At 39.6% G+C, this 138642-nt stretch overlaps 14 protein-coding genes and 2 long non-coding RNA genes across 29 annotated transcripts in view; 5 read left to right on the forward strand and 11 right to left on the reverse strand.

Moving 5' to 3' along the window:
* Positions 1 to 695: 695 nt before the first annotated feature.
* Positions 696 to 18570, reverse strand: LOC148413714 (neuronal acetylcholine receptor subunit beta-2-like). Of its 2 annotated transcripts, none has more exons than XM_088431362.1 (6): positions 18475 to 18570; positions 17767 to 18296; positions 7270 to 7415; positions 6914 to 7146; positions 3310 to 4294; positions 696 to 2588 (listed from the first exon to the last, which is right to left on the reverse strand). In XM_088431362.1, exons 2-6 carry the CDS (start codon positions 17810 to 17812, stop codon positions 2433 to 2435), a joined length of 1566 nt encoding a protein of 521 aa, XP_088287488.1. In that variant the 5' UTR covers positions 17813 to 18296; positions 18475 to 18570; the 3' UTR covers positions 696 to 2432. The 2 variants fall into 2 exon arrangements, with proteins under 2 accessions (XP_088287488.1, XP_088287489.1); XM_088431363.1 differs by having other exon boundaries at positions 6914 to 7023; positions 7102 to 7146; positions 17767 to 18476.
* A 2696-nt stretch (positions 18571 to 21266) lies between these two features.
* LOC148413715 (uncharacterized) lies at positions 21267 to 22338 on the reverse strand. Its single transcript, XR_015867589.1, has 3 exons — positions 22182 to 22338; positions 21946 to 22080; positions 21267 to 21799 (listed from the first exon to the last, which is right to left on the reverse strand). It is a non-coding gene; the product is annotated as an uncharacterized LOC148413715 (long non-coding RNA).
* Positions 22339 to 25093: 2755 nt separating this feature from the next.
* On the reverse strand, positions 25094 to 34762 carry LOC148413716 (E3 ubiquitin-protein ligase RNF38-like). Of its 3 annotated transcripts, XM_088432196.1 has the most exons (13): positions 34438 to 34762; positions 33617 to 34038; positions 29659 to 29711; positions 29364 to 29545; positions 28499 to 28922; positions 28190 to 28330; positions 27829 to 28020; positions 27444 to 27605; positions 27262 to 27365; positions 27035 to 27116; positions 26836 to 26957; positions 26540 to 26639; positions 25094 to 25953 (listed from the first exon to the last, which is right to left on the reverse strand). In XM_088432196.1, exons 2-13 carry the CDS (start codon positions 33894 to 33896, stop codon positions 25891 to 25893), a joined length of 1905 nt encoding a protein of 634 aa, XP_088288322.1. In that variant the 5' UTR covers positions 33897 to 34038; positions 34438 to 34762; the 3' UTR covers positions 25094 to 25890. The 3 variants fall into 3 exon arrangements, with proteins under 3 accessions (XP_088288322.1, XP_088288321.1, XP_088288323.1); XM_088432195.1 differs by lacking the exon at positions 25094 to 25953 and having other exon boundaries at positions 25961 to 26639; XM_088432197.1 differs by lacking the exons at positions 25094 to 25953; positions 33617 to 34038; positions 34438 to 34762 and adding an exon at positions 31295 to 31383 and having other exon boundaries at positions 25961 to 26639.
* An 878-nt stretch (positions 34763 to 35640) lies between these two features.
* Positions 35641 to 41496, forward strand: LOC148413717 (signal-transducing adaptor protein 1-like). 2 transcript variants are annotated; one of them, XM_088431012.1, is made up of 10 exons: positions 35641 to 35761; positions 36330 to 36558; positions 36642 to 36713; positions 36910 to 37026; positions 37111 to 37167; positions 37937 to 38133; positions 38211 to 38342; positions 38453 to 38522; positions 38890 to 38992; positions 40545 to 41496. In XM_088431012.1, the coding sequence occupies exons 1-10, from the start codon at positions 35736 to 35738 to the stop codon at positions 40703 to 40705; spliced, it is 1164 nt and encodes a 387-aa protein (XP_088287138.1). In that variant the 5' UTR covers positions 35641 to 35735; the 3' UTR covers positions 40706 to 41496. The 2 variants fall into 2 exon arrangements, with proteins under 2 accessions (XP_088287138.1, XP_088287139.1); XM_088431013.1 differs by having other exon boundaries at positions 37937 to 38127.
* ankrd13d (ankyrin repeat domain 13D) lies at positions 41430 to 49958 on the reverse strand. The gene is made up of 16 exons (XM_088431011.1): positions 49170 to 49958; positions 48937 to 49075; positions 48720 to 48844; positions 47943 to 47988; positions 47186 to 47329; positions 46921 to 47110; positions 46621 to 46687; positions 45778 to 45859; positions 45594 to 45655; positions 45297 to 45427; positions 45062 to 45219; positions 44869 to 44982; positions 43704 to 43876; positions 43209 to 43288; positions 42734 to 42958; positions 41430 to 41939 (listed from the first exon to the last, which is right to left on the reverse strand). The coding sequence occupies exons 1-16, from the start codon at positions 49248 to 49250 to the stop codon at positions 41876 to 41878; spliced, it is 1881 nt and encodes a 626-aa protein (XP_088287137.1). The 5' UTR covers positions 49251 to 49958; the 3' UTR covers positions 41430 to 41875.
* A 143-nt stretch (positions 49959 to 50101) lies between these two features.
* Positions 50102 to 60097, reverse strand: kdm2ab (lysine (K)-specific demethylase 2Ab). The gene is made up of 23 exons (XM_088431010.1): positions 59901 to 60097; positions 59469 to 59509; positions 57575 to 57713; positions 57284 to 57362; positions 57145 to 57191; positions 56883 to 57061; positions 56694 to 56800; positions 56500 to 56593; positions 56220 to 56373; positions 56032 to 56147; positions 55728 to 55854; positions 55374 to 55642; positions 55187 to 55264; positions 54828 to 55082; positions 54599 to 54727; positions 54432 to 54518; positions 54106 to 54342; positions 53957 to 53986; positions 52917 to 53878; positions 52615 to 52778; positions 52080 to 52226; positions 51334 to 51549; positions 50102 to 51241 (listed from the first exon to the last, which is right to left on the reverse strand). Exons 2-23 carry the CDS (start codon positions 59502 to 59504, stop codon positions 51060 to 51062), a joined length of 3834 nt encoding a protein of 1277 aa, XP_088287136.1. The 5' UTR covers positions 59505 to 59509; positions 59901 to 60097; the 3' UTR covers positions 50102 to 51059.
* Positions 60098 to 61408: 1311 nt separating this feature from the next.
* Positions 61409 to 76007, reverse strand: stx3b (syntaxin 3b). Of its 7 annotated transcripts, none has more exons than XR_015867560.1 (11): positions 75609 to 76007; positions 70437 to 70511; positions 70255 to 70354; positions 69729 to 69803; positions 69401 to 69471; positions 69215 to 69323; positions 69059 to 69132; positions 68293 to 68427; positions 67320 to 67430; positions 63822 to 64091; positions 61409 to 63705 (listed from the first exon to the last, which is right to left on the reverse strand). XR_015867560.1 is itself a non-coding variant. In XM_088430866.1 (11 exons), the coding sequence occupies exons 1-10, from the start codon at positions 75636 to 75638 to the stop codon at positions 64002 to 64004; spliced, it is 870 nt and encodes a 289-aa protein (XP_088286992.1). In that variant the 5' UTR covers positions 75639 to 76007; the 3' UTR covers positions 61409 to 63705; positions 63972 to 64001. The 7 variants fall into 7 exon arrangements, 6 of the variants coding, with proteins under 6 accessions (XP_088286992.1, XP_088286990.1, XP_088286994.1 ...); XM_088430866.1 differs by having other exon boundaries at positions 63972 to 64091; XM_088430864.1 differs by having other exon boundaries at positions 61409 to 64091.
* Positions 76008 to 76740: 733 nt separating this feature from the next.
* ran (RAN, member RAS oncogene family) lies at positions 76741 to 79699 on the reverse strand. Its single transcript, XM_088430871.1, has 7 exons — positions 79578 to 79699; positions 78755 to 78798; positions 78557 to 78641; positions 77690 to 77815; positions 77414 to 77601; positions 77167 to 77337; positions 76741 to 77085 (listed from the first exon to the last, which is right to left on the reverse strand). Exons 2-7 carry the CDS (start codon positions 78785 to 78787, stop codon positions 77041 to 77043), a joined length of 648 nt encoding a protein of 215 aa, XP_088286997.1. The 5' UTR covers positions 78788 to 78798; positions 79578 to 79699; the 3' UTR covers positions 76741 to 77040.
* A 930-nt stretch (positions 79700 to 80629) lies between these two features.
* ndufs8b (NADH:ubiquinone oxidoreductase core subunit S8b) lies at positions 80630 to 84081 on the reverse strand. The gene is made up of 7 exons (XM_088430969.1): positions 83977 to 84081; positions 83104 to 83152; positions 82953 to 83012; positions 82775 to 82864; positions 82380 to 82552; positions 82167 to 82295; positions 80630 to 81005 (listed from the first exon to the last, which is right to left on the reverse strand). Exons 2-7 carry the CDS (start codon positions 83150 to 83152, stop codon positions 80874 to 80876), a joined length of 633 nt encoding a protein of 210 aa, XP_088287095.1. The 5' UTR covers positions 83977 to 84081; the 3' UTR covers positions 80630 to 80873.
* Positions 84082 to 84197: 116 nt separating this feature from the next.
* On the forward strand, positions 84198 to 90838 carry tbc1d10c (TBC1 domain family, member 10C). Its single transcript, XM_088430962.1, has 10 exons — positions 84198 to 84360; positions 84476 to 84618; positions 85474 to 85573; positions 86289 to 86396; positions 87027 to 87133; positions 87229 to 87343; positions 87427 to 87492; positions 87714 to 87903; positions 88185 to 88342; positions 89066 to 90838. Exons 2-10 carry the CDS (start codon positions 84512 to 84514, stop codon positions 90593 to 90595), a joined length of 2481 nt encoding a protein of 826 aa, XP_088287088.1. The 5' UTR covers positions 84198 to 84360; positions 84476 to 84511; the 3' UTR covers positions 90596 to 90838.
* Positions 90673 to 98247, reverse strand: rad9a (RAD9 checkpoint clamp component A). 3 transcript variants are annotated; one of them, XM_088430967.1, is made up of 14 exons: positions 98156 to 98203; positions 94574 to 94634; positions 94429 to 94490; positions 94261 to 94331; positions 94099 to 94172; positions 93941 to 93989; positions 93468 to 93582; positions 93236 to 93335; positions 92928 to 93034; positions 92685 to 92791; positions 92542 to 92606; positions 92369 to 92458; positions 92037 to 92241; positions 90673 to 91027 (listed from the first exon to the last, which is right to left on the reverse strand). In XM_088430967.1, exons 3-14 carry the CDS (start codon positions 94460 to 94462, stop codon positions 90911 to 90913), a joined length of 1134 nt encoding a protein of 377 aa, XP_088287093.1. In that variant the 5' UTR covers positions 94463 to 94490; positions 94574 to 94634; positions 98156 to 98203; the 3' UTR covers positions 90673 to 90910. The 3 variants fall into 3 exon arrangements, with proteins under 3 accessions (XP_088287093.1, XP_088287092.1, XP_088287094.1); XM_088430966.1 differs by having other exon boundaries at positions 94429 to 94634; positions 98156 to 98247; XM_088430968.1 differs by lacking the exons at positions 94099 to 94172; positions 94429 to 94490; positions 94574 to 94634; positions 98156 to 98203 and having other exon boundaries at positions 94261 to 94325.
* LOC148413725 (uncharacterized) lies at positions 94852 to 97439 on the forward strand. The gene is made up of 2 exons (XR_015867688.1): positions 94852 to 95451; positions 95516 to 97439. It is a non-coding gene; the product is annotated as an uncharacterized LOC148413725 (long non-coding RNA).
* Positions 98242 to 104467, forward strand: LOC148413726 (uncharacterized). Of its 2 annotated transcripts, none has more exons than XM_088430963.1 (6): positions 98242 to 99443; positions 99507 to 99631; positions 101232 to 101643; positions 102074 to 102191; positions 102280 to 102461; positions 102788 to 104467. In XM_088430963.1, exons 1-6 carry the CDS (start codon positions 98703 to 98705, stop codon positions 103025 to 103027), a joined length of 1818 nt encoding a protein of 605 aa, XP_088287089.1. In that variant the 5' UTR covers positions 98242 to 98702; the 3' UTR covers positions 103028 to 104467. The 2 variants fall into 2 exon arrangements, with proteins under 2 accessions (XP_088287089.1, XP_088287090.1); XM_088430964.1 differs by having other exon boundaries at positions 102283 to 102461.
* Positions 102788 to 111410, reverse strand: p2rx3a (purinergic receptor P2X, ligand-gated ion channel, 3a). The gene is made up of 14 exons (XM_088430965.1): positions 111045 to 111410; positions 109998 to 110133; positions 109823 to 109894; positions 108949 to 109018; positions 108350 to 108446; positions 108188 to 108265; positions 107974 to 108115; positions 107648 to 107784; positions 107490 to 107583; positions 106999 to 107064; positions 106824 to 106901; positions 104853 to 106745; positions 103944 to 104025; positions 102788 to 102991 (listed from the first exon to the last, which is right to left on the reverse strand). The coding sequence occupies exons 1-12, from the start codon at positions 111167 to 111169 to the stop codon at positions 106593 to 106595; spliced, it is 1248 nt and encodes a 415-aa protein (XP_088287091.1). The 5' UTR covers positions 111170 to 111410; the 3' UTR covers positions 102788 to 102991; positions 103944 to 104025; positions 104853 to 106592.
* Positions 111411 to 116016: 4606 nt separating this feature from the next.
* Positions 116017 to 125698, reverse strand: ssrp1a (structure specific recognition protein 1a). Its single transcript, XM_088432298.1, has 18 exons — positions 125619 to 125698; positions 124959 to 125032; positions 124196 to 124381; positions 121441 to 121546; positions 120947 to 121140; positions 120765 to 120865; positions 120495 to 120624; positions 120222 to 120325; positions 119648 to 119776; positions 119348 to 119569; positions 119111 to 119183; positions 118332 to 118464; positions 117890 to 117935; positions 117679 to 117811; positions 117437 to 117604; positions 117121 to 117212; positions 116860 to 117040; positions 116017 to 116411 (listed from the first exon to the last, which is right to left on the reverse strand). Exons 2-18 carry the CDS (start codon positions 125010 to 125012, stop codon positions 116340 to 116342), a joined length of 2124 nt encoding a protein of 707 aa, XP_088288424.1. The 5' UTR covers positions 125013 to 125032; positions 125619 to 125698; the 3' UTR covers positions 116017 to 116339.
* Positions 125699 to 137582: 11884 nt separating this feature from the next.
* The window catches only part of clcf1 (cardiotrophin-like cytokine factor 1), a 6780-nt gene continuing 5720 nt past the window's right edge, over positions 137583 to 138642 (forward strand). The window contains exon 1 of the mRNA XM_088432042.1: positions 137583 to 137699. Coding sequence (XP_088288168.1) covers positions 137583 to 137699 — 117 coding nt within the window. The remainder of the gene's footprint in view (positions 137700 to 138642) is intronic.

Genomic DNA, 138642 nt, shown 5'->3' on the forward strand with positions numbered 1-138642 from the left:
CAAATATCCAGATTTGTATGATGCCTTCAGGCTCCATTTTAGGCTTGGCGACACAGTTTTAGGAATCATCCTCTATCTGATGAGAGCAAGAGAACACAAGACTTATAATGGGGTTCATGTGTGTGCTGTCAGAATTGCACTGATGCTTGTTTGCATAAGTGGACAGAAGATGACGTTAACGTCTCTGCGGTTAAAGAAAAGTCAAATGAAGTCTTGAGGCGACCATTTTGAAATTTTGTTGAAGTGCTTGTAAGAAGTCAGATGGTTAAAGGTGTTATTAATACAGGAATTAAAGGAATATGAATTAAGGAGCAAAATACACAGATTTATATCCTTCCAGAGGGTGGCCATTTTACTACTTGCCGTCCACTGAAAATGGCATCGCAGTTCACAGCTCGGACCAATCACAGCTCAGATAGCAAACACCACATAACAAAACTCAGAAAACAAAGTCAACCAGGATGGGCTCCAGCTCACCTGTGACCCTAATAATGATAAAATGGATCATTGGATTCGAGATAATCGTACATGGCAGTTTGATGACGATTGATAGAGAATTGTTGGCCATGGACAAGAAACCTTTATGCCACTACAGAAGGCCATTAGTAGAGTTAAATGATGTGACGCCTCTCTATATTGCTGAGTCAAGCAATGCAGACGCAAATGAACAATTAATGTTTCATCAGATCAGCGCCTTGCTTTCACTCTCCTTTAATGATCCAGTTTGCAGACATTGACGCATGTTTCCTTAGATCCATCCACAGGACAAGCAAAACGATTACAAATAAAATATTTTTTGCACACATTAGCCTCAGTGACATGTAATGACAGTAACTTATACTTATTTATATAAATAATATGTACTTGAATGCCTCTCTTCTTTTTTTTTTTTTTTTTACAAGAAAAGCAAGAAACAGGCTGTTTGGCTCATTTGTTCCTGTCAGTAAAGAATATTATTGCTGTTAGTTCCTTGGTGATAGCCATATAAAATAAATGATTTCTTAGTACCTCTTACAAGATCAAGCAAGTTGCTTACGCAAACCAGTTTTGTGGTTTTACAGCTCGCAGTCCGTCAGCTTGATTTGCGTCAGTCAAAGTCCACAAAAAAAAAACTGCATTTGTGTGTGAGAGAGTGCATCTCCTCAAACTGTTCTTCTATTGTTTGTACAGTCCTGTAACATTATGGCATGTGTGCTACTGGGAGAAGATAGAAGTGATCTTCTATCTATCAAATCATTGTTAGTTCCCTCATTGCAAAACATGTTTGCTTTTTAATGTCTTTAACTGCTTGTTTGTTTTTTATTTGTTTAGTTTTTTTGTCTTTGGGCTTTGGAAAGTAAACAAAGGGTTTTGCTTCATGCACGTAGAGTCAGGAGAGTAGAGAAGAATCCAAAAAGGAGTGAAAGCAGAAAAAATGTACAGAGCTACTGTTAAGTTTGGGCTCATTTGCATTTCATCAACATGACCATTTGAGTATATTATGAGATATCCAGGGCATAGAAAATTGATGTTGATGATTCTTTTCTCAAGAAACGAACACAAAACTCATCTCACTGGTGACATAATCGAAAACCAATATAGTAATTTTTCTAAGCAGAGAACACCTCTAGGGAGTATTGATTTGTACAGATCATGGATGAACAATTCCTAACATTTTGTACATTTATTTACCTCCACCAAAGGATTGACAAGTTACGATGACTAACTCAAAATACTGTAGACATCTTGGGACACGCTCGGAAAATCTACATCACACGACAATAAATGTAATAAAGTCTGAGGATAAACCTTTTCCCTTGAATTCCCTTAAACCTTAATTATTAATCTAGAGAAGATATTCTGGACATATGTGAGTTTGGGGAAGTCACTTGACTGTGCCCCAATGCATAAAGCAAAAGGTCCATTAATGGAAGCTTGAGTGAGAGAGTTTAGAGCCAAAGAATTTGACCCAAATGCCATCGAATAACTTCAGGGTGAGCAAGGACAAATAGTTTTTCCGAAATTGACTCCAATCAGAATATAAATTATCATTGGACCCAAAGGGTCATACAGGGGAGGTCAATTTTGTCCCAACAATGTTAGCTCCCATATATCAGCATTGACCTGTTTTAGTGAGTTTCACTGTTCATGACTTTGATCAAATTGAAAACAACAGAAGCAGCAGTTCCCTTATCAACTCCAGATACATGTCAGTTCTCCTTGTCGCCGAGAAGATGGTAGGACAAGTAGAAGATAAAAATGCAGGAGTGTGAGTTGATGAGCAGAAAGGATGCTAGGAGAAGAGGGTTAAAGTGCATCAGAGTGTCAGGGGTTGTGGACATACTGGAAGTAAGATCATGTGATAAAAAGATTGGCTTGGCGCTTTGGAGAGTGGGCTAGGAATTAAAATCGTTTTTGTTTTTTTTTCCCCTCCCAAGTTCTGATGTCATTCATCAGTTCTGGTCCATGTCTTCAACAATCGGAGTGTTGTAACTCTGAAACAGAGGTTGCAGGAAAAGGCCCACTGTCCCCACCACACATACACATACAAAGATCCACAGAAAGAGGCGGTCGATCACCATCGCCACGTACTTCCAATCCTCGATGATCTGGAAGAAGAAAGAGGTGAGCTATTAAAAACAAATATCACTGTTACGTTTATGCACAATATCTAAGATGATGTAGAACCGGGGTGCTCAATGCGTTCCCAGCGGTGGAGCGGTCAACCACCTAGCTATTGTGGTTTCCCGTAGGACACTGCACTAAAAAACATTTTAAAAACTCAGCCAAAAAAATCTCGTATGCCTCGTAGCACTTATAAATAAATAAACAGATCACGTCACATTAGTGACTGCCCTAACCCTAACCCTCCATAGATTACGGGAGGTTGGCTGCTGGAAAAGTACATCTTGGGTCAAAAAAGTTTGGGCAACCCTAGTGTAGTACATCTATCGCTAAATCTCTCTATATTTCCAAATTTTCATTTTCTTTCCCTATCCTGATTAAAACACAGGTGAAATATATGAAGATACAGATCAATAACGGTAAATTAACCTAACTTACTTGAGAACATTTGAGAATATTATCATGAACATCAGTGAAGGTTTGTCGTCCGATTCATTCCATTAATCAAACAAACAACGAGCAATAAAAAGATGCTTTACATTAGTCATATAGGTGCTAAATCGCCAGGTTACGTCACCCCTTGACGTTAGAGAATTCTATCTATAGTTCCAACAATTGCTACAAAAATGGTCAAAATCTAAGGATTGGATGAAGAATTATTTTCACATCACATACACCTTGCAGTAGTTATTTTGAAAAACCTACCCCCTCATCATCATCCTCACTCTTCATCTTGTCCGCAATGTAGCGCACACCATCCACGGCATCTTCCATGTCGATGCTGCTTTTCAGCGTCGTCCGCCTCCTGACTTCCGCGTTGTCGCCAAAGTCACTGTACGTCCAGCCGTAGCGTTTGGCCGACTCCTCGTTGACGTAGAAGGACGACGAGGAGTCGGCCAGTCCCAGAGAACCCATTCCCGCATCTGCTCCCGATTTCTTCTCAGAATACGATCGCTGTTGGTGTTTTTTCCGGAACTTCTCACGTATGTTGGATCGTCCGGGTCTCCGCATGAAAAGGTAGGAAGGAAGTTGGTACATGAAGACGCGTTTGACCCAAGGAGGCATGGTGTGCGTACTAGGGGAGCGATGGTGCACATTGAGCACGCAAACACTGGTGACGATGGAAAAGGTGACCAGCACCATGGTGAACATTAGATACTTCCCGATCAGAGGCACTGCTAAAGACGTGGGCGGCACAATCTTTGAGATAAGGAGTAAAAACACAGTGAGGGCCAGAAGCACAGAGATGCAAAGGGTCATCTTCTCACCGCAGTCCGATGGCAAGTAGAAGACCAGGATAGCCAAAGATGTGATCAGGATACAAGGGATGATCAGGTTGATGGTGTAAAAGAGAGGTTTTCTCTTGATGATGAAGTCGTAAGTGATGTCCAGGTACCTGATGTCATCTGGGTCTTCATTCTTGCGTCCCGGCAGCGACACTATATCCCACTCGCCGCTGGGCTTGAAATCGTCGCGGCTGGCGAAGTCACTCAAGAGGATGAGGTCAATCTCCGTGTGGTCGTACGTCCACGAGCGAAACTTGAGCGTGCAGTTCTGCTGGTCGAACGGAAAGTCGCGGACCTCAATCTTGCAGGCCGACTTGTAAATGGCAGGAGGGAGCCAAGCCACCTCGCCGTTGTTGGAGACCACCGCGTTGGAGTAGAAGGAGACTTCGTAGGTGCCATCAGCACTGAGGGATAGATGGAAAGATTTAGCAGAAGACATCATTTTGACTACGCCTAATTCCTTTGATTGGCGCTCTACTGAAACTGGTAAAGTTCTTCTTCTCGAACAGAGGTTGTCAAACGTTTGGCCCGTAGGCCCGTGATTTTGTGAAGATTTTTAAAAAAGGACTAGGACCAACCCCATTAGTTCACTGAACATAATCAATAGGCAAAAAAAATGACTTTTACAAGTAATGCCCAGATGAGCACTGCAACTTACAAACGAGTGAGTAATTGTCATATTTGTACAAAATAGCTTGCTAATCACGTTGGAACACATCACTAGTGTTCATGTTAGCATTAGCATATTCGCCGTACTTCTGCTCAATGCGTGTAAAATCTTTTGATGGGCCATCACCAGACATTCGGCTTTGCTCTAGTCCATAAACAATCGGATCACAACATTCTTGTACTTCATTTTAACTTGACTTTATTCATAGCTCAAGTGTTTGCACTCCCATGTTTGCCGTGACATCAAGTCTTCTTTGTGGTTTTTCAGCTTCTTTCATAATGTATATCATTACATGGATGCCACCCAGTGTCCGATATGAGACACTACAGCACCATTTTATTTTGTTTATTTTCTCTGTTTGCAATCAGCTGCAGTTAAAGCAATGAGCACCCCTGATTCAAAGAGGTTTTTTTTTTTTTTTTTTGGTGGGGGTGTCGATCTAACGAATTATGAAAGGATATTATAACGTTGTTTCTCTAGCCGCTTATTTCCAAATCAATTGTAATGACAACATTTCTCTAGCTTGCTTGCTTTTTTTTCTTTGAAAGAAAAAATTAATTTATTTCAAACATGTCGAAAAAAGAAAAATTACTAATAAGAATAGATATTAGCACATACACATGCTGGGAAAAGGAGTAGGAAGAAGTAAGAATTTTGTTTTTGACTGCTAAACCTTTTTAATGAACTATAAGTGTATATCACTATCTGTAGCAACTTTAAATAGAACTATTAATAGATATTTATAATATTTTCTCCATATAAGTTCTACTTCGACATACCACACACACATTATAATTATAATAATACAAAGAACTTTTCTTGTCAAAAATAAGAATACGCGGAGGTCCCCAAGTCTACGCAAGATGTGATCTTAGGCTTTTCTTACTCATAAAATATTACACGGCTTGGCACCTTCCTATCTTGCTGACTTAGTGGTACTTTATGTTCCATCCAGCATGCAGTTCCTTGGGTGACTCAGGGAGCTAAAAAAAAAAAAAAGTCCAAAGCAAAAAAATAACTGCCCTTCTGATAAAAAGTAGAGTGGGTATTTTTGTAAAAATGTTTAAATCTTGACTAAGCTGTTATTTGTACATCCTCCTGTTTGTTAGTGTGCTACTAACTAGTCTTTTTTTCAGGTTTCACCACCTGACATCTGGATTTTGGCTTGTTTACCTTTTTCAGGACTGTTCTGGGAAGATTACACAGTTGTTGAATATCTCCTTTGAACAGGTGTCACAGAATCTTATCATTCATGGGGGAAAATCAGAACAAACTGCAGCAGCATGTCAACAATCTCGCCCTCACCTGCCTCTAATGTGCTGGGACGTTCCTTTTGACTTGATCTTAACGAAGCTACAGGCTATGCATTATAGATGCATAGACTATCAATTATAAAGTAGGTCAGGAATCCAGCGTCGTATTCCTATTCTATTGCTAGGGAGATGAGGGAGGTTGGGCATTAAAAGGACATATAAGACCACACAAAAAAAATGAACATCTTCCTCTTTCGGCAACCTTCAGCCTCATCTTCTATCATTTGACCCCGGGATCCATTTTGCTTACTGTGCGGTCTTAGCGTTGGCCAGGCAATCTGTCTTCATGAAAGTTTCATGGCTACAAGGCAGTGGTTCACCACCGCTGACCACAACACACATGAAGCATATCCACACAAGCAGATAAGCTGTAGCCATCTCACATTTACGGCTGATTGATTTATCATCATTTTTATCAACATTCCCATGGTAGTCGTCGTGTGAATTACAACACATCCATGTCAGATGGCGTGGATTCACGAGTACTGGATTGATTGGAGTGGTGACACTCTCTAATTGCTTTACACAGCTCTTGATCGATGTTTATGTTATCTTCCTGCGGCCTTCCCTCATTTGCAAACAGAATCTTTACGGAGGTGTGCCTGCAGCGGTTAAAGGGGAGAGTTTTAAAATATGTTCAATGTGACCCAACTGGTCTGAAGGCAGCATTTTGGTTCATAGTGTGTTTGTGGAATATGACGTAAACAGCAAAATCCACGTGTTTTCATCCATCTCAGGTTGCAGCCATTTTGCAACTTGCTGCCAAATTCCTTGACATCACAGTCACTAACAGCTCAGGACGCAACTGATCATGACTTTCCCGGTTTCTGAGTTTTGTATGGTGACATTCACAAGCTGAGCTGTGATCATTATCTGAACTCGAGGCAATTGCTATGTGGTTGCTATGTGGTTGCAATATTGATCAGAAAAATATGTTTAGACTATTAGAGATGCATAGAACATGTTATTATAAAGAAAAGATTTGGCTTGATTTCCAATTTAATTGACAGCGAAAAAATGAATTTCCATTGTGACCCTACTTGTTGTAGAGGACGATGTCAGGCAGCCAAATGTGTTGTGTCGGAAGGCGAATTTTCTTGATGCCGTCATATTCGTCGGGGTCCCACATCAATCTGTAGTCGTTCCACACCTGATGGTTGTTCAGACAGGAAAACACATTTTCATTCTCACACAAGCAGAGATTCCGTGGCAAAAATAAGCAGCAAACCTGAGTGAGCCAACAGTTGGTGGTCATGATCTGTTCCCTCTCATTCTGAAACACACACAAGATGCAGGCTCAAACACATCCTGAGGGCTCTTAGTAGGAATACTATTTATCATCATAATCATCAATCATCTTCACATTTCAAGATCTGTCAGGGCTGAACTTCCTCACCACATTGATGAGCTGGGCAAGAGACACTTGGATGTAAATGGTGACTTGCTGGCTGTTGTTGACAGCCGGTCTGATTAGCTTGTTGTAGCGGTCTGCAGACAACAGGTGGCCCACAAGTCGTTCTTCCACCTCTGCGCACAAGACTGCTGAAAGCGCACACAAACAAAAATATCAGTGTGGTATATTCATACAATACTATGACTCGTCTTGAACATCATTTCACAAACGAGTTGTGTAACCAAAACTACCAATGAAAAGTAGAAAACACCAATGGTGTGACCCTTTAGCACAACATCAAACAGAGAGCAGACGGATCAACAGCGGTAAAAACACCTTGTCAACAATGCATATTGGACAAACATGCTGTCCCTCAATTCATTCATAAATAAACCCAAAAAACAAAAGGCAAAAATGACCAGAAATGTAGGGAAATGTTAAATACAAAATTGTATTAATAATGTATTATAAGTCCTTTCAATTCAATTTTTACGTGTTTTTAAGTGTTTTGCAAAAGTATTAGCCTCCCTTGAACCTTTTTATATTTTGCCATTTTCAAGCTTCAAAATAATATAGAAAATTGGAATTTTCACACATCCTCCCTTTCAGTTTTTGATTTGTGAGAAAAAAAAATGTTTTAAAATATCGTACAGATTTTGATCACGTCACTTGGCCCATTTAGTGTTGATACCGCCCCTCAAAAAAATAAATAAATAAAAATAATAATAATAATAAACAATGGCACTGAATGGGTTAAAACGGAATGGGATGATACAGGGATGCACATAAAGCAAATAAATGTCTCTAACTGCTAATTTTGTTTCGAGCACCACTTACCCAGATGTGACAACATGGTTGAAATGGTTCAAAACAATTTAGGAAAGCAAAGCTTATATGTGGCTCAATGGTTACATTCTGACAAGATAATTTCATCTGATGGCACTGACACGCTAAATGCGTGCATCCAAACCTTTTTTTTCATCGGCATGTTTTCCTTTTACAATGGACAATACCTACTCTACATATGAAAGCCTGATGGAAAACATGTTCTATTTAGAAAATAGTGGGAAAAAGACACAACAGGAGAATATTCTCCTCTGTAGTTAAATTCTAAAAAGTTCATAAGAACACACTAATTTTTTAGGTCTCGCAGATCCTCTCAACAACTTAAGTTCACCTTCAATGTACGTATGCTTATTATTCTACTTGAGGTCCATCCTCGATGCAAATACAGTACCTGCTCTAGCATCAGGTGCCACAGGGCATCCAGCCTGTCAGAAAGTTCAAAGTAGAAGACAAAGAATTTCACGTCACAATCATTGCACTTTAGGTGGGTACTTTTATTGTTGGTTAGCTTCCTAGAACATTATGTATATATAAAATAAGATAGTGTTTTTGTGATTAAAAGAGTTATTCCAACGTCAGCTGAACAGGTAATGCAGGTGCTTAAAATATATTTTTATACCGACAACAAAACCCTACAAAATTCTTGGAAGAGCAAGCTCAAGCATCCCTACTAATTTTATTCCAGAAAGCCAAAATATCCCCTGGCTGTTATGCAATGCTTTTCCGTTGGACGCCATGCCAAAAATGTCAAAGCACAGAGTGCAACTGCCTCTAAATAAACATTCCACTTCTCTGATTTTGACTTCCCTAATTTCATCATCTCGGCCGAGTGCTTATCGGGACAACGCATTCATATCAGGCTAACGCGTGGTGTCGAGGGGGCCTGGCGTTGCATAATGTGTGTGTCTGAAGCGATTAGCTATGCCGACTGTTACCTGGGGCCACATGTAAACACATTTGGTGTGTTCCTGCCGCCGCATACAGGTAGGTGTTTGTGCTTTTTTTGATGCGATGCGTCAGATCTAAGGTGTTGCGTATGACAATGTTTGGCCCCAGCGGATCAACAAATAATGGTTAGTGACATCATAAACAAACAGTTGTTGGAAAAGGTACATCTTCAGGTGAATCTAGGGAACCTCATACACGACATGACTGGAAAAAAAAAATGTGAAAAACAACTAAAACCTGTGGCCATGAATGACGGTTAATCATATAAATATATGCAAAATGTTAGTTTGCGAGATATACAAAATTGCAGGGATTAGAATCTTTGACACATCGGACGATTTTTAATCAGATTCAGATTCAAAATGATTTTCGATACAAAACGATTTGAATGTCACACTTCATGTGCAAAAAATCAGCATCGTCTACTCTACCCTTTGCGAGACAAAATGACAAATGGAGACAAAGTGTCGTTTTATTTTTACATTTAAAAAGTTTTGAATTGCAAGTAAAGTGTTTTTGTTCCAGAGTGGACCACAACTGCTACTCTAGTCTTTGCTTTGATTCATTGACAAACAGTCACTAGAATGGAAGACCGAAGCCTATTTTTTTTTTTTAACTCTTTCAGTGCCAAGCGTTTTTGGAAAAGAAAACCTCTAGGGGCCAGTATATTTAGCATTTTCACTCACCTTTCAAGGTAAACAAAACATTTGAGTGAAAAAAGCCTGTGTATGCATCATCACTCTTTATCATGTAAATCACATACAGTGAGGGTTTCATGAAATAAGCAATTAATGTGTGGCAGTAAAGGCCACCCTAACCCTAACCCTAACTCTATATAGAGTCATATGACCACCCTGGTCACTATGAAGCTCCACCCCTGCATATACATCTGATTTTGCAAGAAGTTCATTCTGATTCTATAAAATCTTGTTAAAATGCAAAATGCAGTCATTTCTGCCATTTCTTGACTAATTAAAAGACGCGCCGCAATATTTCACTTGAGGTTCAGAAAGTTCTTGCTGGTATTTTCTGACCTATTCTGAATTACTAGCATAGATTGAAAGGATCAAGCGCACAATAAGAAACGCGTACACGCACATGCCCATGCCACTAGCTGTATTTAAATGTCGTGCTTCAAGGTCTCACCAATTTGGTGCTTGAGCAAAATAGCATGCTGCTTGATTGAATGTGTAATGAAAGAATTGTGTGTGCGTGTGTAAGCTCCTGAACAGACATATTTGTGTATTCATTCCGATTACGTACCTTCTATAAATCAAGGATCATCTATATTTGTCATTCCACTTCCATGTCTATTTACTACGCATGTCAGCAATGCTCGCAATGTGCAGATCTAACAAAACAATACAGAGCGAGATTTTACACACTCACACACACAAACGCACACGTTCACCGCAGGGCTGTTTTCATCCATGTAATCAACACAGAGCACAGTCTGACTGGGTCACAGAGCTTCAGTGACTGTTGCTGGTTTCAAACACGCTGCCAGAGTTTTGTACACTACAAACTCCTGAGCCCCATCGCTTTGAACACGTAGCACAATATGTAGGTTGCTTCTACATTATCGTGAACATCTGCTTCCCATGCAACGCAGTAGATGCGCAGATAGTTTAATGCTCATTGTATCTTGTAACTTGTATTGCACTCCAACATTCTGAGAACTGTTTAAAGCATTACAAATGTCCAAACATTTGATAACCCCATGTTGTTATTCCAGTCTTTCCTATCGGTTATTATGTGTTATTTAGGGATGTTGTGACAGCCCGGTTTGCTGTTCATGAATCATGTTTGCTTGACAGGACAGTCGAAACTGCAGGGCAAAACAGCACAAAGCAAATGTAGATGAGACAAGAGGTCAATGGTTGTTTTTACAGCCAAGAGGGACGAATGCATTGCCTAGAACGATAAAAATATGTTGATTAATATGTCACTTGCTGATCTTTCTCGAGTTGTAGCAAGAATTAGCTTTGCTTTTGTTTGACTAAGCACGGATTGGATTTGCCTCTAACATCTTGTCTAACATTATTCAAAACGAAGTGAGTTATTCAAAACAGTGTCTTCTTCACACTTGAGAGCTTCTGGGTTTGAATTGCATCTCAGACCTTCCTGTTTGGAGTTTGTGTGTTCTCTCTGTGCTAGCGAGGCTACTTTTTTCTAAATAATACGTTTTCAACAAAAATGAAAACACTAACTAAATTGTCCATTGGAGTGAATGTGTTTTGTTGCAATGCTGTCATGAGAATACACATAATGAGATGTTTCTTCTTTGAGATCTGTAATTAATTGATCCAATTAATCAGATGCAGTTGTAACTATTTACCCTCTGCTGCATTTGAGACTATGGAGTCCCAAGTGTTGGCTCCAAGCTGTAGTTGTACCCATGAGGGAAAATGGTATTAAATTCTTTCTTCAACTGCCAAACATTTGGAATTTAGGATTAAAATAATACATAATTTATCCTCCATTGCAAAGCTACTCAAACGCGATATGTTCTTCAGTGTAATGTTGCTATGACGTGCAACATTAGCATCTTTGTTGCTATCGTTAGCTGTGGCTAAATTCACAAGCTGGGTGCTTTGCATTTATGTGGTAGACTAAATTTGTGGTAAGCAAGTTCAAACAAAGACTTGCATATAAGTCTACGTTTAAAAAATGTGCCGTTGAGATGTTTTTCAAAGTTAAATTTCCCATTCATCAGACACACAACTCTTCCATTTTTTTTCGTCTACCTGTACCTTCTGCTCCTGGATTTGCCCTCCCATCTACAACAGAAGTCTTTTAGCTTACACCAAACACAATGACCCCCAATCAGTGTCCACTTCTGGATGTGATTGACCTTGGTTTTACAAATCCCAACAACTCAAGCGCAAGATGCCCATTGCATAAAAACCGTTCTAATCAGCATAAAGACAGCAGACGCCCTAAGTCAAAAAATATACACGCCGCCTGATATACCTGAGACCCTGATGAGGACTTACACTATAGATAACGAAGATTAAATTATTCAAACCGAAATAACATTCGAGGCAGTGACAAGAAAACATGTACAGAAGCATTGGACCATATTACAGTACTGCCACAACGATAATCGCTAACAATCAACAAATTCAATTCAAAAGCAAAGCATTCACGCCAAATGTAAATCCAAGTCAGCTCAAAGATGACACCGCTGTTGATCCGAATGGCTTTTGCACTTTAGAATTGTAGATGTGCCTGTAGTGCTCTCTAAACATGCAAATGTCTGAGTAGTTTAGCAGACTGTTCCGGAATGGTTCATTTCATATTCATAAGCTCACTGTATTTAATTTAGCGTGTTTTGTCTGAGTACAGATGAATCAAACAAGTCCTGATGACTGTGCAGGAAATGAGGCAAGTTCAATGTCAGTGTCTTGTACTTTGTTTTCCCGTCGTAACTGCAGGGGGAGCAAGGAGAAATCCACTGGAAATAACAGACTACACCACAGAATTGTTGATCTCAGTTACTACATTAAAACATCAACGAACTTTTGAAGTGAACCTGCATTTCTGGCGACGAAGTCGCGACGACAACATTAAACTTTGTCTAGCTTTACTACACTGTTTCCTCACACACACTTGAAATTTTCCTAAAGGCGTGTGAAAAAATGTGTTATGGGCTGATAAAGGCAAGAGAGGACATATATGGGACTAATTCCAAATGGCAAGTTTGCCACAAACAGAGCACTGCTCATCATCAAATATATCCCTACAGTGGAGCATGGTGGTGTTGCATTTATGCTTTGGGGCAAACATAAGGTGGATGAATGAAAATATGTGAAACAGCATGCTTTGTAAAGCGCCTTGGGTTTCATGAAAGGCGCTATATAAATGTAAGGCATTATTATTATGTTCAAATATTTACAAGTATTTTCAAATGTCATTTTAAATTCATTCGAACATACTTGTAATTTCCCATAGTGCCACAGGGTGTTGACAAGCGTACGCCGTAGCATCGTGGAGAGGAAATGCAATGTTTTTAGCATGAAATGCGATGTTTTTAGCATTTAGCTACACCATGAATACCATTAAAAAATATAAGATTCAATTGCTAGAAAAGGATACTAAGAACCTGCAAAGGCAGTCCTTGTATGATACGGCACAAGTCTCCAGCATTAGCACTAGTCTCCTACAACATGGTGCATTCAAACACTATCGGATATGTCAACTGAAACAGAAAAAGTATTAGTAAATTATTGAATGTTAATAACTGCAAATATCTAAACAATGTGGGATTTCCATCGATCTATATAGCTGACATATCAAGAAGTATAATGGTGTTGAAATGACTTTGGTCATTTACAATAAATGATACATCTAGTCATTTAAATGAATAATATGTCAATGAATCAAAATATAACTAAATTTAAATCTGATTTTGTAATAAACGTGATAAGATTTACCACCAAAAAGTTGAGCACATCAAAATTTTTAAACAGGCATTAAAACACCGGACAAGAGATTATTCAAAGCCACAGTATGCAGTTTTAATTCATTTTCATCAATTATTTACAGACCCGTACAGTCCATTCCCGAAGTCGATTGGCAGCCACCACTGGTGGTGATTTTTTGTTTTTTAGCCAAGTGTTTCTCATTTTCATTTTTTTTTGTTTGTTTTTTGGCAACCCCTTGATTGTGTATCGTCTCATTTAGTTAATATCACAAATTTGAACAAGGGTGTGAAGACTTTTCGCATCCAGTATATGCATTAAAGTCTCGATGTATATTTTGGTCATTTCAATCTAGGTTTTCCGAGCAGGGACAGTCACGTCTCTGTCTCCGCGCATGATCGCGCCATGTCATTGCACAAATTGTCACGACAGTATCTGTGAGAAGGCATTAAACTTAATTTGGCTGAACGATAGCTGCCATTTGCCATGTTTGAGTGTAAAAACCCACCGCACATTTGATTTCACTGGCTTGCTTGCCCGAGCGCCCGGGGCATCTTGGAGCTGTCTCGTTTGACAGGGTAGCAAACCCAAGTGTGACAGCTGCGTGGCCGGATTCCACGTCGACGTCACCGGGGCCAAAAATCAGCAAAGGAATATATGCGCGGTTAAGCATTCAGCCCGAACCGGTAGTGCAAACACTTGTGATCTGACATCAGCAAGATCAACGTCTCCTGACATCTGAAAGTGTGCGAGTTGGCAGCTTTGGATGACAGAATCACACGCTTTTGTACATGCGGCCACGCTGAAGGCTGTCACATCCGTCAGGCCTGCAACGGGACGTCACCGTGACTCCAAAGAAGAGGTCCTCTGCCAAAAAAGCACAAGTACCTTGCGCACACATCACTCCGCATTAAGCTATCACCGATATCTAAGTGAGAAGGACAAGTGTTGGAGCATCGTGACGGGCAATGAAGAGGTTTAAAATCTCAAGACAGCACTTGGTCTGTCAAGACAATTCAGAGAGCACAGTGTCAACGTAATATAAACAAATAAAAATAACATTGTATCAGTGAGGTAGCAATATCATGGTTTATCATGATGGGATCTCTTTTTTATTTTCTGCGTTTGGTCATGTGATGTTCTTAAGCCGAGCCATGATTTGTTGTTACCTGAGTCCGGAGCACATGCGTTGTCATTTTGAGTCGACAGTCAGTGGCAAAATATGTTTTTAAAGGTATTTATTTAAGTGTAAAAGAATACGGAAGACAAAAAATACATACTTGGTTTTGGTTGTTGTATTAAAGGGCCCCTATCATAGAAATTCAACTATTTGGAGCGTTAAATCATGTAACAATGTTAATTTTCACCATAAACACCCCCAAAAAATTATTTTTCCTCATGTATGCATTACTAAGCATTCCTTTCTTATTCTACAAGAGGCAAAATGATGATAGTAGATCCTTGTATTGACTCTACTCCACCCCAAGTAAATACACACCCATTTTATCCGAGGAGACGTTGCCATCTTTTAGTTTTGTTTTTATTTTGAAGTTGAGTAGGAGGTCTAAGTAAACAGCAATGTTTCATTTATAAGTTTTACTGTCGAAATGTTCAAGTGGCGAAATTGAGACATTGTTGTAGTGTATAATAAGTCTTTGGGACGAATAGCAGGAGGTCTCATCACACATGTATGGAGAAACACACACACACACACACACACACTTGTGTCTGCCTTGCTGCACTCTCCATCCTTCAATAATGCATTGCCTCTAAAAATAAGAATGCCATAATCTCACATTTGCTAAGACTGCAACACAATTAAAGATTATTCGGCAGGACTGAGGCAACAAATGAGTTTCTGCAAAACTAAAACTGGTCAGGCTTAAAACAGATAAAGGGGGCTCTGCCATTTCAGTATTTGCTTCTGGTAGGGTTAAGTTTAGGGTAGAAATAGTGATGTAAATTATTTAGTGAGTGGCCATCCGAGGTGGCCTTCCTGAGATTGAAACAATTTGAGATCTAACCCTCGTTAGCTGAGAAATGTCCTTTCTTTTTTTTATTTCCTTGAAACACAATATTTCATTTTTGTTGCATTGGATATAGATCACACTATTTTATTGTCATAGTTTCATGGGGAAAATTTGTATTTTTAAAAAAAAAATTAAAAGTTGAAGACTAGCAAGAAACTTGAAGTCCTAACTAGCATTTGGCAGGCCACATAAAATGAGGTTGCTGGTCGGATCTGGCCCCCGCGCCTTGAGTTTGACACATGTGATGTATGCATGATAATGCCATCCAGGGGACATGTTTAATAATTGCACTCTCGTCCCATGCATTGCCTCAGATGTGGGATAGTAAACATAATGGTGTATTATAGCCTAGGGCTAAACCCCTTAGCTACCTTTGTTTTCCTATTACACTTCAATTACTGTGCAGTGTTTCACTTGCAGTGTAACTGTAGAACCACAGAAATGGTGTTAACATTAAGTGTAAGTACAAAAACAGAAAAAATTGAGTATGAGTATAGACAGAAGCAGACGTCATGTGTTTTATTTCTGGCTCAAATTTAAAGTAAGGGTCATATTTAATCGGTGTTACAATTTTAAAGAGATCCTCTAGTAAAGGATCGCTGGACACAAAAAGTTTGAGAACTCCTGCTAATGAATGACAAGCGAGGAGAGATGACCTCAGCCTTCTTTGGCTCATCCCTCCCTCAACTTTGCAACACTTAGCGTGCAGCAGTGAGAGGAGCCGTGGTACTCAGAAAGCAACAACATACAAATAGGTGCCAAAATAGTGACTCATCTTCGTCAGCGCTTGCCAGAAAGCTCATTTGCAAGTTGTCAAGCAACAGCTGTTGGCCTGAAAACAACGCTGGGATAAAACGTGCATATTTCTGGTCATCCACATGTGGTAGGACCTGGGGGCCACACAAGGTAGTGTGAGGCCTCCATGCACTTAAGGTGGAATCACTTTATTATTTTTAAATAATGATAATGACTATTTTTAGACAATGATATAAATGTGCAATGATTCAGTGGAGTGAGATAGATTTTGTTTTTGTTGTCTCAAAAAAAAAATTACAACTCATCTGAGCTTCGCATGCACATTTAAATATATGACACAATATTGGACACCAAATTTAGTTAAGCAGGTCACCATTCTGGATTTTTTACTAAAGATTTTAGGGCTTTTTTACAAAGGTTTCTCGAAAAGAACCAGCTTCTAACACACTTATCTTTAGATGGCCTTGACTTTGACCGAAAGCCATTAAGGTCCATGAAAACCACAAGATCACATCACCATATTACATTAAGTAGATTCAATGTGTGTGTATGTGTTTGTGTATGTGACCCACCTGGTCTGCAACATCCGTTTATGAAGTCATCGGACCACTTTTTCAACCTCTGTCATGTAAACTTAGATTTTGCAAATGCTTTCCACAACTTCATTTTACAATCTAGTATTGACTTCCAATACAAGTGATTTATCTTCTTTCATGCTTTTTTTTAAGTGTGTTTAGTTGAGTCTTACTAGGCATTAAATGTTGTTAATCCGTTGGAAGAATTGATGTCACCTTTCAACCGAAAAGAACAAGAACATCATAATATAACGATGTGTTCATTATTGGACTTTTCAATTACATATAATTGTTTTTCAATAGTGGTTGGGTTTTTGTTTTGTTTTGTTTTTTTTAACTTCAGAGAGATGGACAGTACAAACACAAAAAATGATCATACTTGTGGTCGTAGTGAGACAAGTAATGAAGGTAACATTAAGAGGTAGGTAGGTTAAGTAGGTAGGTATATGGATGGATGATGGATGGATGGATGGATGGGTGGATGGATGGATGGATGGATGGATGGATGGATGGATGGATGGATGGATGGATGGATGGATGGATGGATGGACGGACGGATGGATAGATAGATAGTTGAGACAGCTCTATATTGATATCAGATTGCCCATGTGTACCTAATGAAGTGGCCACCACAATTCCTCTCGTGGCAAGTAGCACTTTAGGAATTGACATATGCAACGCTACTCGCATAACAACTGTAAGCTTAATTGTTGTGTTATTACAAATATGTACATAGAACGTTTAACAGAGGTAAAAGCAAACTACTCTTCCTCAGGAGAGTCAACGCGGCGCTGCGCATGTGACAAGTGACGATTTGGCAACGGAACAGCCGAAACATGTTTGATCCTCTTTGACTGACGCCCCAAAGTACTAGCCCCTCGGTGCCGATTTGGAAGCATTTCGAAAAAAGAGATTACTCACTTTGTGACACGGTGGCAACCAGGAGGATCAGCGCAGCTTTCGCCATCGTCCAAGAGGCTGCGAAAACGCGCGTAAACTTGCAGATGACGCTCTTTTTTGTGCTCCTCTTCCACTGCAGACTCGGTGGGACAATCGAGGATTATAAAGGGCGTCTGTGCGTTGGATCCCGCCGGGGGAAAGTGTCTATCTGAGGCTGAAAGGCATGCAGAGCACCCCTGACCGCTGCCCGAGCGCAGTCGGTCTGCAGGAGCGCACGGCTTGTGCGCAGCGGCACCCGGCTAAAAAGAGCACAGTGTGCCCTCTTGTTTTGCGTCCTCCCGGCCGATGCAAACGGGGAGTTGTGTGGAGAAATGTGCGACCATGCAGGAGCAAGCAGCAGTGTTACAATCGCGCAATCTGCGCGGTGCTCATTCCGCCGATAAAAGATTCAGGCTTCCCGGTCTTCACATGGCTCTGCAACCCGCCCATGAGTGCGCTCCCCAGCCGGGCTCCACTTGCACGACAACTCGGTCTTGATGGACACAGGACATCTGTGAGAAGAAAGTGGTGAACATTTAAAATCAACCTCACTCGCTCCGGTGAACATTCGAATCAGTGACGTGGTTGTTTAAGTTAATTATGTTTCTGAACCAATCTCTGGACTCTTAAGCAAAAGTGTTTCTTTCTTCGCGTCTCTTTACTGACGCTATAATTAGAAAAGTGACGTACTGTAGGCCATATCAGCTGCAAGAAGATAGGTGTCAAAAAGACCTTCCCTCAGAGAGGCTAGCTGCGTCTGGTGAGAGAGCTCTGCCATTAAGTCCGGTACAAGAACCATATGGGTCTCACATGCCTCTGAAACGAAAATCAGTGAAGGTGTTGATACAGAGCACAATAAGGTATTCCATCTCCCAATCCCAACGAGGTCAGAGGTCAGGTCATCCAGCGAACATGGACCCTTCATCAAAACAATCATGTGGTCATGATCTGCAGAAACCTACCAAAATATTATCACTTAGTTAAACAGTAACAGCAAGACAACCAATAGGTTGAAAAATTTTATTGAAGCTGAGAAAAGATAGGAAATTAAAAACCACATGGCACAAACATAAACCATGGACATTTGAGAAGAAGCAAAGAAAGACGCCACTGGTTTTACTAACTGAATAAGTTGAATGGTCAGACCAATAATGTTGCCAAACCTCTTCAGCTGGGGCACTGTCATTTTAGCATTGGACATACCTATGTTGGACATTCCATTTTTTGTTTATCTGATTTTTCACCAAGGATCTCATTTATAGGCACTGATATGTGGGAAACACAATGTCATTTTGTTTTTGTGGCAATAGAGGTCCATCAAATTCACCAATTTCAATCAAAGTGAGCATAATTCTTCAATAATTCTTCAAAGAAGGCAACTTTTTTCAATGCATTTTCTCCATCAGCCTTATGATGTTGACGATGCTTTATGAACTGGAACGATTTTCATTTCACAGCTGTCATCCATTCTTTGAAGGGACACGAGCAATCATGAGAGCGTATGCAATGTGAAGTCTCATCCGAACTCAGTTTCACAACACCATCAAACTACGTGATTTCATGGCTGACGCTTTCATGCCCGCAACCCAAAATGAACCCTGTCACAAGCAAGCCAATTGTATTAACCTACCATCTCGTTCTATTACAGAAACTCCCCTGCGGTCCCCCACCCGTCTGGTCTCATGAACATTATCTGTGCAGCCTAAAAGCAAGTGAGAGAAGCAGAGGGAGCCCAAACGTAATCAGTCACCTAGAGCTTATTGTCGAGTCTGAATAGCGGCATGGCACACACAGCACATAAGATACACAGCAGCTGTGAGCGTAATACGATAACTGACCCAGCAAATAATTGCAACTCGGCCCGCATGAGACCCTATTATTGCAAATCAATTATATACTCCTGAATTATTTGAATTGTATCGTTGAAAGCAACCATCTTAACAGCCAACACAAGCAACGTCATGATTGCAAGGTTACAATTTGAGCCTCCTGGCACCCCTCTTACTGATACCTGGGAACCTAAGTCATTTTCCTTTCTACTAGCAATTTCATGCAAATCGTGAACTGTGAAATGAGAGGGAATACAATTCTGGACCTCCTGTGTACTGCACCAGTGTAATATGGAATATTACCAATGGAATACTGTATGTGGCTCTTCTTTCTTCTCTGAGGTATCGGACCACACTTTGACCCAATTTAGGTCTAACATCTATCTATCTATCTATCTATCTATCTATCTATAGATGGATGGATGGATGGATGGATGGATGGATGGATGGATGGATGGATGGATGGATGGATGGATGGATGGATGGATGGATGGATGGATGGATGGATCCTTGTTCCTGGAGTAATCAAAACATAGCTAAGAAATTTGAGAACTCAATACTGTGACTAGTCAAGTCAAGTTAATTTGTATAGCCCTGAAGCACCACAGTTTCAAAGGTCTTCACAAGGGACAAATAAATCACAGATAGGATCACAAAGAGCATACAAAAACAAATCAAATTTGCTTAAACAAAGCTCTCAGAAGAGAAAAGGAACAACTCAAAAACTCCATGTGGGGAAAATAAGAAACCTTGAGAAAGGACCGCAGGTGGGAGGAGCCTCCATCCATGCAAATATTCATTTAAATTAAGTATTAAAATTGGTAAATATTTCAGTAAAGTCTAAGTTCTATTTTTGTTGTTGGTGGTTTTCATATTTAATAGACTTTTTTTCCTCATGTTTTCAATCTTTTTTTTAATTTGACAACCTTTGTGTCTATTCATTCTACTCGTGCCCCTGCTCCATTTTGTAAAATGGCCCTCATGTATATTTTATTATTTAACTTTTGTTTGTAAAATAAATAAATAAATAAATAAATAAATAAATAAACCCGTTTGCACCATAAGTATTGGCAGATACAGTTTCTTTCTCACGGGACATAGCTGTCTCCATGGCAGCCTTCCTACTCAAAAAGCTCCTCACTGATCTTTACTTAAAGGAGAAATCACATAGAACACTGCAGCATAATCCAAAGCCAGCAGCAATCTGACAGGCTTGGGTCCCCAATGCGTGTAGTCGGAAGGAAATGTGACATTTACAGCTTTAACCATGTTCCCCTGTCACAGTCACGCTCAAATCCAACGTGTGGCTTGGTGAAAAAGCTTCGTCAGACCTCCACCAAGGAAGCTACTCATGAATCGGCTGAGTCGCTATAATCCAATGGATCCATTTAGGGTCAGTTAAAAGCACCTTTCTTGGAAATCAAACTACTGAATATGTTTGTTTTTTAACAGATCGTTTTTAATTAAATATCATCACGTAATCATTTGACAACTGTCAAAAAACAGATTTTTCACAGCAATGGCCGTGGACATGAAACACACAATTGTCATGCAAATAAAACATTGTTGGTGAACAAGCATTTTGTCTTCCAATAATATTACAAAAGTAATATTGTGTTAACTCAATAACAAATATTGAGCTTGTCCTGACAGCCTAATTTGGCTTTATCTCTTGGCTCCTAGAGTTCCTAAATAAAGTTTCAGGTCAAAGAAGTCTTCCATGAGTGATGCACCTTACCTGAAATACTTCATATTCATATCCATATTGAGATGCATGTGACAGTCTTTAGTCTGTTAAATCCTTTTTCGACTTCTGAGATTCTGCCGTGAGGCAAGAGCTAACATTGCTACAACTGATTCCACTTTCTTGGAAAAATGTCCATCTTTCAAGTTCTTTTTCTCTCCTTGCGGGTTTTAATCACTCTGTTTACCAACAAGTCAAGTATTTGTGTTGTGCCTGGACTAACAATGCCATTTAGCGCTTACTGAACCCGCCAACGGCCATTTTGTGTTTCGCTTACTCACTGTTGGAAAAAGGGAAAGTGAAGCCGCCAACGGGCATTTTACATTGCCATATGTCTGTGCAAGTCAGGTCACAGAGAAATCTTTGCATATTTTCCTTCCTCTTCGAGCTCAAGCGATGCAGTAAATAAGGATGATGAAAGCAAAAAATAGCAAGGGCCACCCTGAAAAAAAGGGGAAAAATGATTAATTGGATGCATTTTAATTGAATGGCCATTTTATGATGGATTTTTATTTTAATTGTCATTTTTCTTCAAAGAAAACAAACTCAAATAAAACTGAATTTGAAATGCAATCTGTGTACGCTGACCTGCATCAAAAGATGAAAATGCGGAAAATATGGGCTCAGTGATCTTTTTCTTCCTGGTAGTTCCCTGGAGTTTGAATGAGTGCAGCAGACAGCGGAGAAGGCGAGAGGCTTGTGTTGTCCATCTCAGGCACGCCCCTGTATAATTAGTAGCGTACAGTACAGTATGTCACACAGCGTATATATCATAACCAAGCCCGTCTTGTCCTCTTTGGACTAAAGCCATCGCCGGACGTTACCGCTCCCGCCGAGGCCCTCCGTGCTTCCATCTTCATGTTAGCGTTCACATTCCACTTACTCCCGTCAGTCTGTCTGTTTCGATCGCGTATATGTGACCTCCTCCTAGTCGGCTCGCTTTCGCGGACAAGCGTGTGACGCCATGGCAGTGATAGATTGTGACAGCTAAGCCACCCGCCATGCGACAAGGGAAATCCCCTTCAAATAAATGTTTGTCTCCGTCTGCCTCTCCTCGCTCTCTCTTTCTCACACACGTTTCATTTAAAGAACAAGTTGGCAAGCTGATGCATGCGCATTCAACCCTCATACTGCTGAAGGTAAGTGTATGCAATATGATGAAAGAAAGGAAGACAGAAAGTGCTTGCATGTGTGAGCATGACCCTAAAGGAAGCAGGCAGAGCGCAGGGCCCTCACTTTCTTTTTATATGTACATAAAAGCACGATGGAGATTCCGTGTAGCCTGTCAGCTTGGAACAACACACACACACACACACGCACACAGTCTTGCATCTTAAAGTGTGCAGGACAGAAGCAGCTTTTTCACTATTTAATTCATTTTATTTGCTTAGTGTGTGTAAGGAACCAGTGGTGTGCAAAGGTGTGCCCTCATCTGGATTTTTATTCATTTTTTAGGTATGTCATACTTACAGGTGCATTAAGGAATTTTAAAGATTAAAATGCATATTTTCCTTCCTCAAAGAGCTCAAAGAATGTCTTTATGTGGACAAGGAGCCCTGACAGTCACAACAACCGCAATAATTTAAGCACTTACAAAAGTCCAAATGTCTGTCATTTCGCTTCCCGTGTCTGTCATGTATGGCTGTCCACATAATGTCTCAATAAATAGTTTTCCCCAGCTTTTATAAGCTTGCCTAATGCAGCGAGCTAAACCGAAAACATGTTTGGATGCAGTTTTTCTTGATAAACTATTCATATTTATTATTATTATTTATTACAGGACATGGTGAATGAGTCAAAAGATAGACTAAAAAATAGTCCATTCCAGTGGAAACAAAGGAATAGGCTGGGTCTCAAGAGGATATACAGTACATGCATAATACATTAATCACACCTATACAGTAATACTGCATTGCTCCAACGGTATATGGGCCATTCCACCAAATTAGTGCCATACCATTTGCTACCCCAAGAGGTAAAATGCATTAATGCACAATACAATTACCTTTGAAATACATTTTACCATAGTTTTCTCCCTCACGTTGGCACATTTCTCAGATAAGAGATCTTAGAAAAAAAGTTAGAAAACAGTACATGCATTACAAAACTATTTATACAAATAATAAAACATTACTGTCACTTTGTTTTGCATTAAACGTTGCCCAATGGCTCAATTGAAAAAATTGGAGAAAAAAAAAAGAAAAGGTAATAAAAGTGTGTGGTTTTGCAAAATAAAGTTTAAACACAGTATTAGTTGTACATCTTTGGCAAACCACCTCAGAGCAAAATATCCGGCTCAAATGACCCCTAGATGGCTTTGCGGTGTGGGGGCGGTGTTGATGGGAAGAACTTAACATACAAGACATTTAACTGACACATTTAACTTTGCAAAAAATGTCTGCAATGTTGAATCAGAATTGTTAGTTTTGTTCAACAGTTGCATTTTACAGGAAATTAATTGTATTAAAGCACAGATGTCAAACTTCAGGCCCTGGGGCCAGATCAGGCCCGCCACCACATTTTATGTGGCCCTCCAAATGTTAATGAGGACTTCAGGTTTCTGGCTAAAATACCACATTTGCAAGTTGTCTTCAACTTTTACAAATTCTTCAAAAACAACAAGCATTTTATTTGGTACCAATCCTACTTTTAAACAGTCCAAAACTAGGCAAATGTGTGATAATCGTATTTCCAATTTATTGGACTTCACAGTCGTAACGGCTCTCCAACAGTTTGGCTCATAATAAAAATGCTAAAGAATGGCATTATATCAGTCATTGAAAGATTAAGAAAATGTATTTACAATAAGGAGTTTATGTTCATTCCAAGATTTCACTCAGGTAAATGCGTTGCAACCTTTGTAGAAATTAGTTGTTGAAAATACAATTGATCAACGTTAATTATGATTTTAAAAACTGCAATTGGTAAACATTCTTGCTTATTTGACAGCACTACACAAAAGCGAATATTTGTGTTCCTGATCATTTTAGTGCCATCAGAACGACTCTCCGTGTCATTGTGTACGAACAAAACAGTCATTTGCAGATTCATGTTGTATTTTGTACATTACATTGTACATCAAGTTGAATTTGTACATTACATACCTACATATACATGTCAGCCAACTCAATAATGTATTAAGTTTTAAACCAACAATGTGAAGCCCGGAAGGTTCCGTGTTTATGAGAATTATGTTCCTCTTGTTGGCACATAGGGATTTACCATGTGAAGAAATAGCTTTAAGGTCGCATCTGCTATTTTGACCCACAGGATGTATAATATTATAGAGCTACTGTGCACCAGTGACTTATGTGATAAGATGCCGCGTGTGTACTGTTGTGCCAATGGATGACTACAGGTATGGGCTGCCAGCCAGACAGCTGGGTACCTGCACACAACGTGCTCAGGCCCTTGCTGTATTGCGAGGGAGGATACATAGAAATTCTGGGTAAAGTATATATTCTGTATAAACCCAAATTTTGTAGTAGTAGTTCCGGCAAGTGAAAATAAAGGTCCAAGTCCGGCAGCTGTTGACTAATGGGAAATCCAGAAAAGTCGTCGACACCATCTCGTGGTAGCTTCAAGTAAGTGCACCACTAAACCAAAACTCTGTAAACGCATACTGTACTTATTTTTATGAGGATATGGGCTAAAAAGTGGGCACTTAAACGGAACTTACACAGATTCAAACCTTGAATGCTTACAATTTATGACAAAAATTACCAACTTTAGAAAGTTCATATCAAGCCTTTTATTTGGTATACACATATTCATACATTTATACAGCATACATATTCATATAGAGGGATATATCTATATAACATGTGCCACAGCAAAGTCACATACATTCAGACTAAGGAGGGGGGAAAGAAGGAAACAAAAATGCATAATGTGCTTCGTTTTAGTGCTGTGAAGCGCTTGTAATAAGTGTAGGCCAATGCCAAGCAAGACAGTCCCTCATGGTCAAAATAATAACTAATTCATGATGATGAAGTGTCGACTTAATGAAATGAAACAAGATTAAATAGTGGCGCCATGGACCCTTGAAGTCAAACTAAAGAAAAAGGAATTTCTGAATACACAATTGTTATACTTTACATAAAGACACAGTGCAGGAACATACAAATTGGATATTACCAATCACTCATGAAAAGTTGTCATGTCTTTACTCTGACACACACATACTCACACTCTGCACACATGCACACCCAGGCGCTCATGCTCAAAGTCTAGAAAAACCTCTCGATCAGTCCCCTTTTTAAAGGCTTGCATAATAAAGCTGACGAAAAGGCATGTTAACGCTTATGGTGCACAAACAGTAATTAAGTTAGCAAAATAGGATGGTTGTGACATTAAAAAAAAAAAAAAAAGCATCCACCTACAACTTAAATAGAAATATGGAAGGAAATGGTATGTCTGTTTTTGCCCGTGTGTGTATGCAATCATGTCATAGATGTAACAGAGGAGACAAATGCGGAGCAGGCAGTGCTAGAAATGTCTAATAGACATTTTATATTGGCGCTGATCATATCATCACTCAGAGTCTCTCTGGACCTCTGAAGCGTCGGCCCGGCAAATGGGACACGTCCTATTAGCCTACGGAAAGCGAGGAGAGGTTTAGTTCAAAATTATATCAAGTGCGGAATGTTCAATGCCACTATTTTTCCCAGACAGTACAAATACTCAACTACTAAGTAGTCACGGATATGGATTCTAAGTACCGATACCATTTGCATTTTGGATACAATGGTGGTTCACTTAACTCAATGGAAAAGTGATGACTTACTGTTTCAGAGAAACTGTTGTATCTTGAGCACTTGCTCACCAAATGGGCAACCCAGTAAATATCTCAGATGTCAAATTCTAAAAACATGTCGGCGAGCGAGCCATGTTGTATTGTTACAAACGTGTAAAGTCGCTGATGGTGGCGGTCAAGACACTTTTAATTCAAGCACCTGGAAATTGTTTAAAATGATGTTTAAAAAAAGCAAAAAGACCCACAATCAGGCTCTGTAAATTTTTTCCACTTTCAGCGGAGTAGTAAATTGGTGGCACACCTAATGAGTTATTTCAGGTACAATACAATAGAATCTCTAGATAGGAGGGAAGATGTTGTTTTCACAAGTTGTGTGTTGTGTTTCAAACAGTGAGTGTCAGCCAGCTCCGCCGGCAGGTTACTTACCCTCAGCCACTTGTCGACACACTTGCCGTGGAACTCATGACTGCAAGGTAGAACTCGCAGCAGTTGTCGGGACTCAAAATCACTCATACACACCACACAACTGTGAGAGGACAAGAAAAGCACATCAAACTGGTGTGAGAAGTAGCTTCTGAGGCAAAATGACCGCTTATAAAGTGCTTCAAATCAGCAGTCCCCAAGTCCCGAACAAAAGAGTATTTTATTGATCGTCGGAGGCTGAATAAAGAAGAGTTCAAACGTTGATTAAAAATGTGTAACGGTCTGATAGATGCACTTACAGTGTTTGTTCAGACTGGTGATTATTTGGGTTGAAGCGATAGGAAGGCAGTTGCTCAATGTCTCCCTTGGTAAGTCCTCTGAGTTTGGCTTCTCCGAGACGCTCCGCAAGATTGAGGAGGGCCTAAGGCACAAAATAAATAGCATCCAAGTTCAATTCAACACAAAGGATATTTCTTGTAAACTCTCAAATCGACAAACCTCGTAATTTTCCACTTCTCCGTCATCAACATCCAGCTCCAGACTGATTGCAGGGCCAGTCGGCTGAACTGGCAGCATGGATCTACAAAGACAATTTTGAACTTTTAACAACGCAACAAATGCATTTCAACTGAAAAATGGTTGTTTTAAGTGAATTTGATAACCATTCTCAATAAAATGTGTGTAAAAATGGAAAGCTTTTCCAGTGAAAAAGAAGAAGAACTCACAGGAAGTAAGGCAGGAGGCTGGGGTGATAAGGCGAAGGCGGTAGTGGCTGCTGCGAGCGGTACCTTCGGCCCGCGAGGCGACGGGGGATGAAGTTCGGGTAGGACTGCGAGACAACGGACAAGTGCGTCATCTTGACTGGAGTTCCATTCAACGGCAAACTTGAAGTGATCTTGGCACTCACCACTCCGAAGAACTCCTGGGGCAGAGGCTCATGGGAGAGGAAGTGGAGCTGTGCGGAGTGAGGGGTGAGGGCTGGGTGGGTAGCAGGGGGGTAGTGGAGTCCGGCACCCAATGACAGGTGCTCTCCCAACAACTCCACATCATTTTCTATCCTTTGTAAAGGCTGCAGGAGTTAAATAAAAATTGCCTAATCACAGCAGTGACAGACACTGGATCAATATCACGAGAAATAGAAGCTTAGGCTTTCTCAGGTGCTGTAATAGTCCAACGGTTCTGAGACTATCACAGTTTTAGATCTACAAGTATGCTGGTCATATAAAAACAAGATAATAGGGTGCAACTATCACATTTTTATAGCCTCAACCAACATGTCCTTTGCTACTTACTGAACGGGCCTGCTGTGTGGTGTAGGGTCCAAACTGTCCGGGCTGCGGCAGGTGAGGTGGATGGTGGGGAAGATGTGCGGGAGGATGCGGGAGGTGAGGAGGAGGAGGGAGGAGAAAGGCTGGGTCACTGGACAGCAGGGAAGGGAATGGGTATGGCATGGGCAGGTGCTGTACGGAACAAGTCTGCAGCACCTGTCAAGCGTGAGAATATAAAATGTCAGAATGTATAATGCCTTGGTGCAAACAATACCCGGGCAGAAAACACCCAAGCAAAGCATGACTGTTTTTTTTGTTGTTGTTGTTGTTATTGTTTTTTTTTTTTTTTTTTTAAATGAACTTAGTGCAACATAGCAATACTCACAGGAGGAGCGACGCTGCAGACGGGATAGTGCTGTCCACTGAAGACAACCGAGCATGCTGGGATCTGTTGCGGAGCTGAACGAGGAGGCAGACCAGGTGGAGCCCCGGGGGGAGACACAGTGTATGACACTGGAGCTGAACCCTAAACACAGGAATCAAGGGTTGGAGTCATTGTTCACAATAAACCATTGTTCACTTGTACCAAAAGAAAAGGGTTGTGAATTGCAGATCAGAGTCCAAATGACACACCAATGATTTAAAAATGACCCAGTCAAGATGGGCACAAATTAAAGCCATAGTTTAAACTAACCTGTTCCTGAAGGTCCAACACCCCGCTGGTTTGTTGCTGAGATGGGTGTGGGTGTGGGTGGGGGTGTTGCGGATGTGCTGCAGGGTGCAGCAATCGAGGAGACAGGTTTGAAGACGGATGAAGGGGCCTTGGCGATGGGTTTGGGGGATGGTAAACTTGGCGCTCTTCCATCCCAGTCCCCAGGCCTCTTGGGGGCTGCTGGCCATAGGGTGGGTAGCCCTGAGGGGGCGCTGAGTGACGGTAGTTCTCATCTTGGTGGCCAGATGACAGCCCATGGTGGGAGTGCAGGTGGTGATGGTGGTGGTGAGGGTTAGTGTTGGGATGGTGATGGTTGTTGTTATTGTTGTAATGGTGGTGGTGATTGTGTGTGTGGTGATGACGCGTCAGGCGGTCTCTGCGACCACGTGGGCGTCGCATTGGAGGGCTGAGGGGAGAGAAGAGGTTGCGGTATGTGAGATATGTTGAAGTAACCTCATAACAGACCTTCGGTTTGTTGGTTAACCTAAGTTATTAATGCAGGAAAGGGAAAAGCTATTTTGTTTTTCAAATTTGACAGATGGCTTTTTACACGTAGTGCTATTGTCACACTGAAATCACTTTGTCACCATTTCCCCGACTGGTTGCAGCTTTCATCATACTTTGCGCTTCTGCCGAAGTGCCAGACCCCTAACTCATGCGCCACAAGACTCCACATCACAGAGCCATGCAATAGCGTCACAGCGACGCGTGACATGGTTGACAGCAGACTGCACTAAGTGCAGTGTGAAAAGTGCAGTAGTTTGCACTCAAACATTACAATTTATTCCTTAATTGAATTTTCAAATATTTACTTATAACTGCAAAAAAATAAAATGCATGTCTTTACCTTCTTCGATTGCGGACAGGTGTGTGGCATCTCTCTGGAGCGTAGTGGGCATGTGGTCTGCGACTGGGGGGCAGCTCCCAAGGGCGAATAGGAGAGGAGGGGGTAGAAGGGGGGGCGGTGCTTAGCTCTAAAATGGACTGTTGGGAAAGCCGCTGCCTTTTTGGGCTTGGGCTATCTTCCATCTGTACACATTGGACAAAGAAGAGATAGAGGTTGGGTAGTAGTTTAGGAAACTGTATAAATACACAAAATAAATCATTGTACCAAATATCAAAACCAGTGTTTCATGGCTTACTTTGTCTCGATCCTCACTGAACACATTATCTGGATGAAAGTGTAGCACTCCTCCTGCAGGCAAAAGGGGAGAGAGCGGAGAAAACATAATCAGATAATATGATGCTGAGGAAAAACAACATCACAAGACGGGCATACGCCTGCTAAGGCAGCACGACAAACTGGTCGCCTCAATCTGATTTTCCTGTGTTAGATCACAAAGAACATGAAACAGTAATTGGTCTGTTACTCCAAATACAAATGGGCATCAGACATTGACCTAATCAATCAGTATTGCGCTTTGGTCTGACATACTTTTCCAATAGCTGCTTGAAAGAAAGTGGAGGAAAAAGCCACTGTGGAAAAAGCCACACTGGGAGCTTTCATTGCCTCTAATGTACCAAAAACAGCTGCCACCATCTGCTTTTTCTTCAAGGGTCTCTCTACTCATCATCACTGGATATTCACAGGCTATCAATGCTATTTTACTCACTTATCAACTATTAATTGCCAAACAATTATTGTCACAACAACAATTGTCAAACAATTATTGTCACACAATTGTCACAACAAGGTGACGATAAGTCTGAATTCAGTCTGACACAACTGAGGGATTTTCTTTTTAGATGAAGCTTGTACCATAAAAAAATAGTAATTGTTTATAATAAGATGAAATGAAATGGTGTAAACCACAGACAGACCTAATTAAGTTGGACACCAAATGGCACAAGTTCATAGATAGCTGGGCTCCTGACTGAATTATGTCATTCAAATTCATAAATTATTCATGTTCAATCCTGGTGGTCTCAAAAGTTCTAAAGTCTTATTAAAGACCTTGTTTTTTTTTCCCGTTGTTGGCTCGATTTTATTTTTGTTTTGCTGTGTGGTCTCCAAAACAATGCAGAAATCTAATCTAAATTTAATCAGATGCTGTTAACAAACACAGGCTTGAGCAATATATCATTTTTTTATTAATAAAAAAAATGAATTAATTTGAATTGTTTGTTTATTATGATTTTAAAAATAATAAAATCTATATTTTCCTTTGTTGTATGCTGAGGCACGTTTCACCTTCCGCGACTTATTTCCTTCACACTTTTGCCAAACAGAAAGCTAGCACAACACGGCTATGGCAAAAGAAAGCAAAGGGTTTCTAAAAGACAGGAGCTGTATCATCAATGGGTTGGAAGTCATTTGGGTTTGCAGCAACAGATGTGGAACAAGTACCGCTGCAATGTTTGTTTGAATCCCGTCGCAACAAAAGGCAGAACATGACAAACTTATTTCGGCAACTAAATGAGGATCCTAACTGGGTATATAAAATGTCAAGGTATGCAAGGGGAACAAAACCGCCGCCACTGGTGATGAGTCGTTTACGCAAGTAAGCAATATGTTAAGATCGAGGCTCGATGGAGCGCAATCACAGAACCGGCCACGTTGTATTTTTTGCTTTGTTTTTTTAAATCTGAGATTTTGTTTCAAAGCAAAAATCGCCCAGTTCTACTTAAACAGCAAAACAACCTTTTCGGTTGGTGGAAAGAACAGCCAGCAAACAGCACAGTAATGTAAGACGTATGTAGTGGTGAAAAACAATGCGAGGCCCGCCGCTTATCTGACAGGGCACATGTGCGATCTGGATGCACCACATGCACACATACTTTTATACAGCATGAAAAGACGTCCTTCAGATGACAAGACTTTGGCTTAGGCAAAGCCCAAAAAGAATTTCATCACACAAAAGACAAAAAATCTCCCCCTCCATTTCATGTCTCCCTCATCCAACAAGGCTCCTCAGAAACAACAGATCTGAAAGCAAACCCCACCCCTTTGTTGTCCTTTGCAGAGCTACTCTGGGGCCGTGTGAAGTCTGCGATAGTGACGGCTCAAAGGCGCCCCGCTAGCGACTGTGAAGAACAGACGCAAAGACGGCTGACTGACCAGCTGACACTGGAGGCAACACACTGTCTTCTATCTTTCCCCATCAACTTCCAGACCTTGCGAGGTCCTTGTCCCTAAGACATTTTCCAATGATCTAGATCTTTTTAGCCCGAGAGGCCAACATCTGAAAGGACATAGAGGCAGACTGATGGGGCTCTGCTGAAGAGAAAACAACCTTATTTCATCCTAACCAACTGTAGAATTGACAAACATTATGCGAGATGTAAATCCGAAAATATGATCATGTACATGAAACAGTTCTGTGGGGAATGGGTGTTTAAGACTGAGGCCAATGACCAAAGGGCTCTTTGTTTGATTGCCACTGTCAGCATTATGGTTTGGTTGGTTTTAAGTTGCAATGCAACAATAATCAGGTCGTATTTTCAAGTTTTAAGTGACACCATGTAGCAACTTCATATTGTCATGCAACAAAAAGACAAAACGGGGTGCTGCGACGCTAGTAGCAGCAAATGTGTGTGTAATAGGGACGGTCAGAATAGCGCATACTGACACTATTAAGTGACATGTCATGCCTCAGACTGTGAAACATTGGCTCACAATCTAAAATTCCACACTGGGGGGAGCATGAAGATGGGTTTGCTTAGGTCAGTGTTAACAAGATAGTATATTGGGGTTGGTTATTTTTAAGGCGGTATTTTGGACTTTCAATTGAATGAAAATTATAATGGTTGACAATCACAAGATGAAAAAAATAATAAAATAAAATTTTATATATATATATATATATATATATATATATATATATATAAGCTTAGTTACAAAGTAATCAGTTCATTAAGACTTCACTAAGAATGCAGAACCTTTGTTTAGTTCATACATAATTAGTGTATATTATTAATTTTATGATATTTTTCAGGGTTGTACGGTGAAGACAACGCAAGAGGCTGGTTTAAATACTTAATTCATGTAATTCTCAGTCATTGACTAATTTTCCTTGAATTTTGGATCATATTCTCTTTGATGTCACCTAAAAATAAGTTTACATTTTAATTTTGTTTAAAAAAAATAACCTGGGTTGGTTTCATGGCAGTGAAAAGGCTAACCTTTTCTTGACTAAAAAAAATAAAATAAAATACTGCTAGGCAGACAATACAACTCCTTAAATCCCATAGTAATTTTTGCAAAATCATGCTCATGCATATTGTGGCAGGAGGAAAACAAGTGAGGTTTACAGAGTGGCTAAGAAAAATACTACAAGCATCATGCGGCCCAGACTTCAGCTCTAATTTGTTTTTGTAAGGATACACTCATTAGATGAACATAAAAAACAAAAGCACAAGTTGTTCCATGATCCCGCCCATAACTCAAAAGTTTAACCTGCAGCAAGACATACGCAATTGCTATAAATGGAGTGGGTTTCTATTTATAAAACATGGTAAAATTAGATTATCTTTACAGAGGATGAAGAATATTTGCCTACATCATTATATGGATTATCTCTCGACATGCATTTTTCCACCATTAATTCTCAAGTAGCAATTGCTAGTCTATCTGTGGCACTTCATTAACTTCAACTTTTTGGCAAAGTTATGTTGCCAAATGGTATCTTTTTTTCAATTGTGATGAATTTGTATTGTTTTCTGATTCTCAATGTCACTCAACTTGATTGACTTAATCAGAGTGAAGGCCAATTTATTGTAAACAACTAGAACATAAACCGTGTTATCACACTACTGAGAATTGCACTAAATTATAGTGAGAACATTTCTAATGTTTAACCAATCAGCTGAGCTGAAAGGAGCAAATGGCTTCCGTTTGATGTGGCACAAATATTCCAAATAAATATAAATTACAGTCTACCAATCAGTCAAAATCTAACTATATAAATGTTGTTTGAACAGAATTTGGATCGTATTGGGCTATGCAGATTAGTGCAAACATTGAGCAAATCCACCGCTACAACACAAAGAGTTTTTCGGTCGGGCCAATGGTGATAGATGAATAGATAAATGCTTGATGACGCTACTGTCAAATAAGAGGAACGAATGTAATTGTGCATCTTTCAAGCCCGCAAGTCTTACCGTTTCCAGGGTGCCTATGAGATCCGTGGCGCTGCGTCCCTGCGGCCAGGTAGGAGCCTGGCTGCTGCGGCTGGCTCTCCGGGTAGCCACCGCGACCGACGTGGTGCGGTGTCCAGCCGCCGTTGCTCTGCTGCGGGAAGCTCATCCCTCCTCCGCCGCCGGCGTTCATCATGCTCCCGTTACCGAGCGCGTTCCCGCTACTGTTGGCTCCAGCGGGATTGTTCACGACAAAATGATAGAAGCCGGAACGAGACCGGGAGCGCGTCCTCGGGGGGTCCATGGTTGGATGGAGGGGACGAGGAGGGCGGCGGTGGTGAGGAAAAAGTAGGCGAGCGACTCAAAAAAAGAGGAACCTCCCTCCTTAAACAGTTTCCCAATCTCGCTTTATGGCTGGACTGCTCGGAACACAGTGATCGTCCAACCTAATGAATTTGAAATCGAGAATTTAGCAGGAAATTTGATACTTTTACATCTCAAAGTGTAGAGCAACAAATACGAGCTAACAAAAAAAAACGTTGACACTCCGCTGCCAACCTATTGTCTTTTTTGTTCACTTGGTAGGCAGTAGCTGTCGATTACGACCACACTAAACTACACACAATCGACACATTAAGTCAATTAGGAAATAAGTTGTGTTCGAAATAAGGTAGATATCTGGTGCATGTATCAGCGAGCTTTACTGGACGAGTCAAAAGCCCTCACAGAGTCAACATGGCTGAGCCGTCGGGCGTTAGCGACAAACATAAGAACCAACGAGAGAATTGTGACACTATCGATGCATTAACATTTACATTTTAAAATACATGGACCGAGGAACCTACCCGCAAGTGGTGCAGTTCCACCCCTTTGTGATGGCAAACTATTCTGGCACGTTCATTAGCATAATGTCGGCTCCACTAAGCTAGCATACGCTAACAGGAAGCGGGCTCCGGCAGGAAAAACAAGTCCAACCGTGGCGACGTTAAGCGGGTACAAAACGTTCTCTATGGCAGCGCGAGCTCCGTAAACGGTGCTTGCGGACGAGATACTTCGGGTCGCGTTCTTAAACGGATACCGTAGACGGCAAATTTGAACGTTTTTTCGCCTCAATTAAATCCCCTTTTTTGGTTCGATATCAAATGTTTTCTCTGGTCAGCAGGGAGTGTAGTGGAGATCAATCAATGGGAGTTTCATACTATGTCCAGTCTCTCTCAATCGATAGCTGAAAAACTATACGACGAGTGTTTGTCGCGTTTAAGGGTAAATCATCTACATAAAACATATATTTGAACTTAAAATAAACAAGGCATGTATGAAAATACAATATATGCAATATTATAGTTCAATGGCTGAGTTCAAGTGTAGTCTTGTTGGCATCTTCGATTGCTAATGCCTAGCAAGACTCTCGTAGGCAGTCGCCCAGGTCATTAATAATTCAGCAGCTTCAAACCAGAAATACTACAGTACAGTACAGTACCAGCCATACTCGTAAACGCTACGAACGTGATGGGGTTGGTGTTGCTTTTTCGGAAAGAGAGCAAGAAAAAAAAAAAACATGCATTTTATCATGACACCTAATCGCGATCGCCACTGACTGCTAGCGATTTTACGTGCCAGCATTTGTGCCACAATTTCCATCAAATATAGAAAATTAGTTATTCGGATAATTCTTCAAAAGGATGTATATTTCGAATTCAACTGGTGTCATTTGGAAAGTAGCATAGCAATATAGCTTAGACATCTCCATAAATATTTAGACAACTAAACCGTGCCTTTTAGATATAGGATTACTATTTGGTCCCTTAAATAAACAGAGAGCACCAATTTCGAGGGCTGATCTCCAGGTACCACTTTTTTTCCAGTGACATTTTGCGTTGGGTTTATTATACCCAGGAATATGTTTATTATACTAAATTAAAACATTCAGGAGCCCAAGGCAAACCCGGTCATGAGGTCCTTCATGTCCATGAACCATGCTGGCATTTTTTTCCAACACAAAGTCTTCATTGATGGAGTACTTTAAATCTTTTGCTGGGCAATATTATGTCACAAGTAGTAGTAGTGGGTAGTTTTAGTTAGTTAGTTAGGTTTTTGTTTGTTCGTCATTTTGTTCTCATGCACATTCTCCTCTGGGAAAGGCATGCTTCATTTTCCTCACAAAAGCACGTAGGTGTTTGCTCTTTTCTATTTCTGAATCAAGTCTGCACTTGTGCAGTAAGAAGGTAAAAAAGCCCATTGCATCAGAAGAGAGGTGGGAGGAGTCAAAACAATCACGATAGATTAAACAGTATGATGTTGCTATAAATTCAAGAAATCAGCTATTAATTCATTTTTATGTTGTGTTGAAGCCCATAGAAATCTTGGGGCCACAGACAATTGGCTGTGTTTGACTTGGATAAATATGCCCCTGATTATACCAATGCTTTACTTTACAGTTGATGCATGATTATATTATAATATTTGTTTGCAAGTGTTGGCGCAAAATCTCAGAGGTATGACATCTGCCATTGAAAAGCAAAAAAAAAAAAAAAAAACACTTGTTCATCAATCGATCTTAAATCCGAAGGCTTTCCATGGATTCTGTTGATGTGGTGATGTAAGTGGTTAAGAGTTTTGATATAGACTACTTCCTCATTTATAAATCACCGAAATGTTTCCTCATTCTCATCACCTTGACCACATGTTGACTGAATGAAAAGGGGCGTGACTAAATATAATCCATCACTATTTTCAGGAGCAGAACGGGGAAAGCACAAAGAATAAGCTATCTACATGCTCTGATGAGTTGTTGGAATACATTAAAGCGAACTTGGATTAAACAAAGATTGAGGAAGCTCCAAGAACACACAAGGTTCAGGATGGTGTCTTTGGTCCCCAGAGTAGTCCACAAGCGGAGGGCTCACATTACAGAACTGCCTCTCTACTACTCAGGACACCTATTCAAGAAAAACTCCCACGAGACGGTGAGGGTAAATTACCGGAACTGATTTAGGTGTAGGAATGCACTGTGAAGTTCAGAAATTTTCGTGAAATGTATCTTCTTCAGGATTTCAAGAGGTACTTTGCAGAACTGCGTGGAGACATCTTGTTTCTGTACAAAGATGAAACGCAGGTTACAGTGAGGATGACTATTTGTTTTATTTATGACTAACCAAAATTTTTACCCATCATGCATAAATAGACACGTTTAAACACTGCTACAGAATAATCATGATAGCAACTGTATAATTATCATATGGGTGGATGGATATGTTGGGATCATGTTTAATTGTGTATTCAGCGAAGGGATTTTAATGAACTCCAACCTCTGTCAGTACACAGAGAAGCTGAATCTGCTGCAACTGAAGTCTATGCAGTTAGCAACTCCATATAAGAGGAAAATGCCCATCATCTTCAGTCTAATTATGCTCACAGAGGAGATCCACTTGAAGGTGTTCAATAGTACAAGCTACGCTGTGATGTGATAGCTGCCATTTATTCGGGGATGTTGACAATCCTTTGTGTATGTTGAGCAGATGGACAACCCTGACACAGGAGAAGAGTGGCGGGGATACATCATGACCATGGTCAAAGTGAGCCAACACACCCTTTTAGACACTAATACACCAAGAAAGTTAAAAAGTTAGCAAGCCGTACCCAATGCATGAAAACATTTCAGCTTTTTTGAAGAGCTCTATGGTACCATATGTTTAAAAAAAAAAACATTTGACCATAATTTATATTATTAATGTTTATGATCCAATAAAGTACGGAACTCCGTATTTCAATGTCTTCCTATGTCAACACACACAGTTGAAATCATCAAGGTCAATGAAAGACCTCCACAGAGCCTGTTGATGAGCTGATCATTTGACTTATGTGTTTTTCAACAAACATTGAAAGCAGGCAGGATACGGCTCGAAAGTCACTAGGGTTCCCTAAACGAAAGAAAGTGAATTTTGAAGAAACACAGGGAGCATGTGAGGACACATACTGCGCACCCAAACCAGGAAGAATTCATACATGGTCAACAATTAACTAACCCATTTAATCATGAACTTGCTTTGAGTTGTTTTCTTTGCAGCCAGTTTTAGTTCAAATGAGACAGTAGTTTCCAGTAAGCTCTTCGTTTGGTGCCCTGCAATTGGCTGGCCACCAGTTCAGGGTGTCCACCACCTACTGCCCGTAGTCAGCTGGGATAGGCACCAGGAAGCCTGCGACCTTTGTGAGGATAAGAAAACAAATGGATGGATGGGCGGGGGAATAGGAGTAGACATGTACTTCCATCCATCATGTATCCGTCGGTCTGTCCTTCCATCTTCAGTCCCATTAGATGTAAAGACATTCTATGTCACCCCACAGAAAGAGATTCCCAGTCAGTTGCAGCTCCTGCCTGGACAACGCTTGCTACTTGAAGAGGCTCTGGCTCAGGAGAACATAAGAAGCTCCAATATGGAGAAACCTCCCCTTCCTCCTCGACCGGCTTATCTTCTTGGGGCTACCACATCCATCCCACCACCTAAGAATACGTTTGACCACAGCAGCCCAGACACGTTACCGTGACTACATTTTTTTTCATCTTTAATGTTTTTCATCTATTTTCCAGCCATTATATCATTTTCTCTGACTCTTTCAGATGTTTCTTCAATGTTAATCGACAGGAAGCTGAGCAGATGTTGAAACAGAACCCAGAATATGGAGGTATCATCCTCCGTCCGTCTACTTTGCCTAACAACTATGCCCTCACCCTCAGACAGGTCACACCCAAGTATGTCACAGAATCTTGGTTAAAATCTCAAATAATTTTATGCAATATACTGAATGTGTATATACAGTATATATACATACATACTGTACATATATTTTCTTCTTTTTTAGGGGTCCTGTCATGAGGAACTACAGGCTAATCCACACCAAATCCGGATATATCATCCAATTGGAATCAGCAGTATGTTTTTCCAGTTCTCACATCATTAGAATAATTCATCGTTGAGCAATTTTAGCAAACATACTCAGGAAGGAGTTAAAACGATGCACCTGCACAAGAGAAAACATCCAAGAATCCATTTCTAAATGTTATCTTTACACAAAGATAATCAACTAACAATACAATATCAGAAGTTTCCACGACTGCAGTAAGTAATAAATCATCTGAAAGCAGTGTGTGATAATTTTCCCCTCATATAAAATGCAATCAAAGTATCAAAACCCCCTCTGAGCATGATCCGGTGCAACTCTGACCCACTGACATTGTTGTCAGAGCATTTTAATCAATGACATGCTTGATTTGCCTCAATGAGTCTGTTTCCTTTCAGGTGACAGTCCCCTCCCTGCGGGAGGTACTGGAATATTTCCTAGAGAAGACAGAATATAGCCTTCATCCTTACACGCCAGGTGTCATCTATGACACTCACATCGGTGAGGTCTCTTAAAACAATGTTCTAACAATGTTTGTGTGGTTTTTTTTTTTCTTAAATGGGCAGTCAACCCAAAAGTTACAATAATACAGTACATGTTCTATGGGCTGTAAGAATTCTGAGAAAGAGTATATTGTGTTTATTGAATGTCAATTAAGAAGCTAAATCCATCTGTTGTTATCCAACTCTGGGGACAGACATTTTAACACTGGCTGTTACCTCTACATGACATCACATTTGCGCAGGACTCAAGTAACAACCAATCATGGCTCAGTTTTTACTCATGTGACATACACAATTTGACATTATGGGTACTTAGGAGGGTTACACTAGTGACTGAATGTTACCTGAGTTCTGTGCAACTATGATGTCATTTTCAGGCAACAGTGACAAAATGGAAAAAAATCCAATGGATTTGCTGCTTATACAATCAATATTCAACAAACATAATAGTAATGAGAATGCTGTGTTAAATTAGTGGGGAAATATAGAAAATATTACTATAAATAAAACTTTTGGGTGGACTTTCCCTTTAACTACAAGGAATTGTCAAGAACATCATTCTTGATTGCCTTTCACTCACATTCAATTATTTTTTTGTATTATTTTGTGGTAACAACCTCTTTTACATATTCCAGTGAAATGGTCAGACTCAAAAGCATTTCACCTGCGTATAAAAGCAGGAAAAAAACATTTTACTTGTAGGCTAGCAAAAACAAAACAAAAACAAAAAAAACACTTTTGTGTCTGAAAGCATTTAAGTTGTAAGATAAATTTGAACCCTTGTTCAGTATTTTTGTTCAATCCTTTGATCTTTACATCAAAGGTATTTCACATGAAAAGGGAAAGCGTTGGAAGAAGACACTATGGAGCTAAAATTTTACCCGCATGGTAACAGCATGTTAAAGTTCAACATAGCACGATCACTTAGTTATCACACTACCGGGAGTGTGCCAATCCTTGGCTAAAATATTGTGAGAATAATGCAGAAGAAAACGACCCAAAAATGGTCAAAATACTGTGCAAGGGTTATGTCACTACTGAAATCCAAACATTGGTTTTCTACACATTCTACACAAGTCATATCCTTTTGCATTCACAGTCAGATTAAAATTAACTCATTTATGAGTACGCACACAACTAACCCCAAAAAGTGTTTTTCAGTACAAATGAATTACATGAGAATTTCTTCCCATAGCCTAAAATCTTTGTTTTTTGTAAAACAAGAGAAAAGTTGGATGAAATTGATATCAGTTGGGGGTTTTTTTCAACCCATAATTAGGTTATTCTGCTTTTAGAGTGTACAATTGTAAACCACACACACACACTAATGAAACGTTCTCTTGCACACTCAACCAAAACTGATGCTTTGTTCACTCTTATACAGGGGAAACACTTTACATACAATAAAAAGCGGGCACATAGGAAACCGGTCTTATTGTCATCAGTCATGAGTGTGTAAGAGTGTTTTACTAGCGTTTTCGTCATGTGTGAGTTTCAGTCATATATTAAGAAAACTTAATAATGTGCCTGATGCTATCTCATACTTACAGAAATGACACCTTCCAAGTGCGTCAATTCCCCAACAGAGAGAAATTTACCCAAGGCACAAGTTGCACCTGTGGTGCATTTATTGATCAAGCCTGGAGAAGGTGAATATGTGGTCCCTGATGATGATGAGAATGAAGGAAAAGTGGGACTAAAAATGTGTTAAAAAAAAAAATACCATGAATATTTCTTGTTAAAATTAACAAAGCAGGCTTGAATATTTTCTGCTAGTTCAGCTCGATCATGGGTGGTGTATTTGTCCCACACTTTGCTAGTTCTGGAATCAGAGGCTGGTAAAAACTGTTCAAAAGAGAGATCGGAAAGAAAATATTTTTTTTTTCCTCCAAAATTTTTAAGTTGAAGACAGCTTGCAAGTTTAGTATTCCAGCCAGGAACTTGATAACAGATCAACATTTCACAGGCCACATAAAATGATGTGGCAGGCCGGATCTGGCCCCCGGGCATTGAGTTTAACACCATGAGCTGGATGAAGAACTTCATAAAGTCGTTCGACTGCCAACTACACTAAGAGCAAGCACACCATGAAAACCTACACGGTCACAGCAATATTTTAAATACAAAGTACACTCATGTGAGACATTTACAACATTGTTTTGATTTTATATTGTAACTGAGAAAATGTATGATTTCCTTGAGTCAAATCCTATCTTGCCTGGAGCTGTCCAAGGGCTATAAAAGGACGCTTAAATGAAATGCAATCTCTAGTATCACACCCAAATACTGTCTTTTAGGTTTGTGCATTTTTTAATAGTTCAATGTTATGTTAAAAGTATGTTCGTACAATATGTCACACACTAAGCTGCGATGGAAGGCTCGGACATATTAATATTGGTGATTCTTATCTGCACCGGAGAAAATCAAATAAAACGTTCCAGCCATGATCAATTTTATTATTTCATGATTCGTTTTTCACACAAACACGAGCATGTCAACAAATGTTGCAAAAGTTCTAACAATATGAGTATATGTAGGTTTATTATGCTTTTCTCCACCAGTACCATTGATCATGTTTTAGGTTTAAAGACCGTTCATCACTTTTTAAAGACAGCGAGACTCGGCAAAAAATATATATATTAAAAAATAATAATAAACTCCCTTTCGGCTCCTCCATGTGATCTTGAGTACCAGTTTGCACATTTTACGTCACTCTTTCTTTTTCTTCACACATTTTAGGGACATTAATAAGATAAGGAAATAAATAAAACATCTGTAATAACTTAGCATCTCTGGGTTTGAAATAAAAAATAAAACCAGAATAAATTAGGAGTTTGTGTCCCCCAATGAAGACTCAGATCTAGTCTCCATCCAAGAGACATTACTTCTCGGTGAGTGACAGTTGCAGGATCCTCTCTAGCTCCTCCTCTTCTTCTTTACGCTTCCTGGGAAATGTTATTAAATATTCAGACTCTATAAAATATGATCATCTCAATATGTCTATGATGTTTACAAAGTGTTGATCAATGAAAAATCTGGATTACAGTAAATGTCAGTGGTTTGCAGGGGAAAGAGACACAGCCCTGCCACAAAAAACAAAATATATTTCAACTCCATTGGTGTATGCATGTATGCAGATAACAAAACAATACTAACAAGCATAGATTCTTTATCCTTTGCAAGGACAATGTTATCGCAGCTTACTGAAGAGCTTTGACAGTCTCCATGTACAGTATTATATCGGCATGTCTGTACTTTACAGCCCCCAGGTGGCTAAGACATGGAGGACCACAATATGCTCACTGACTTGGGAAAGAAAAAAAAACAACACTCAACACTTCCACTCAACTCTTTACACTTTGAAGTACTGTATGTCATTTCTGTATGCGTTCATACTGTATCAAATTAAATGATAGCATTTTTCTAATTAAAAGCTACATTAAACAAGTTATTTAGCCTTGGGGGGTTGAAACGAATTAATGGCATTGCTACTCATTTCTACAGAAAAATATGATTTGAGAAATTAGTGTTTTGAGCTCTAAGTGTGATTGTGAGTAAATTCAAGGCACCAGCGTGCTTCCTTGAGACTAATTAGATCTTTCCTATTAATTGGGTATTTGGCACCATTTTATGGCCTTTAAGGGCATTGTAGAAAGAACACAACAATAGGCAAAATGAAAATCGACCGTCTTGGCAACTCTGCAAAAGCTACGGACCTCTTCCTAAGGGAGAAACTCACCTGTCTATCTCCTCCTGCTCACGGCACGACAGCTCCATGGCGATACGCAGCTGCTCATCGAAGCTGCTCGCCCCACCAAAGTGTCCCGGTAACGGAGGCTGGGTCGCTGTGTTGTAGGACAGAGGGTAATTGCCGGCGGGGTCCAATGGGGAGTCCGGCGGAGGCTGTGGCTCATCTCCCCCTCCTCTGTTAGCCAACGAAATGGATAAGGACTCCTGAATGGCCCTGTTCAAAAGAGGTAAAAATAGAGAGGAAAGAAAAGGCGGCATCACTGCTGGGCCTCAGAAGAGGATGACTGAGAGTAGGAGCTGCTCCCCAAGTGGTTTGAGAGGAAGTGCTAATCACAGAGTTCTATTCAGAGATGCTTAATTAAATGACTTAATTACATATGAGAGCGTTTCTTCCCACAAATTAGGCAGATAACATCATGATTTGGGAGTTCCGCGTTGGATAGCCTGGCAAAGCGTCGGCTCACCTCTCCAGCTGGGTGTCTTCTTCGTACAGGGGTGACTGAGGTCCTGGACGACTGTTGGTCAGAGCCTCCCAGATGGTCACCTACAAAATCAAATGATGGGACACGATTAGGAAAGGGCCAATAACCAGGACATTAAATGACAGAATCCACATTATCCACATTGTAAGATGAACTTGATACACATAGTAGTTGAATGATTGAGAAACAAAGAAAGAATGCGTTTATACGTTTATTGGTGAAGGTTTGTTTTGATTTTATTTACATACGTTACGGCATGGTAAATGTTTGTTAATGTAACAAATTCTGTATTATATATTTTGTTTAAAAAGGAAACTGTTTTTAAAATGTAGAAAAATGTCAATTTAGCAGCAAAGATTTAAAAATGATATGTTTTAGAGCTGCAATTTCAACGCGGTGATACTTTTGATCAAGGTTATCAGTATCTCGCATTGTAAAAATGAAAGCGCTGATAAAGCAAAGCAGTCGCATCCTAACCTGGTCACTCTCTGTGCCAGCGTCCAGGAGGCTCTGCTGGATGGCAAACTGCAGCAGGTTGTCATCCTCGTCCCTCATTGGCTCACTGCGCCCCGGTCCAAGGGTGGTGTAGTCTGCCGGGGGCTCAAACACAGAGGGGTCCACCTCGCAATGAAAGGGAGCGGTTGATTGGCCTGTAAAGACAGTTCGAAAAAAAAATGTAAACTATGGTTACCGTTCACAATGCAGTTCCTGCACTTATGCGACCTGTATCCGATCTTTTAATGGCAGTGTGAATGAGACGTCCGAATTTTTCAAGCGGGACCCTGGCACGACCTCACAGATTTTAATCACTTTCTTGTTCAGTGTTATAACACTTGTTTTAAATGGGACTAATTTTCATGTGCTCCATTTTTTTGTGATAAATATTCTAATATGCATATTTAGCAAAAGCAGATTTATTCTTTATTTTAATTAATTGACCTAAAAAAACACTAGAATTGGAGGCAGAAGCATAGTTTTTTTGATTAGGTATCATAAATTAGAATAACAAGAAAATGGATCATTTATTGTAATGATGTAAATTATTAAAGTAGATTCACCCCTATCTATGTCTGCTTTTATAAATTGATAGAACATCCACATTGTTTACGTATTTGCAGTCACTTACATTTAATGAATTAACTTTTCTTTCTGTCTGAATTTAAAATGTCCCAATGCATTTGAATTTATCACTGTATACATAGCACTGGAGACTTGTGCCATGTAAAACAGTAACAGTCGCAGTTGCCTAGCGTATTTAATTGGCGTCTTAAATGGCGGTGTGTTGATGTTGGTAGCTCTGTGGCGTGTTGGTAAGGAAGACAGAGTCACAAGGACTCAAGCCAGCTGCTACGCAAACACTGCTGCGAAGTCCAACCTCAAAATAAAAGCGCATTATGAATGTGTGCTTGTGTGAAATTCAGACAAACAATATTTTTTTGCATCATCACAACATCAGTTTTCGGACGTAATGTTTCAGCATTAATTAGTATTTTTTTTCTTTCCATCTTTGAATGAAAATCTACAGTAGCCAAAAATGTGGTGCATCCTTAATCAAAAGTGATTGCATGAACTGACAATGATGACATTACTTGTTGTATTAGGGTTTCTCAGATCAATACTTGGAGTGTGATTAAATAACAACCTGCTTCTTCTGAGCTCTCCGGTTTGTGAACCGTCACAGAGCTCACGGGCTCATCACAGCCGCACAGGTTACTGAAGGTCACTCTGGCATTCAGAACATGAAACAGCGGAATCTCTGAAGGGCAGAGGTAATGCGATCAGAAAAGTCAATGAGGTAAATGATGACCAGCCGGCAAATGGCACTTTGCTCATACCTATTTTGACTGGAAAACCAGGAGGCAAGCGTAAGGTGATGAAATCCCGCAGCTTAGCAAAGTGAGCATTGGAGATAGCCATGAGGTCGATAATGGGCGTCACCTGTTCGGCCAGTGACAGAGGGTGAGTCTCACTCAACCACAGATTGGCTTTGAACCTGGCGACAATGCAGACGGAACAAATGTTGAGCTCTCTAACTCGCGCTCGTGCCTTGCTGCCGTGGCTCAGTGATACCTCTGCACTTTGCTGGTGAGCTCGATGGGACGTCCGATGTCCCGCCCGTTCAGGTTGAAATCAGGATTGAAGTATTCTTCAGCGGTGATGGCTGTGGGGTTGTGTGGACTGGCGCACTGAGACACATTACTCTACGCAAACGAGACGATAAAATGTTAACTTATGCGACAGCCAAAACATTTGCATGTTCAAGATAAGGAGAGGGTGAAATGTTTTTTTGGGGACTAATGAAGTGTTATTCTCCTCAAGGAGGTGGCATGCAGTGTAGGAGGGATAATTTGGTTCAGTGATGCTTACACCATTGTGAGCGGTGTGCTGTTCAGCTATTCCCAGGAACGACTGCAGAGGAGTTTTGGAGCCTAATGGGTTACATTGATCGAGGCAAATTGCAAGTTAAACAGACGGAATGTTTTCTACAGTTTAAGCTTTTGATAATACACTTGTGGGTGTGGTCTGACATGAAATTGTTCTGTGAGCTCACCTTTGCTGCGGGATTTATCCTGATCTGATAAATGCTCCGTTCTTGACCGGGTTACCAGCTCTACATTGGTTGCACTGTAAACCTGAACACCAAAACAAAGGGTTCTTTTAAAATCAAAGACATCTACAGCACACTGTAGAAGATATGGCTTTCTCAGGGCAGATACTCACTTTTAATCGTATACTATAGTAGGCTGATGACCAGTATTAAGGGATAATATTGGTGGAAAAAAACAAAACAAAACAAAAAACTCCAACTTACCGTTTTCCATCTTAACTTTTCAGTTGAAAAAATGGTGATTTATTTTATTATTATTCATTTTACTTGAGGTTCAGGGAGCTCCAATAGCTACCAGCATGTTTTAGAAAGTTAAGTGAAAACGTATACAAGTAAATTCTTCAGTACTGTACTTTACAGGTATGGTGAAGTTCGTCAAATTTACAAAATTACCAGAATTGTTCAAATTTGACCTCTCTGTTTGACTTTCAAACTGAAAGAAAAGGTGCAGTGTCCCTAAGATCGGCAGAATCTCTTATAAAGTGATTTGAAAATATTAATTCAGTACTTGTAAACAGTTCCTTGAAAATAATACAGTTTTAAATATACCTTAGTATTACATTAGATTTTTAAAAAAAGGCCAGATATTTGTGAAAATGTCAAATATTGGAGCCTACATTTGATTTGCCAATAATCAGTATATCCCCAGTAACAGTGTCACATGGCACAGTATAGTACGAAAAAAATAGTTCAGTGGGCCATTTTTTAAAAATAAAAAACACATGACAGTTTCTGAATAAAAAGTTACTTCTCTGACTTTATCAAAAATTGAGTCATCCGTCTTACCTTTGCTTCATATCCACTGACAATTTCACTCTTTTCAGAACGCCAGCCCCAAATTCCAGACTTGTTTCTACAAAGAAAAGTAAATATAATGTGTCTTATAAAACCAGCCTGTTTTATGTAAAGTATTTTAACAAAATTTTACCCATTTTTAAAGCTTGCACCCTTTTATTACATAACTTGGGAGTTGTGACTCAAAAGAAGTCAAAAGAAGTCAAAAGAATGTAATCACAGACATAACATCCTCCGGTGGCTAGAGCAGCACAAAAGAGGGATTTTTTTTTTTTTTTTCCAACAACTCACCGCTCAAAGGCAATGTTGCGTGTGTTGAGGTGCGTGGAGACAATGGGCGAAGTAAGTCTCTGGGCAGTGTTCTCCTGCGACGGCTGCATGGCAGCCAGCAGGGACGGCGCATCCCGTGGAGACAGGACCAGAGGCTCCGTGTACACCACCTGCTTCTCATGGTCCACCTCCATGACCACGGCACCATTGTCTACAGAAGAGGAGGGTGGGATGACATTGGGGGCACATAGGACTTGATTGGAACTAAAACATTTTCCGCACAAACCTCCACCCTTAAAGATGTAGCTCCGTCGTCCTTTCAGCCAGGTCATGTGTTCAAAGCCCAGGAGGGTTGTGTCTACACGGAGACAAGAGCCACTCTTCCACACCCGGTACACGTCACTGGGGCACACCTTGGACACCAAAGGCACTGAGGGGGAATTGGTAGGAGTCGTGTTGAACAAAGAAGACAGGAGGTGTGATGTAAACATAACCGTCATAACATTAGAAATAGAACATCTGCACAATGCACTTGGTGAAATTCAGCATCCAACCACTTCAGCGATTTGTACAGTCCAAAAAACTGAAATTGAATGTCAAACTTTTAATGAGAGAGAGTCCAGGGTCCATGTTATCTGTTTGCTACGTCAAAGAATGAAAAAAAAAATCGATTCCATTGTATTGTTAACAGCATAATAGGTATTCTATTCATAAAAAAATATTTTTTTCTGAGTAAGCAGACTCACATACAAAGTGTCCATTGTTATCAGTTATTATTTAACAGTTTACGATGGTTAACTGTTTAACAATGGGTTGTGTAAAATGCATCATGAGAATAAATCATGGTCGCATGTATTTATTTTTATCATTTTTTATTTAATTATTCTTTCTCTTTCCTGTGCATTCAGTGGGGAATCTGGGGGGAGGATCGATCTGAATCAGATGATTACTATGTTGGAACTTTGACCGCTTAACTAATTGTGAGGTCCAGCTGGTTTCATAGAAGCCTTAGCACTAAAAAGATGATGAATAAAAGCAGTTACCCCAACTGGTGAACTCCCACTTCATCTCCACATAAAAGTCCCGTGCCTGAAATAGACAAGAGATGAAAACACAAAGATCAGATAACTTGGAATTTCCAACACTTCATTGAGTGTTCAGTATTCCACATTCCAAGGCACACAAGAAAGTCACAAAATGTGAATACAGAAGTTAATTGCCATTTAGTGTAAAAGCAATTGATTATTCAGCCTGTCAATATACTTTGCTGGCATAGATCGATGAACAAATGATTCGTATTCATTAAAATCATTTTCCATCTCACAGAATACTGATGATCTCTCAGCGCGAAGGTTGGGTGTCACTGAGGTTACTCATGTGTAATGTTAAAAAAACGGAAACGTTTAATCTTCAGTAACTTGCGACTACTGTGAGATGAACCAACCAGGCTCGACTGTGAGAACCTTAACCAAAGGCATCTTCTGGTATCATGTCATCTTTATAACAGACACTTATTGTTTAATGTCGCACAATGTTGTTTTCTTAACACTCGACATTTATTGCAGCTTGGTGAGCCTGAATAAGGGCAGTGTTGCCTTCGCAAAGATTATTTTCCCCCGAATGGGGCTCTGAGTTTTTCCTTGCCCTTCTGGGAGCTTTGTTCAGGGTCAGAGTTCATTTGTAAAGTTCTCTGTGATTTTTTCACCAGTGAAGCCCCTAGATGTTGTTGTGATTAAGGACTATATACATTTGACAAGACTTTTGGCATTTCATTGTGTATTTCCGCCATTAGTAGCAGTATTTTTATTTTTTTTTGTTACCTGTCTTAGTTTGCTCAACAGCTCTGGGATGCCCGCCAGCCGCTCAGTCGCCCTTTTGAAGTCTCTATATTGAAGCACCAGTTGAACCAGCTCAGGGTCCCCAGTGCTCACTGCCTCCTGCAAAACTAAAATTCAAACACATGACTTTTCATCAATGATGCTTTGTTTTTTCTTTCAAGTCCCTAAGGAGCAAACGGAAGGCCACAAGAGCACCCACTCGTCCAGCCTTGTGCGTTGCAGTGTGTCGGGTCTGCAGTATATCTGAGCAGCACTCGGGTGGACTCCAGGTGGCCAAGAGACACTGCGAGCTCCAACGGGGTGCGTCCTCTCGGATCCACTCGCTCCAGGTCCTGTTGCTGTAGCACAAGCACATACAAATACACGCACCTAACAAGCAGTTCAGCGCAATGCAGTGCGACGCTTTAAACAGAAAAAATACCAAGTACCTACCTCTGCCTTTTGCATCTCCTGGTCGAGCTCCTGATACTGATTGTTCCACACCAGAAAATGCAAAGGAAACTCCTGGGCCATGTTTGTCGCTTCCTCGATAGTCCAACTAGTATTTTTTTTTTAATGCGATGGGACTCAGCGACTTCTGGTGGCTAGCTAGTTGCTAAGAGGCTAGCTCTGGCAAAGCAGTAGCAAAATACATAACCCAAAGACAAAAAAAACGTGCTTCGCTGGTAAAACCAGTTACAAGATAAATATAGCTGCGAGGAAGTCAATGAAACTTAATGTCGTGTCTACCTTTTTTAAATTAGTGGGCTGAGTTGCCTGGCGAACTCAGCCCACTAATTTGATGTAGCGCTGAGGAACTAAGGACTAGTGGGCTATGCTAACGTGGATAACAGGCGTATAGTTAACCACTCTAATTCTTGCTCCACCTTTCCATTATGAAGGAAAAACACTTCAGGCGACGACCATCTTACATCCATGTGCGGTTATAATCTTCCTTAAGTGAGTGGAATCCGGCCGATGTGGATGCTTGCCACCCACATCCCTGATGTATTCGCTGGACTTTTGTTCAAATATACGGCCTTTCCTCGAGTTAGACATCCACGACTCCTCCGGCGTCCGGTGTTGATGACAGCCACTCAACTCTTGAAACCTGTGCGCGTCATTTGTTCAAGTCTGCGGAATTTATGTGACGACATCTTCGGATGAAAGGAACGATGACGAGGGATGCGAGTTTATTTATCCGGAGAGGCGTCGCTTCTCTTCCTGGTTGTGGAGGGTGGAGCCGCCCATCAGCTGACAGGCTGCAGGTCACTCAGTTCTCCATGAAGATTGTATTTCGTCTTCACTGAATATAATTAGAAAATGTCGTGTTTTTGGTTGATATGCATCACGAAGAGTAACTTACGAAGGAAAAACCATCAGCGCACGCTGAGATGGTTTTATTTTTATTTTTCTTGAAAAATACTTAAAGTAAAAAAAAAAATCTTAAAATAATTATAATGCTACAAGAACCCCCGTTTTGAACACCGAAGAGGAAAATTTACACAAAAGTATAGAGTATTCATTTATAGACAAGAGGCCACAAGCGTGGTCTCTGCCAGGAGTTTGTATTGGGGATAGGTTTTAACTAATTGGGTGCAAATAAACAATCTTAGTCCCCTTTCTGCCACCCTCCCACAAATGAACAAATTATACATTGACCATGAACTGCGTGATGATATTCTGTGAAAAAAATAACTCCAGAAAATAATATGAGCTCCGGAGAGGGCATACCTATTTGTCTAAAACTGTTTCTGTGCAAAACAAAATTTGGAAATAACAGCACCTGGTGTCCAATAGTGGTCTAAAATTCACCATTGATGTGACACCTGCTCCTTGGCTTGTCATATAACATTTAAGGAACACTGCCCAAGTGCTCCATGGGGTAGGATCTAAATGCCATAATATAAGAATTGAGTCAAATGTTCATGCATACTTACCAAATAAACAGATTAACAATTTAAGACATTCTGTTTCAGAATTAAACTTCGGTTTAACAAAATATCATCCCACAGCTCCAGTGCATGAAGCAAAAAGGCGTCACCGAAATGGAAGCAAAAAGTTAAGATTCAACTTGGAGGGAAAAGTCAATGGGGATACTGTACGTTGTCCACAACAGACACTTTTTGACCTACTCTCTCCCCGCCCATCAAAAGGTGAGACAAAAACAAAAATAGGGACTCCTGAGTCTCCTTTTAGGTAAATTGTCACTTTTGCCAACAGCAGATGAGGGGCAAGTAGCATTCTTGGTAAGGTCCTCACCCCTATGTTACTGTTGTACAAGTGTGTGGTCTGGCTTTGCCGCGTCATTTTAAAATCCAGCTTTAGGTTTAAAATCCAGCTTTAGGATATCCTCTGGATCAATTTTTCATCCGACAGGCAGTAGAGCGTGTTGACCGATAGCTCTGAGATAAAGGACTCGCACGCTTTGCGGGAGACTCCTTTACAGCCTCGCAGGTCCAGTAGTGATATGCAAGACAGGCGGCGGAGATACTTCAGACACGTGTCTGTGAGTTTACTGCTCCCTGAAACAGAAAGATACGAGTCATCATTAGAACTGGTGGAGTAAAACAATTTAAGCATCTCTGCTCTGCATTCTAAATCAGCAGTCTCTCACCTCCTAAGTTGAGTTCCGTTAGTGTGTTCCGGGTGGACGAACCTACTGCAGTCAGCAGGTTGATGGAGTGGTCTGTGAGGTTGTTGCAGTGAGAAAGGTCCAATTTGGTCAAATGGGGCATGTGACGGATCACCAGGCGCAGGGTGGAGTCAGTGATGTCCAAGCCGGCAAGTCGCAAACACTGCATGGTCCTCAACTGACTGCGGTTGTCACAACCTAGAACAGCGCCAGGAAAGAAAAATGCTAGTTTGTAGGGAATTTGACATCCTATGACGTGACGTTGTGTTAAGTCTTCATTTAAAAAAAAAAAAAAAAACACTAGTATATTATGTACAAAGAAAACTTTCGCACAGTATTTATGACTTTAGAGGACATGGCCTAGTGAGTGCTCTCAGGAGCTCTGACTCCAGCTCTGGTTGACCATTTACCACATGGTTAGTCCGGTGTTAGCATGTTCTCTATGTTCCTTGCAAATGTTTTAGATTTTGTAGTTGTGTATTTGACTGTATCCTGATTTAATAAACAGCTGCAACTGTATTAGCTATTGTTGGTTCTTTTTGCTTTCAAAGCACTCAGCAGCATACATGATGCTTGCTCTATTTTCGATTTTGGCTTGCAACACAAAGCAAAAAAACAAACAAAAAAAAACATAATCAATAGCATTTAAGTTGGTCCACTCAGAAGTTATGGTACAAATAATTAAAGAAAAGCAAAAAATACAAAACACACACACAAAAAAACTGCACCTGGGGGAGTGACTAAGTCCCTGATCTGAGCATCTTTGACCCCATCAGCATACCGCACATCCAATGTGCGGAGAAGAGGGCAAGCAGAGGAACAGAGTGCTGAAATGGATGTCCAGGAGCAGCCTGCCAACATCAGATCCTTTAGACCTAAAAGATGTGGAAGAAGAAAAATAAGGTTGGAGGTTTGCTTATGTCAAGTACTGGTGAGGCATTTCTGGATGCATCCTTTGTTTTTACCTCCTTTCACACTTATAAAAGTTGATTTTCTACAGCGTTTGTGTGTTTCTGCTTTGTATTAAATCAATAATTATTGGGACCGCCTTTTCAGGCATTATCACTTTACAGGTGATGTCAGCAGTCCGGACAGAATTGCAAATGAGACTGCTCTTCACTGACTTACCCGGATGAATACAAGTTTCAATTTATTTATTTTAAATATCAGGCATTTGGGACTGTGTCTATAATGTAAGGGAATGTCAAAGAATGTTACTTTTTGAGCCTGTCCCTGTTCAAGAGGTTATATCCAAGAGATTACCTGGAAGGCGGCCAACAAGCCAGCTGAGTTGTTTTTTAGAAATGTTGGTCCAGGAAAGATCAAGTGAGGCAGGTTGTCTCTTTATGATCCCTGTTAGCGCTTGAGGCGTGACCGTGCGTTTGACGCTCAGGTCGATCTGAGCCCAAAGTCTCTTGTCAAGGCACCTGCAAATGAGCAAACACAACAAGCAGAGCATGACAAGGAGCGGAAATCTTCAGTCGTATTGTATTCTAAAACTAACAGCAGAGTGTCCCTATTACTCTTACACACACACTACATAAGAGTCTACTACCTGTACTTACCATTTGTACCAGTTCTTGCAGACTGCCATACACACACAGAGATCTGCTCGACTTAAGTAGCGGAAGACAGACACCCACACTTCCCTCTGACAGTCCGGCCCACTCCCACTGCCTCCCTCCTGCAGGGAAGACAAAGGGACGCGATGGTGTGGAAGCTCAGAGGAGCAAGACGAGGAGGCACCGTTGCTCAGCTTAGCTGCACTGCTCAGCTTTTTTCTTTTGGCCACATCCTGCCCCTCTGTGTGGTGGGATGTGCGTGTGTCTCCACTGCGGGTGATCGCTGGCAAATGACTGTTGGAATGTTTATTTGGGTTTCTGATAGGTGGTCGGATGAGGGGTTTGTTGGGGTGCGGTTTTGCTGAAGCAGCAAATTGGGTAGTGATTGCCTCTAGTTTCGGAACGATCGCGGAAAGCTCCTGCTTGTCATAGGTGGGCTTTTGGAGAGTCACTTTAACAAACGAGCCTTCAGTGCCCTGCTCCATCTCCTTGCCCTCAGCCTCTGCACCATTTTGGTTGGGGTCTCGCCGCTTTTCCTCTTCTCCGTCTTTGGCTGCTGCGCCTCCTTGACTCGACTGCGGCTGGTTCTCTTTATTGCCTGCCCGCCTGCCGTTTTGTACCCTTTCCTCTTCTTCATCATCAGAGCTACTGCCGTTGGTGCTGCTGCTGCTACTGTCTTCACTCTCTACTTGTAACCCCTGATGGTACCTATCACCTGTCATTCCTCTACCTGCTCCTCCCCCACGCAACCTGACCCCTCTTCCCTGCCCTCTGCGTAGCTCTCCCTTGGGTTCAAATGTTAAACTGGGAGACAACTGTTGCTGGAGGGAGCCAGTCACCCTGGAAGAGCTGCCGTGAGGGGAGCCACTTGGCCAGGAGGTGCCCCGACCTCTTCCCTGAGATAGTGCGCTCACTGGAGAGCGCAGGCGGGACTGTAACTTGGCACGTTCCATTGCTTGTTTTTGCTATTAACGAAAAGAAATGTCGTTCAACACACGTGTCTTAACATGCAGATTTATTGCAGAAGTATGTGTTGAACTTACTGCAAGAATTTTGCTGCGCTCTAGCTTTATCTGCAATGAAAACAAGGGACAACAATTGGACAGGCTCATTCTCATATTACATGACACACGTTTCTACCATGTTGCAATGATCAAACACAAATGCATTTATATTTTGAATGTTTTCTTACCCTTTTCTTTAGACGAAGCTCTAGTAGACTTGCTCTTTTGCGGTTCTGACGATGCTGCAGGAGCAACTTCTGAGAGGGTGGCGGGGCTGTGGGTCGAGCTGTGGGTTGCGATGCTGGTCTGCCACGCCGTCCACGTGCCATCCTTTCACCTACGCCAATGCCTTCCCGATAATCAAGTTTGGATGGAGGCAAGGACACTGAGCTTTCTGATGCTTCACTATCCTCCTCACTGGAAGACTGTTGGTTGTGTCAAGAAAAGACAATGTCATGTCATTGTAAGACAATATATATCGTTACTGGTTAGAAAGAAAATAATGAATGCATACCTCGGACTCTGAGCCTTTGCTGTTATAACACCTTGGACATTCCCAACAGCTGGGCAAATCTGTATTAATTTTTCCCTCGCCAGGATCCTAAGAAAAAGCCGTTGAGTGACGGAAGAAGCAGTTAGGGGTGAAGAAAATCAAATTTACTTCAGTTAAGGCACGCTCACCTTCATGCAACGCCGATGGGTTATCCGTGAACAAACAGAGCACTCCATGAGTGTGTGAGTGCTGGGGTGGGATTCTTCTTCTTCCCCTTCCTCACAGATGGCACATCGGGCTGTATTTGGCAAAGCAGGCTATGACGAGAAATGTCCAATTAAAGCACATGGAGAAAAACAAAACAAAAAAAAACTTTTTTTTTTCTTTTAAAAACAGACCTCTCAATAACAAGCTCACCATAAGACATTGTCTAAGGACACAGCCCTTCTTCATTCTTCCAGGACCACCAAACTTCCGCATATCAAGACAGAACTGGCAGTCCCCGCACTCTTTCCTGGAGCAGCCAGCACAAGTTTTGCACCGCACTCGGCGGCGCCTCAAAGCAGATATGCGTGATTGTTTGTGGGATCTCTGGCTGAACGATTTGTGGTGGGTCAAGCGGTGACGGTAAAGCGGGGCAGGTGGAGGTGCTGGTGGTTGGTACCATGACGGCTATTTAAAAAAAAAAAAAAAAAAAAAAAAAAAAAAAAAACATGCATCATATTACGCAAATGAAATTGTGCCAGTTTTTTGTATAGCTTAAACATTTGACTTACTCTTTTGGGCCACCTAACAATGGGCTCTCCAGTGTAAGACATCTTAGGGATATCTGCAGCATGCTCTTTCAGAACAGCCTACACATGAACAAGGGTGAATCAATATTAAATCTGATCTGGTTTGCCTCTTGCAAGTGAATGATTTTTTTGGTATATTGCCATCAATTGACCTTATCTAAATACACACCCTTATGTCTTCTAATAAGGCTGCAGCATTCTCAATCCCAGAAGGGATACACTTTTTGCTTTCGGGCAATTCCTCCAGCTTCCCCACAAGGTTCCACAGCCCCTCAAGTTCAAAAGGTGTTAATGTATGCCGTGGTCTGGTAACGTCATTGTTTTCTTCTGTTTGGATTTCTTCGTTTTCAGATTCCTTCGCCTTTATTTCATTATCATTGTCAACGCCATTGGAGGTGCCCGTGCTGTTATCAATCCCAAGGTCTGCTTGAGTCAGGCCTGTAAAGAGACAGTGCTTTCTGTAAATATGAAACAGAGAAAACAGTAGGGTACCCATTTTCAAGGCTTGTGTTGGAGTACTAACCTATGCCAAGAGAGTATTTTTGGAACTCTGGAGTGAGGTGGGAAATGTTTGTCAGACAGTAGAGGTACCTCTCCAGGACATACCAGCACATCTCATAGTAAAATGGATACCGAAACTTGGCTGGGACCTAAAAGGAACAGACCAAACTACATATGAAAAAATAGCCGCTACTAGCCGGTGAATGAGCAACAAGAATTTGTATTTAAAAATGATTAAATAAATAAAATAAAAAAAATCTGTACTTGATACACTGTGACGTGTTGTGGAAATACTCAAAAGGTTATGGATCAGTCAGATTGCTTACCCGAGTCCGATCTTCAATGCTGTATATGTTGAGCTGCATGGGAATATTAAAGCTGTGAAGGAAATTCCCCCCAAACACCAAGGTGTCCTCAGGTGTGTACACAGCGTGGATCCACCCTGCAAAGACACACACATTGGTATTATGTCCCCTTACAATGTATCACAGTGTCAATGTATTTACAAACAAACCTGAAGGAATCATGAAGGTATTGCCCTGCTTGAGCTCTATCCTCTGGCAGTCATGACACTTATCACCTAAAAAGATATCTCCCTGTTTTCCTGATAAAACCCAGTTTTCATACATCTCCAAGTTCTGAGGGCTGGGTGGAATCAACCAGAAGACCTTCAGGTGACACAGGTGAAATCGCATCAGAACAGGTTGCAAAATGCACCGGCGGAGCAAAAAGACAAAAACAAAAAGGGCTGCAGATATATGTACGTATGTATATATGTATATAGATGGGCTAACCTTTCCTCCTCTGAGTATATGGTACCAGACTGAAGTGCCACCAAAGTCAATATGAAAATCTGTGAAGCAGCCCTGCACACTCATTAGACAGTACCTATCACAATCCAGACAGGGAACAAAAGGTGTATGTTACAAATAATGTTTCATTAAACCTAAGCTACGGTGTTTATTTTCAGAATTTTGGATCAACTTACTTCTGTACTTTGGGATAGTGCATGTCAATGATTGCATTGGTCGAGTCCCTCTGCCTTTCCTTGAGATGACGGGGCCACATGTTGTCCACCCAGTCGATAAGGTCCACCTGAAACAAACAATGCGAAGTACCACCAGTATGTAATATTTTCTCTGTAAACTTTAAAACAGAACAGTTGGTGTGTTCTTACTGAAGCTGGTCGTTGGACCAGATTCTCCAACTTGGTATGGCTAAACTCCAAGCTGATGACGTTGTAAAGTTTCTCTCTCTCAGAAGGCGGCGTCTCATAGTAGCGCCGCCACTGCGCCATTGACATCTCAATTCCTTTCTGAGTGTTCACATCCATCACGTCAACAATGCGTCGACTGCCTTTGATAGAATAAACAGGAGGTATATTTTATCAGCTTGATATTTACTAAAAGGTGTTAAGTGATGAGGAATAGATAGCTTACCGACAAACACTTTCACATCACTCACGCTGAAATCAGAATCTGGCATTCTGCAAGAGTAAGTGTGAACAAAGCAGTTTTTTAAAAATAAAAATGTACATGATTAATATTTGCTTACATGTGATGTAATGAAAAAACTAACTGTATTCCAAGGCCTTCATCTTTCTCAAAGATGATGGGATCCCTCAGCCCTCCTCGTTGAATGTATTCAAATGTGAAATCTAGGACAAAATATGAACAACGGGAATTTGTTTGAATCATCTGAACAAGATGGCAAGTGTAAATGAAGAGTCTTGTCAGAAATGTACAGGTATGAAATTAATTCAAATATTTTTGCAACCTTGATTGGGTTGCTTGTAAAGTCAACAACAGCTAAGAGGGTGTGGGCTCTGTTTCTTTACAGTTAGAATAGATGTAAACATTGGGAGCTCACCTTTTCCCTCCATGTGTTTGATCAAGTCAGAGCCAAACCTGCTGCATTGCAACTTTTCGTCCAGGTCGAACATACGTCTCCCTTCAATTTCATCGTCAGAGATTCCATCATCCTGGTACCGTCGACGCGTACCGGTACGCTGGTGGGGGTAAGGCAAAAAAAATCATAACGAAAACTATCAACTCAGCAAAAACTAAAATTGACTGGACGATGGGATGTTGACTCGTCACATTTCACAAGATGAGCGAAGGAAACTTTTCAGAAATCTGTTCCCATTTTGCAGATGTGCAATAAAGTTATTATGAATAATCAAAATGTATGATCCCTTAAAGTTTGACAGATATAATACTGTGTGCTGCCATTTTCAGGTGGTCTTTTAAATAAAACTAGAGTTTATAAAAAGAAACAATATGACTGAACAAAACTATAATTATGGTGAAAAATTTACAGAATTTGTTTCCGTCTATTGTAGATTAAAGAAATGCCTGAGATTTCTTTGTCAGCAAACTGTTGTGTAATGAATGTATTTGCTTACATGCTTGGTGGCTGTACATCTGCTGTTTATGAGGTAATTATATATTTTGTCATTTTCATTACAACTATACATACCATGATCTTTTAAAAATCTTGCAGACAACAAATATCTAGTATTAGAATTTTTTTTTTAAATAAAATCATATGTAGCTTTTTCTAAATTAAAACAATAAACCAATGATGAAACAAACTAAGTGAATTTTAAAAGGTAAAAAAAAAATCAAACTTAACAATATTGAAAAATCCAACATTAATATGAGACTGATAGAGCATGACCATTTAACTTATGTTTCTAACATAGATTGCATAGCCTTATATTCAACCAATGAAGATATTTTGGCATCTGGATTAAGGTGGCCAGTCAGGTTGGTAGCCTTGAACCTACACTGTCTTCATGATGTGCTTGAGGAAAAAATAAAAATTCTGATGTTAAGATGTTTTCAAGAGAACTCTAAATTGATGAAAAACTAAAAATGAGTGCACCAGAACTGGCATTGATCTCTATGAGAGAGACTTAATATTGCTACAATCTCATGTAACAATGGCTGAACAATATAGGAAATAGACAAATTGATTATGAAAATTATTCCAGTTCATGAGAGTAGCCAACAATACATCACAACAAAAGAGCAGGGGTTAATCTCCCACACGGTGCCCCCCTTCAATGAGCCCCCTCTTTGCCATTCACTACATGTAACACTGTTTGGCTAGACAGATGGATCAGGCTCTAAAAACGCTGTCAGATTTCCCCACCCCCACTCCTGTCTGTAAGTAAACTGTACTGCTATTACTTTCAACAAAAAGTCTCAAAGTTGCACGCTAAAGAGCGTTATTGATTATCAACTAGCACAATAAAATGCTAAACGTATTATTTACATCTGATGCAATATTTTATGGGGTTGTATTCTGGAATGTTAAAACTGTAGCGGAAATAAAAGTGTCATCCGTGGAGTAACGTTATAAAACTACAATAAGAGATAAATAAAAGCGGCTGTTCCTTTCAAAAATGACCCCTTGACCTAAAATCTATCAAATTAACCCTTTACTAAAATTACGATGTAATATAATATCAGTAACAGTTTGAAAATCAGAGAAGCAGCAATCCAATAACAACAGTAAGGTCAAAACAATGAACTTGACCCTCTCCTGAACTTATGTGTCGTTGAGACACGTCCATTGCTTTCGTTTTACGACCCACGCCAAACCAAACAAGAGCAGGACAGCCGCAGCGTCAAGTGCCCAACGCAAGAAAAGAATTCTTTGAACCCTATTTCGTCCGCGATCCTAAACATGTAATAATCATTACAAACCGCAACCAACTGCATTTCGACACAACACAAGTGTCAATGAGTTTACTTACCAGCCGTTTGCTGTAACGCGTATGAGGATCCTCCATTGTGTCTAAACGACAGGCAGAGTCTCATGAGAAACGTAGAAGCAAAAGGTCCTGGATATTCCAATTTTTTGACACTTTGGTTCTTCTCGGTGGTGAAGCTAGCTACACATTACAGCTAACGCTAGCTAACAATGTTGTTTGAGCCGTGGAAGCTAATGCTAGCATCTCGTCCAAAAGCAATTATATAAAAAATGGAAGTCGCGCCTGTTAATACCACAAGTGTCGACTTAAGGGGTGTATTTTATGAGTGATATTCTGAATCAGCGATGGTGTTTAAGTAGTACAAATTACACAGCGCTGTGGGGTAGCCTAGTTCCAAATTTCTTTGATTAAGTGGTTCGCAAGCTACCTAGCCGTCGTTAGCATCGGCAGTTGTGAGCTTTACGAGCGTTTTACCTCTACGCTGGGACGCCGTTTAATCGCAGAAGCCGGGTTGACGTTTCACAAGATGAACGTAGGAAGCGTCTCGAATAAATTTGAACCCATATTGCGTTGCCGAAGCTGTGATATGTTGTTGCGTTTATTATTATGCCATAAAGTTAGAAGAATTCGACGGTACGAGCCGCCATTTTCAGCTGTGAAACAACACACATATACACGAACCTAAGAGGAAAAAAAAAAGACCACACCCCCTACTCTACAAAAGTGTTCGGGTGGATTTGCATAGAAGCACTCCCATTGGATACAGCCTGTGCTGTTTAAGCGAGATTAACATACGAGTACGTTTGATTTGTACATAGCTTTGCGCCGTTTAAGATTCGATTATTCCAAATACTCCTGGGCCACATTACATGTTCTTAAATGGCCAGTTCTTTCATTAAGGAAAAAAAAAAGTCGTTAAAACGCGTCTATAACATGATTATCGGAACCAACTAATTAATTTTAAGATTCCACAGTATGATTTCTTTGAACATTTAAACACAAATTCCATCAAGATAAAATCTGAAAATATATCAATACTTGTCAAAGTTCAGTACAATTTTATGTTCAAGAAAAAAGAAGAAATACAAAGCATATCTAGTGCTACCACTTTTTTTCTAGCCATGATTTCTGATATATTATCATGTAAAAGTGGTTCTCAAAAGTACCACCTCAAAAAATACATAGCTCTCCTGATACCATAATAATGGCCAACATCAACATGCACTAAATAGTAAGCTCCAGTGTTCATTATAAAAAATGAATAGGAAGGGCAAAAATGTTCACTGTTCACTTCTCAATTATATTTTGCCAAGCCCCTCCTAGGAAAGAGAACACTTTTCACCCCCCCCCCCCCCCCCCCAGTTACAGGTTAGTCTAAAACAGAAAAAATAAAGTGCATCGAATTGCTTGAAACTTTAAAAAAGATCAAAATTCTTATTTTATTGCATTTACACTCCATATGACAAAAATAAAGCCTTTTCCCTGGAGTCATTCATCCAAAAGCTACAGAAACATTTTATTTTGTGAACTCTTGCTAACTAACAAATATTGTGATTCCTTTCTTCCATTTCTCAGAAAAGCAATATTCTTGACCCCAGATTAGTTTATTTAAAAAAAACGCATCGTCACAAAATTGCATTCAAATTTATATCATCCATAAGCAAATCAGAGGTTCTGAAAAATATTTTAACAGTTTGACTCAGAACATAATTGTGAAAGTTTCTCCTGACTCCCATAGAGAAAATCGAGCGCACCATTCCTAAACTCCGCCCCGCTGATGATGGCATGAGCTTCTTCACACTTCCGCTTGTTAAGAGTAGAGAGAAAGAATATGAATGATTACAAAATACTGTACGTACTCGCAAGCAGACAGTGCACGACATCGATTAGGACTTAGAAAAATAATGTTTACGAATGATTGTGAGGTTGAAAAAGAGTTGTGAAAAATTGCAAACCATAGAAACGACACGTACAACAGCTGGTTGTATGCACAGCTATCGTTTATTACGTAACATGCTTTTCTGGGTTGACCAGCAGCCAGGGAGTGAGTTACAACTCAAGACACACACGCACGCATACAAAACAATTACACGCATTTTGAGAGCACGCACGCACTACACAATCACACAAATCGTGAGTTTGGTGACATACAGTAATATTTATGCCAGAGTAGTCATTTGAACACTTGTAATCGGTCTTAAATCCCACAAAAGGACAAATTTAATCTCCAACAGAGTTTCAGAACGCATGGAAAATACAGTACAGTATTTCATACAAAGTAACTTTTTAAATCACCAACAGAGGGTGGTGTGGTGCGGTTTGCCAGACAGCGAGCTGGTAAAACATCACATCATTATGATTCATAGGTATTATAACGATATATTAAGGGGAAAGCACATGAACAGACAAGAACACGTCAAATAGATGCACTCAATTCAGTCAGTGTGAGGAAATCATCTTTGAAGCATACAGTACACAAGACAAGGACATGTTGTTTCAAGACGGAGTGTTTTTTTTTTTTTTTCCTGAATCACATCATATTGATAAATACTGTAATACCTTTATGAGAAGAAGCTGTAGAGGTAGGAGAACACCACGATTCCAATGATGGCACAGCACAAAGTTATCATCATCTTTTTCTGTAGATACGGAATAAAATAATTATTCAAGCGTTGTAAAGGCATAACTGCATGGGGCACACTCGGTGAATGGGGATTAGGAAAATCAAAGGAAAGGGAAGTGAGTACATGTGGGGCTTTGTGTGTGTGTATAAAAAGGAGTTATCACAATAAGACAAAAAAAAAAAAAACTTACCTCTTACCTCTATTTTAACAACTTTTGAAAGGTGAGTAATCTTTGTCCAAAAAAATCAACCAGATGGCGCCACATTACTTTGAAAAACCAGACACACAACCAGACATGCACAGAATACATCTCTAATGTACATGAACGACTTGAAACACTGTACAATTTGATAGATTTGCTCCCTTGAATACTCTGCAACTGTTGTACTTGTGAACTGCAATCACTGAGCAGTATAAGCAGGGAATCTCAGTTCAGAGATAAGAACACGCAATGTATTTTTGCAAAAAAAAGTGACATCAAATTCCAACAATAAAATTGAACAATTAGTATTATTCCTCGCAAGTATGTTGCCTCACAATAATCGTGAGCTTTGGATTAAAGACGATGGCAGGAGCATTTGATGTGGTATTTAATTTATTTGGTAATTACTTGCTTGAAAATCATAATCTAAATTGAATACAACCACACGTTGGTAAAAGAAGCCCCCAGCCAGGCCACATTTTTTAATTGGTGTCCATAGTTTTGGTGCAACTTTATTAACAGATCCATAAACAAAAAATTCACAAGCATTTTGGATACCATTGCTACTAGTGGTACTACCTAAGGCATTTTTAGTCCTTGTCATTAAACTCTATAATTAAAAATATGTTTTATTTTTCTTAAATGTAATGCTTGTTTGCTCATCATCTGCAATGGGTGACTTCAAATGTGCACTTTTCAGTTAAATAGGCATTTTAAGGGTCTATAATTAAAAATATGTTTTATTTTTCTTAAATGTAATGCTTGTTTGCTCATCATCTGCAATGGGTGACTTCAAATGTGCACTTTTCAGTTAAATAGGCATTTTAAGGGCTCAGGGTTGGCAACAAAGAGATGACTTGACTTTACGTAAAAATGTTATATTTACAACTGAGCTCATTCATAGCAACAAAGTGACAGTGCCAAAACTTCCAAGAACCTTACAATGCCCAGCATGTTGTGAAATGTGTCAAAGGCTCATCTTAGGCAAGTAGTGAAAATGAGGGAGGTGACGTGCTTCGACCGGAGAGTCATGTCCTTAACCTGTTGGGCATTAGATCATTTTCCAACCCTTGAGTGACGAAATGAAAAGATGACACTTGAGTGGTGCTACATTGTGGCCAATCACCAGTGTTTTGCCTCACGCCAGGTTCAGTCTTGAGTCTTCTTTTGAGGAGGACAAACTGTCTTTAACTTCAGTGAATTGAGCTCATAATCGTTCTCTATCAGTAAGTCTTTTTGGTCTTCTCGTTCCTCCAGATGTTCGACCAGATAAGGAAAGATAAGCACATGAGGTAGGGAGTGCTAAAAGGCCTTACTTTGGTTTACGTGTGAGTGATGGATGGAGTAAAAGATGACCATGATGACTGATGTCCTGCTATAGAGTCTGAGGGAGGATGATGGCGAGGAGGATGACAATAAGCACCGCACAGATGACACAGATAATGATCACCTTCTACAAAGAGGGAAAACAAGAATTAGCACCAAAAAAAAAAAAAAAACAGTCCCCACTTGCACAGCTACTAGCATCATTTTGCTAGTTTGCTAGACTAAGTGAGAGAAAAAACCCACCTGCCCACACACCACAAACACGCACACAGATGCAGTAAGTCATCGACACACAAAGTCTAGTTGGAGAGCAAACCCATGCAAACCCTTTAAATAAAAAGCCTGAACAGCTCCACCCTTTTGTGAGGGATTATTTGCTCACAGGTTACTCACCCTTAGTAATCGTCTTACTCAAACATCTTGTCATCTGCGCGTCAGGCCCACTGACAACCCGATTATGAGGGCTAGCACGGCTAGCAAGACCAGAACAATCAGTATTATTTGCACCAATCTCTGTTGGGAAGTACAGATGGAACCCTTCAAGAAAACTTTCCATCAACCAGTGCCAACTAACTAAGTCACTAGACATAAATTCCAAATACATACGTACATACATATATATTATTTAGTCTAGGGGCACCCATGATTTTCCTCAGCAGCGATTTGAAGGAAAAAAATAATAAATGCATGGGCCAGTTTTATTTGTTTATTTTTTTTGCTTACTACATATTTGTCAGCGGCACCAACATCAGTCAATCACGTAATCACATAATGTTAATTTATTGTTACGTTTTAAAAGCTGCACAACTTTCTTTCAGGCAAATAAGATTTTACAAGATTTTGTGGTGATCAGAGACTAACCTACCAGAAAATATTATCCCCTGCACTGAATAGCAACTGAAACCCATCTCTACATTTAGAACCAAAACGTGAGCAACCTGTCATGAAGTGACCATTTCTTTAAAATCATTTAGGAATAAATGAGAATTTATTAGTTGCAAATGTCTGAGTATATCTTGCAGGCCGTTTAAAAATTGATGCTGGGCCACCAATGGCTATTCAGGCGTAGTTGACACCTAGCCAGGGTTCTTGCAAATGGGTGGTAAATGTATCCGGTTTGCCCTATCTGTGACCATTTTTTTTCCTTCTTTTTTTTTTTTTTTTTTTTTTTTTTAAACCAAAGGTTCCAAAATTCCGGTCAATGTGGAGATTTGGCAAATTTTCCGTATCCGCGTTTGCGTGTGGCAAGCATAAACCAGAGATTTACGTCATCACCCTACTCTATTTCCCCCCCAAAGACGGCGATGCCAGTGATGTTATGAATACAACTACACCTTTTTTTAACACATGAGTTAAATACATTTGGTTATGTGTATATAGGCAAGGCCTCAATCCCAGGTACTTTTTTGGTATTTTTATTTTTAAGTGTTTGGCTAAAGCACAGTCCAAAAAGAGCTGGTGGTGGTACTAAAACAATCACGCATTCATCAATTACTTTAGTACTTAAGTAAAAAGAGTAATTCATTACTTTAAGGAATTACTTCATCATTATGTACTAAATTAAAAAATTGCTTTCGGACTAATTTAATAAAGTAATTGAATAATTTAGAACTTGATTGCCTAAAGTAATAAATTCGTATCTAAAGTAAATTTGTGTTGACTTATTTTTGACTTGATATGTCAGCAAGTCAGTTTTACAACAGGCCATTTTTTTTTGCCCTTGGCGAGCCTAATTTACATTTATAAAGCAAACCTGTTGTAACATTAAAGCTCAATAATTTGGTTTGATAGCTGGTATTGATGTCACAGTATTGATGTCACAGTATGAGGCAAAAGGTATCAAACTTGTGTGAAGCAGAGGTCCAAAAATGGCCTCCATTGCCAGTAGACTTGTTTTTTTATTTTTGTTGGATACAACCTCAATACGGTTTTACTTTTGGGTTGTTTCTCTATCATTAATGTGAGTGTATATGTGTGACTATTGCTGCGGAGATCATACGTCTACTTATACCAACCACATATTGTAAATATAAACTTCTAATCCATACATAACCTCATAATTTCTCCTGTTGGTAAATACACACCTGGCAAAAATTTGAGGAAATACAGTAATAAAAATATAAAGAAGCATCAGTGATCATGTAAGGTACTCGAAGTCAACAGAAGGAAGTGGGTCAGTTCCACAAGACTGAACTTTGACTTTGTCACTCTTCCTGATTTTCTATACAGTCCATATTAAAATACCCATTAGAGCTTGTTTGTAACAAAAAAAAAAAAAAAAAAAAAAACAAGTTATATTTCATTTGCTGTCAAAATCTGCATCGGAATAAACATTATGTAGGTTCACAAAGTTTCTCACAACAATGCTCTATTACCTTGACAGATCAATACAAACTCTTTAAACACAAAAACAGAGAAAACCAAACGTATACAAAATAGTTTGTTTGTGTGTATGTATTTATGTGTTTATTTGATGTATTAGTATTGTTGAGTTTTGCTGTGGTTAGGGGAGTGGTGGGATCACGGAGGAACAGGCAGGATTACAGTGAGGGTCCAGGGAAGGGTACTGATCCCCCAAAAGCATGCTACAGGAGGAATTTGTCTGCTTTGCACTTTTTATGTACTGACAGGATGTTTCTTTCATGTTTTTTTTAAAGGGACAATGTGTAAGATTTCAACTGGTTTTCATTAAAAGGGTATAAAAGTCATTAAAAGTGATTATAAAGTGATTATAAATCTAAGAAACTTGCAAATACATGTGTTCTTAACGACCAACAGAATGTTTTAAATATAATCGTAGGTCTAGTTATCTTTAAATTATATCACATGGGGGGTGGCACTCCTCTGGAGGCTACCATGTCTGTTATAGTGGACAAGGGTAAATGCAGCACCTCCTACTGTCCATAATGAAAAACAGTTTAAATCTTACATAGTCCATTTAAGGAAGCTATTATGAATGGAAACAGGGACTAAGCGACAAATTGAATATTTTTTGCAACATTTTTGTTTTGCTGGGGGTAGAAGTTACCATTTTTGTTGTGGAAAAGTAAAAAATACATTTTAAAAACTGACGATTCAAATGTAACATTATAATCACTGTTAGGGCAGAATTTATAATACAGCTCTTGAATTAGATCTCATTGAAATGAATTGAGCTGCATATTCCTTTGCACACACAGTATATATTTAGTTTGAATTCATGACACACAGAATCTTCTGATTACTATTTCTAAGGTTGGACCAGCCTTGCAAGTTAAGCCTTATTGTTGCCTCGGTATTAGGAGACCGCGTTTATTTTATTATAGTTATCGACACGAAAGAAAAACAGCGAGGAATCATTTGGGCCTTTCTGTATCACGATTTAACGTGACAAAATAAAATGATCTGCATGCTTTTGGGAAACAGAACCGCCAATTTCCACGGTTGTAACTCACGCGTCGGGCCTCCTGCTGAAACTTTGCGGCTTTCTTAGTGTCTGCAACTGCACGCTCAACGAAGCCCACCGATTGATCCATGTTGCTCTCAATCCTGTCAATCATTCCCCCCTTTTGTGGAACATGGTGCCCAGAGTAATTAGGAATTAATGCATATAAAACACATAAGTGGGGGAACTTGAGATGAATGGATTGTAGCATGTGGTTAATCCTGTGTGCATGTAAAACCATTTAAAGCGGGAAGTCAAAAATAGTTAAGAAAAAAACAGAAGTTCAAACTGAATATTAATTGGCTGGATAAAATTACCTTGCGTGCTTTGGTCTGGTACCTTATAGCCTTTTTCGTCTGCTCTTTAGCAACCATAATGTGGTCCATTGACTTGGAAACATTCTGCTCTATGTTGTCTACTATGTCACCCTGGAAAAATACAAAGAGGTCACAAAGAACAAGTTCAATTGACAAGCGAAAGAAATACAATGGTGCCTTAAGACGTTAACTTCAAACATACATGTCAAAGCAATGCTCCAAACTAAAGCAAAGCTACATGCTTGTTTTCAATATATAACCTGTTGTTCAGTTTATGTATCCATTTGTGTGTTTGCTGAGCAGGCCTAAGTGTCTATGAGCGAGACACTTAACCCTAACTTGCTCACAGTTGACCTGGCGGAGACCTGCGTGAGAGCAACCTCCATTGGTGTATGAATGTGTATGAATGAGTGAATACGTTTTTTTTTTAAATCCTTTACCGTTTTTCTATTTCTATTTTCTGATAGTTGAATTGTGCAATTGTATCATTCATATTCAAGAAAGCAAAAAATTTGTAAAGAAGCAGTGCAATTAGAAACATTTGGAAAAAGCATCTCTTACCTCAATAGAGCCTTCCACTCAGAAAGCATGATGTAAGCAAATATATGTAATTATACCAGATGTGCATTATTGATGTGCAAAAACAAAAATCATGACTGCAAAGTATATTTATGAGAGCTATTCTGATGCTTTTGTCTCTCACAAAATGATTTCACATTGACCTAAAAATTGATGATGAGATGGAGGTGGTATAAGACAGCAGAGGGAATTGTGAAAATTTCATGGAGCTGGAAAAGACAGAAGGAAGACAGAAATTGACAGAAATTGACAGACATCACACGAATTTAGGGTGCACAAAATTGAAAGGGAAAGAAGTCAATGAATGGCAAGTGTGAAGTACAGTACTGAAAAATGACTGACTGGTTCTTGACTGGGAGACATGATGGGCAGGTAGATGAGAAGATGCGCGTACCTGGTTCTCCACCAGCATGGCAATGTCTACAAACATGTCATGCAGCTCTTTGATGCTACTTTCCAGACGAACAATGTCTTTGTGCCGGGCTTCTATCTCACTCAAGGCTTGTTTGGAAATGCCAGAGTCCACAATCTGCAAAGTCAGTACAAAAATAATAAACACACACACTCCGTGTTTTAGTTCATGTCAAGTCCTGGATGCATCCTGTCAGGCATTTTTTTTTCCTGATATGCCCAAATGTGTAAGAGATTGAAAAGTTTGTTTTTTTTTTTTTAAAGATTTTTTGAAAATTTTTCAAAAGAACGTTAACAATTTCTAGAAAATACCACTCTGAAAGCACTTGTACTGGAAATCAGGTGTACAAAAGTTTCCAAAAGTGCATAATTGCAGTCAAGCAGCCTCAAGTGGAATCTTCAATTTCCATCAGGAAAACATATTTCAAAGCAGTAAATTTGACCGTGACCATAGTTAGAAATAATATAATAATAACTCTATCCATATTGAGATTAATACGTGCATCACAGGTGCATTGCTATTTCTCAGTGACAATGCTCAGAAGTAAAACTAACCAAAACAATTTTCTAAGGCTTTTTGTTGAAGCTGGATTGAAGGCTTAACAATGGGGAATGACTTTTGAGCTCACTGGAACAAATCAAACGTTAAACATTAACCCGTTGTTTTGTGTTTTAATGAGACACTGACAGCTTGGACTGAAGTCTGTTAATGAGCAAGGCAAAGTGCATCATAAAAGTACCACACTCACCCCTGCAGTAAACACAGCAGCATTGCCGCTCTCCAACATCTCCTCGAGTTCTTCATCTGTTGTCGCCTTCCCGGCTGGAATGAATAGAAAATTGGCAAACTAAACCTTATGACAGTAATAATTCGGTCTGGATTTTCATAAACAGGCGCCACGCACTGATCTCGAGCTGTCTCTGAATGCGTCCTTTACTCCTCTCCCTGAAGTCCACCTGAGCTTCATTATACTTTGTCATAACCTCCACGAACTTCCGAGACAGCACTGCATGCTGGGAAACAGTAAAATAAAATGATTGTGGGGGAATAAAAGTGATGGATCATCCTAAATCAAATAAATGTTTTCAACCTGTGATTTACGTATCCGCATGTCAGCTGACACTCTCTCCTGTTCTTCTGACTCCAGATTCCTCTCGATGGCTACAGAGAAGTTCAGATGACTCATAAATGTTTGATTTACAAATATTAAAACATGGAATCAAATAAAAATTGTAATGAATAAATGAAAAAAAAAGACCTTCAAAAATGAATGACTGGAATGAATGACATAAGGAGTACAAAATCTCAAACCAACTCTATGTGTGTGTGTGTGTGTGTGTGTGTGTGTGTGTGTGTGTGTGTGCGTGTGTGTGCGTGTGTGTGCGTGTGTGTGTGTATACTGAAGGGGCCAGTCTCACTCTTGAGTTTGTTTCTAGCATTGTTTGCCATTTTCTTGATGTCATTGGTGATTGCCTCCAGGTCATCCTGGGTTTCTGCAAAAGAGATATGTTTCTCAGAAATAGCATACACATTCAGTGCTTTATAAGCCACCCTACATTTTGTATTATGATTAGGGATGGACCCGAAATGCTTGCCCAAAAACTGACAAAAGGAAACACATGGCCGACATTTTATCCACACATCACAATCTACTTCAGGAATGTACTGTAACAACACAAGCAGCATCCTTCACAGATGTGTAAATGAGTGATGAAAATTAATTAAAAACTGCCCATTACGACTGAATATAATTTTTGTTCAGGGATAAAACACCTGTTTAAAGAGGACTCATTTTGATGTGCTTAAGATTTTTGTGGTAGGGGATGAAAAGTGGACAAAAATTCAGTGCATCCTTAGTTCTGATACTATTGATTTAAAAGTATTTTTTCGAATAGAAAGCCTGCAGTATTCTCAACATGAAATGGAGGTATTGAGATGCCTTACTTTGATCTGACGTGGGAGCAGACAGAATGACTGAAAACAGCTTTTTGACCTCAGCCACATTCTCGTCAATTTTGTCGATACTGTTCCTGATGTCCTCAATCTGAAACAGAAAGGCAAACTAGCTGGACGCTAATGTTGCAAAGTGCTAACTTGCAGTGGAATTTGAATTTCCAAACGCATACCTGAGTAAAGAACTCATCCATAAAGGCCGCGTTGTCCATCGCAATCTCCACTTCATCATCATCTTGATTGCATGTCTGAAGTCGAAAAAGCAAATGAAAAAGTGTCAGCATTTGAAAGCCAAAGCAAGTGTGGCGATCAATTCGCTAATTAAATTGAGATATGGTATCTTATGTAGACAACCCAAAAACATCACAACCTATTCACGTTTCTTTCCAGATAAAATTATTTGTTGTATTTTCATTCATGTTGATGGGCTTTTATCACCAAACCTCCAAATTACATTGTGTGCGGCTATCGACACAGTAATACAAATAGACTTTCTTCACTTGGTTATCAATGTTTTTTGTTTTGTTTTTTTTGCAACATTTATTGGACGCTAACAGTGTTAGCTGATGCTAAAAGACGATAACCTCTTTGTAGAAAAGCCACTGCCTTTTTAGAAAAACAAACAAACTGATCTTTGCAAAGTTTAGCTGCGAAGTCAATAACAGCCTAGATTCGTCTCATGTAAAGCACCTTTGGAGAAACAGCATGAGAGGAACTGTTTTATAAATTGAGTGACTTGAAATGTCGTAGTCATGTCAAATTCTGAACAGGTTGCTTACAGAACATTTTTGGAAAGAGGCAGCTTAAAAAAAAACTTTGGGTGTGAAATTTCACACATTAAGCATTTCAGTTACCCTATTATTTGTAAAAAAGGAATTAACCACTTTATCATACATAAGACATCCCCACAATATAAACTCATTTCTTCAGTTTGATTCCTTGCCATGAGTATGTTGTGTGCCGCAGGTTTTAATGCATGTTTTTGATGTGAGTGTTCTATCTAAAAAGTTTCAAAGCAGTCACAGTCCCCTTTCCTTTAGCAAAAAGCAGATAACAATCCAACCACCTAAGTTAAACACCCAGCGACATCCTGTTGAGCAAAGTAACCTGAAGCCAAAGTAGCTGAAAAAAAGTTTCCAAGGTACACAGACAGGCTTGTAAATTAGTTTAGAAAATAAGGAGGAAGTTGGAAAAGTGAGTTGAAACAACACATTTGAAAAAATATATATATATTTTTAACCAAAATATTTTTCTCATCTCATTTCAGCCCTAATCTTATCTAAAGTAACATGTTTGAGCAATGAGCATTGCGAAGCACAGCATAGAACCAGCACGAGAATAAGCAGCACTTAAATGGAAACAGCATTGATATTGCTGCCAGGTCAGCATTGGAAAAGAGTATAATATGTTCTCAGGATAAATCAAGGTTAGATAAATCTTGAAGTCGCTGATAAGGAGGAAACAATCTCTAAACTATGGGGTCAATCACAGATTTATGAGTATGCTGCTTCAAGTTGTGTATTTGTCACTCCCTTTTATAGATTACAAGAAAACAGACATTTAAAATAAAAAGAACTTGAAAAAGATTGTCCACAACATGAATGAAAGTGACGAAAAGAAGGTATCGCTAAACATGCTAAAAAAAATAAAAATGTTATTTATATATATATATATATATATATATATATATATATTCTGATACTATGCTGAGTGAACAACTAAACATTGCTCTTTGTATTTGATCTGTCGTTTTTTTAATTTGTAAGTGTGACTGTGATGTCTTTGTAAAGGAGAAAAGAGCAAAGAACAAAAACGATTGTTTCAAGTGAAGGGGCAGTGAGGGACATTTTAGCCCCCAAAAAATAGGCTAATGGGTGACTGAAACAATAGCTGTATCCCTATATTCAATCATTAGCTACATAGTAACTTTAAAAGCATTAATTTGCAGAGGCAATAGGAAAGGACCACCTGCCTGCTCATTAGCAGCCTTGCAGCAGATACTCATCTGACCCTGATCATACAAACACATTTTGCGCGCATAAAAAAGTCACAAGGTCAGTAAACACAGATGGTGCAGCAGGTTGAACACACAGCACTCTGGAATGTTGATGAATTACAAGACCTGAGTGGCGAAGCTCAAGCCGTTTTGACTATCAGTCAAACACTGCCAGAAGGCTTTAGAGGTTCCAAAGTATTTACTTGGATTCTAGAATTGCCTTTCCCAGGAAAATTAGACCAGTTTTCTCTGTAGTTAATGTTAAAATGTTAAATGTTAAAATCTTGCCTTGAGAATTTACTGTCATTTAGCTCGACCACAATGTGCAACTAGGCTCTTGCGCTTCCTCATTTGTTGACGTCACTATTATGGCCTGTTTTACTGCATCTTCTCCCTCACGTCACTCAATGACACAAAACCCCTTCTCCAAGTAAGGAAGCTTATGATAGAACTAAAAAATTAAATAGCTAAGCCATGTCCTAAATTGTTGCATTTTCTTGGTTATTTTAATTTAGCTAATGTTCATATTTTCGAGACTGTATTTGATACCTGAATGACCTAATTAAACTAGCCCATGGTAACTACGCAAAACCAGCCCCCCAATTTCTAAGGTAATTAACAATTAAGCTGTTATTTTGTCTTGGCTATATGAAGAAAATGTTACATATTGATGGTCCTACACTTTTTTTTTACCTTTGTGAAAGGTCTTCCTGAGATGTTTTTGTGTTATTGACTTAAAAAAAACCTTCAAATTAGAGGAAATGATTATAATGTCATTCATTCTCAACATTATTCCTCAATTCTTCCTCTTCATCTCCTACTCAGGAAACCCTCTTCATTTGGCTGACAAAAAATATCCAAAGTTTTCAAGCAGGTTAAAATTTGAAGGTGTCGGTGGGTCAAAATTTGTGACGTTTCCAAAGCCGTCTCTGTGAAGTGACGTCAACGAGGGACCATCATTTCATTTCTGAAAACATTTGTTTTGTCCCTTATTCTATCTTTCTCATCTGTCAATCGCCATGTCACCTTAATAGGATTTCTGGTGTTAACATGTAAAACAGACGAGTGCGGGACAAGGATTTAGGAAGTTGCAAAGAGAAATGAGGTAAACTTGCAGGACCATCTTTGCTTCCGCAGAAAATTGTGTTTTATGCACATGAGTGTCACATCAGATATTGAAGTCAATGACAATTACATAAAAAGGTGGGATTTAACAAAAGAAAACATATGAACCACTAAATGACCACCAAGGACTAACCATAGAAACCCTGTCTCCTTATTTTTTGTAATTGTTTTGTAATATTAAGGCCGTGCTTATCGGATGCTTTCATCTTTACAACTTACAATTTACACATTAAACATATGAACCCTTGGATTGCAAATTTGTCCTTTTGATATTTGAATGTCGCCATCTGTGGACACACTCAGGCATATACACATGTTTTTCCTTTTCTATATGCTTCAGCGAATTATTCCCAGAAACCCAATGGAGAACATTCTTAGGCATGAACAAGCCTGATAAGAGCAAGCACCAACTTCCTTCCAGTAACATTCAGTCAGCAAAATGTAGTCAGGAAGCAGATGATGTTCAGCACACAACAAATGCAAGTCAGTAGTAGATAGGTACAACTGAGACATTTTGCTACTCATTCAGATAAGTATTGATGTGTAAGTGCTTAAAAAGAAAGGTCCGTTCACACATCAGTACTCCATCACTTCATTTTCTATACCACTCATCTTTTTTAAAGTCACAGCTCAGGAGAGGTCTGTCACTGATGAATTATATGAGCACGCCCTTCCATAGGTCAAGTGTACTTTTAATATATTCCACAGTTACCTTTATTAACAGACAGGCAAATTAAAGGGGAAGTCAATCCAAAGATCCTCTTTATAATAATATGCAATAGCTGAAACTATTACTATGAGTAACATTAGTTACTTTTAATCATGGTGTTCTTAACAGCTAGGAGTAACGGGGACCCACTTAAACTGAACAATGCTGTATAATAGCACCATTCTGAGGTGCCTTTAAAGGAACATTTTGCTTAGAAACATTGCGGCAATGGAAAAACTGCTCAACTAGTGAGTGAATATAAGTATTTTTTTTTAGTCACTGTTATCGCTTGAACCAGGAACAATATTTTGGCAATGAAAAAACTGCTCAACTAGTGAGTGAATATAAGTATTTTTTTAGTCACTGTTATCGCTTGAACCAGGAACAAGATTTTGACAATGGAAAACCTTTATGGGCAAGTTAAAAAGGGCAAGAAACAAAATCGTCAAATGTCAGGTGAGCGAAAGCAGATCACATGAGCACTATACAGCCTGAGAGTAAAATATTAAGATAGAGAACATTGAACTGGTAATAAAATCTTCAGTAGAGAAGATGGAAAAAGAAACACTAATGAGAATAGCTATATCTGCTCCAATAAGTTCAAACCTATTAACTTTCCAGCATGCTTCAGCTGCTATTTGTTCTTCATTTCCCTGAAAAACAGGCCAGCTGTGGGAAACGCAGACGCCTGAGGTGATATCACAGTTGAACTACATCAAACACAACAAATATTTGGCCAGGACTATAATGTAGCTATGGTAACACATCCCGAATTGCTGCATGATACAATAACATTTGGCCTCACCCAATTATACTGTTTGACAATTCTCTCACCGATATTTTCCGTAATGTGCATGCTAAATGATCCGCATTCAATCCACATTTAGTGTGTAACCATACAGAATCTTTCCCTCCTAGGAGGCCATGTTTGAAGTCTCTTCTGTATGACTTGACCCTTCTGCCAGACTTGAAATGAACAGTCACTACTGGGAAGGAGTTCAGTATATCAAAAATTACCTGAACTATTTGATATTTACAGTCCAAATAGTCCGTTTTCGTATCATTATTTCAAAAGGTTGTAGCTAGAAAATAGTTGGTGATAAAGGGATATATTGCAATATCGCTACTTTGGCGCTTAAAGGGTTAAATACTCTGATAATTTTAAATTAATTACATTTGAGACAGTACACGTGTGCTTTGATTACTCATTGATATGAGGTAATCATATCATGAATACAGATGATTAAGAGATATTCCACCACGAACCAAAACAAAGTGATGACCAAAAATTTAATTGGAACTGAATTTGAATTGCATTCTGTCTGCTTGACAAATTCATATTTTCGGTAATGTTAAACCATATATGAATGTTACATTAGTCATTTAACGTTAAGATGTTTAAAACGTGTTTCTAAAACTAATTTAGAGTCTTTTAAATAACGTCGATCAGAGGTTTATGAGTCGCTAAGTAAATAAAAAAAAAGGAGAAGAAACCGTTGAATTCCTCGGACTCACCGCTCTCAATTGCTCCAATCGATCCTTCATTTTTCAGCGTGTTCAATAAACGCCTCGAAACCAAATAATTGAGGGAAACAATTTGATAAAGCTCGCCTGGTTCTCTCTTCTCAACCAGCTGGCGAAGCTAGTTGTCCGACATGAAACCCACAGCCACTGGCCTTGAAGGCGAATTTAAACTCCTCAGAAGTCCTGTCAGGGTTGCTGGACTAAACTACTTGTTTTCTGTAAAGTGGAGTCCTCTCTTCGATTTTCCATGCAATATGGCTGCTGGGTCCAAAGCCAGTGTTTTCTCCTGTCTAAATCTCCTCGCTCGGGGGATTAAAACAACAGTTGTGTGGAGCCGTATAATCTGTCTCTCCGCTGGCGTCTGCCGGTAATCATTCTAAAACGCACTTTTCAGACTCGGGCATGCGCATATAAATGTCCGAACACAAGGATGAAGCCACGCCCACAACCACCTGCACTGCCGGTGCATTCTGGTGTTATGGGACCAACGACAGCCTGCACTAATAGAAACTTTGTTTCAGCAAACGGTTTTAGTTTAACATCTTAAGGTATCAAGAGAACGTTTTTTGTTTTTTTTTTACCTCACTCCAGATGATCAGAAGTGGCTTCAAATTTTGTTGCGTAATTATGAATTTAAGTTTTAGTAAAATGTACCAAAATGACGGATGATGCGCACTAAAATTCGCCAGCTCATAAAAGCGCAAGTCTGAAAAACGACGTAACATAACTCAATATACTTCGAGTGGACATGCTAATTGCTTTTCTAAATCCAGATCAGAGGCGCGGATATCTTGATGCCACATTGGGCATCAAAATATTACATAACAAAAACAAGAAATACAGTTGACAGATTACTTCGAACATGACTGACCCCTAGTGGTTTTATGAATGAGCACACATTTAACGGCACTGTAGTTTTATTTTTTTTTTATTGTAGGTTGGAGGGCAAGGAAACAGGGTAGAGAACAGGTTTGTGATCCAGGTTGTCATGAACTGCCTTATTTAAAAGAACGTGTACTTTGAAACGTCAATATAAAACTCCTTGTAGCAATCCAGGACCTCTTCATGGCACCGAAAACCTACCGCACCAACGATGGCCCAATGCAACAAATATCTGAACCAGTAGTGAGAATGTCTTTATTGAAACTTTCCTCCCTCAGTGTTTCCAACACACCGTACAACAGCATCGCAAGCTGGAGAAGTGCAGTGGATGGTGCTCAACTAAGAGAAGCATGTTATGCTAATGACACTAAGGTGGATGGTGTCTATACAGTGAAATTGAACAGCAACTTTTTCAACCAATATTGTTTTAACTGAGATTTAAAAAAAAAAAAAAAATCTTGAGGGTTTCACAGACACGGGGTCAAAATTCCAACAACTTGACTTCCACAAAGGGGAGGGGAAAGGAGACTCTGGTAACATGTTAGAGGTCATCATCTTCATCTGGGAGTGCTGTCTGAGATGCAACCTGGACAAACAATGATAATCAGATGGAGTCCATAACATCTAAGATGAAGTAAAGTAGAAGTCATCAGAAAATTCCACTTACTTGAAGCTCCTCCTCATACCTGGCTGCCATGGCGGGGTCCATAGCAACCTCTGGGGGGGCAAGAGCAGGCATTGCCACAAAATCCATGTTGGGATCTCCGGCTAATTTCTTCGCTAGCCACAGGAAAGGCTTTTCAAAATTGTAGTTACTCTTGGCAGAAATGTCGTAGTACTACAAAGAGAACTCAATGTCACATTCAGATTTCACATGGTTCCAAGTGTGAAGTGAAGGTGTTTGAGAGGGTTACCTGCAGGTTCTTCTTGCGGTGAAAGACGATGCTTTTTGCTTTGACTTTCCTATCTTTGATGTCTACCTTGTTACCGCAGAGAACGATGGGAATGTTTTCACACACACGCACAAGGTCACGATGCCAATTGGGCACGTTCTTGTAGGTGACTCGCGAAGTGACGTCAAACATGATGATGGCACACTGGGCTGTGAGAGAGAACCAGTTATTTGTGCCTGAAAGTAAGCCTGGTTTGGTTTGGATTTATTTGAATGCAATGTGGAGTATGACGGTCACCTTGAATGTAGTAGCCATCTCTCAGGCCTCCAAACTTCTCCTGCCCAGCTGTGTCCCACACATTAAACCTGATGGCTCCTCTATTAGTGTGAAAAGTCAGCGGGTGCACCTCCACTCCCAGGGTAGCTACATATGAGAGAATGTAAACATACCACCAATGAATGGGGGAAATCATAGTTCATATTTTCTCTATGTATTGCATGGTTGTAACTTGTAAAAAATGCATAGTTTGCTTGTTATCTTTCAAATTTAGCCGTATATGATTGGCATCTCTGATGCAGTTGTGGCACAAGAATTCAACCCTCTCCTAGGTATTACCACCCCAAACAACATTAAACAACATTAAAAACAGAGGAATTGTTGGTTATGATCTATTGTTTTAAGTAAAATCTTTGGAGTCTGAGGGTCCTTGAGAATTTTTGATGTTATTTCACACATCTAAAAGATAGGTAAATGCATACAATAAACCTGAATATTTGACAGACTAATTTGGCTCTAAACTTTTTACACATGTCCCACATAAAAACTATGTCTATCAAATAACACAATGACCAACATTGCAATGTAGCAGTATAGTGGGACCAAAGGCCACTCAATGAGACAGGTTTTAATGTTTGTTATCTCTGCAACATTATACTGTGTGAAAATGAACACAAATAATGGGGGGGGGGGGGGGGTCACCATTATAAAGTGCAATGAAGTTGCACAAATGCATTTAATGCTTGAAAATCAGTTAATATTTGTTTTTCTTTTACCCTCCCAGTGCTAGATTTAAAAAACTAATTCACATTTGACAACTGAAAATGGAAAGAAATGAGATTCTTCTCATTGGAGCTGAGCGTTCCCCCCCCCTTAAATACCACTCACCGACATATTTCTTTTCAAATTCTCCTGTAAGATGTCTCTTCACAAACGTTGTTTTACCGGTGCCTCCATCACCCACCAGAACAAGCTGTCCAAGAGAGCAACGTTACTTCATACAGCACTCATTATCTGTATATTGTGTGTAAAAAAAAAAGCGGTGACAAAAACATAATATACGTTGGTATTGCAGAAATCACGTACCTTAAATGTGGCCGCTGCATCCTCCACCGACATGTCTGCGAAAACTAGGAAAACAAGGAGGGTTATTAGCACCTTTGTAAGCCATCGCCGGAAACATGCCATCAACAAAGGCGTTGAGACAAACGATGGTCTTGAGCCCAATTTGACAATTGTTTTAAAATGCTAACCCTAAAAGAAAAAAAAAAATCTATTTTCGAAAAGACGTCCGGTGATACAGCGCCCAGTTCTAGTATGTTCCATGGAAGTGTAGCTAGATTTTCGACATGCGCAATTTCGGAAATTAGATGTTACGCTGTGATTAAATGAGAAAAAAATTAAGACAATCGAAACGAATCTAGATGGCACGCGTAATTTTACAATGAGTCAAACGCACAAGTATACTAGTTTTACCGAACAATCGAAGTGGAAGAAACTAAAAATCCACAGGCCTCAGTACAGTTATGACTACAAACTGTTCAACGTACAAATTCTGTTGAAAAAAAATTGGACCCAAAGCCAGGTATTTTGGTTGAACTCGAGAAGTTGAAGTGAACAAAGCAACGACATAACGGCGGAAAAAAATAAGTCCGTTGCTAAACCGTTAGCACGCAGCATGGGCGCCATTCTTTCTTTACGCCATGCTAACATGCTCACCCGGCTAGCAGTTACACAAACGGCCACCTCAAAATGTTCCATTTACCAGCGCGGAGAGACGACCACCAACGCCACACTGGTGTTAAAAAGGACATATATACTTAAGGGGGTTATTAAAATAAATCTAATAGATCCGTGTGAACACTTAAAACGTGGAGAGGCCCACGAGGGAATGCGAAGGCAGACTTACCAGTGGTGCTACAAAGCAAGGAAAGAGTAAATGGCTGCGTACGCGGGAGATTCGGCGTGGACTATGAGTCAGTTTCCGCCCTTGTCATGTGACCAACGCAGCGGCAAAATCTCCCTCCAAAGGCTGCGACCACAGTTCTTGTGACGTCACCTCCTTTTATCCATCTTGTCTATGACTTCATACTTAAGTGAACCCCGTTTCATGTGACGTTTGGACGTGTGCTTATTTGTAATGTTTGGGAAGAGTAAAAACAGGACAACGTTTGAGAGACCTAATATTACTTATTTTATTCTAAAGCATACGCATTTTCTTTTTTTGGTGGGGCCGCGTGGATTACAGTACAGTATTTCCGAACTCAAACATGCTTTTGCACATAGTTCCGTTTACAATAGAATTTAAATTTCCTTGAAATTGCATGTGAATCAATGAAAAGATGGAGTGAAACGTTACAATTAACATAATTGTTGAAATGTAGAATGTGAGACTTGAAATGGTTCAATTCGCTAGTGGAGAAATTGAGGATTGTCGGCATGAGTAGTAAGTTTGCAAAATCTGTTTGTTATGACCTCAATATTTTTAAATTGGCACGGGTTTATATTTTCAAATTGGTCAAATAAATCTTTTACATACCTCTAGATTTTGAAATTTAACATTAACAAATTAACAATTTGACATTTTACAAATTGATTTTTTTCCCGATGCCCAGACAGATAAATATTTCAAGCAGCTATTAAATGCACTCAGAAGATTCATTGATCAGGCATTTCTTCATTGACTATAATCTCAATTATCATCAAATGCATCAGACATATATATTTTTTTAAGTTTCTCGGTGAACAGGGGTGTACCCTGCTTATTGCCCAAGACAACTGGGATAGGCTCAAGCACGCCTGCAAACCATGTGAGGATTAGGGGTCATAATAAAGGATGTTATATTAAAATTAAAAAAAAAAAAAAGATTCTTACCACCAGAAAAGCAGAACTCACAAATGTTCATAAGACATACAGTACATTGTTACATCATACATTTTTAATAAAGAGAAATACTGTAATCAAATTTTGAAAACTTTATTTCAAGATTTCCATGGCATCAAGAAACGTTCAAACATAATGTTGCCTCAAAATCCTGCCTGTAAAACAAATACGGTAAGTTGTTTATGTAGCGTGTGAAGAAATTGTATCTTAAAGCGGCATCATTTGTGATGCAATAGTCTCTGATGCACTAGACTAGGGGATAAATTATGTTTTCATGGTTGACACGTAGACATCTTGCCCAGTCTGCTACAGCTTCATCTTCTACCTGTATAGGTAGTCTGCTTGGATGTTGGCTGCAATCTCAACTTCCCATTTGTCTCCATTGTTGAGAAGTTTCTCCTTGTTGTACAGTAGCTCCTCGTGTGTTTCAGTTGAAAACTCAAAATTCGGCCCCTAGGGGGGGAAACATGTTTTGCATTAATAATTTTGGTTAGTTGTTTTAATGGCAGTTTTTGATTTCAAATAAGCTACAACACTCATACAAGCATGCAAAGAAAGTTTTAGGGACAAGCTGATGTTTAAAGGAGAAAACAACTTTCTGGTGATAGAATGAATTAGCATGGTACAATGAATGAAGCCATAAGAGCATTAATTCTTGGCATGTGTTTGTGTTACTAGCACAATAGTTGAATGGGTGTCGTGTTTATCACATTTAGGCAGAATTTTTGTAGCACGTATTGAGATTTTTTTTATTAACAAACTGACTTTAGGTGGTGTGTAAAAGTCGTGACATGCAAGACAATTCTTTGCATGATTTCCTTGTATTGTTCGGCTCATGATTGCTTGAAATAATTGATATTTTCTTTAATTTGAACAACATCTGCAGATACAAGGTTATAATATTGATTTTAGTGTAATACATTATGACACCAGTGTCGCTGGAAATGATTATACTACACAAAATTAATAAGTTCAAATCTTCAAATATTGGCCATTTGGCCATTTATTTTGGGCCAATGTCAGAAAGGCCTTAATCAGTTTATTTAATCGGTGGGCCCGACTAAATTTTGGAGGTTTATTGAATACCTCCAAATGAAAAGCACAGTTGGCCATGGCACAAAAATGAAATGCAACAAATGTTTTGCCAGTTTGTGTGCATATTGACATTTGAATTTGAAGTTTTTTGAAAGAAACTGGAGATTATCTGTTTGAATGTTATATGAATTGTTGACAAATTATTTGAATTTTAAAAGAAAGTCTATACCTTTGTTTGCCTAAGACAGTAATTTTGATGTGTCATTGTCATTTTGGGGTGGGAACATCCACTATAAATACAGACTCAAAAGACACATTAGGTGCACCTGCACCCATTTTATCCTCCTTCACGAGTTGAACAAAAGTACCTACCTATTGAGCCGCATACTGCAAAAAAAGCTAAGAGTCCATGAGCAAAGCCTTAACACCTCAGCACTGCTTACTCAACTTCAGCACTTTTCCATGTTTACATTTTTTACTCGAATTTCGCCCAAAAGCTTGATATTGTTCAAAAGATTGTTCAAACATGCATGATCATATTTTAAAAAAAAAAAAAAAAAAAAGGCCTAAAACTCCAACCTCAACAATGGCATCCACAGGGCATGCTTCCTGGCAGAATCCACAGTAGATGCACTTGGTCATATCAATGTCGTAGCGTGTGGTCCTCCTGCTGCCGTCAGCTCGAGTCTCAGCCTCAATTGTGATGGCCTTGTTTGAAACAAAACACCATCAATGGTTTGAGTTTTAAAGGAAGAAGCACTGCTAATCCTAAGCATGTATGACCAAATTCACCTGAGCAGGGCAAATAGCCTCGCAGAGCTTGCAAGCGATGCAGCGCTCCTCCCCGCTGGGATAGCGACGTAGGGCGTGTTCCCCGCGGAAGCGAGGTGAGAGGGGACCCTTCTCAAAAGGATAGTTGATGGTTGCTGGTTCACGGAAGAGGTAACTCAGGGTCATGCCCAATCCTGAGGGAAGGAGAGGGGAGCCAACAATGTACCGTGACAAGTCAGTGTATATTACCTTGAAGAGTGGAAAGTTCTTCAGAATTGCAAGGAAATGCTAAAAAGCAAATTATTATATATTATATAATGTACATGTCTTTTGTTACATCGTTCTGACATAACAGCAGGGCTAATGTAGACCATTTGAAATAGAGGTAATCATATTAGCATATTCAAATATAAGACCTCTGAATAGCTCGGTCCATAGAAGAGTCGTTGCAGCACGGTCAGTGATGGCCCTGAGGTCTGTTTGCTCCTCCACAGCATTAACATATTCTGTCATCAGAGGCAGACATTTAAATACAGGTGTTGAATGTACTGTAGATGCAATATATTAAATCAATTAGCTTAATAAAGAACTTACTGAAGCCACTACGCTGCACCCCAACACTGAAGGGACGTACACTAGTGCATCCCAACGTGCCTGCAGATTAAAAAAAAAAAAAAAAAAGGTTTTGGTGTCTAATTATGCACTTATTTCGTAATCAACAATATTACTGTTGAGTAGGCAGAACCTGTCTTGGAGTAGCAGTAGAAAAGACGTAGTCCCAGTGAAGCAGACATCTGAAAGGCAGTTCAAACAAGACCGATGGGATCATTCACATAGTCCTTACTCATTATATAGGGATTATTATACAGTGGAATATAAAAGGATTAAATACCATCTATATGAGACTAGGAAAAAGTGCAAAGACTCTAGAAAGATTACTTTGATGGGGAAAAATTCGCGGTTTTGGTTTTCAAGTGTATTTTTGTGACAAATCCTGGAACCTTTCTGACACATCATACCGATGTAGCAGCGACCCCTGTAGGTAATCCCCGATTTCACACCAAAATGGTGCCACATTCAAGGGACGTCGTAAGAATGGGGAAAAGCGTTGGAGCATTCACGTGTTTTTCCTAGCGCATTAACCACAAAATTGACCTAATCATTTGACCGTGCGTCATATTACGTCAAATGCGTGCCCAAGTATACGATGAAATAAATGTGCCCCGCCATGGATAAAATGAAGCCATCGACGTGCCATCCAAAATGTCGAATCATTGTGAGTAAGCAATTACAAGTTACGTAGTCGTCCACAAATACAGCTCACTCTGTTCAAATAAAATTAATTATAAGTGCACATTTCACAAATGTTATAGTGAGGTATTGATACAAATGTACTTCCCTGCTTTTTGCAGGAGTCATTCGCAGATATGTAATCTCACAAGCTAACACAAAAGCTAGTTTAGCAAACTAAAGGACACGCTCAATGCACTGGATGTTCCATTTGTCCTTGTAGCTCAAAAGAGCAGTCATCAATCACTTGACAGTTGATTCTGTTTACTTCCGAATGCACAAACCGCTATCACGTATGTTGCTTATGTTGACCTTTGAAGAGTCTTACCTCTGCTGTCTGTGGAGCTCCTACCGGAAGACACCGCTAACTGTCATGCGCAGTGAAGGCCAAGATGCATTCCATGTCCCTCAGTCATTTGGGATTAAAGGTGTTGAAGCATGTGAAATCAGCATTTTGTTAAATGAGGGAAGTGCAGTTACTCATACCGTTGTCAGAATAAATGTGTCATCTTCCAGAAATATATATGGCTCAGACAAGTTCATTTTCCATAAAAGCCCACGTGGTTTATTTACAGAGAAGATTTGAGGCAACACCATTCGTCAGTAGCAGTGGGAGATGCCAGCAGAGAAGAGGAAGTTCATTTCCACCAGCACAACATCTCACACATCTTCAATGACGTTCAGTGATCAAACAAGACGGACTAGCAAGAAGGTAATTCCTTTTAAACGTATGTGGAATGTTCCATAGGTATGTTGTTTAATGTTTCGTTACAAATTGAGAAGTTTATAATGTATAAATTTGAATCATTTTTTTCTCCATCAATCAGTTTCATCATCAGTAATCAAGTCGATCAGGTCCAAAGATGTCCGGTGATGAGGACAATCTGGGGTCTGATGCAGGTTCAGAGGTCAATCCTGAACTTCAGACGGATCGCTTTGGCTTCATCGTATCAAATGGATCTGAAACCCGGTAAGCAGGTCCTCCTATGTGATAGTGGGTAACCTCACTTCTGACTGTTCACTCGAGATCAAGTGGTTAGCATGTGTCCATCACAATTGTGAGGTGTAAGGAGTCTGTTATCCATGTGTTTGCGTGGGTTTTCTTCAGGGTCTCCAGCCTCCATCCACATTATACAAATATTCATGTTAGATCCATCGAAGACTAAAAAATTCCTTAGGTGTCAATGTAAGTGTGAATAGCCGTTTACTGTAAATGATGAGGTGGGAGAGTTAGGCTTTGTTGGGCTCCATCTCACTTTGGACCTTACACGCACTTTTGAAAATGGATGGAGTGACTTAAACACATATTTTCTTGAGTAATGACAACCAGTAGAACTTTTTCTCTACAGGTACTGTACATTTTTATGTACTGCCTATATACTAGGTGTATTTTGCATTTTGTTTTCATACTCCTCACTGATTACACCCTAACCTGTTACCATAGAGCCATCACACCGCCGCTGTGGTTTTCCTGTTTCCTGTCCTGATTCAAGAGCACTAAGTACTGAAAGTGCACAACTCTTGAATGCAGCAACTCTGCACAACTGCTTAAAGAGACACTAAACCTTAAAACTTTCTCCACTATAATTTGTTCTAAGCAGCCCCACTAGTCTAAAGCATTTCAATTAATATTGTGTGTTTGGTCAGAAAGTTATTTGTATTTTGCAAAATATGGTACACTTGTGCCTTGTGTTCATCTATCTACAAGCAGACCTGTGTGTGTGGTGTGTGTGCATGTTCAGTTTGTATATAAAACGTGCGTATGGCATTTACTATGTTTTGTTCTTTCTGAGGGAAGTCACATTTTCAATTGCTTGTTTGTCAGGATTGTGGGCCCACATCCTCAGCTAGTAAGGCAGAGGGAAGCCAAGTGGATCAACATCATGGACCAATGGGAGACCATCTTGTTGAAGAAGACTAACATGGTTTGTGGCGTGATTAAATGCTCCAAATCAGGGTCCCCAACCTTTTTTTCACGTCAAATATATGATCCCTTAAACATGTGAGCTCTCAGCTTGTTTCTCTCCACACATATTGATATTGGTAGTCTTGAATATACTTGTGAGGCTATCGCCATTTGCAAGCTCCTCTGGCTAGGTAACACATAGGTTGAGAATCCATTCCTTGTCAGTTTGTGGGTCCTTGTTTGCTACTAAGCAGCGCTCAAAGTCCTTACCGTGAGGAATAATTATTTCAAGTAAGACTCCTGGTATCGCCTGTTAAAATATTTCTCTTGCTTTGAAGGTGCTCATTACCTGTCTCTTACCTGGGCCTTTTGCCATTCCCAAAGGCATCTGTTTCTTACACATTGAACTTATTTATGAGTTAAATTTTGGCGCTTTTGTGACTGAAAAAAAATTCAAGAGAATCTGGCCAGTTCTCAAAATAAACGTTTTTTTTTTGTTTTGTTTTTTCCAAAATAAAATAGCTTTCAGGCTCGGATAATACATAAAAGGGAAATAGTTCATTATTTTGGGTGCGGCCCACGCAGCCCGGTACCAGTTCCTCCACTGAACAGTGGTTGGGGACCTCTGCTCTAAATCATGAGGATGCTCTTAGAGAATAATACAACGTCATCAATATCAAGGCCATCAAGGTCAAGGAATGTCATCTTTAGTAACACATCCAAGCTCTCCACAGGTCAAAGTGCAGTGTCAAAAAGGCATCCCGACTTCGCTCCGAGCCAAGTGCTGGCCTCTGTTGTGTGGCGCCACCAACAGGATGAACCACAACAAACAACTTTTCCAGGTATTAACAAATATCCACCTTATTCCGTCCGACAACTAAGTTAAAGCTGCATGCAGCAATGAACGATTTTCAATTCAAAATACATGCTGGCAATTGGGGCTCAATTTCCTTTGAAACAGTTTTCCAAGCTATAAAACCTGGGATGTTCCCAAAACAGCTGCTTCCAACAAAGATTTTGGATGGATTGTGTGTTGACTGGTGAAACTGGTCATCTTTTTCTAACTTCCTGGGGGCATAACTGAGTGTTTTTTTTTGTTTGTTTTGTTTTCTGGGGGGGAGGGTGATCTGGACCCCTAAAATAAATAAATGTTTAACATAGGGGTTGAACCAGTTAGACAACTTTCCTACTCCATATCGATGCTTAAAGCTCGAAATTGACTTATTGCTAATCACGCTTTAGGCATCTCGACTTCCAGTTGATCAATTCACATAGGATTTTCGACTAGGATGTTTTTGATTTGCCTCTGCTGGCCTGTCAAACTATATAGCATGTGATGAATTTAAAAGCCCAACATTAAATTCCTTTAACATTCCAAGTCACATACTTTATCATCAACTGACATTGAAATCTTTTTAGTCGATCATGCTATTGTTCACTATTTTTTTATTTGGCTTTTTTTCCTCTGTCAGTCTTTGGACTCACAGGCCGCTCTGCAGAAGTGGGTAGACATCATCAACCGAGATTTGGACCGGCAATTTCCTTTCCATGAGATGTTCCTCTCCAAGGACGGACACGGGTATAGACACTGTGACGCAGAAAGGACGTTAATGCAAGAAGGTTGACAGACACTTTTAACAGAATATAATTATGGCTTCCTATATATGTGTTTAGGCAGCAAGGCTTGTTCCAGGTGCTAAAAGCATTTACTCAGTACCAACCAGAGGAAGGCTACTGCCAGGCACAAGGGCCCGTGGCTGCTGTTCTCCTGATGAACATGCCTGCAGAGGTAGTCCCAATTGTCACGGTCTAATCATACATAAAAGGTCAAATGTGCATTGGAGCTCATCTCATGGAGGCTAACCTTGGCAGGAGGCTTTTTGGTGTCTCGTCCAGATTAGTGAGCACTACCTACCTGGGTACTACAGTCCTCTACTGGTGAGTGTGCTTTTCTTTTGCCGTGTTTCTCAACCATATTTTTCATTGTAAATATCCCACAACACTAAACCAAAATGCAAGTGCTGAAATTGTGACTGATGATAAAAGAGCATTTGATTGTTCTGTCACCATATACTGCTGGCCTAGATTGAGGAACAAAGATGTATTATTTGAAGTAAATAGATAATAAAGAGGAAATTTAAACTGCTTCCGTGGTGCAGGAGGGAGTCTTATTTGATGCAACAATGCTGACCTGGGTTTTGAAAAAGACGTGCCCATCTGCGTACAAACACCTGCAGCGCCACGAAGTGGAGCCCCTCATGTTTGCCACAGATTGGTTGATGTGTTTGTTTGCTCGCCACCTGCCCTTCAACGCTCTCCTCAGAGTGTGGGACCTGTTTTTCTGCAACGGTAAGCCAGTATCCCTCACTGACATCACATGAAAAAAAAAGGTCAAGACATGTACAATTTCAGAGATCAAATGTATAATTCTTGATATTTGAAATTTGTTGGCAAAAGAATGTCACTGTCATATTAACACATGTGCAATGTCTTTTGAATTGTGAAATAAATGCACAATATAATTGGTATTATGACAAGAGTTTGTAACACAATAAAATACTTAAGCTTACCTTGTGCGGCATCCGTCACATCCATTCTGTTGGTCTGTCTGTCTGTCTATGCTGTACAAGGGGTGAGAGTGCTGCTGCAGGTGGCGGTGGTGCTGGTACAACGCGTGCTGGGTCGGGCCGAGCAGAGGAAACAGTGCCAGGGTCAAATGGAGACTTTGCAGAGGCTGAGGGATGTCAGGTGTGAGGTCCAAAAAGAGGAAGACACTTTCATAGCAGAGGTATTCATACGCCATGCTCTAGAAACAGCAAGATTCACTTGCTTCCAATTTCAACAGTCTTCATAAAAACAATTTGATGTATCAAACATTGCTTTTTGGAAAAAAAAAAAAAATCTAAGATAGGTACTATTCAAATGTGAACAAACATGAGATTCAAATGTCCAAAGATGTATTTATTCTGTACATTACATTATATTATTTGATCCCGTGTACTTTTTTTTATTTACTTAAAAAAAAAAATACAGTATTTTTTCCCAACTACAGTATTAGGGTAAAGGACAGTATGAAACACTGAATGAGTTAATTAACTAAAAATAAGAAAAGCTACATGATAAGAGCAAGAAAAATCAGTATGATACAATACACATGTACAGCTGAGTGTGAATTTTGAGTGTCTCCTACAGGAAAAAAAAAAATCACTCAGAGCTACAAAACATTTTTGACATCTAAAGGGAGGACATCACGGCCAGAGACACAAAACCTTTAGACCTCTGAAATTTCAATTTAGATGAAGTACTCCTTATCATCCAAAAACATTGAGAGCCACAGCAGAAGGATGAATGAGCGACACGAGCATTGGAGCTGTGGATTGCAGCCCCTTGCTTTATAATATTGGTCAACCTAAGAAAAGGGGGAAGTCAATGTAATGCTACACTACTCTTAAACATAGACATAAAAAATGTTCACCTTTTCAAATGAGTTATGAATATGTTCATATTGCAGGTGTGTGCTGTGCCACTTTCCTCATGTGATCTGGAGAAACAAACAGAGAAGGAGCTGGCAAAGTGGAAAAAAGGCAGACCCTCATCCACCTTTGACCCCAGAGGTCGCTGCCATGGATATCGTGTGGCATGGGAAAAGGCTCAACTCAACCGGGCGGCGGTGGACATGAAAGCGAGAGAAACGGGAAACCTGTCTGCGCCTCTTGCCCGCTCCGCATCCTGCCTGTCGCTGTCGCCTTCCCTCCTCCACAAGAAGTGGAGGAGGGAGGGGAACATCAGAGTACATAAGGCCGGGGGCGGCGTTTTGAGGCACCGCTCAATGGGAGCAAAGGATTGGAGGAGCTGCAATGAGTTGAATTTGCAGGTGACAATTGAGGATAAAGGTGCAAAAAAGCAGACTGTGGAGGTGTCTCATGTGATGAGAGAAATGGCCCATTGTACAGTGAGTCAAAATCTTCTGTTGTCTGTTGAACATACAGAGGCGGATGGGCACAGAAACAACAAAGACTCTGATGAGGCAAGTCAGATGGAGACAGAACCTCAAATGGAGGTAAATTTAAACGCCACAAAATCAGAGCCAGAAGTAAAAAATGTGACTAAGACTGGCACAGTTGATGAAAGTGCAAGTTCAGAGCTCCAAACATGTCCAGAATTTGATCATTCAATTGAAGCAGTCAAAAGGCAGATAAATGTTGTCACAGTGATTGACAGGACCTTGTCACAGGGCGGCGCTAGGTGTGAAAAATACCATACGAGTAAATCATTACCAGAAATCAAAGGGGAACCCCAGACTGAGACACAAACTGATATTCTGGCACAGACCCAAGAAAATGAGGTTGGGAATCACATAACCACACAGCAGCAATTAGATGACGTTCAAAATCATGCTACTTCCAAGTCCTCGTGTCAATGCATCCATCAGGTAGGAGGGACAAGTGAAGCATGTTCGCTTATTTGTCAGACAGAATGCAAGAACACAATTGAGCCAAAACAGGCACGTAAGGAAACGATTCCCAGTCCGAAACGAGCCTCAGTGAAGGGGAATTCCCACTTTTCGGGTGACGTTTGCGTTCGTAAGTGCTCCGCCTCCCGCAGCTCAAAGTTGACACGACGCCTGTCGAAAGATCTCTTTGTCGACCCAGGTGAAAGAGATGCCGAACCCCCAAACCAGAATGCACATCAAACAGAATCTCTTGAGCCTGCTAAACATTTCAATCTTTTTCGTAGGCAGCCCAAAAAATACACAGAGAAGAGGACAGCCAAAATGCAAGTCCCTACCATCTTGATTCAGGATTTTAGTGATGGGATGGGAAAACTAGTGGAGGAGGAAGTGAGCTTTAGGGAGAGGAGGAGATGGTGGCGGCGGGAGCGAGAACTAAGGGAGGAGAAGGAGGAAAGGTTAAAGAGAAAAAAAGAGGTAAAAAAGGAAAAGGACGGAGAGAGGAGGAAACCACAAACGAGAGGAAAAAGTTTTCAGGAGCAAAGAGAGACAATGAAATGTTCCCCTACTTATGCTGAAGCTTACTTTTAACACAGTGTCTTTGCTTCATGTTCGAGTTGGCTTTTGAATGCGCTTTGAGTCATCTACAAAAAATGAACACAATCATGTGTTTTATTTTTTTTTTTTATTTTCTTTGGTTAATCCAGAGGAAAATATTTGCATTTTTTATACAAAACAAGTGGTTCATGTTTAGTTTCAACATAATTCCCAAAGTTCACAATGTAACTCAATAATAATATTAATAAAAAAATAAGTTGATTTTTTATGCCATCAGTTGCTCTCTTTTGTGTTTTCTTATCAGAGTAAAGAAAAGAAAACTTCACTATCACTTTTTTCAGCCATCGGTCAATCTAATTGTGTGTCATCATCGCTGTCGCTGGCGAGCACTTCCTGGTTGCTCACCGGCTGAGTGCTGATCTGAGACGAATGAGGAAGCACCGATCCAAACAACAAGGAACAGAACTGTGACAGTACACAACAGAAAAGAAATAGTCAAAATTTCATCAGACTTTCTTAGGGATAATTTTGCTTTTCTGATTTGTCAATAGGGATGGGACACGAGCCAAATCGCACAAGACGAGATGTCTTACACGATTGAGTCTACGAGAACAAAATGAGATTTGGCAAATTTTGTAATATAAAATAATGCCTTCAAACGTTTTCCAGTTTTCAAGTTATATGTTTTTTGTTTTTTTTTAATTGAGCAGACTGTGAAAAAAATCATAATCAAGCCTGCAAATGTAAACATAAAAGGAGGCTTCCTCCAACTGAAATATCTAAATATTACCACACAGGTGATTTGAATGTAATTTGAGTATTTTTGTATCTGAATAAAAATGAAAAACATGTTTGCTAGGTAAAAAACAAACATGAAAACATAAAAGCAAATAACACATTTCCTCTTAATTATGAATGACCAACTTTCATAATATTTAGACAATCAGTTTTTTTTACATAAATATGAACTGAAATTTTAGACAACTCTACAAATAAAGTTAGGTCAATGCAACCAAGTGAAATCAAAACCGCAGAACCACTCACTTGAGTCAAGGTGTTTTTTTTGTTTGCTTTTTTAAAGGGATTATTAGCATTGGCAACTGTCACGCTGTCATCATCAAAGTTTGCAGAGTCATTTACATCTATTATAGTAAACTGCCTTTGAAAAGTAATCCACCTTTGAAAAGTAATCCGACATCACAACACAGTACGGGAGCAACAATCTGTTAAGCAGAAGTTGTTGCTCCGGCACGCTGCCAGCAACAACTTCAAAACAAAAGCATACCAAGGTATTTCTTTCCATATAATATGTGGTATGGTAAAGTTTATTCATTTTGAAGGTTTTTTTTTTTTTTTTCTCAGTAAAGTCAAAGAAAAGGCTTTTTAATGCCACTGAGAGTTGATGTTTACTATCGAACAAAACAAAACAAGAAGCAACAGAATGTTTGTTTTCATATAGGGTGGAAAAATGCACCTTCTTATTTGGTGGCTCATCTTTTTCTGCCTTTTCTTCTTCTTCACTGAGCAGCCTTGTTTTATGATCTGCTGCCGCTAGCCACTTAGAACTTGTGGAATTTGCTGTGGATGGACCTGGCGCAATAGTGGTGTCCATAGCGATGAGATAGGCGTCCATGTCGTCGTTCATTGAGTCATCAAGACGTTCTGGAGGGGCGTGCCCTCTGGAGTAGTGGCATTAGGGAATATGATTAGAATGAGTTTTTTTTTTCTTTAATGCTCTGGTGAAAAATTGTTGAGCACTATACAGTGTTCCAAAGTAAAGTCATTTCTACATATATTGTTTCTTACCTGTGTGTGTCATTTCTGGCGTTTTCTGAAAGTGTGGCCAGCACAAAGTTGCCTTCCAGGACACTGTCTGACACTGAAAGCACAAGAGGGCTGGAACATACGCATGCACAAACCCACAAGCAAAGGTCAATAGATGGAAGTGATGCCCTTGCTTCTTGCGTCAAAATGCATACCTGCCCGGCTCATCGATATACATAGAAATGGGGAGACCCGTATTCTCAGCAAAAAATAGCAAACCCTGCAGAAGAAATGGAAAAAAAAAAAAGACCTCATCAATTCTGTCCCTTACCGAAGAGCCTTCTTTGAAAATTCTCACCCGTAACTCCTTTAGGCAGAAGGTAATGCTGATGTGAGCTTGGACAGCAAAATGGTCAAACTCATCAGATGCTAGACATAGTTCAGTTAGCATGGCTTTGGACTCCGCTGGGACATGGAAAAAAGACTAACTTAAACTGGATCAATTTTGACTTTTTTTTTTTTTTTTTTTAAATGAGAACAACACCTTTAAGAACAATTAGGACAATCAATAAAAGCTAAGAAAACAACACCCATGAATCACCTAAGTCCTCATCCACATGATTCCTGACCAAGATTCGTTCATTGCTGACTGAAAAAGTCATTTCCTCCAGAGACGGTGGGAAATGTGCAACTGTTTCCACCAGCAACCTCAAAAAAAGAACAGGCACACAACTGAAGCAGCGCATATATTTCACATTGATTTAAATCAAATGTATTTTCATCAAAGACATAATAGCATAATGAAGTGTTGGTAACTTGCAACTCTGCATTGGTAAAATACTCAAATGTAAGTACTCATAATTGAGTAGGTCTAAAGTGACAATGGTGCCTCAATATTAAACAACAAACCTTGGGTTGGCTCGCAGTACGTTCTTGCAGCTGTCTTTATCAAACATGGCCTGTAAGCTCTCACTGTCCTGGAAAGACAGGTTGTGAGTCTTCAAAAGGCCTGCAGATAACAAAACAGTGACGGGATGCAAATAAGAAAAGAATGCTCCAGTGTAAAATGAGGCTAGACATGCTTGAAATCTCTCGTGACGTAATGTCAGCTGACGGGGAGGAGGAAGTGATGTGGCCAGACCGTATTTGCAATGCAGCGTGAAGGTGAGGCGATCCTTTTGCTCATCCAGATGGATGTGACACTTTTCCACCGTTTTCTCCAGGGATGCGAGGGACCTGAACACTGCCTGCACACTCTGGACATGAAAAATAAGTGCACACATAAAAAAAACATTACCTGCTGGTCTAAATCCTATCAGAAGCAGTCAATGACATAAACAACTTTTAGTTCAATCTATTTGTAGAATTAGACATTAATTTGAACCGGTTCACTCTAACGTTCTATTATTTTCATTTTGTAGCCTTTCTCTTGGCTGTAATCCTTCCAGTAGATTTTTAAAAAAATATTTTTTGGGCCAACCAGATAACAGCTTCTATGTGTTACAATGCCTATCTAATCTTTCCTATTTGGGGTTTGCATGCGTTCCTCGTGGTTCTGGTGGATGGTGTACCACACCTCTCACCTAAAGTGAGGTTAGGATAACCCTAACACACCTTTATTAACATCTTGCAGCTGAATGCATGGCCGTTGGTGACAATGTACCTGCACAGAGAGGGTGAAAAGTTGGTGTCAAAATATCCCACACAAAAGTGGACAACGTGCATTCTACCTTGCACACACACACACGCGGGCGAGCACACACACACTGCACCTGCTGAAGAAGAGAGGCGCAAACAAGTAACAACCGTAGGCCGACCGAGAAGAGTTTACGGACCGCAGGGCTAGCTACAACAGAGGGGAAAACAACAAACACAACACCCAATAAAAAACAAGTGTCCTTTTACGGGAAGTGTTATAATTCAGAGAGCTTTACCCCATCTTGCTGAGGCTCGACGTAGAGCTCGTCGCCAATTTTAGACAAGGAGTGGATGGCTTTGGCGAACACTGGACCAGGCATACACGCACAGAGAATAAATATAACTTGCAAAATAACATAAGCAAGGCATGATAAGTAAGCAAGGAAAATAGTACAGCAGTTTACCTTTCACGTTTCCACCCGTCACAACGGAGTCCATATCTGGAGCTGGAGTATTTTTCTAGTGACTACAGTAACAGCAATTTGTAGGAGAAGGCATTGCAAATGCTGTGGTCATCGTTTGTTTTGTGAAATAGTTAGTCTTGCTAACCCGTAGGAGGGAATCACACGGTTCATCATTGTTGTTTACGCCGCCACAAATCACTTCCGCACTGTGGACCAATCAAATCAATACAATATGAGAGAGGCGTGCCTTTTTACTATGCGCATGCGCATTTAAAATATATATTTGAAAATACACGTAATTTAGACTTTTTTAAAATTTATTCCCAACGTAGATCGTTTCAAAAGAATCTCACAGAATTCGTCTATTTTTTTTTTTACGTGCACTCACAAATTCTACAATTAATGTTCTCAAGGTTTAAAGCAGTGGTTTTCAAAGTGGGCGGTACCGCCCCTCGGGGGGTGGTGTGAACTTTCAGGGGGGCGCTGACGAATAAACAGGCGAATGGGGGGCGTTGAAATAGTGAAGGGGGGCGATTGAGCAATTACATTGAAATGTGACGTTGGTGTTTGTAGAAAGACCGGAAAAATTGATTGTCTGTAATAAAAAGTCGACAAAAAACAAGCTTTATTGAAACAAGAAACGTTGTCTGCTCGAGCGCTCACGAGCAGCGCGCATATACCGTATATCACTAACTGTCGCGAGTTTATCGTCGATGCAGGCGACTGGGGAAACCACCACCATCCAGTCAGCCGCAGAGGAGCACACAATAGCGCGCCGGCAACGCTTAACCACAGACGTATGCGCACAGCGACCGGCTTAATGCATCAGCTATCAATTTTTATGATTCGAGGTGAACTGCGCATTGGTCTATTTAAAGAAACGAAATTAGCGAATAATATCTGAGGCGCCTGTCTTCTATTTATTTAAGCTTCTCTCCAGATGCAAGTCAGTTTTTATAGCTGCCAGAAAGCAACTATACGTGCGCGATTTTCTCATCATCACGACAGAAATCATTTTAGACGGTAAGCTCAATGCTATCTAAAAACGAAATTTTTTGGCTCTAAAAACAGTTTGCATTTTTTTCAGGGATAACCATGGCAGCTTCAGGAACATCGAAAAAGAAGTGCAGGCAATACTCTGTAGAGTACTTGAAGTATGGATTTATACAATCACCGACCAATCCGCAACAACCCATGTGCTTGGTTTGTGAGAAAAACTTTTCAAATGAAGCAATGAAGCCGTCTAGGCTCCTCGAACATTTACAGAAGATTCATCCCAATAAATCCGGTAAAACATTGGCGTTCTTTCAAACTCTTCGAGATCAATTTCTGAAGCGAAAAACAATGAATATGTTTATTTCCTCATCGAAAAATTCAGATGACGGTCTGAAGGCTTCTTACAACATTTCTTTGCTGATAGCGAAAGCCGGCAAGTCCCACACTATCGGAGAAGACTTGATTCTGCCTGCAGTTAAAGAGGTTATTAAAACAGTTTTGCACAAATCTCCTGAACAAATCATAAAATCGATTCCTCTCAGTGACAACTCAGTTCAACGAAGAGTGGACAAAATGGCTGAAAACGTCGAAGAGACTCTCTGTAAGATGTTGATGACAACTGAGTTTAGTTTGCAATTGGACGAATCCACTCTTCCGGGAAATCAATCACTACTTCTTGCATATGTACGCTTCATCAAGGATGGATCTTTGTGTCACGAATTATTGTTTGCACGTCTCCTGGAAACAGATACCAAAGGAGAATCACTGTACCGAGCTGTGGAGGACTATTTCCAGGGAAAAAGCATTCCACTTATAAACATCATCTCATGTGCTACAGATGGCGCCCCGTCCATGGTTGGTCGCCACCGTGGATTTCTAAGTTATTTGAAGAAAGCTGTTCCGGAAGTCCTCACAGTTCACTGTGTGATCCATCGACAACACTTAGTGGCAAAGAATTTGAGTGAGAAGCTAAATAAATCCTTATCTATTGTGATTACTGCAGTCAACAAAATCAAAGCAAATGCTCTCAATTCTCGACTGTTCCATCAGCTGTGTATTGAAAATGACGAAGATTTTCAATGCCTGCTTCTCCATACAGAAGTTAGGTGGTTGTCAAAAGGTAACTGTTTAAAAAGGTTTTACACACTGTTTAACAGTGTTCTGGATTTTTTTCAAGAACCCAATCCTGAGCTTTACGACAAACTGAAATCGAGTAAGACAGATATTGCTTACCTCACTGAAATGTTTTACAAATTCAATGAAGTGAATTTGCAGCTGCAAGGTGATGAGACTTCGTTAATCAAAGCCAAGTCCGTCCTCTCAGCATTCCTCTCAAAATTACAGCTCTACAGCAGAAACCTTGGACGACGCGAATTCCGTCAGTTTCCTTGTTTGTCTAACTTGGAGAAGGAAACGGGAGTGAAGGACGATGACATTGCCGTGTACTGCGCTCATTTAGCAGAACTCTACAGAGATATGTCAGTCAGATTTAACGACATATTTTCTCTTGAAATCCCTGATTGGGTGATCGATCCGTTCACTGAACCCAGCACAGAAGTGCCAACCCATCTAGAAGAGGAACTTGTAAGTTTGCAAAATGATGAGGATCTGAAACCAAAGTTCAAAACCTCTTACCAAGCCTTTTGGATGCAAACAGCGATCCCAAAACGCTATCCAACCCTATGGAAAGCCATCAAGTTGTTTTTCATTGCTTTTCCGACTTCCTACCTGGTTGAAAGGGGGTTCAGCGCTGTGACAAGGCTCCTCACCAAACAAAGAAACAAACTTAACATCACAGAGCGCGGTGATCTGAGACTGCTCCTGACAAACCTTCATCCTGATGTTGACAGTCTGATTGCAATGCACCAAACCCACCCATCTCATTAGGCAGGACAGTTGTTAATGGTTACTCGTTCAGTTTTACAATTTATTTCAAGTTCAGTTCAAGGTGTTGTAATTGAAGAATAAATGATAACCTTTTTTGTTTATTAAAATTGTTTTTTTTAGTCTTCAAACTGTTTGTGATTGATGAATCAACCAATTCTTGAGACATTTAGCAATATAGTCGTTCTAGCGTTCGTTGGAAAGGGGTAAAGAGGGGGCGTTGGCATTTTGGCCCGGCGGTGAAGGGGGCGGTGGCCAAAAAAGTTTGAAAATCACTGGTTTAAAGGGACAATGTGTCAGATTTGGACTGTTTTTCATTACGGAAAGCAGGAGGTGCTGCTTTACCATTGTCCTTAGCTATAACAGACATGGCAACCTCCGTAGGAGTACAATCCCCCATGTAATATAATTTAACGAAAGTGCAATAGTGGTGCTAAGTAAGTGCAGATGCAGGTAGATGTAGTGCAAGTTAGCTTCTCCATGGAGCTGGGGGTACACGACAGAATAAAAAACAATTCACAGGACGTACATAATTTTAAAAAAATACTTGTGTAGTCAAACATCCAGTAAGATTTCCATCACTCTCAGTTCGGATGGATGAGAATGGATCATAGAGCCTGGTTCAACAATCATAATAAACTCAATCAAGAGTCAATTCATACATTTTTCATTTTTCAAGGCAGCAGTACCTTTCTCACAAACCAGTGTTGACATTTTGTTTTTAATATGAATAACTCACAATCCCATTTGCTCTCTCTATTACTCAAGTGGGACCATGGATACAACTAAACGTAAAAAAAAAAAGTGGGAGAACTCAAGAGTTGGCGTCAGGGCACAATTATCTCACCTCACTGGTCTTTCTTGTAATTCAACTTCAGCGTTCCACCAAGCACTAGGAACGTTGTGTGCACTGTCTCTCCACCCATTGCTGGTGATATATATATGTCTGTTTGAGTGGATTGGAGCTCGTGGAGCATATAGAGAAAGGTAAACAATATGAATGAAAGGAAAAGGAGAAAAAATGAAGAATCTCAAGAAACTGGAGCTTGGTTCGATTGATATTTCTGCAAAATTTTCTGAGAATCGTGAAGAAATATGCACAGGATAACATCAAGTTCGACAAGAAGCTCTCACTTGTGGAAATATGGAATTATTATTCTAACTGAAGAGGAGGATATATGTCTTAATATGAGGTGAGAAAAGTTCGAAGAAATCATGGGAACTGACTGGAACATGTGCAAAGTGGAAAGGAACCATTCTGAGATTTTTTTTTACAATATGCAGCATACAAAATCTTTTTTCAACCACTTACCTTGAAGAACTGTAAACGCGTTGTGTCCCATGTACTCAATACGATCAATTTTGGACCTAAAGTCTCACAATATTGTAATTAGATGTCTCAGTCGAGCAATCCACCTGACAGTCAGGCATTACTGCAGTCCATGTTGGAGAGACTAAAGCTCCAGCCTGAAAAAGAGAGGCATGCACACGCACATTCGGGTGAACCGCTCTCCCCTGCCCCCACATGGGGAACAGATGGAGCGGGGTCGACCCAAAACCACAAAAAAGAAGGCGATGAACATACAAACGGTCATGTTTTTGGTGTTCCTGCAAAAGGATTTGGGGGACGTTCAGTGGATAGTAGCGCTGGCCCCAAAAATGGAGAGAGACATCAGTCGGGTCATGGATTTGAACATTACAGAGGTCACTTTTTCTTTCCGCCCCAGGGAGACAACAGTCCCACGGGTGTAAACAAGGTGTCAGAGAAGGCCACATTGCCTCAGTTCTCCACTACTTCAACAGGGCAACCTTTTTTGGCCCTACAGAAAACAGATGCTGGGTACAATCAGGACAACTCATATGGAACGAAAGACAAGGACCATGGCTTAAAGCACAATGTCCAAGACTGGTCATGGGGAAGGAATCATTTTACTGCAGCGAATGGAGGATTTGGAGATTTGTCTAAATGGAGCACTATGCAACTGACGCCTCATAGAAGCAACAGCATGAACAAGAGACAGCAACGATCATCTGAAAACAAAGCAAGAAGATGGACTCAGAAACTCAAAGAGAGATGGCTGGAAAGACCAGGCAAAAAAGTAAAAGATGATTCCAAGGAATATGCGATGAACATGGTGAGTTTCACAAATTGAATTTGTTTCCACTCAGAAGACTAAAATCCTCTTTATCATTCCCAGAGTTCACTGCAAAGCTATATTATCAACACATCACATCCAGAAGCAGAAAGTACCCTCCAATCGCCAGGCAGCAGTGAAAACCCTACTCTGCAATCAGAGGACGACTTGACTGACGCATTAATCAGGTCTTTAATCTGCAGTACTGTACTTGAATTAAGATGAATCTATTGCAGGAGTCATAAGAACTCTGCCTGTATGTTTGTTCACAAACTGAGCCCCTATAGCAAAAAATATATAAAATGTTGCTTAGATTTGTCAAAATAATCAATGTAACTGTACTTGTGCTCATTTTTCTTTGATACTGTAAAAAATACATTCTTGTGAATTACAGACTATCGTTTATTACAGCCTACGCTATGGGTCCAAAATACTGAAAAATATTTAAGGTGTATTCTTTTGGGGCGAACATATTCGGTATGCAATACCTCCCAGTGTGATGTACAGAAGTTCTACGTCATATTGAACTTCAATAACAACTGCTCTAACAATTTTGTTAATTACTACCTTTGCGGGCTGTGGGGTGATTATTGGTTAGGAACTCTGCTTCACATACGAAACAACAAAAACAACCGATACATAGATGGATGGATGGATGAATAGATAGATAGATAGATAGATAGATAGATAGATAGATAGATAAATAGATAGATAGATAGATAGATAGATAGATAGATAGATAGATAGATAGATAGATAGATAGATAGATAGATAGATAGATAGATAGATAGATAGATAGATTGATTGATTGATTGATATGATTATAGTTTTAATGTATTTTAATTGAGGTAAAACACAACACAAATAAATATCTAAAGGTTTGATTTATTCAAAAACAAACCCTATGTAAAATGTTCACACAACAATAGTGGATTACTGATTTTTTTTTTTTTAACTTTTTACTTTTAATTTAAAAAATAAAACGTGGGTTGATTTGCTCAGAAAGTTTTATGTGGGATGAAAACAACAATTAGATCAGTTAAAAAAGAACTTGATCCTTTTCATTTCTTTAATCTCTTGACAGCACTAATTGCAAGTAGGCTTATTGCGGTTGACGCTGTGATTATGTTTGTACACATCAAAGCAAGTTTGAGCACTTATAGGGGTGGAACATAGGTATTTTTAACCTTTAACATTTCTTAACCCTTATGTGGTGCATGGCCTGTGTGTAGCACTCTTCTGCATCATCAGAAGAGGCAAAAAGATCCAAAATACCACATGAGGGTGAATGCAACTTTCATAGCTTGAATGCACCATTCTTTGCTTGTTGCTTGCTTGTTTGCAGTTTATTCTAAGCTTGGTCGTTTGCTTAAATGCCACAATTAAGTAGTATCTATTGTAAGCATTTCCTGTCCAGCAACATGGCAATTGTGCACAACCTCATTTTCCCGAATTCGCATTTTCAAAAGTAGACTTTTTGTTATATGGGGGGGGGGGGGGGGGGGGGGCATTGTTTTTTCCTAGATTGAGTCAATGCCCTTGTAATGAAATGCCGAGAATGATTGAGGAGAATTACCAGTCTGACATTCTCAGATAGGTGTGACTTCAGTATCATGAATCATCAACGAGTGAAATGATAATAATCATTGATATGTGTTGTCAATGTTTAGGTTAAAATGCTTAGAATGCAGGCTGATCATTTAAGCTTCTTGAAACTGTGTGGAAAAATGGCTATTGACATGTATTTGGGACCGCAACAACTTAAATTCCGATCGCCATATCTTTCAGAACAAGCGACGACTTTCAGTTAGGTTTCAGCTCAGTCAGCTTGCTGGAAGAAATTGTCTCAGGCCAAGAGTGGGCCAAGTTCCTGAACGCTGCCTCCTCAGTGTCTTCAAGTGATCGGAGAACACCAGAGCAGAAAGTGGACAGCATGGACGTCACACCTAAACCAAATCCTAATGGCCTATCCACTTTAGCAACCTACCCGTCAGGAGCATTAAACAGACAGTGGAGCTTCAGGGGTAGTGAGTCATTGCCAGTTTATAACATTCCTGCAAACGTTTCGCAAGTGGTCACACAAAACAGCACAGCACACAGTGAGGTTGATCACTCGGAGCCAATGGAACAGGGGCAAAGTTACTCACATGTGCAGCAGAAGCAGAGTGGACTCAACCAACCAAGAGCTTCCTATGTGGAGGTTAGATACCACTTCACTGTTAATAGCAGAAAATAAATGACGCTAACATATTAATGCAGTGTTTCACCACTTTTGTTGATCTATGACACTTACTATTATTAGTGAATTAGTATTTGATTGTTCTGCCTGTCACTATACAATGCTGGTATGGACAGATGAAGAAAAACATGTTCTAATAAATATATAACTCATTCACTGCCACTGATGACTATAGGCATCAACGATCCCTTGGGTAGCTACACAAGTTAAAAAAAAAAAAACATTTTATTGTTCTGGCAGTGAATGAGTTAAAAATTTTCCAATTAGGCGAATGATAATTTCTTACCTCACTCCTAACGATCTATCATAGCAAGCTAGTGTTGAACGGCACATTAGTTGGGAATCACTGCATTATCAATCAAAGGCAAGAATATTCTGTTTTTGTTTGCAGCGTGCAGACATTCTGGATGACTCACCGCCGACCAGCAGAGCCAACAGAAAGCGACAATATCACTCAGCTTGGACGTCACAAATGGGCTGGCGACATGAGGGACCGCAAGAACATGGAGGTCAGAATTCAAAAGATAACGCAAACTAAAAAACAAAAGAAAATATATAATGGATATAACTGATGAGTGAAAACATTATTTTTTTCAGAAGAATTGCAAAACAGCCATGAGATGGCCAATGGAGGAGAGTATAACAATTCACCCTACTTAAGTCCAAATGGATCTTCCCCATCTCCCGTTCCCTCCCTTTTGCCTCCTTGTGGTTCTGCGCTTCGGGGTGTCCTCAGACACTTCACATCCAATTCAGATTCCTCATTAGAAAGCAAAAGGGTAAGGGTCATACGTTTCTACATTTCTGCAGACCGATTTTCCCACAGTCTGATCCTTTCCTCACGTATCTCACGCTTCTCAGTGACATACAGTACAATCACCAAATTATTACTGACACTATTAAAAAGATAATAGGGTTCAAGGTGAATGCTTGGTTGTACTGCTTATGTGGAGGCATTTATTACAGTACATGCTGTATCTCCACACCTTACTCAGGTACTGCCTTTATTGTGTTACGCTAGTGAATGTAACAAAAAGCAGTGACAAATCAGTTATTTATTTATTTATTTATTTATTTTAACTGCATACCTCTTTCTTTGCTTCAGAGACGAGTTGAGCCCAACCGGCGAGTTCATTTTTCAGAGACAGTCCAGGAGATACCACCGGTTGAAGTGGATCTGGATACTTGGGACTCAGAGGAGGAATATGGGACAGAACTGGGCTCTGGATCTGAGGAAGAGCTCGAAGACCAAGAAGAAGGGAAGGACGTGCCGGCACGCCGACCTGCTCTTCCCGCCTGGATACGGGCTCTGAAGAAAAAGAATACTAGCAGGAAGCACAGATAATCATTATGCCAGTGAAACGTATTTTTTACCCACTTATTTACAGTACACTTTGGCACACTTATGTATGAGATCCAATATGTGCATCAAAAATTGTACCTTTGCGAAAATTATATGTACAATTTCGACAAACACAAAAAAGAATAAGGCGAACAATCTTTATTAATGTGGTTGTTTGCATTGGTGCAGTTGCAATGCATCAGGTATGCTTCATTACAAGCTGTCTATCTATCCATCTATCGATCGAGCGATCTATTTATCTATCTGCCTGCCAGCCTGCCTTTCTTCCTGTCTGTCTGTATCTCCATCGATCTGTCTGTCTGTCTGCCTGCCTGCCTGTCTGTCTGTCTATTTATCTGTGGTAGCTAGGTAGCTATCTGATGCAATATAGTTGTACACCACTGCAAACTCACACTGCCTTAATAAACAATGTTCAATTAAAGACCATTTAAAGGGAAATCTAAATACAATATACTGTACATGTTTGTAGATACATGCTGGAAAAGGCATTTATATATACCTGTACGTATATGCGGATCGGAACTGTGGACCTATATTGCTAAGCTATTTTATTTTTCACCATTTCAATTTTTCTGATTTTACTGGATATTTTTTTTTGTCTTTTTCTATGGATGCGGCTAAAATGTTAAAGACAAAAATGACACAATTTGGAAAACAGGATGAGGCCCCCCCCCCGCCTATTTTGTATTAGGCTTGTATCAGTGACTATGTATCAGAAATGAGAGTTACTTAGTTGTTAATACTGGACACATTTTTAGCACTCCAAGATACATATTCCTATGCCTACAACCTAAAAATATATATTTCTCCAAAGCCACAATCCCACTCGAAATTATTGCTTTACTCGGATTCAGCCTGATTTTTATCCACCTGTTAGAGTTTAATCATGACGACACACCTGTAAGTCACAGCCGCAGAGCAGAACCAATTTGAGCCACACCCCATGATGCACCTTTTTAACACCTGCCTTCCTTCCGGAGCTGCCAATTATTAGATTACATTAGATTAGATCAGAATAGAATAGCATAGAATAGTTTCATCGAGGTATTTGCATAGTTTCAGCAGCAATAGTGGATGCAGGAAGTTGAAAAAAAAATAAAAACAGCATGAAATAACAAAAAATGTTCATATTGTGTATTACCAACCACATTAACATAAACTACAGTAGCTCAATTAATGGTATCATAGGAATATTAGGCGCAGGGAGCAATCATTTTATATGTAACGGTAGTCAGCCTACATTACTACTATAAGTAGGCCTTTGCCAAAAATCTCAAATGAACAATTTGTTTTTTTGTCTTACAATGAGAGACCGTGGTTTCTATTTTCGTACAATACAAAAATATGATTCCTTGTCCTCTCCAGGGTACAACCATCTACAATCCACAGGACCTTCAGTAAAAAAAAAACTTAAACCTGAAATGTTCAATGTCTTTATTGTTTGCTTCAGTTAGTGACCATGCCTAATTGAGTTGTAGTACTTTATAGCACTGCCATTTCCATTACATGCATGATATTGATTGTTGTGATCAAATGAGTCCATCAAACCTTGTGGCTAACTACTGTCAATTCCTCTGTGGCCTCCCTTCACAGTCACTATCTTTGCTAAATCCCAATCATAACCATGAAGTGCCTCTTAGACAAGCTAATAGCCACTTGGTGAAAGGAAAGGGCTCCACTTTAACGCTTGCTCGGTATTTATAACATATAATCATGTTAGTATCTGAAATGAAACTGAATGTGCGAAATAAACAGAAATTCTCTCAGCGGTAATGTGATTTAGAACTGAACAAAATAGGAAACTTACATTAGTCCATTAGAGCTCTGCTTACCACGACTGACCAGAAGGCGACTAATAATGGTCCATTTGGAAATCTCAAGCGACACATATGTATCCTGATGCTGTCACGCACACACAAGCGCGTGAACAAACACGCACACGCGCACGCATTCTAGCACAGTAAAAGGAGGTGAAAGTAGCTCAATCTTGTGTGTACAAGTCACTATGTCCACACAATAAAAACAAGGATAAAGACACATTATATTTATTTTGTGCCAGGGAGAGGAATGACTGCAAGTATGCGTGATACATTTCTTGGCTCATGTAAGCAAAGCAAACAAGAGACAGCTGTATTATCATGGAAGGTGTGTAGCTTCATCGTGAAATGTGGTAACGATCCTCTAAAACTGAAAAAATACAGATGATCGTTAGTCAACTGATTTATTTTAAAAATTGTCATGAATCAAATAGAATTTGGTTCTTCCAACACATTTCGGTAGGTGTTAATTATATGCAGATATTCATTATTGACAAGCCAGGTAGGCTTCCCCACGAATAGCAGGGGTCATCAGTTATAGACAGCTCTAAAAATGATCTAACCAAAAGAGCAAAAGTGAGAAGACTGCTTTTAAAATGGAAAAATGTTTGCAAGGAGTTATGCTGAAATATTGATGCCTCAGGAAAAGTACTTTAGTGAAACTATACAAGGGGTGTATGAAAAGTTTCAAGTTTTAGAAAAACTAAAAGGGATGAAATATTTTTCAACATTTATTTTTCAACATTGTCCCAATTAAGGCTCCAACTCTTTTTCCAGTAGCGCTGAAATGTTTTTATCCCAGTTTAGAAAAATTCTTGTTTGGGACATGCATCGCCACTTGTCATACTAAATGCTTAAAACTTTTCATCAACCCTTGTACTTATTTCCACTTGTTCAACATTCAGTGAGCATGTGACTTTTTTCTTAAATGTTACCATTGCTGTAGGAATTAGATGTTTTCTGGGTTACAATACCAGCTAGCGGGCACTTTGATGTTATTTTCCAGCAACAGCAGAGGGCAGTCCAATGTCAACATGGCAACCCTCTAAAATAGATTGGTTAATTTGCTTAATTCATTTTCCAATGACACAATATTAATCACAATACTGTACCGTGTTTAGCCTTAAGGTTAGTTATTTAGACTAATATGGGAACATAGATGTACTATACTATACTATACTATACTATACTATACTATACTATACTATACTATACTATACTATACTATACTATAGCAAAGAAAACAATTGACTTAAGTTCCCCTTTTAATATATTGCTTAGCTTAACACATTTTTCGAGATTGTTCAACACTGAAATTGAAGAGTGCAGTGAGTTGAGGTTTGTTTTAAAGCTGTGGCGCATTTTAGGTGGCGGTTATACAATGGGTGACTTGCTCATTGAGTGATAATTCATATTGTGTAAGATCTTGTTCTTCGGCTTGGATCTTGTGAGTCAACGACTTTAAAAACGATTGAATTATGAATAAAAGTTACCCCCTTTGAGTTTCACTAAAAGACAGCTGTAACAAAACGCCAACCAAAAGGGCAAAATCTTGTGGGCGTCGCCATTGAATGTTTAGCTCTTGATTAGTTTATAAATACTCCATGAAGCTGCTCTGCAGTGCAGTCCATTATTTAGGCTTGTTGAACAAAATCTGCAGGATCCACAGTCACAAAAAAAGCTAAATGATTGAAGGGAACAGCAAGAGGTTCCGTTCGGTCAATCCTGTGTCACACAGGCTGGTCGGCAGTGGTCAGGGAATGCGCTCCGGAGTCGCAGGATCTCTTCATACCTTCTTTGATGGACATCTGGCTGCTTGGACTTGGAGCGAGGGACGCTTCCATCTGAGCTTCTATTTGAGCTTCTATCTGAGCCTCTGATACCTGAAGATGTGGGTGGATTTTTTTTTAAACAGTGGTTGGTCACAGGACATTTGTGAACTAAAGGTCATACTTTTTTACCTCTTCAAATTTCTTGGCTTTGTATTGATCTGCACCTTTTAGGAAATTCAGTAGGATGAGGTCACAAAGAACTGTGCCCTGCCAAAAACAGAAAATGAAGTGATGAAGACGACAGTAGTGCAATAATAATAATAATAATAATAAAAAAAATCTGTTTCTTGATTTGTAAGCTTACAAGTCCAATGGAAGTGAAAGCAGCAACCAGGTTGATTAATGTTGGGATTGTGTCAAATTTACCCGCCTAAAACAAAAAGATGAAGAATTCAAGGTTTACATTTTTCGGGGCATGAAATGGTTTCCTCTACTGCTGGGTGCAAAACAAAATTGTTAAAACAATTGTTTTGGGTATTGTAAAAACATCATTAACAAGCTGGACCATTGATTGTAATTAAGTAAAATATCAAAGTAATTTCTGCAAAGTAATTCGCACGTCCACTTCACAGTTCAGGGATCCGAGTTCAAATCCACCTCGCTCCCACACTTCAAAATCATGCACGAAAGGCATATTGAACATACTAAAACGTTACTTGTATCAATAATGTAATTGTAATATTAATGTTAATTCAAGATATTGTGTTAGTAAACTAAAATAAAATCGAAATAAAATACATACATACTTGATGATTAAATGTGCATTAAAACAAGACACTTCACCCTTCAACTCACTTTGCCTGTGACCATGACATCAAAGCGGATGGCAAAAGCTTTGTGCAATGTCCGAAACTCAGTACCATTCGCCGTCATGAAATATTTGGCGAACCTGCGTAAAAAAGATGGCGTGAAGCAGAAAAGGAAATGACAAAGTGAGATAATGAATAACCAACCTGAAGTTGAACCCCTTTGAGACGGCGTTCTTGGCAAAAGGAGCATCGAGTCGGCTGAACGAATACTTGGGAACGCAATACTCAATGTCCAAGTCTAGATTACACTTCCACTCGATATTGATTCCGATTTCGCCACCCTGGAAAAGGGAGGTCACAGACCAACGCTGACGATACAAGTACATCGAAATCCACAAATGAAGGTCGAAGCCCAGACCGAAACCACCCAAATTCACAACTGCAAAGTGGATGTGCTATTACATTTCTGCTGTGTCACTTATGAGAAAAAAAAGCTAGAAAACCAAATAAAGTAGAGAATCTAAGAATACCTTTTCAGCCAGTCCGGCCACATTCTGTCCTGTGTAATTCAGTATGTCACCCACAGCGAAGATGGGGCAGAAGGGGTTGGTTTCGGGGTCGTATTTACACTGCTTTATCTCGTCGGACGTCATGCTGGATGGAAAATTCCCTCTGAGGGGAAATATTAAAAATAGTTAGAATGGGACAAAGCTCTAGCGTGTGTGGTGAATGTGTGCGACCAACCTGGTGACATTAAAAAGAGGGAAGCGGATGCTGTTCTTGATGAAAATTGTGAAGTCTTCCACGTCGACCATGGGGTCACTGCAGGGGCATAAGGGCGGAAGGAGTATGAGAATGAAGCGAAGCGTTAGGTTACATTATAGGCGTTTGAGTGATGTGTCTCACATCTGGATGTGGTCGTTCTCGACCGGACACCATCCCTCCACCTCACACTGACCTTTGGACTTGCCCTCGCCATGAAGACAAAAACCAGTAATCCTTCCTGGTGAGAGGGAGTGAGATCAGCTATTGCTTTAGTCTGAAACAAGTTCTCGAGTAAGTTGTTCTGAAATCATGTTCGATTGCCAGCACAGGGCTCTAACAAATGACTTAATTAACCTGACATTGACCTACCTGCCGGGTTTAGCATGAATTATCTGATAGGTAGCAGCGCCCGAGTGCTCCATATAGGCTATCGTGAAAGACGTGACTGAAAGCAATTCAGCACCATTGGAACAAGTGTTCAGCCCTTGACAAGGACTCAGTTGAAAAATAAAAGTTCAAAAATCTTTTATGCCTTTTAGTTTTGCTGAATTTTCCTACATATTTTTAAAAAAATCATCTCTTTCTAGCCCCATCTTGGACCAGAAATAAGATGTTGTTCTAAGGGAACCACCACGCCCGAGAAAGAACAACCAATAAGTAGCTGCATACAGTTTTTCGCAACCAAGTGTAACAGAACTAATCACTCGTCATCATTCCCACAAAAAGAAAAAGTTCTTTACCGTTTGTAAGGATGGAACCAATATGCTGCTCACAGTCGTCGTCTGTGTCACAGCTATACTTTTTCCCATTCTGAAACATGCAAAGTTAAGTTTGCATCAGTCATTTTGAATCCAGACAGATGCCAGGGGGGGCGTAGATGACCTCAGAGAAAAGGCTTTGTTTTTGCCATGTCAAGTGTAATTGTGATAAAAAAAGGATTGACCTTTTTTTTCCAGGCACTTATTTTTCTGCTTTGGAGTGTCAAACTTGTTTTAGCTTTGTGGGCCTTCTGGGGGAAAATTCTATTCCCAAGTGGGCCGGACCAATAAAATCATGGTATTTCAAACAACAACTTCTAATCTATTATTTATTTTTTTGTTACTACTATCCAAAATAGTAAAAGCACAATATCACTATTAATCAAAAACATTACCATTGCTATAAATCATAAAACATTTCAAGTTTTTCATCTATTAAAACTAAAATGAAAAAAATAGCACTGTATAATTATTTAGCCAATTTCAACAGTAAAACATGACGTTTTCTCTATCATTTAATTTGACAAATACATTATTTTTCATGTACAATTAATATCTTTAAAAACGTGTTATTGTTATAGATTGAAATGAGATCACCTGTGCTAAAGGCTTGGGTATCGACCAATCATGGTTTACCTGTTGGCCATGTGATGTTCACGAGCCAGCCTTCAGCACAAAGTGATGTCACTTACAGTCGACGGCACGTGGCAAAATATGTTTTAAAGTTACTTCTTGTACATGAAAAATAATTTAGTCATCTTATCAAAGACAAAATAATAACTTTTTACTGGTGAAAATGACTAAATCGTCACACGGCTCCGTTTACAAGGAGTGAGAAACCAAATAGTAGGCTCACCTCTCCACATTTTCCTTGGAACTGATTCTCAGTAATGATAAGTCTTGTCATGATGCAGAACACAGCTGCACCCTGCAACATGCATACGCGCGCACATCAGGAACACTTGTGCCATTCCACTGAGAATACTTTAGCGCTATCAAACATGTTGCTTGTAAGGTGCTTTTGTTTGAACCTGCTGGGGGTAGACGTAGTCGGCCACATCCATCAGGCGATTTTGATGGTAGCCGAAGCCCTTCACTTTAGTCATGACGGACGACTCTATCCCGGTGTCGGACACCTGGTAGGCTTTCTCGTGGATAAACACCCATCTGCACAAAACGTTTTCATCAAGGTTTAAAAACCACAAACTATACAACTGAATTAGCGCAATGAGCATTGGTGGAAAACCTGATTTTCATGAATCGCCACCTGTATTTATTCACATTTTGATTGATTTTTTTTCTAGTGCAGTCAACACTATTTTTTTTAAACTAATGAAGTATTACGTTTTCCAGAATTTATCATGATTAATCACATTTTTCAACATCTATTTTATAAACTCATAAAAGTTAGCTGCTTAATATCTTGGAATTAAAGTAAAACTATTTTAAAAAAAATCATTACTTTTACAAACTGTTGTAATTGTCTTTTATCTGTTGATTAGGTCAATTATCCTTGTGAAATACAGCTGCTGAACATAATAATTTTTGGTCGAAAAATCATTTTGTAGGCCATCCACTGTATGGACAAATAATGTACAAAAAGCATATGTACAGAAACTGGAGCAACTCCCCCAAAAACCCCACTTTTTTTTTTTTTTTTTGTATTTGGCAATGCGTTATTAATGTTACGGATTATAAATTGCATATTAGTAGCACTTTTCAGTTTAATAGCTTACCATAATTGCCCGTCATTTTTAATAACCACAATATAAAAAAGAGCAATTGTGTTTTATGTTTTACATTTATTATTATTATTATTAGCATTAATGATAATAATAGTAATTATGCTAATAATAATTTATTTATTTAAATAACAATTTCAGCCAAAAGACACCAAATCCAAGCATGTTTTTTCAATGTCCAAAATCATCACTTTTTGTCAACACCGCAAGTAACTTGAACTTATTAAAGAATGATGTGAGTCCAAAGTCTCACAAAAATGTTTACAGTTCGAGCTTCTCTCACGATTCGAACTTTTAAACGTGAAAGAGCATATTCTGCACAAATCAATCACTCACCCAACAAAATAAGTGATGATGAGGACCTGCACGATCCTGTTGATGATGCCCACCGACCAGCTCTTGACCACTACGGATTTGGTGGTCTCGTAGGTGAAGAAGTCCGAGACCCAGCCCCACACCATGGCGGTCTTGCTGGAAACCAGCACTCACTCCCGGGCGGAAGATTTCTATGGAAAAGACGAGGAAACCGACTTTGCTACGAGAGGACTTCTCGTTCTATATTGACCCGGTCTCAGCTGAGATTTATTGAATATGCGGCCGATGGCTCTCCCTCTTCTTCTGCCACTCCATTGCTGGACCTCCCCTTCCTCTGTGCAAATGAGGGGAAGAAAGTGTCCCCTCCCTCTTTGTCCTCGTTCTCATTTTCCATTCACCACAGACCCCCATTGACAGTGTCTGCATTTGAAAAACACACAACGGACATCATTCAATAAGATTTTTTTTTTTTTTTTTTTACACATTTCTATTTTTTTTTTAATCTACTATGGGCTTCACAGTGGACAGCCTATGGCGCAGGTGTGCCAATATGCTCCTCAACAATTTCCATGATATATCTTTAGAAATACAAGTTTATAGTATTGATTTACGTGTATGACACCAATGCTAATTGTATACAACTGAGCATGAGATATATCTGTGAAATAGATCATTTTAAAGTCTTTTTCTTTCTTGTTAGCCTTTTTCTAGATTATATGAACTGTTTTATTTTCAAACAAAATATATAATGCGGCATTTGATATGATAAAACATTTTCCATGCACGATAATAATAAAAAATAAACATAAATGCACAACATTTTGAAAAATGATTGATTTGAAAATAAATACCACTGAGTGATAGTATTTCATTACAAATGAATCATTCAATGACTGTGTGTATTAATCAATAGTATATTAAACTTGCCAGTTTTTAAATAAATGGGACTTTCGAAATCACACTTATCGACTCATGCCTATATACAACTGATGTAAATAAATAGAATACATGAAGGTAAAAAGTTACAATTATTGACGAATATTGGCCATTCGGCGATTATCTTTGGCCAATGTTTAAAGTGCCATAATCAGCATTAATCAGTTGGCCAATTATTTGGTTGACCCCTGCTATTTATGCTGTTGAAATATTAAATATGAACAAAATACAAGCTGTGCAGTTTTGTAGCTTGGTATAAGAGACATCTAGTACAATATTTTTTAGGGGTCCTGGGATTCCATTGAGCACCCCTAAAAATAGGACAGAAATGCAAATTTCACACTGAAATATAAAATCTTATCCTAAATTCTCCAGATCCATTGTGTCGGATGATTCCATATGGAATTCCGCATTGAGAGATCGTGATGTAAGAAAATCATGGAACGGATGCAGAATGTCTGAATACATTCCCAATAATAATTTGAATTGGATTAAGAAACAAGTCAGGTGACCAAATTTAATCAGGGGAGTTCACCAGACTTGATAAGAAAGCTTCTCTCAGTAGACAACAATACATCAGTTTGTCTTTTTACATAAAAAAATTGTTTTGTGTCAAACAAGTTGAGAAAGCTTTGCAATAAGGAAGGTCAAGGCTGGGAAATTTCTAAAGAACTTTCTCGTGTCACCCAGCATGATCGAGCGTGAAAAAGAGTCTGAGTAAATTGCAATTTAATTGCAAAGCTTTCTTCTTCTTTTTATATGTTTATTTTTTGAACTAACAAACTGCCACCATTTAACAACTGGGTGTTTTTCAGGTTATTTGTCCTTTTTGTACTCTTTATCCTTAATGCTCCAATATCTAAGTAAGAAAATATTATTTGATTTCAAGATTTTTCATGTCACTTTTTTTTTTATTACACTTGATTGGAGTTTGTAATGCAAAGTTTTACCATGAAAATACATTAAATTTATGATTGATAAATAAGATTATTTACAATTCAACATGAAACATGATTATAGAATTGTTACTTTTAATTATCAATGTAATTTTGTCATTTTTTATTTTCAATCTGATTCAACTTTTTGGTCTGGTTATAGTTTGTTTTCTTTGTTATTTTGTGGAATTTTCCTGAATTATTTTTAACTTATAATTACTGCTTTGTCATTGAAAAGTAAACCATGTAAAAATCATTCTAATTTATTTATTTCTAATATATCCTCATCATTTTTATTTATTTTATATCCATTTAGTCTTTGTGAAAAAACAATACCACTCCTTAAATCTGTATTCTTATTCTGTAACCCATAATTGTTACTCCGGCTAATAGTAAAATGAATCCGTGCAGTCCTCCTAAGTACAGCTAAAACCTATTCGGCCAATTCCAAACTGCGACAGGTTTATGAGGTGCACTTCAATTCAGTAAAGTATTGGGAAGAGTTTTCAAACAGTTGAAAAGATCAAGAAAGCCCTACAATCCTAAATGGATCACTAAGACAAAATGAAATACTTAAACCGTCATCATGAAAGATCACTTGTAGCACATTGACAAAAGTACAGTAATGCATGAGTACAAATGAAATCAATTGGATTTCAAGTGTGCAGGTCCTCACAAGACCTCATTCTAAATGCATTGTAATGCATTATGAAGCGTGGCATAATTGACAATAACAGCGACATATGATACGACTACTTTGGCAGCATTAATGCTTGAGATAATGTAATGACGCAATGACAGTTTCTGCACTGTATGTGTGTGTGTCCAATTGAACGTTGTCATTTCTTAAGTGGATCCATTATGTATGTGGTCAGTTTATTGTAATGCGATCCATGACCAAACGCACATTCGTGCTTATAGGAGGCGTGACAGAGATCCCGAAGGTGGATGTTGAGACTTCCTGTTATAGACCCACTGAAACCTATTACATGGATCCAAATAGGACACCATTTGTTTTTAGCCCGTATGCAAATGATGCTGATATGTTTTTGACAACTTTTGAGCGTATGTGCCTTGACTCAATTAAAGTCGGGAAAGACTGCACAAGGCCAAAACGTTGGCCAGTTTCCCAACGAAATCTGACTTCAGTCAATGATCATTCCCATTGCTATTCATTTCTTTCTTCTGAAATGATCCATGAAAGTGGAGGACAGGGGAAGTGACAATGTGATTATGCCACAACGTGCAGCCCAGCTGATAATAAACAGGAGGCCACTCAGAGATCAGCAGCAGGAAGTGGAGGAAGAGCAACCCATCACGGAAATTGGACTCCAAGTGGTGGGAGGCCAACCACATATGCATCTTAAAAACCAACCTCTTGGACCTCCAATAAGCCGCCTTTTAACAAACCTCCATCTACTCAGGCAACGTCAGCCTGCAGTTTGAAACCAAACCTCTCGACCACCACGGGCGTCGCGAGCCAACTTCCCGCTGTTAGAGCACACTTGCAAACCGCTTGCCTGGTTAATTTGGCCTGATGCACTGTGCCACAACGTAAAGGAATCCCATGAGATTATTCCAAAGGAGATAAATGACAGTAAGAGCTTTTTGTAATGGAGGAAATGCCATTCCAAGATGCCCATTGCCCATTCCATGTGGGATATTGCTTATTACTGCTGAGAGCTGCTTTTCGGAAAAAGATAAGGAAGGTGGGTGGAATCCCAAATGTGACAAAAACCCAAATGGGTTACGTATTATCTTTGGACTGCGAATCAATCGCCAGCCTTCCAAGTTCGAAAGCGCTTGTCCTCAGTGGGGTCACGGGCACTCTCAAATAGCCATTCACTCACATTCCCCTTTGTGAGCCTCATGTGTAAGGAATGGCTGCAGCTATCAAGTGTTTTTCATAATACAGTATCTTTCATAAAATTCAAATTAGTATTCCGGTAAATATCATTAAAAAATATACACACACAGAAGACCAAAAAAACACTTGTCCACTTAATTGTGATGACCAACTACGATGACTTTTTGATGATTAACATTTGTTTTTTACTTAAAATTAAACTGTACTCAGCTGTGCTCTGCTTTCATTTTTTGGACATTAAATTTCCCCCAAAATATATCCATAAATTTTGGTTTAAGACCATGCCACCTGAAAAGCACATTTGCGTCAGCTTGCTTTGTTAAAATGTGAACAGCAACTGTGTCATTTACATCTATCACGCCAGCCTATATGGAGCACTCAGATGCTGCTAATCTATGCTGGACACAGCTATGACCGAACCTGTATTTTATTCTGAAGTTTGCCTTCACAACGTATCTCAGGCAGGTTTTACTATCATGCAGAGCATTAACAATTGTTGCTATGTTCGGCTTGTCATATTATCTTCTGACATGTGCACAAACACATCAGAGGAAAGGAAAAAAAAATGCCTCAAGCATTTTTACATTTTTTTAACAAGGTACTCCAATGTCTCGAGGGCTCAGTTCAGCCTTAGGTAGATAATAGGAGCTTTCCAACAAGCTGAGATTCAAAACACAAACCCCAGAACTGTGAAGCAGAAGAACAAAGCACTAATCAACTGTGCCGCATACAAAATGATGCATTCATGAGAAACAAAAACATGAAGTTCTAGAGCGAAAATTAAGTACTTTATTCTATCTCGGATTTGATGTCCGTTTATTATTAAAATAAAACAATAACAAAAAAAAGTAAACCTTTGGCCCTCCTTTTATTCTTCTGTATGCGGCCCTCATAGGAAAAGGTTAGTACACCCCTGGGATGAATGAACTAAAACAGAACGTAGGCTGACCTAATGCTTCAAGTGACAACATTTACATTGTAATGTTGCCGGGTGCAATGACAGGGAAGTGCACATCAATAAAGTAATACTGTACTGTACATTATGTTGCTTACAGTACAAGCCCACACAATACTAAAGAGGTCAATTAAGCTTCACATGTTGCATGTTGGTGACTGATTTGCGAGCTAAAGAGATTAAAGTGGTCATTTCCCTCCATGTGTCTAATTGATTTCAATTGAATTACAGGCAACCATAAAACTACAATTCGTCCCCAGGAAGTTGATATCAGAAACAAAAGACGCAAGCTGAAGATCGTTCAAGTTTCTATTTAAAAAAATGTTTTATTCAAGCCTGGAAATATGACAAAGAAAACTGAACTAAGACCCGCACATTTAAGTGCTACAAAACTACAGTAAGTATCAACATGGAACGACAAGGGTAGGAAAAACAACAATCCCTCAAAAAAAATCACATCCATGATGATGAGGAAAAATGTTGGTGGCGAGTCAGCAACATCGTGCGACATCTTAAAGCAAAACTTACAACTCTGCTGATTTGTTTCGTTTTCAGTCCAGTTGTGAGAAATCACCTCGAAAGTGTAAACGGCAGATCTTTGAGTGAGTGACCCTGCATGTTGTTTAGTCTGATTCTTCCTCTGAGCTCGCAGGTGTGGATGCAGCCTCTTCTTCCTCCTCCTCTTCTTCTGATTCCTGGTTCAAAACCGATTTCAAAAAATGGGATTTGCACAGAAACCATACCGGCTAGTGAGCACCAGTAGGTTTTATAATGGCAATTATGAGACAAGAAAGGCTAAAGTGTTTTTTTGAGTCAATTCAATTAGGAAATTCTGAGTTATGAGCCTGATCACTATACAAATTAATCTCTTAAGTCAAGTCGCCTCTGTATTTGAATTGAGTGGCCAAACAAATTGTAACCACAGGCTGTATGAAGCATAAGAGGCCAGTCTGGGGTTTGTTTTTTGTTTTGGCTTCACGGACGGTAAAATTACCCAGAAGCAATATGGAACTTGAGACGATGAAGATGTTATGCAGTGATTTGTTTTTAACCGCAGGTTGCCAGCACGCTTCCGAGAAGTGAAAGCGAGCCACAGATGAAGCGGCTAAGATAATGCATGTCGTGATTGAGGCTCATATTCACCTTCTTGATCTTCTTCTTCTTGGACTTGCTCTTGTGGTCCGAGTCGGACGAGCTCTCGCTGGTCTCGATGAACTCTTTGCTCTTGAAGCTCTCGTTGCCGCCGCTGCGCTCCCTCTCCTTGTCTCCTCCTCCGGACTTCCGCTTCTTGTCGTCCTTTTTGCTACCAGACTTCTTGGCCTCCCTGAAAAGAGAGAGGGGGTCAGACGAGGAAACGCCAGAAGCTTGGCTGACAGAATAATAATCTGAGGTTATGAGTCGAACCTCTTGGAAGACTCTCCTCCACCGCTTTCCTTGTATTCTTTCTTTGCAATGTCATATTGTCGCTTAGCTTCTCCTGCCTTTGTATCCCACTCCTGCAGATTGAATAACATTGTTACTACAAGTCAATTCTTATACCTAATATGGAGCAGAGCATAAAGCCATCACAATTGAATCGTTATAAACCGAGCCTATAAATCGTTCCATCAAATATACTATGATACGATGAGGGGATATTTGGTGAGTAAACCTCAATTTAGCGATGACCTTTCTAGCTTGAGACAGAAAATGAACCTGTTCTAATAAAGAGACCCCTTACCTCTTTTTCGTCTTTGCTCAGCTGCCTCCACATTTCTCCGGCCTTCTTGGAAATCTCTGTGACAGAGATTCCGGGGTTCTCTGACTTGATTTTCTCACGACTGGAATTGAGCCACAGCATGTAGGCACTCATTGGCCTCTTGGGGCCACCTGTGTCTTTTTGCTTCTTCTGTGGTGTTTGGTTAAAAAAAATAAATGTTACCGTTGCTGTTAAATGCAGCGTACCGACTTCCAACTTGTTACCTCTTTGCGCGGCTTCCTTTCTTTTTTCTCCTTCACCAATTTGGGCTTTGATACTTTTTGCTTCTTTGGACTTTCGTCGTCACTCCCGTCACCTTCCTCGCTGCTGTCGCTGGCAGACGCCTTGCTGTCGTACCTGATGTGGTTTGCAAAATGTTAGGTCTGCGTGTTGAGAACGGCAAAATGTGTTTCCAGGAGTCGAGCTTTTCCTTACTCCTCCGCAATTTCGTCATCCTCCTCGCCAGGGTTGAAAGACTCATCTAAAAAAAGAAAATGCAGAAAATCTGTAAGTCTAACTTAACCCTTTACTGGGCACAGCGGCCACTTTCACCCGATTGTCTAAACAGGCAAAAACGGCCGTTATTAGACACGTTTTTCTATTTTAAAGTCCTAAACAGGCAAGAAATTTTAGGCTCTTAAAGAAATTTAAGGGTACATTTGAATTTAAACAATGGCTGTTAGGGACGCTTACGGCCATTTTCCCTGTTTAGACTAAGGGCTGAAAGCAGCCGCTGTGTCCAGTAAAGTGTTAATACCTGCATAATTTCATATGCAGGTTAGCTGCATTGAGCTACATCGCTAGTCCATAAACAAATTCTGGCTATTATATGTGCTGGCTTTCCAAACAATACAAGAGCATGCGCTTGTCGACGCACCACTGCCGCTGTCCGAATCGTCGCTGTCGTTGCCCTCCTCTCGGATCTTGCCCTCGGCCTTCATGCGCTCCAAGTAAGCGTCGTGCTTGTCCTCGTCAGAGTCGCTGTACTCGTCAATCTTGCCCTTCATGCCCTGGAAGCATAGTTTCTAGTTAATAAAAAAATAAATAAATCCACCGGCCATACAATCTACAATGGAAATATTCCCACGCCCAAGTGATAAAGTTCAAAAGAGGTACAGGTACCTGCATGTGCATTTAATAAACAATTCAAATCTTCTTTACAATCACACTTTTTAGCAAGAAGATCCTGATTGCTTCCTGGGCCAGCTACCTTGATGTGCTGAAACCATGTGTGTGTCTGTGTGTTAGTGCTGCTTCCAACCAAAAGGTGCTTTGTGTTATTGCACACCAAAAGCCCCCAGAGGCCACAAATCCGCACAATGCAAACACCCACACACGGTTATCTGCCACACACCCGCACCTGTCTAGTAGAAAAGTTAGCCATGAATCACTCCTTGAATTTTTCCCAATCCAAAACCAATGCTTGCATCAGACCCAACCAAAATGTAAGTCAACAACATGGGGCTGAACTCCGGGCAGCACGCCATGCAAGCACAGATCACGCCAACCACGAGAGGAACATACGCACCTTCTTCTACAGAGGTACAAGCACACACGCACAAGTACAAGGGGAAGGGAGGACGACAAGTGTTATTAAAGTGTGATGGATCATGATTGACAAAACAATTTCATGAAAGAGAAGGTGTACTGCGTTACCTCTTTGAAACCTCTGTTCTTGATGTTGAGCTTCTTGGCATTGACAAAGTCAAACAGTTTGCCGTACTCTTCCCTGGAGAGACAAATAGTTTGCAAACAAAAACCAAGAGGTGAGGGTTCTCCTCCTTTTATTTTAACCTCAACTAGATAAGGATATTTGGCTTAAAGGTGACATTTTATTTCTATCCTTGACCACTTGAAATCACTCAATAATTCATGAAAGACAAGACGTGTCACCTTTCAATGCTGCTGAAGGTGTATTGGTTGCCCTGTTTGGTTTCAATGTCAAAATCGAAGGAACGTGTGGTGGTGGTTCCTCGGGCAAAATTGACGCAGGATATCTCCTCAAAGCGCAGGTGCACGGGGGGCTTATGGACGTAGATGAAGCCCCTCTCCAGGGGATAGAGGAGACCTGAGGTAGCCTTGTAGGAGCAAGTGATGCACTGAGCACCGGAGTGGCTGAGCAGGAAGCGGCAAAGGTTAGTTACATTATTTACTTCAGATGTGTCTTATATAAAGTTGGGATTTGGGTCATACCCCTGGAAGTTTCCAGGAACTGTAATCTTTCTGTTGACCAGGGCCTTCATCACCCTGCTGACCAGCTCGTAGAGAGACCCCGACATGTTCTTACTCAGTTTGCCTTCAAAGCGACGTTCCACTTCGTCCCTGATGGCACAGAAGAAAAACTACCTGTACTGTACTGCCACCTAGTGGGGAAATATCATCACAGCAGCTGCATGTACTGCGAGTCAAAAAGGGAATCACAAGGACAAACAATACTTTGACATAATGAAAACTTAATTAGGCACAACAGCAATTTAATATGATGAGATCAGATTTTAAATTGGCTTTTTACCAGGAGTATCATTTTCTGCCAAGAGAATTTTACATTGTGGGTGTTTATTTTAGAACTGCAAAAGGAAATGTCACTGTGCTTTTTTTGTTTACTGTTCGTACTCATCACTTCAAATGTAAATGAAAAGACTATAAATAAGAAAAAATGCCCTTGGCATTGGAACCTGTCGTGTAAATCAAGCATGATTAGTGGATTCTAGTGGTTCCTTTAACACATGAAGGGTCTCCCGAGTGTACTTGCCGCTCATAAACTCACTCGTTCATGTTGAGAGAGAGGCTGATGTTTTCTTCTTTGGAGAAAAGTAGAATCAAAAAGTGGTATCTCGTCTGGCCTTGCTTGATTGGAGGATCCAGACTAATCTATTCCAAAACATAAACAGCCGGAAGTAAGCACATTATGCAATGTTCACAAAGAAAAGCAATGGAGAAATACAAAGTATACTATCAAATCCTCTCTCAAAGTAATTTAAATATTCCAGTGATATTTGAAAAAGGTGGAATAGAAGTGAAAATCATAAGACCCGCTTACCACAAAGAACATCTGCCTCTGATCCTTGTGTGGTAGCAGGAATAGACGAAGGACGGTGGTGTAGGGAATCTTGTAGTCAAACGTCTTACCGTGGAGGTGAAGGAATGTTGGGTAGATACGGATGTCATATCTGATACACACATATCAGGTGTTAAATAGAACTGGGCCACATTTGATTTTTAAAACTGACAGAGAGAGTAAAATCATTTGTAGATTAAAAAAATGTCCACCCCACATTCGGAAGCTATTTTACGCTTTTGGGTATTTTACCTTCCTCTGGGCGTAAGACACTGTAGCTCTTTGAAAATACACACGGCATCTCCCGTGGCCTGGATGACGTCCGCCTTCGATAACACATTCTGGGCGAAGGCCTTAAGAGAGGAAAAAGTGAGATTTCAGCGCAGCCGTTGGAGCGGCTTTACCAAGGAAGTAGCAGAAAAACGCCGTCTCACCTCCACAGGGTCTTGTCGTTCGTCCGCCTGGCCAGGCGGGACGTAGAAGCGGACCTCCATGAGCGAGACCTCGGTATCGTCATTCTGGTGGAACTCCAGGGTGACTTCATTCTTGCCCGTGGCGCACTGTGACACATTGGATAGCGGGACCTCGAAGGCCGAGGTGTCATTGACGTCGAACGATAACAGCGGTCCTGCAGTAGGAAAAATAAAAGTGGTAAACAGGAAAAAAAGACTTTCATGCCTCACCCGAAAGGACACACACACACACACACACAATAAGAAAATTGCTCACACCTCACATAGACCAATTTCGGCTTGGCTGCTACTGTCACATGATCAAAATAACAAAACAGGTGAGCTGTGATTGGCCTGAGCCCTGAACAAATGTCCTTTTCAGTTGTGACAAGCGGCAAAATGGCTGCCTCTTGAGATGGGAAAAATGGCTACATTTTGCTACTACATAAGTCACATTTCACGAATGCTGTTTTTACCGGAAAACTTGGCAGTTCCCCAGTTCCATCCCTTCACACACATGTCCTTCTCCATTAGCTCCACGCTATAGTTTGCTTTGAAGAACTCCGAAATCTTCTCAAAGTCCTGATGCAGGGAGACAAACACAAAGATTTGTAGTTTGAAAAAATCTGTATGTGATGCATGGGTCAAAGCTTAGCAAAACATTTCCTCACAGAGGAGAAAGAAAAAGTGGAGAAGGGCTCGCGGGGCTAATTAAATGGACGCCGTTAAAACCACGCCTGTCGCTGGGGCCTCCGAGGACCACAGGAGGTGAACATAATCCATCTAACGACTTTGTCCTCCTCCTCCTCTCAACACTGCCGCTGACAGACAAAGTTTATTTAGATTGCAGGCTGGCTTACAACCACACAACACACACACACCAAAGCATTGTCCTCGTCACATGTGGAAGCGATTGTGGCACGCACGGAAGACGAGAATGGGGCTCTGTGGGGAAGAGAGTTTACACACCTGGATATGTGCCTGTCTGCATGCTTATTACTGCTAATTGGAGCCCAAATAATCAGTCTGTGTGTATACGTGTGTGCGTGAGGCCCATCCGTTTGTTAACGCAGATGAAGACGTTGTTTAAAAGGGGAGCACGTGTTTGAGCAGTGAGTGTTTCAGGTCTGACTCATTATTGACTGTTTTCTTTGACTGTACACCACCATGTTGTCACCGTTGTTGTTGTCCTATCGACACGCGTCTTACAACAAACGTACATTATTAAAATGAAGTTTTATGTAATTCAACATAAATTGGGTTCTTGTGTAAATAAATGCAAACAAACGATGCAATGATTTGAAAATACTTTTCAAATTCTATTCAGCTGAATGAACACATTACAAAGACCGAATTATTATTATAGTACAATATTACTATGACATATTTGCACATTTGGTTACATTAGAAGCAATAAAATACCTGAATAAAATTATTTTTTGAATGTTCTTTTAGATCAAATGCAAACTTACTAAAAAGTTCAATACAACAGAAAGTAGGCAGAGCTTCCTTCGCCAACAACGACCTGAGCTTGAACCGAGCCGTGTTTTGCCTCAACAACGCAAAATAAGATGAACATTTTGACTAAAAATGTGATGTGCCAGGCTCCCATCCAACGATTTCCTTTTAACTCATGAATGTCAAAACCAGTTTGGAATACTATAAAGTATGAAACCAAAGTCTAACCCCATTGAGACCATGTATATATTTCACTTCTGAATGCAAACAAAATATCTTAAAAAAAAAACAAAACGTGCAAATGTTAAAAAAAGTGAACATTTCTTTACTGGAGATGCTTGACCCCACTTTTCTTTTTCATAACAATACTAGTACGAGTATTTACTCGTGATTACTTAACGAATACTGATACCTCTCGTACTTTTTTCATTTAAAAAAAAAAAAAATTGACTGCTGCAGGATAGCACCAACCACTGGCTGGGAGGACGTATACAATGTCAGGTTTTGTTTGGCCTTAAGTATTTGCAGTCGATAATGGCAACCCCCGTGAATCCTCTATTCCTTAAAACAAGCCATACCTGGCATCAGTACTCGTGCATCTCCAATTTTTACTATTTGAAAGCGAGCTTGGCCAAGAGAGCCGCTCCCAGGCACACGTTCAACATCTCACAAAGGTTACGACACATCAGTGTCCACACAGCCCGAGGCTAAACTAGCAGTCATTGACCAATTACTGACACAGGCTGAGGGATACTAAACAATGACATCACGCTCTGGTACTCGGCAACGCAAGGATTTATCTCAGAAAAGTGGTCTGATTAACCCCAGGAGAGCCTGCTCACGCCACCTCAGGTTATTTCGGAGCCTTCTTTCCACTCGTTTCCTGGCATCCTGACAATCTCTGTGCACGCACGGCAGCGAAGGAGGGAAAAGAAAAACACACAGGAAGATAAAAACTAAACTTTTTGTCCTCCGCGGCAGTCTGAGCCAAATTGTTTCAGTGAACTGATATAAACACTGACTTACATGAGCCCATGATTACACTGTTTATGCAGCACATGTGTGAGCGCCGTTTTCGCTCATTAATCCTATTAGGGCCTGACACACACACACACACACTCTCACAACAAAACCAGACTTTCAACAACTCATTCACATGGGGGCAGCACTGTGGAGCTTTGGTTGGCATTTTTGCCGCATAATATGAATTATAGGTAGAAATCTCAGCTAGGAGTTTTTCCCATGATTTTTGTTGTTGTTGTTGTGAGCCCTGTCGGTTGATTTTTTTTTCTTTTTTAACGTTGTCTTGCAGCCATAATTTTTTATCTGAGTTGCGTTGTCATGATACCAAAAATAATTTGATACTACACCTGCATTTAAGTACCTCAATGCCAAAAAAAAAAAAAAAACCTACCACAGGAAAAAGCTTAAACCTAAACCTCAACAACACTATCAAACTGTGCAGAAGTGCTGGTACTAAAAATACTTGGTATGAGGGCTGATTGATTTCATTATTTTTTCAGACACAAGGCTAGGGGATAATTCATGCAGGATGAATGGTATGAAATTAATGGATGGCTATTGGATATTTCCAGAGATGATACAATATGTTACCTTAATGGCGATATAAGTACTTTTTAAGTATCCTCCTCACTCATGTTGCATCCCAGATTCATTAACACCATACTACAGGCTCTTCTGGGTCTCTTGATCACTCCTCTAAATGTAGATAAATAAAGTGGAACTGATGTGGATGAGTAATTGAATACTCACTGTGTCCCTGAAGCCGTCGTATTTGTAGACGTGTCCCGTGCTGGTGCTCAACTTGATTCCGTGACCTAAACACACACGTCGCCACTGAGCCAGGCTAAGTTCACCCGCCGGGATGCTGTCCACTTTCCCCGTCTTGCTGCTCTTGTAAACCACGTTCTGCTTGCTGAAGCGCAGCCGGCCATCATTCTATGGAGAAAGAAAGTATGTGTCTTTAAAAACATAAATCATAAAGTCGTGTTTGGAGGGCTGTCTCGTCATTTGAAGTCTGCAAAAAATTGACTAATTTGAGGGTTTTCTTTTTTGGATGAAAGAAGAATCAATGCATGTTTGTGTGGTACCAATTTGAGAATATGTGTATAATAAACAGACCAGTGTCATGCTATAACGCCAGCTAAACCCAAAATCCAGTAAATGTGTGGCTTAAATTCTCTGAAATTCTTCCATTAATAACACAGGCTAAACTTAGCTTTTCCCAAACAAAACTTGTCTCAGTGAAAATGCATACTCCTCCAATATACTATTTTTTTTTAAACAGGGTTTTGGGGCAGAGTTTTTTTGTTTGTTTGTTTAAGTAAATTACCAGTGATAAAATAAGAGACTACATAAGTTTGAGGATAAGCTTTAAAATACCACAATGGTCAATAGTAATGACTTTATAATAAATGTTTTAATCCATTCAAAGAAGATAACAATTATCAGGCCGAATTTTTATGTATAATTGAGTTCCTTAGTGGGAGAGGATACTTTTTACTACGATACTTACCCAGGAGCCTTTGATTTCCTGATAAATCTCGTTGAATTCCAGTGTGTCTCCCATCTCGGTTACAGGCTGATGCTCTGCACACAAATGACATATGAATAATCCCAAAAATGATTTCAGATATGTACAGAGCAAGTGTCCTTAGGTAAATAACACAAATAGAGAAGAAAACCGTAAACAGGGAGGTAGCTCACTGTCCACACCAACACCGGAGTATTCTCAAGTACTCTCGTTTCTTTGCAGCTCTGACTGCTTTCGACACTTTCGATAATTCTCCGTTTGCATTGTTTATCAGGAACATGTCGCGTCTCGTTGCATAAAGCATACAGAGCCTATCAAACATCTAGCTGCGACAAGAACAATAGCTAAGCTAACAGGAGTTTCACGAGGTGCGCTCCTTTTACTGCGTTGCAGTCACGGAGACTGCAGCCCTTGGATATAAATTAAAACTAACTAGGTTTAAGCAGCGCACCTTTGAAACACAACAAGTTTAACATAGAGCGCTTCAAGAGAGAGAGAGGCCGGTGATAGAAAATAAAGTGGCGGCATGCTCAATTAAATTGTGAATACAAACGACATAGTAAGGCAAACAAAACGCGTCTTTTACGTATAGATATGATAAGTTTGTGTACAGTTGATCATTTGCGCAAAACTTAGTCTTACTGTCAATGTGATGAGAAGGTCCGCCTGTTTCCCGCGTGTAGCATCAGGCGCTAACCCTACGTCACCAGAAGCACTTACAGGATGTCCACTATTACTTCCGGTAGTACAACGAAACGTACAATGTAAAACATTAATGTACAGTATTTATCAGATTCAGATACGCATCGATATTTATAATAAATGTTCGTATCTGATCAACTAAATTGGTCACGCAAATTATTTTAAAGGTTTGTTTTATGATGCCGTTTGGCGAATTGATGCAATGATAGTTTCTACCACGAGATGTCACTAAAACCATCTAATGTAACTAGATCATTGCCACGTTCAAATCGGAGACATTTCATTTTATTCTCAGATACAAAGAGGGAAGCGCAAACAATTTTTCAAGATTTGCATCTCGAATAGTAATGGGTTGGATGGTCAAGAGACATACAAGAATATGTAAGCCTAGGAGCCTCATTCATAATTTATAGGTTATTAAATAAAACTGATTTTTCATCCATTCACATGTTGTTTGTAAGTTAAATAAAAAAAGGAAATTCAAACACCATAGTTTTGTAGTGAAAACAGCGTTTGTAAAATACAAGGGGAAACTCGGGATCAGGGCAACTTCCGTGCTGGTCCTGCTCGTGAAATTTCTTGTTCACGCATCATCCCAAGTAGTTTCCTTGTATTTGCATAAACTCTATGACATTTTAAGTATGTTGCGTTATGGGAGGTCTGCAAGTGGGCTGGCTTGTTTTCCAGCATGATTATAATCGGTGAACATAATTTATCTAACTATGCGCTGCAATACAAACCGGGACGCGCTTGAACACACTTTGGAAATATCTAAGAGTTTACTGCACGAGATAAGAGCATTTGGGGCCTCGACGACGAATATGTTCTTTGAGACTGCGGGGAACAACACCTACAAAATTATTTTTTCTTGTACTGCATGGTGAAAAATTAATTACCAGAGTCATTCAGCATGCATAAAAATTTAGGAATGTCCCACTTTTATTGCTGCATTTCTGTGACGTTGCATCTTTTAAAAATAAATTGTACGTAATTCCACCGCAAATACAGTATAGGCTTATTTAGTTAACCGTATAGATCATGCGTTGTGGGGACAGCAGTTCCACTTCGTCCAAAAGTTAGTATTTATATAATTTGTTCATATTATTTATTTATATTATTTATTTATGTCAAGAATATATACTTCCTCATTAATCTGCATTCATGGTGACAGCCATAAAAATTGCTGAATTGTGCTCTCCCATCAGATGTAAGGAGCACAATTAAATCATGTCCACTTATTGTGACGTTTTGCTCATTTAATTATGAATGTTGTCGTTAATACTCCCTGCAAAGTATATTTTTTTTCCGTATAGGCCAGTCAAAAATGTCATGTTGTATTTGAATGTCTTTTATCCAAACATTGAAAAAAGTATATCTCCTTGGCGATCTGAAGTTCTGATCTTGCGAAAAGTTGAACACGTTTCAACCGTATCATCTCAAATATTAAAAGAAGATTAAATAAGTGGAAGATGTAAGAGGCGCGGAGACATCAAACGCGGCTACAAGTCATCGTGCATTGAGCTGATGACGAGTGCGTGCGTGGAGACGGAGATGAGTTGAGACAAGTCCCGTGGTTCCGAGGCGAGCAGTGATGCGTCAAGCCGGTGAATCAGCCTTAAGGATTAAAAAGAAGAAAAGGAGGAGAGCCGGGGTTCAGGGATGGAAACGAGGGGAGGAAAGGAGGAGAAAAAGGGGGAGGAAAGAGGAGGAGGATACAAAAGCCTTCGTCGGCTCTCAGAGTGTCAAACGGATCACAGAAGTCCAAGCAGAGGCTCCATCCTGAGGAGCAGCTTCTCCAGAGCATCTAACATCACCTGCTTTTGGACCTCACCTTTGACAACTTTTGCTGCAGAGGGGAAAAACCAAAACAAAACCAATAGAAAAGAGAGCAAGGGAACAGCTTCAAAATCTCCACAGCTGACTGATAAAGGTCTGAGCACCGAAGCAAAATAAAAGGATTTGGAGCACGGAAAATGACGCATTGCACAGGTAAGAACTGAGCCTATTCCAAACTATTAAAAAAAAAAAAAAAAAAAAAAACACGTTTTTTGTCTCACATCTATTTGGAACAATGTAATTCTTCCTACTCTCTATAACAGATTGTTAAGACTTCATATTCAAGACAAAAATGAAAAAAGAAAAGCGTTCTATATATCATTTCCCTAATAACATAATTACCAAAGCATTTTTCAACACTTCAACAAACAGAAACACAACAAGTGAACAAACGAAAATAATCACTTGCCTTTGGCCGGATAACCATGACCTGGCTGACTATACGTGCACATAGAAAAAGAACACTCACACCCACACACAGTTTTTAGTAAGTAAAGTAAAACATTATTTTTCTTGGATAGGTATTGTAAAAGTGAGTGGAAGTTATAGTATACGCTACTGTTAGTTGTGAATGGCTGTACATTTTAAACAGTTGTACAGATTACAATGAGACTTTTTGTGTAAAAGTAACTCATTTTGTTTTTCTGGCTCTAAGTATAGACAAGAAATGCCTCAACAATTTAAAAGACAGAAAGAAAGAAATGACATTTAGCTTAAGTATTCCCTCTTTGTCAAAAACAAATTTCTATTTAAATTTAATTTTAAAAAACTCACAAACAATATGCCATATTCTTTATTTCACGCAAAAAGAGAAAATAGGGTTATTTGCATGTTTATTTTTACTACTCATGGCTTATCATTAAAATGATACACAGCAAAAGAGCCCCAAAGGTCTAGGGGTCACAGCAAGCTTTAAGCGCCTGTCTCGTTAGCCGTCATTGATATGTGAAAGTGCATGATTCATATTAGTCACACACATATATGCACACAGACACACACAAAACCCACAATAAATCGTATTCCCTTATAAACAAAAGTCTATCCTCTGGCGATTAAACAAACACAAAGGATATAAACACAAAATGTATTATTGTGATGGTTGAGTGGATGAGTGTGAGTACACACACACACACACGCACACGCACACACACACACAAGCACACACACACACGAAACAAAGAACAATCGAAAGATTGTGCAAAGAGGTGGGGATGATGATGCTATTTGATTGGCCTGCTTAGATATCAAGCAGCAACCGAGGGGTTAATTCCAAGCAGACTCCCCACTGACACAAGTCCACAGCACCCACAGGGGAAGACAGACGGAGCAGCGGGAAGAAGTGGGGGATCATATAAAATGAGTCGGTCACGCTTTGAACAGTTACACATGCTGTTTACATTTTTGCCAAATTAACATGGCCCCTCGGCGCAGAACAAAAAAAAAAAAAGCTCACCGCAGCCCCCTTCCAATCCTCTCCTCCCCCTCTATCTGTCCCGCAAAACTGCTACAAGTCAACATACAGTACATAGTACAAATGTTAAATAGCTGTCACACGCAAAAGTGGCTCATTTGGATCAATTTTAGAAATTTATTCCGACAATACAGTAGGGGTCAACAACTCTTACATTTTGATAGACGTGTGATGCATTAAACTGACAGTAATTCAATTGGTAGTAAAAACATCAAAGGAAAACATTCTTGTGTATCGTGTTCTTAATTAACAGATTCATTGTTTTCTTTTAGAATGCAGCAAAAGGACACAAACAGGAAAAAGATACTAACTTTTCCCAGTTGCTTGTTTTCCAAAACATCGAAGCTGGATTTCTAAAACAATATGAAGACTCGATCTTTGAACTCTAAAGGTAAAACCAAATTTCAATTAAAACCAAAACAATACGTCCGAAAACGGATGTTGCGATGTCGCATAAACAAGCGAGTCTGATTTTCACACGAACATGTGTACAAGCGAAGGAGAGGAGCTTCGCTTGTTAGCCAACAACTATTGAGAAAAGAGTACTGCCGAGCTTTTGTGAAGGCCAACTTGACAATAAAAACACAGACTACCAAATAAATGGATGACAAGGCAATAGCCAATAGTCGTCTTGTATTTTGAAGTTAACCTTCGTAGCTGGGGTGTTGGAATGGTTAGCATGAATCCTCACGACTCTGTTATTTTGGAATCCCATTATTTATCTAGTATCCACTAATATCAACATTGAGCCTTAAAAAAAATCATTTTCAATCGCTGAATAAGGAGGCAAAGAAAATGCGAGTCAATTACATTGCCATTACGCCATATGACACATGTCTCCAGTGTTAGTGCGAGCTGCTAACTATGTTTCAATGCATTACATATAAAGTTCGACATTTCAAACTCAGACAGAAAAAAAACCCCATCTGCCAATGCAGTAATGTCTAAATAATGGGGACTTCTTATCAATCTATAAAAGCTGAAATAGCAAGAAAAATAATGCGAGTAAAAATACTTGGATACTTTACTTTAAATAACAATAAATGATTCATTACTTTCTTATGGTTAAAATATGTAATCAAATAACTAGGGTTTTGTCTTCCATGCAAGTGGCTGCCAATAAATCAAAATAAAGAATGAACTTGCCTTTGTTATATATAAATATGCTAACATCTACCACAGAAAACATGAGACCAAATTTAGCCCCCTTTAAACAGGCTTTAAAACACCGAAAAAGAATTCATTTTCTGCAATCATTTACAGACCTGTGTACAAAACTGCTTGTGCCATTACAGTACGTTCCCAAAGTCAATTAGCTGTCACCAGGCACTCTGTGAAGAATGTTGAATTTTTTTCAGCCTGGTGTTTTTGTATTTGGACAAGTGTTTCTCATTTTTGGTTTCTGCCAATTTCGTTTTGGTGAAACCCGAATATTCATGGTCATTTTTTACATATTCACAGATCATAAAGTGAAGGCGGTGAACAAGAAACAAATAAATCTCAGAAGGGCCAGGGCTATTAGAAAAATGCACAAAACATGTGTATTGTTCCCTCGCTACATCGAGGGACGTAGCAGTTTTTCACTTATAACATAACGTTTTTCTATTGCAGGTTTACATTACAATTTGTCTTGCAATTATTCTTCCTTTTAAGTCCAACCAGTCAATATGTTTTATTTTCAAATTTCTATTTTATTTCTTAAAATAAACCTCAACTACATCGATTTTCCTTCATGATCAAACTATTGCAGTTTTACCTTGTGATTTTTTTTGATATTTTTCTTCTAAAATCTAGATTTTATGTATTTATCAAAACAAAACAAAAACAAATCTGCAAAAGGGGAAAAAAAATCTCTGCTTGGTGGAGTTCAGGTATTTTTGAGAATGTAAACAAGGAATTACTGTAACCCACAAATGTGTGTAATATATGTTTGCTGGCTGCATAATTTCCCCAACTAAATTTAGAACTTTGTAAAAACTGCTCTAAAAAAGATCCCTTGGGGTGATTCAAAGAGGGGGGTGTCTGTAAAAGAGGAAGCTAGGAATGAAAGATGAGGATGGAGGCAACAAGTGGAGCCAATTAGTGAAAGGAAAACAGAGTGAAGGCAATTAGGCCCGAGCCTTAGCCAAGTTTCACTTTTCACCGAGATTTCGAAAGAAATCCGAAAGCGTGGGGGGAAAGGGGGTCAGGAATTGACAGTTTGAGTGAATAAAAGCGACTATGTCATAGATTAGAGGCAGCGCTGCAAAAGTAGCAAACAAACACAGATGCTTATGTCCGACAGCTTGTTCTAAGGCATTGATGTTGAGAACCTGGTCGTGAATCCAATGTGGACCATTGATATGTATGCGAAGACACACTGCTTTGGTTAGACGGATTATTCGGCCTGCGTGTGTGTGCGCGCGCATATCTGGATGCATATGTGTGTGTCTATGCCTGCTCGTTTGTGTGTGTTGAGTTAGTGGAGGAATGCGCGTTTGATTGGCTACAGGCTGCTCATAAATCTGGCCTCTAACTGTACACACGCACACACACACAGCACTGACCCTGACCCTCAACTGTCACCCCCACTAACCCTTCCAATGGCCTCACTTGTGACGTTAAATTAGCCTTCAAAGCAACAAAAACACACTCAGGTGTCATGGCACGACCTTGGACAAACTCTTCCTGGTATTATCGGTACTATGACAACCAACCTATGACATTGCACTCAAATTTAACCGCTTTTTAAAAACAAGTACTGCTGGGATTTGCCGGTATGGACTTTGTGTTTTGACATTGGCGATACGAATGCGGTGCGAAGGCAAAGAAAAAAGGAGTGAGGTTGCTTTCTCACAGGTATTTTTCCACGCTACGGTTTCAGATGAAGTGTGAGTGGCGGGGTTAAACGCAGAGCCGAATCACATACGGCGTGAATTTGAGACGTCATTATCCTTTTTGGACAACTGGTGCATATCTAAATCAAACCACAATGTTATGTTTGAGACAATGGTGCAATTATTTATCAGAAAATTTTTTAAATCATTGACGTTTAGGATACATTTTTAATTTACATTTGTTCAAATAATCTGTGCTAAATACGTTTCTTTTTTTGTTTACTTTTTTGGTGCTTTGTTTTTATAATGGGGTTTTCTTTTTGGCTTGCAATGTATTTTTTTGTTGGCTGTTTTTTTGGTCGTGATTTTTGATTTTTCATGTCATGTTTTGTCTTTGGTCTTTTTGTTTGAGACTAATTTTCTTATCTCTGCTTATATTGGGTGATTTTTGACTTGGTGTTGTGTGTTGTTTTTTTAATACATGATTTTTGGTTTGGAATTACATTTTTTTTCTAATTTGTTTTGTGATTTGCAGTTACGGACCAAAGCATTGACTGAATCATAATTGATTTTTTTCTGGACTATCAATTTGAAATAACATTCAATTTGTGAATGAAGGGATGGTAAGTCATGAATGAATGAATTGATTAGTGTTTTTATAAGATCCTCAATTAGTTGATAAAATAATCAACAGATTAATAGATTATTAAAATAATTTTGCTGCCCTAATATAAATGTGCAATATATAGTGATATGCAGAATAATGAAATGCTTTTTCCCTGGATGGCATTTAGGATCACTATTTTTGTTTTTATCTCATTATATCTGATGTTACCTATAAATAAATAAATAAATAAATAAATAAATAAATAAATAAATAAATAAATAAATAAATCTATCACAAGCTAGTTTTTCGGTCAAAAACGTTGTGATGTATAAAAAAAATTCTAACCAGCTATTCTTCTTCAATCTGTTGATTGGTACTTTTCTTTTCTAATGTAATATATGTGCCTTGGTTCAACAATGTCTGGGAAACTCTGAACTCGATATTAAAATTCCTCCAGAAGCTACAAATGAATGCCAAAGAAATGAAATGAATTAAGAACAGTAAACAATAGTCAATAAAACCGTACATTGAAAAATAAACTAGAGTAAAATACATAGGAACAACAACAAAGGAAATTTAGCTTTCAGAAAACATTTGGTTGCGCTTAAAAATAGTCATAAATTTCCTCATGTCAGAATTTCAGTTATTGTACTCAATTCAATGCCGCAACCAACAATGAAACAACATTGTAATAACAGTGTGGTTTGTTCAAAGTGTTCATAATAATATGATTATAATTGCATGCTGTTAATTTGGCTTCAAATGAATTTTTTCTAATGGCACACTACTGTGCTTGATCCATATTACTATTATTTTGCATTCCTGGATTGCTGCGGTCAAACCTACAAAATGGAAACAAATGCAAACATTTTATAGGGGCAACGAGTGAGAAAAATCTCATTTGTCCGTAAGGAGTCAGACATTTTCTCCTTGAAATGGATCCGAACATGTTAAGTGATAGCCCTGCTTCAGTGGGTGTGCTTCAACGATGATAAAAGTCAAAAGATAATCGCTGGTGATGCGCGCTAGCATGAGTCGGTTTGATTGTTTGTCTCTCAGCATCTGAATGATCACAACTTCAAACGGGACTTCTCTTCCACTAATGGTTTGTTTTACGGATAAAAGAACATAGCAAATCTGGAAAAAATATTTTAAAGACAACATATCTGCTCTCGATGATGGAGTCGACACTCACTTGCACGGGGTCCTCAGCCAGTGGGTGAACAAAATGACAACATCTTTTCTGCATTCTCATACAAAGCAAATCTTCGTCGCCATGTTTTTCCACACGCGTGATCAGACTTTGTAATATTTCTGACTTCTGTTGAAAGCCAATGCTATTCACTAGGCAGCCGATGGCATTTTTTTTAAGGTTCAAAATTCTCATGGTTAATGTTGCAGTGTAATTTTTAGCAATAAAACAGATCATTTACGAGAGAATTTTGCACTTTTCCTGGTTTGTTGCCTTCTCGAGTGGTCGTTTTGTTTTTTTTTCAACTAAAATTGGCAGGTCATGTTGGGACAAAGTGGGGTTGCGCTAGTGTTGCTGTAATGCCGCTGTCTCAGAGAGAATGTTCTGGTTTCAACGGTGCCCTGAAAAGAAGGTGCTTCCATGCTGCACCAGGTACCTGCATGCAGCCCGCAGCCTGCGGCGCTCAGCTCAAAGTCTGGTCCAATGCCAGCTCTAATGTAGTCGCTCATTATAACATTATATAACAACAACATGTAGGTGGTTTTACGGTATGTAAGTTATGCCACTCGTACAGAAATGGCCACGGTGGTGGAGGATGCGCCGCAAAATAAATTATGATGGACCATGACCATCACAGACGGAACACTTTGGGGCATTTTGTGTACCTTCGTCTGCGTGAAACTCTTTCCAAGCCATTTTTTCTCTTTGAAAGTGTTTCATTTGGCTCCATCATGTGTGGATGCTAATGAATATTTCACAGGTGGAAATTCAATGTGACCTGATGGCATTCAAAGGTTCACATGTAGCACAAAAATGCGTATTGCTCCTGACGGGGTTTGAGGCTATCTGAGCAGGTTCTGCAGACCCACGAGGGTTGTTGGAGTTTCTGATTTTAAGGTGTGCGTGTGCGCGTTTGTGTTTGCATGTGTGTGGGAGCGGCCCGGGACTACAGAATAGTTTTCCAAAATACTCCGTGGAGACGCTTTGATGTGGGCGACCGGAGGCTTGACGGGTAGTGTTACAAGTCATCAGCCATAATTAGAACTGCTGCCGGGTGTACTTCTTCGTCAGACTAATTGTAAAATTTTCGAATCCATCACTCAGTTTGTCTAAAGCAGTGGTTGTCAAACATTTTACCTCGTATCGCTTCAAAATAATTCACTCTCCAAGTAAGTAACCATCATGGCCAAGTTTAAAATACAGTAGGTCTAAATATTCATCAAAAAGACGACATAGGTTTTGGTCAGGTTTTATGTGATTATTTAAAGTTACAAAGCAACAAATTGATCCAGACCTACAGAGGAATCTGCAAAAGAAAAAAAAATGTATATCCGTTTTACACCATCACAACACAGCCAGAAGCAGCAGAAGTAAACGCAGCCTAATTTCTGCTAGGAGGTGTAGGAAGCTAATGTGAAGCCAGATTCATGTACTGTAACAACAATAATGTCTGTAAGTTGTTAATATTTTAAAGCAGTTTGTTTTCACTTGTTTCAAACCAATGCTCCACTGATCTCACACTGGGATAGATTTGTTTAAAAAATAAGACAGTTTGGATGGACTTTTTTTCCCTCCTCAATGCATTTCTGAGGTATTGGGACACGGTATCGGCAAATCCTTACCTTCAGGCGATCCGACCTGGTGTCAGACTCGGCGGTGATCGGTGATTGGGACATTCCTAGAATATGCAGTACATTTAGTAACATTGAAAGCTAATGCAACTTTATGCAGTTTGAACCTTAACACTGTGTTGAATATGGGAATAAATAAATCAAGAACAAATGTACATAAGATAGGATGCACTATAGAATCATGTATGTTATGTTGTGTTGTGTACAATACAGTATATTTTATTGGATGTTTGAAATATTACTCAAAAAAAATATGGTCTTGCAACATTTTTTTTTCTTGTCAGATTGTTCCCCACAATTACTTTGTCAGCTAACCGCAAAGTTCTCATATATCAAATTAATATGACAAAGCAATTATGTGGGAAATGTGCTACACATTATTGTATAATTAAATGACGTATTGCAAACTACAAACTTTATAAACATGTTCTTAAATTAGCTCCACTCTGTCAATGAAGGAATTGAAAGTTCCCCATTGTGACCCGTGAGGATATGCAGTTCTTGGTTATATATAATTATCTTGCAACGTTTAGTAAATACATTGTTTTGTATAATAACAATGTGTTTATTTTCAGTTAGAATAGAATAGAATAGAATAGAATAGAATAGAATAGAATAGAATAGAATAGAAAGCCTTTATAGAGCTGATAAAGCAAATGTGGGGCACAATTGCAAGTTTGTGTGCTGAAGAATACATATAATTAAAAAACATATGCACAGTAACTTAAAAACTGCATTTAAAAAAAAGCCAAAATTTACATAGATTTTAAGTGAGTTTTGAGAAAAACCTTTTCGGGGTGTCAATTTGTCAGAATCAATAAAGCTATCCAGCACAGGAGAGCACTTTTGTTGTTAATATCATAGCTGGCATTGAAATAACTCAATACAAAATTTTGTGGTGCAAACAGTTAATTTCAAGCTGCTGTGTAGCTCCAAGGCCGCCATGACAGAGCCTTAAAGGCTGGAAAGAAAAAGTGCCAAAAAGTAGGGCCAGGCGGGCTAATTGGAATTAATTGTCCGCTCTCATTTGACCCAAGGCGTCGAGGAAATAAGCGTTTGAAAGGAGAGCGGGGAGAGGTAACAGGGCGGAACAACTGAGGACGAGTAGGGTGACGCAAACAGGAGGCCCGAGGTGTGTCAGTCAGAGAAAAACTGGCAGGGTGGCTAAAATCGTTGTGCAATCCATAATTCACACCTGTTAAACTGCGGCATGTTTCGTCCATAATTACACGCATGAATCACCGCCTGTTGTCTGGGTGTCATGCAGCGTGAGACAGGCAGTTTGCAAAAGGATGACAGAGAATATGTTCGCGTGTGTGTGTGTGTGTGTGTGTGTGTGTGTGTGTGTGTGTGTGTCTGTGAGCATGCGAGTGAAAGCAAGATGATGAGAGGCTGGTGAACATTCAGTCCCTTTTTGTTGAAAACCACCTTTCAGCATCAATTTTCTCTGTTTGAAACCAGAGTTAGAAGCACCGGAGCGTTTTCAGTGCCCCTATGAAAAAACACACATGCGTGCACATACACACATAATATTACACCATGGTACCTTGACTTACATATAAGTTTATTTTTTTCCAAGACCAAAATCATAACTCAATTTACTTTTGCTTTACTAGTACCATTAAAATAAAATAAAATGCCATTCAAACCAAAAGAAAAATAGCACAGTAGAACACACACACATACACAAAAATTAGAAGTGTAGCAATTCATCAACAATCCGTTAATTACCAAAATAATAATTTTTGTTCCTTTGATTGAAAGGCTAAAATTAGATGGAAAAACTCTGAAGGTCAGATGTCATATATACTGGGATATTCACGTGAAGCCCATTCACATTAATACCATTTCTAACATATAGCACCTCATTAGACTAAAGCAAAAAGATTTATAGTCAAAACGCATTTTTGTAACACACAAACTGTGCATGTTTGTGTGTGAGAATAGAAGCCATTCATGCCACCATCCTGCGCTATTAAGTGAGGTTTTATTTGAAGGCAGTGTAAACCTCTGACAGCCAGAGAGCCCTAAAAAAAGAGTGGAAACGGAAAAAGCTTTATTGGCAGTGTTAGATGAGTGCACCGTCAGTGTGTAAACAGACGAGGCCATCGCCATAGAGACAAAGCAATACAGCGAAATATTGTAAGACAAAAAAAACGACTTTAAACAATCACGGCGCAGCAGCTGAAGCAAAATTTGGAATTGAAGGCCTTTGCTGTTGTGATTTTAAAACTCCTGAAATATTTGAAGGATGAATGACCACACGTGTTGCTGTCCAAACACTTTGAATATTTGTGCATATCTTCTTTGCAGTTCATCACATTCACTTCGCGTTCTTATTGGCTGCTGCCATGGTCTCCACCGTGAGGTCGTCCCACAGCTTGGCTAGTGAGAGGAGTTCAATTGAGAGCACGTACGAGCTCACCAAATTTCTCGAGTACCAGCTCAAGGAAATCAAAGATGTCTATGTAAGTTATGTTTGGTTTGTTTTATCTACAGTACCTGACTTTGATGTGTTGTCAACTTCCATTATAAATCTTTACTTTTTTTTTTTTCAAATGTGCAGTGTTTGCATTAAAATCAGACTACATACCACTTTAAATAGCTCAGCACCACAAGTTTATCATTTTGTCAAGTTGTTATTGATGTATTTGTAATATTCAGTGTTTGTAACATTGTATTGTATTACTTCCTAAAGGCTCAGATAACATTTTCAAAATCATACAGTACTCATTTCAACAAAGTTTGTAATACACAAGCTTGTAGAAGCTGTGGTGGTACTACTTCAAGCTAATTTTTTTGGTGTACATGTTCCTTCTTTGAAGAAACGCATATCACTCTTCTTTATCAAAGTTGATGTCGGAATATTTTTTTAAGCGAAAAATTTCCATTCATCGAGATCGACAACTCTCACGAGCTCTTCAATTTTCACGTTAGCCTTCTGGCCTCCCACCCACAACAGGAACCTATCAGGCCATGCCAAACAGAATGACAGCCAATCAGTATCCACTTCAGGATATGATTGTCCTTTGTTGTCAAAGCCCCAACAACTTATTTAAAAAATAACGCTTTAGCTATGATGGATCGTGATTAATCCGGGAAACCATACCTATCTATAATTAATGTGCTAATTTTTCTTGTTCTACAATTAATACCTTTGAAAACACTATATTTTTCCACTTATACCATCAAACTGAAAATTACATTTTCAATGCTCAGATAACGACAAATCACGGCTCATCTTACGACCATCACATGACAAGACACCGAAAACAGGTGACTGTGATTGGACGTTTCCTTGAGCACAGATGAAAACTTTTTCGGTTAACAACAAATGGAAAAAAAAAACTAGGTTTTGTCATTTGTTTTATATTTTAGTTTTTTATTGGTTGCAAATTGCTAAATAAATGA

Source organism: Hippichthys cyanospilos, chromosome 13 (genome assembly GCF_059441005.1).
Source record: "Hippichthys cyanospilos isolate Australia breed blue-spotted pipefish chromosome 13, RoL_Hcya_1.0, whole genome shotgun sequence".
Lineage (NCBI taxonomy): Eukaryota > Metazoa > Chordata > Actinopteri > Syngnathiformes > Syngnathidae > Hippichthys > Hippichthys cyanospilos.

Bases quoted from the DNA above. Each gene is read 5' to 3' on its own strand.
- p2rx3a (XM_088430965.1), bottom strand. From the start codon at position 111,169: ATGGTGTGGGGCTGGGTCTCGGACTTCTTCACCTACGAGACCACCAAA. The intron at 108,447-108,948 runs GTAAAGAACTTT...CCCTCTCACCAG, and splicing joins TGGTTCCATCCTTACAAACG to GAAGGATTACTGGTTTTTGT. The intron at 108,116-108,187 runs GTTGGTCGCACA...ATTTCCCCTCAG, and splicing joins CCTCTTTTTAATGTCACCAG to AGGGAATTTTCCATCCAGCA.
- ndufs8b (XM_088430969.1), bottom strand. From the start codon at position 83,152: ATGTCTGCTTCACTGGGACTACGTCTTTTCTACTGCTACTCCAAGACA. The intron at 82,553-82,774 runs GTCTTATATTTG...TCCTTCCCTCAG, and splicing joins ATGGACCGAGCTATTCAGAG to GATTGGGCATGACCCTGAGT. The intron at 82,296-82,379 runs GTGAATTTGGTC...GTTTCAAACAAG, and splicing joins AGGCTATTTGCCCTGCTCAG to GCCATCACAATTGAGGCTGA.
- LOC148413716 (XM_088432195.1), bottom strand. From the start codon at position 33,896: ATGGACCCCCCGAGGACGCGCTCCCGGTCTCGTTCCGGCTTCTATCAT. The intron at 28,923-29,363 runs GTAAAGACATGC...CTCTCCCCTCAG, and splicing joins CCTGTCCGCAATCGAAGAAG to CCCTCCAATGCGACGCCCAC. The intron at 26,640-26,835 runs GTAAGTGCATCT...GTCCTCTCACAG, and splicing joins CACCAGTCTGAACAAACACT to TTGTGTGGTGTGTATGAGTG.
- ssrp1a (XM_088432298.1), bottom strand. From the start codon at position 125,012: ATGGGAGACACACTGGAATTCAACGAGATTTATCAGGAAATCAAAGGC. The intron at 120,625-120,764 runs GTAAAATACCCA...TGTGTGTATCAG, and splicing joins TGTCTTACGCCCAGAGGAAG to ATATGACATCCGTATCTACC. The intron at 120,326-120,494 runs GTAAGCGGGTCT...GTTTTGGAATAG, and splicing joins AGAGGCAGATGTTCTTTGTG to ATTAGTCTGGATCCTCCAAT.
- ran (XM_088430871.1), bottom strand. From the start codon at position 78,787: ATGTCGGTGGAGGATGCAGCGGCCACATTTAAG. The intron at 78,642-78,754 runs GTACGTGATTTC...TCTCTTGGACAG, and splicing joins ATGCAGCGGCCACATTTAAG to CTTGTTCTGGTGGGTGATGG. The intron at 77,602-77,689 runs GTGACCGTCATA...TCTCTCTCACAG, and splicing joins AGATGGCTACTACATTCAAG to CCCAGTGTGCCATCATCATG.
- tbc1d10c (XM_088430962.1), top strand. From the start codon at position 84,512: ATGTCCGGTGATGAGGACAATCTGGGGTCTGATGCAGGTTCAGAGGTC. The intron at 84,619-85,473 runs GTAAGCAGGTCC...CTTGTTTGTCAG, and splicing joins TCAAATGGATCTGAAACCCG to GATTGTGGGCCCACATCCTC. The intron at 87,134-87,228 runs GTATAGACACTG...ATATGTGTTTAG, and splicing joins CTCTCCAAGGACGGACACGG to GCAGCAAGGCTTGTTCCAGG.
- rad9a (XM_088430966.1), bottom strand. From the start codon at position 94,462: ATGGACTCCGTTGTGACGGGTGGAAACGTGAAAG. The intron at 94,173-94,260 runs GTAAAGCTCTCT...CCTCTGTTGTAG, and splicing joins TCGAGCCTCAGCAAGATGGG to CTAGCCCTGCGGTCCGTAAA. The intron at 93,583-93,940 runs GTGTGTTAGGGT...TTTCATGTCCAG, and splicing joins GCTGCAAGATGTTAATAAAG to AGTGTGCAGGCAGTGTTCAG.
- LOC148413717 (XM_088431012.1), top strand. From the start codon at position 35,736: ATGCTTCATTTTCCTCACAAAAGCAC. The intron at 38,343-38,452 runs GTATGTCACAGA...CTTCTTTTTTAG, and splicing joins CTCAGACAGGTCACACCCAA to GGGTCCTGTCATGAGGAACT. The intron at 38,523-38,889 runs GTATGTTTTTCC...GTTTCCTTTCAG, and splicing joins TCATCCAATTGGAATCAGCA to GTGACAGTCCCCTCCCTGCG.
- ankrd13d (XM_088431011.1), bottom strand. From the start codon at position 49,250: ATGGCCCAGGAGTTTCCTTTGCATTTTCTGGTGTGGAACAATCAGTAT. The intron at 45,220-45,296 runs GTATCACTGAGC...CATTGTCGCCAG, and splicing joins CTCACCAGCAAAGTGCAGAG to GTTCAAAGCCAATCTGTGGT. The intron at 42,959-43,208 runs GTGAGCCGACGC...TCTTTTGAACAG, and splicing joins GAAGACACCCAGCTGGAGAG to GGCCATTCAGGAGTCCTTAT.
- kdm2ab (XM_088431010.1), bottom strand. From the start codon at position 59,504: ATGGAGGATCCTCATACGCGTTACAGCAAACGGCTG. The intron at 57,363-57,574 runs GTGAGCTCCCAA...ATTTTGTCCTAG, and splicing joins CAAACACATGGAGGGAAAAG to ATTTCACATTTGAATACATT. The intron at 56,801-56,882 runs GTAAGAACACAC...TGTTTGTTTCAG, and splicing joins TGGTCCAACGACCAGCTTCA to GTGGACCTTATCGACTGGGT.
- stx3b (XM_088430866.1), bottom strand. From the start codon at position 75,638: ATGAAGGATCGATTGGAGCAATTGAGAGCG. The intron at 69,472-69,728 runs GTGAGACTGGCC...ACTTCTCTGTAG, and splicing joins TGCTAGAAACAAACTCAAGA to CCATCGAGAGGAATCTGGAG. The intron at 64,092-67,319 runs GTAATTTTATCC...ACTTCCCAACAG, and splicing joins ACCAGACCAAAGCACGCAAG to AGATTGGTGCAAATAATACT.
- LOC148413726 (XM_088430963.1), top strand. From the start codon at position 98,703: ATGTCTCAGTCGAGCAATCCACCTGACAGTCAGGCATTACTGCAGTCC. The intron at 99,444-99,506 runs GTGAGTTTCACA...TATCATTCCCAG, and splicing joins AGGAATATGCGATGAACATG to AGTTCACTGCAAAGCTATAT. The intron at 102,192-102,279 runs GTCAGAATTCAA...TATTTTTTTCAG, and splicing joins GGGACCGCAAGAACATGGAG to AAGAATTGCAAAACAGCCAT.
- LOC148413714 (XM_088431362.1), bottom strand. From the start codon at position 17,812: ATGGCGAAAGCTGCGCTGATCCTCCTGGTTGCCACCGTGTCACAAA. The intron at 7,147-7,269 runs GTGAGGAAGTTC...TGTGTGTTTCAG, and splicing joins TTGCCCAGCTCATCAATGTG to AATGAGAGGGAACAGATCAT. The intron at 4,295-6,913 runs GTAGGGTCACAA...TCTATCCCTCAG, and splicing joins GACATCGTCCTCTACAACAA to TGCTGATGGCACCTACGAAG.